The following is a 121,896-nucleotide window of genomic DNA, read 5'->3' on the forward strand; positions in this document are numbered from 1 at the left end:
CTCAAATTAACAATCAAGAATCCATTAAGATCAAAGAGAATATGAGTGTCACAAAAACCCTAAAACATGGCATTTGTTATTAGGAATTCAAGAATCGATTTCTCATAACTAGTTCTTAACCCAAATATTCGTTGCAAACAAGAACACATTCAATATGGCAATTGACCTATGTTCTACAACAATTTAATTCCAATACATGCTTCAAAGTTAGCTACTCAAAGAAATAAAATATCAGAATTCACATAACATAGAGAAACCGAAATCATCACGCTTATAGAAACTGAAAATCCATTCAAACTTGTTTATAGAATTGAAATCATGTTCAGGGCTTCAAGATTAAGCCCTAACTAACAAGAAATTAGTTACTCATGCTCTTGGATGAACTCAAAAATAAATACATAAGAACTGAAACTTAAAAGAAGAAAGGAAAGAAAGAACTCGTTGGCAACTTTCTCCTCTTGCGCGGTTGATCCCTTTTGGACGTGAATGCTTGTATCCAGGGCCTTGGCTGGCCTTTTATATCACTTATATCAGAGTTCTAAAACCCTAAAATTGACTGACAAGTCATCCAAGAAGTCTTGGTAAACAAGGAATCCAAATAGGAAAGTAAAAATCACAATTCCTAACTCCACAGGGAAATACAGCTCAGCCTAATTGTCACATGATTTGGGGATTTTTAGCCTTGCAGAAAAATCATTAAAAATATATTTTAGAAAGATAAATGTCTTATCTTTCCAACCATATATAGCACGTAACTTGGAAAATTCGGGAAGGCTTCCGTTTCTTCACATTCACGTAACATGTATGAAAGCTGTCTTGTCTGCACGTCATTAACTTTACTTGTAATCTGTACCAATTGGCTTGGTAGAAAATTCTAGGAAAATCATAGATTGAACTTCAAGATGTTAGCTTTCATCTTGGCCTTGCTCTAAAATTCCTCCGAAAAGTTGATTTTTCCTTAAAAACCTTCTAAGAGCGCAGAAAAGCTGAAAATCAGAAAAGTAAAGTAATAAGCCCTTTTTAAATCTAATTCTCCTACAAAACCTAAGTAAAAAGAGTACATAAATGAGTATATTTATGGACTTATCAGTGAGCTCCATACCTTGGAAGAAGCCTGTCAATCCAGTCTACCCACTTCACTGCGCTATTTCTAACTTCATTGGAGGGAAATGAGCGGCTTAAATTCTTGCTAACCCAAGTGTGAGAAGCTAGGGTAGAAAAGCTCTCAAAGCATAGAGGAGCTTCAGCATATTCTTTAATCAATTCTGCCATTTCAGCCGGAACAGAGCCAAACCAATGAGGCCCTAGAACAAGGGTGTTCTTGAACAAATGTGGGTTCAGGTTGAGGCGGATTCCTTCTGAAACCTAGGTCTGGAATGGTTTGTTCGAACCTATAGGCTGGCCTCTGTATTTGTTCTTGAGTTCTCCTAAGTCTGCTAGAACCATTCTTTCATGGTCTAGATCATAAGCTCTATCAAAAGAGGTGCTCGATCTGTCTGGTTATGGGTTAAAATATATCGGGCCTTCCCCTAAGGTTGACTCAACTATTCCTAACAAAGAATCTATGAACTTTCTATGTCTTCCATCTCTTACACATAGCAAGATTAAACTGGGCAATCCTGTTCTGGTAAGTGGCTTCACCGCTACCTGCACCAAGCCTATGTGCAAATAGTTATATTTTCTATCTAGATGCTGGTCGATTTGTCGCTGAGTAAATAGCTGGAAACTACCATTTTTATCAATGACAGATATGGTTTTTTCAACAGTTTTTATTGCATAATCAAATCTAAACTTGATAGATCCTTTATAGTATATATCAGTGATGGGCACTCTGGGTATATCCCAGTTGCATAACTCCTTTTCTACGTCTCGCATGGTTATTTCCTGTGCATACGCAGACCTAAGCATACTTCTAGTAGCGTCTCACTTCAAAGAAGTAAAATAACTCTCGCATAGGAAAGTATATTCATCTTTAGTGCCTACTATTTATCGGCATGAGAAATACATCACCATTTACCACCCTAAGTAGTGGGTTACAAAGCCTAATAACCAATGATAAATATAGTATTTAGTGCATAGGTTACCACCCTATAATAATAGGTATAATGATGGATATAATGGAGGAATTACAATGGACTTATGGTGGGCATCCATAACCTTTTAGTTTACAACACTCCTCCTAGGATGTCCACCATGCATGAAGTATGCCTCATTAAAACCTCGCCAATTAAACTCGATGGGACAAAACCTGGGAGAAGGGAAAAAGAGTACACATCCATATGTAATATAGAATGTGTCACATCCCAGAATCGGCTCTGTCGTAGCATGATATTGTCCACTTTGGGCCCCCTTCTCTGCACTCACGGTTTTGTTTCTAGGAACTCACGAGCAAATTCCCAGTGGGTCATCCATCATGGGATTGCTCTAGCCTCAACTCGCTTAACTTCGTAGTTCCTATGACTCTGAAGCTAGTGAGCTCCTAAAAGGCCTCATGCAAGATGGAGGAGGGCATGTACATATAAGGCACATCACCCCATCTCCGTTGGTCGATGTGGGATGTTGCAATCCACCCCCTTAGGGGCCCGACATCCTCGTCGACACACTCGCACTACACCGCAAAGTGGCTCGATACCAAATTGTCACATCCGGGATCGGCTCCGCCGTAGCATGATATTGTCCACTTTGAGCCCCCCTCTCTTCCCTCACGGTTTTGTTTTTGGGAACTCACTAGCAACTTCCCAGTGGGTCACCCATCCTGGAATTGCTCTAGCCCCAACTCGCTTAACCGGAGTTCCCATGACTCTGAAGCCAGTGAGCTCTGATAAGTTCATAATTTCATACATTCGCATGCCTTCTTTATTTAGTGACTTTGCTTAGTTTCTCTTTATTTTGAGTTACTTACCTTTTTTTGTTTGTTTTGTAGGTTAAGACAGCAAGAGATCATAATTGATGCAATCCATGCTTGTTAAGGGCTGATTGGGATAAGAGGAATACGAGCTTAAAGACAAACCCAATTTGGGCCACACTCCTTGTCAGTTCAATGTCGTAGGTCATCTTGTAGGCCTCATTTCAGCAACTTACACAGGTCGGATGAGGAGACATCCTTGATAGAAGTTGTTCCAATGGGTGTCTATTATAACATATCCAAAGTTCAGCATAACTGGATAAATCTGGAGCCCTCAGCATGTCAAAGACTCAACCAAGTTCACAGAAAAGTCATGTTGGTAGTAAATAAATAAATATATCCTCCATAGGTAATTAGATGCTGCTTCTTCTTTTTCTTCTTATTTTTTTTCTCATTCAAAACTGCCGCATTTACTTACGCATAAGCATAAAATTTTTAAAGATACCGTAGATGGTATTAAGTGCATGAGACAACTGATATATGTATACATATTATAAAGTGGAATGAAAACACCCTACATAATTTTCACATGTGTCGATTACACTAAAAAAATCTTTCGTAAGGAAAGACTTACAGGTCGCCTCCTATCTGTTTACATTTTTTCAACAATCAGAGAAGATGAATGCAATGAGTTGCAACGTGCTATCTGCTTTTAAGAGAGAGAGAGAGAGTCGCTCAGCTTTAATAAAGTTGAACTATTTCATCTTTTTGCCAAAGACTATAACTCCCAACTTTTTTGAGTCATAGATTATGAAATACTTTTTTTTTTAATTTTTCGACTTTTTTGATTGCCTATTTTCATTTGTCACATAAGTGGACCATATATATACTCAGAAAAATTCCATCTCTCTCTCAGAGGTTAGCAAGGATTCTCACTAGGACTAGATTAAAATTTGATAATTATATCTAACCACAAACATAATATTTGACTATTTGCAGGAGCCAACATTATTTTGTGGAATTGTCTTTTAAGATGACATAAAACAATTAGATACATTATTAATCACTGTTCAAACCAGGCAATCATTCAAAATACAATTCATAAGCGAAGTAGGTCAGGTCTCTAGCACTAAGAGACAATTAAAAAAGCAGAAAGCCTAGTGGAAGCAAAATTATTTCATCTTATTGGGCCATACTTGAAATAAAATCCAGACATTTATCCTCTCTCTCTCTCTTCGGTCTGTCCATATTGTTCCTCTCTCTCTCTCTCTCTCTCTCTCTCTCTCTCTCCTCCAGGGTGTATCCTGCAAGCACTGGTATAAGTTTCAATGCACTTCTTTAAACCTCTCTCTCCATCTTTTTTATATGAATCATCTCTTTAGTCTCAGGTTAGCAGGGGTATTCTCACTAGGACTATATCAAAATTTGATAATTCTATCGAACTTTTAGTTTTCCACACACATATTTGACTATTCGCAGGGGGCTTATAACAAGCTCCTTCCTCCTGCTCATCAATAAGCTTGAGTTATGGGGGTCTCCAATCATGACTCAACAGCCATAAGGTTAGTTTTTGCTCCCTTTAATTCCTGATTAAAAGGTTAGTTTCTTTCTCTAATTCTCGGAACACTTTGTTTCTAAAATATCTTATTTCATTTAAGCGCAATCACATACAGTTGTCCCCATCCAATACACTAACGCCCAAAACAACAGCAACCACGCCAAAATTCTACTAGAAACGACAGCCACATATACCATCACGCCATGTATTTTCTACTACCCCTCTATGTTTTCCTTTGTATTTACATTAGCATTCGCACGATAATAACGTGTGGACTTCCGAATGATATATATATATATATATAATATAATCATGATATGGATTTGATAATTATCTGACTTCCACTCTTCTCCATATTTGGCTGCTATTCGCAGGAGTACGTATTCAATATTATTTGGTGCTAATTAACTCTAGTTTAACAAGAGCGAGCAAGCTACTTGGGTTTGTGAATAGTTCGTACACTTGAGAGAGAGGATATTGCGTCACAAATAAGCTTGAGATATGATCACCCCGGATGACCAAGTATCAATTCAGTTGAGGTTAATTTCTTTATACCTTCTTCAGCCTGCTTGATTATTTTCATCACTTATATATTTGTTAATTTGTTGTGTCTTGTTCAATAGTGAACCAGAACGGAGTATAAGTACTACACCAAAATGGCCAGAATTGAAGGAAGTTGTCGAGGCACATGGTCAAAAGCACCGTTCAAAATGGGATATGACCTTTGCAGCATCATCTGCATTTGCTGTATTCATTGATCCATTGATCTGCTATGCTCCCGTACTTATCGACGATAGCGTGTGCTGCTATTGGGACCAAACGTTGATATGGACATTTTTCGCCTTACGATCAGCCACAGATCTCTTTTATGCGACGGACATTTTTCTTTTCCTAAGTAGAAGTCATGCTGAGCCATTTGCGACTTCCTCGACAAGAATTATTGGCGGTCCTCATACGAAAATTTGTAAAATCTTGAATGGCAAGAAAACACTTCGGTTCTTACGCATTCTGCCTCGCATTTGTGCTGCGCTTCCCATTCTACAGGTAAGATTTTGTACCTAATTAAGACAACTAAGAGAAGAGAAGAGAAGCTAGCTAACCAGCCTTTCGGACATGATTATATATATTTGTTGGTTGCACAGTAGTTAAATCTGAAATGTTGGTTTAAATGTGTGCAGGCAGTAATCCTCACTGGAAAATATACATCCGTTGAAAAGACTAACTTCTTCTATCTAATTCCAATCCGATATACCGTACGGGCTATTAGGCTACCGAAGGCTCAATCGGAGTTCTAACATAGAGACTTCAGTAAGAAGATTGCTTAAAGCTATTTTGGACTTCCTTCCCTTCATCCTTGCTGCTCATGTAAGTTTCAATCTCATCTCTCATATTTGAGAAAAAAAGAAGAAGAAATTAAAATTGAGAACAATGAAAAACATTTCGATGAACTGTTGATTATTAACTATCTGATCTTCTCGTTGGTCCTCCAGCTATTCGGAGCCTTGTGGTACTTTTTTTCTGTGGACCGAAAACTAGTTTGTTGGGAGGAGCATGTTTGTAAATTTAATAATATGTGTGGTCGGGAAAAGCTTGATCATTTCTTCTATTGCAGTAGCTCCACTCCACAAAACAATATGATGTTCAATAGCTCCCTTCTACAAAAGTCATGTGCTGTACCACTTTCAGCAAATATAACAAGTTTACCTTTCGATTTTGGTATATATCCATACGCTCTCCAATCTGATACGACAAGCTCAAGAGATCTTCCAGTGAAGATGTTGCAATGTATTTGGTGGGGCACGAAATTTAATTAAATCAATCCCTGTAAAGGTCCCCCCAAGAAATCCCTACCTCGATTCCAAAGTATAGCTCCTAAAACACACGCAAAGCTCTCTATCTCCTCCAATATCATCTTTCCTTGCATCTCTCTATTACCTTGCATTTGCCGCATACAATTCTCGTATGTCTGTCTCTCTCTCCTCCCTCTCTCGTCTGTCTCTCTTTTTCTCTCGCGTCGGTTGGTGGTTTTGGGTCGACGTCATTTGCAGCTCTGTCTACTACCTCCATGGTCTTACTAGACCCACCAAAAATTGATCAATCTTTTTCATGTTTTGGGTTTCTAGGGTTTCCATTGAAACCACACCGATTGTTCCTTTTCTTTTGTTAATTTCAATTTGGGAATCAAAGGTTTATGATTTTAATTTCAATTTTTTCAATTTGGAAATCTAGGGTTTTTTTATTTTAATTCAATTTTTTTAAGATATTAAAAATAGTTTGGAGTTCAATACCAAACAAGTTTTTAGATCTTAAAGTCACTATTTGGGCTTGATTTATTGAATGATGTTTTTGTTAATTGGAATCCATATAGACTTCCTCTTCTAGGTCGCCATGCGGGAAGGCATTTTTGACCTCAAACTGGTGTAATGGTGTAACATACCACATCGATTAATGAAGAGGGGGTGATGTACCTTATATGTACATACCCACCTCCATTTAGCACGAGGTCTTTTGGGAGCTCACTGGCTTCGGAGTCATAGGAACTCTGAAGTTAAGCGAGTTGGGACTAGAGCAATCCCAGGTTGGGTGACCCACTAGAAAGTTGCTCGTGAATTCTCAGAAACAAAACTGTGATGGTAGAGAAGGGGGCCCAAAGTGAACAATATCGTGCTACGGTGGAGCCGATCCTGGGATGTGACAAATGACCGATCTAGGTTTGCTGCCAGAGAAAGAAAAACCCCAATTGTTGGCTACAGGGGCAAAGGTCTCCTCATAGTCAATCCCATAAGTCTGAGTGTAACCTTTCGCCACCAGTCTTGCTTTGTATCGTTCAATGGTTCCATATGCCTTGAACTTTACTATATATATCCATCTACAACCCACTGTTCTCTTCCCTTTAGGAAGGATAGTCATCTCCCAAGTGAAATTCTTCTGTAGGGCCTCCATTTCATCATTCATCGCTTGAGCCCACTTGAGATCTTTCAAAGCTTCCAGCGCATTACTTGGAATAGATACAGTGGATAATTGACATACAAATGATGCACATGACGGAGACACCTTATGTACGGACATATGATTAGCAATAGGGTATTTAACTTTTTTTTTAGGGTCATGGTCATACTGTTGTCTAGGAATCCCTCTAGTCGTACGATGAGGTAACTGATAACCTGTGTTTCCTATATAACTTAACTCAAGTAAAGTACTTGAGTTGGTGTTTAAAAGTTCATCTCCCAAGCATAATATATGTGTGTGTATATATAGAAAAGTTTTTGGAAAGAAAAAGGGAAAACGTTCTGAGAATTAGAGAAAGAAACTAAAATTTCAATCAGGGAAAAAAAAAAGACTAGCTAACCTTATGGCTGGTGAGTCATCATTGGAGTCCGCCATAACTCAAGCTTATTGATGATACGATATCCTATGAACTACAATCCCCAAGAAGCTTGTTAAAATACTAGTATATATATATATGTGTGTGTGTGTGTGAATATGAATATATGTGTATACTATTTAATATATATATATATACAGAGATCTTTCATTGAAGGATTCTTTATATTAGCTTATTTGAGGGACACCCTTGTAGGGCCCACTCCATATTGTATTTCACTAATTCAAACCGTCTATTTTGTAGATACTCGTTCAAAGATCATCTCTACAAAAAATCACTTGAATCTGATATCATTTGACCCCCCAATTGAATTATTGAAATTTTAGTACTTTCTTGAAGAACCGTGTTCATTGATTTTGTATGACACAATTGGATATCGAAATGATTTCCTATTTGTCTAATTTTTTTGCAAAGATGATCTATGAATGTAGACTTCAAAAATAAATGGTTTGGATCGTTTGGAAAAAAAAATTCGTAGGAGACCCAAAAAGGTGTCCCTCAAATAAAATTATTTAAGGGATCCCTCAATCGAAGAGGACTATATATATATGTGTGTGTGTGTGTATGTGTTGTGAAGAAATAATCTAAGACCTTGTTATCATCAATGAATTATGACAAAAAGGACCCACAAAGAAATTGCACACACACACCAAAGCAAACAAACCAACCAAGAATACAAGAATTTATAGAGCTTCGAAAATGTGCTTATGTCCTCTTCGGTGATTCCATGGAGAAATTTCCTTAGAAAAATAGAAACAATTTTGGTTTACAAGAAAACCCCCTTAGCCCCTATGCTATCAAACATTAGCTCCTTATTTCTCTCTCACCCTTGCTCAAAATCAATTTTCCCTTTTGTATTTTAGATGGTTAAAAATAATGACCTACTTCACACAAGTCTAAATATAAAAAGAATGAACGCATATCACAAAACAAGTTGCAGCACAATTGGTATATATAGGCGATGTCCCCTTATGAATTCAGTAGGGTATGAGATTAAAACCTTTAAAGTTGTACATGAATTTGTTAATGGAACAGCTATATATGTACCTGAAGCTAAGTCTGCACTTCCAAATAAGCTGAGTTAACACAAAATAATATGAACTCCTGCAAATAGTATGGAGAATTCTATAAGTTAGAGAACCGTAAAATCTCAATCGAGTAGAAGTATGCTTTCCCAGCCAAGTGCTAACCTGACACTGAAGTGCGAATTATTTGAGAGAAACTTTTGGCGGAATGAATGTTGAAAATCTTATTCGAAACTGTTTAGCCAATGATTAGAATTAGTGTGACACGTGTCTGTAATTAGTTATGTTAAACACGTGAAGGTTGTTAGGGGTTGTTAGCTCAGATGCTTAACCATTAAGCAAAGCCTAAGTATAAAGGCTCTACTGTACGTGTATAGTGGTAAGATTTGATTCCCACCATTTTCAGAATTCTCAAAGCTCTCTGTTTCTCCTCTCTCTCTTCTATTTTCCTGAATACTTAGCATGGTATCAAGAGCCATGGACCGATTTGGGATTTTCTTTGCTTCCGCCGTCTTCTAGATCTCATATGAGTCTTCCTTGCTTTTGTTTCTGAATCTGATTTCTCTGATTTCTCTTTGACATTCTTGGACTCTTTTCTTCTCGTTCTCATCCGATTTCTCTTATTCCTCTGATTCTTGGTTTCTTCTGTCATCTGATTCCTCTGATTCTTCTCTCTTTTCTGCAATTCCTCATCTTCGTCTCTGTTTCTCTGTTTTTTTTTTATGGCGACTTCAACTCTCAAGCTTGATGGCCTCCTTGGCATGCTCACCATTCGTTTGACGGATGGCAACTATCTGAAATGGCGATATCAGATTGAATCTGTGTTGGAAAGTCATGATCTCTTCGGACATTTCGATGGCTCTAGTGTTGCTCCACCGAAATATGCAATTCTCGATGAGGAAGGCGTCACGTCGATAATCACCGCGGCTTATAAAGACTGGTTGAAGGTTGACAAAGCGCTGAGCTTGTTGATTGCAACGCTTTCCGATGAGGCGATCGAATACGTGATCGGATCTAAGACGCCTCTGAGGCGTGGATGAATTTGTGGATCGATATGCTACCGTGTCTCGTGCTCGTGTGAATCTCTTGAAAACGGAGCTTCAAACTGCTCAAAAAGGCGCTGATTCTATTGAGAAGTTTTTACTTCGCCTCAAACATGTCCGCGTGATCGACTTGTTGGTGTTTCTGTCTCGACGATGATTTGATGCTTGCTGTGTTGAATGGCCTTTCTTCTGAGTATGACATGATCAAAACTGTGCTTCTTGCTCGTGACACTTCACTTTCTTTCAAAGATTTCCGCAATCATTTGCTTGCAGCTGAACAAGCCGCTGAGTCTCGTGTACTCTTGCCCCATTCTCCTATGGTTGGTATGTTCAGCCATTCTTCTACCTATACTGGATCTACCTCTTCTACACCGTCTCCTAATCTCTCTGGTGCTGGTATTCTCCCCACTCCTTCTGTGCCTTCCTTTTCTCCTACTGGTTATATGAGTTCACATACACATGGTCGATCGTCTGGTTCCTTTGGTGGCCGAGGCAGATTTTCTGGTTCTAGGCCTTTTGGTCGTGGCTTTCCGAATAAATTTCAGGGTCCTCCTAAGTCTGGAATTGTTCCAGAATGCCAAATTTGCAGTAAGAGAGGTCACACAGCTGCAAATTGTTGTTTTCGCAATTCTACCTCATCTCAAGGCTCCACCATTATTGAGTGTCAAATTTGTGGCAAGAAGGGCCATGGTGCATTGGATTGCTATCATCGCTCCAACTATGCCTATCAGGGATCTCCTCCTCCATCCTCTCTCACTGCTATGGCTGCTCAGGCTTCTTTCTCTCCTGATGCGGTGTGGATTGCTGATAGTGGAGCGAGTCACCATATGGTACCACACATGACTACAATGCACAATGCTACACCTTGTACTTCAGCTGAGAATGTTGTAGTGGGCAATGGGGAAGGTTTGCATATTGCTCATATTGGCAAATCTCATATTCCCACTGCCTCTTCTTCTCTAACTCTCTCTAAAGTTTTACATGTGCCTCAACTTACAGCAAATCTCTTATCTGTGTATTAGCTATGTCATGACAATAATTGTCGCATGATCTTTGATACATCTGGATTTTTAATACAGGACAAGGTCACCAACAAGAAGCTTCTCCAGGGCAAGAGTGAGCATGGCTTGTATCCTATTCCTACTTCTTTATCATCAGTTGGTACTAGTAGCCAAGCTTCTCAGTCACAGACAAGTGCTTTTCTTGGTCAGAAAGTTCGTTCCTCTATTTGGCATAGTAGGCTTGGACATCCTACGAATGAAGTTGTTCAACTCATGCTTACAGTCGCTCAAATCCCAGTGGTATCTGATTCAATTTCTAAGCTGTGTTCTTTTTGTCTAGATGGTAAAATGCATCGGTTACCATTTTCTAGTCATCACAATAAGGCTTCGTCTCCATTTTATAGACTCCATAGTGATGTTTGGGGTCCTTCTCCATGTAACTCCATTTCTGGCTATCGATATGTAGTGTCTTTCATTGATGAATACACTGGTTTTCTGTGGTTATATCCTCTCTATGCCAAGTCTGAGGTGTTTACAATGTTTACCAGATTGGTTGCTTTTCTTACAACTCATTTTAATGCTTCTATTAAGTTTCTTCAAAGTGATGGTGGTGGTGAGTATATGAGCACTCAATTCAATGAATTTCTTGCATCTCATGGCATTGCTCATCAAGTTTCCTGTCCTTTTCCTGTCCTTACACACCTCAACAGAATGGCCTCGCTGAGCGGAAGAATCGCCACTTATTAGAAACCTCTATAACCCTTTTACAAGAAGCTTCTATGCCTGATCAATTTTGGTTTCATGCTATGGCCCATTCTGCCTATTTGATTAACCGCATGCCTAGTAAGGTGCTTTCTAATCAATCTCCATATTATAGGCTTATTCATAGGCATCCTGATATAAGACACCTTCGTGTCTTTGGTACTGCTGTCTATCCATGTTTAAGAGCCACTAATACTACTAAGCTTCAACCTCACACTGTTATGTGTGTTTTCATGGGGTATCTATTGGGCTATAAAGGAGTGTTGTGTTACAATTGTTCCACTAGCAAATTCTTGGTGTCTCGACATGTTATTCATGATGAAACCATTTTTCCTTTCAAGCCCCACTTCTCTCTGCCTACCTCATCCTGTTCTTCTTCATTGGTTCTCTCCCCTATTCCTATTCTGTTACCTATGTCTGCTACATCACCTTCAGTGCTTGCTTCTCATAGTTCCTTTAGTGCTCCTAGTCTTACACCTCCTGATTTGTTAGCCTCTCCTGAGCTGTCTCAGCTGAGCCTTTACACGAGTTCTGCAGAGCAGCAAGATTTGTTAGCCTCTCTGCGTTGTCTCAGCCTGAGCCTTCTAACCCTGTTCTTTCGGAGCAGCAATTACAAGTTCTTCTACCTTCTATTGATTCTATTCCTTCTTCTTCTCCTGCTTCTGTACAACCCAGTGTTCTGTTGACTCTGCTCCAGCAGCCCTTCTCATTCTATGCTTACTCGGTCTAAAACTGGGGTTGTTCAGAGGAAGGATTTTTCTGACTACATATGTTACACCAGTATCCATGACACTACTTCTCTGGATGAACCTTCTAGCTATCGTGTTGCTTCTTTTTCTGCTGATTGGACAAAGGCCATGGTCGAAGAGATTTCTGCATTACAGATGCAAGGTACCTGGGTGTTGGTACCTCCTCCTACTAATACAAACATTGTTGGTTCAAAATGGATTTATAAGTTGAAAAGACACTCTGATGGTTCCATTTCTAGATATAAGGCACGACTGGTTGCCCAGGGTTTTAGTCAAGAGGCTGGTTTTGATTATGAAGAGACATTTAGCCCAGTTGTTCGTCATGCTACAGTTCGCATCATTCTCAGTTTGGCAGCTTACAATCATTGGTCTCTTGGCCAATTGGATGTCAAGAACGCCCTCTTACATGGGGAACTTGAGGAGGAAGTGTATATGAAGCAACCTCAGGGGTTCGAAGATCCTCACCATCCGACTATGTTTGTAAACTTCGGAAGTCGTTGTATGGTTTAAAGCAGGCTCCACGGGCCTGGAATGCTAAGTTCACTGGTTTTCTTCCAGCGCTTGGGTTCAAGATGTCTCATAGTGATCCCAGTTTATTCGTGAAGTATTCCGACTCAGCTATTGTGGTTTTGTTGCTCTATGTTGACGACATTATTCTCACCGGCTCAAACCCGCAGGTCATCCAGGAGGTAATTACAGAGCTGGGTTCAGTGTTTGAGCTCAAGGATATGGGCACCCTTACTTATTTCCTTGGTCTTCAGATTTCCTATAAGTCTAATGGAGACATCTTTGTTAATCAACAAAAATATGCTACTGATTTGTTAGCAAAGTCTGGGATGAGTTCTTGTAAACCCTGTCCTACACCTCTGAAACCTCACACACAGATTTTACTCACTGATGGTATTCCTTTGAAGGATCCAAAACAGTATCGTAGCATTGTGGGTGCATTACAATATCTTACCTTTCACTACTACATTTTAGTCTTTGCGTGACGAAAGGGTATTAAATCGCGCAAAAATGATTTTAGTCGCACATCATTATGCGCGCGAAGTTTCGTCGCGCACGATCCGTCGGCGCAAAGTTCGTGAAGAAAGGATTTGCGCGACGAACAAATGTCATTCGTCGCGCAGTTTGCGCTACGATAACAACTTCGTTTCAAAAAACATTTGGGGACGACCTCATTGTCCGTCGCACAAATATTTGCGTGACAAGCGGTCGTCGCAAAAAAAACTAGCGACGGAAATGTCCGTCGCGAAAGCTATGAACCTTGCGGACGACATCTTATTTCGCGCATACACATCTTCGCGCAACAAAATTCCGTCGCGCAAGATTAAAATATATTTGTCGATTTGTTATTTAAATGTTTTTGCGCGACGATTTACGTTTCGTCGCGCAAAAGCAATATATATTATTTAAAAAAATTATTATTATTTGATTTTAAATTTTGTAAAAAAATAAATTTGGTTTTTTTTTTAATTAAAATGAAATGACAATAAAAAAAATTAATCGTAAAGAAAACATCTATTATATAAAATAAAATAAATGTATACAAATTGTAAAAGTAATTATAAAAATAAAAAACTAATCAAATAATGTTAAAAATCTACTTGGTCATCTGCCACATGCGGCTCGGAGGTATGGGTGTCTGCAGGGGCCGTGGTGTGCTGGGGATGCTCGGGGTGGGACGGGCTCGGAGGTCGACGCACAAAATTCGGGATTGGAATGCCGGACCCTCAAGCTCGGCAACCGCGATGTTAAAGCACATTGTTTGCACCTGCGATGACCGCGGTCGAGGTTCCCTCATCGGGCATTCCCATCCCCTTACAATACGTTACGGCCTCCTCCCGAGAGTCCGATCCAACGTCTGCGTCAAAATCTGAAATCCAGCATCATGCGGAGGATCCACAGACTCGATCGGAGTCTCGGGAGGAAGTTGGGAGGCGGACTCTTGAAGAACCAACTGCTCCTCTCCACCATCGTGCGTCTGTTTAACATTACATAAAATATAAATTCAAAAATGCATATAAATTGAAAGTGTAACATAAGAATTAAAAATACATAATACTTACATGAAGGGACTCGGCCAACTCATTCCCAGGTCGAACATAAACGTCACCAAAGACGTCGATCTCTGAGAATTTCGACCCCCCCTTAATTGAACAAGAGAAGAAAAATATTAGTATGAACAAAAGAAATTAATAATAATGACGTATTAAAAATTAAATATAAATTATATTATTCTTACCCGACGCCGTGCATCCATCCTATATGAGAAGGGCCTGGAGCCGGAATGGTGAAGAAGAGTCTTCTTCTTCCTATTGCCCTTATTCACTTGGGCTTTATTCTGTTATACAAAAAATAAAACGTAATAATTGAACTATAAATAAATTAAATAATAATGAGATATAAAAAATAAAATAAACATTAAACAAATATTATTAAAAAAATACCACATAATCGGGCGCTGAAAATGAGCGCAGAGCCACGCCCAACTATCTTCCCGCCCCTCAAGCTCCTTCGGGCAACCCTCCTGAAGAGCGACTTGCGGATCATCAAACGCCTAGAAATGGTGGTGCAAGTCGCTCTTCCACTGCTTGTACCTCTCACCAAAGAGTCTGTTGACGTACGCCAAAGTCTCCTCGTTGATGTCCTCTAAGTCGTAGTTCGTCTGCAATAAATTGATTACATACATTAAGTAATAGAAATATATAAAGTTTGAAAGAAAAATAATTAAAAGATAGGAAAAATACCGACAACTGGCCGCGAACTTGCATCTTGATCTCGTCAGGTATGACCTTCCAAGACTTCCATTGCATCGGGCAATGGGTCCGAACGACGTGCCCAATGTCGTGGGCCAAGGAGCTATGCAAGTCCGCCGTCGGTGCAGCCCGATGGCGCTCGTCATATCCGATCTTGTCATTGTTGGTCACCCGGGTGACCTTCGCCGTCTTCACGGCCGACACGGCCCTCGGGTGTTCCTCTTGGCTGCAAAGGGATATGACAATATTGTTACATATACAATCAAATTGAACCATAAAATTCCCAATTAAAAAAATGTTAAAAAAATGAAAGGGGAAGGGTATTACTGTAGGTGCCCCGAGGCACCGATCGATCGATGGATGTGGTCGGTGGTGGTAGCGGGCGGTGTCGCCGCCTAGCGCTAAGAGGCTGCACCACCGAAGAAGATGATGATGCAGCCGCACAGGATCCCCAGACCAGCTAGCGCGTGGTCTGCTCCATCGATCTTTGGGCGGTGGCGGTGATACCGGGTGAGCCGGGCTCGAACTCGGTGTAGCCCTCACCGCCTACGACGTCTAATCAAGTCGACATCCGCACAATTTCATTAATCCAATGTAGCGCATACAATGTCAGTAAAAATTGAACTAACTAATTAAAATCATAGTTTGACCTAGGGTTTGCGATTTGAGTATCCGGGACTCCGATCCACGATCCGTCGATTCCTAAACGATCCTATAAATACATGGTACCACATACGTGAGTTTCAGCTCGATCCAACGGTCCGAACATATCAAACCCTAAAATCGCACAATAGGTTCGAACCGTTCGACACTCAAACGATAACCAAATTCCAATCCGAGCACACCTACGCGCTCGTGACAACGAAATGTTTGCACTGGGACAAAATGCCCTATGCCACAAGTACCCCACGCGCCACCACACTCGCCGGCACGCGTGGGTGCCCTAAGCGATAACAATCCCCGAAATCCTACAAATTAAGGCAAGGTTCCTACCTAGGTTTAAAACATCAATTGGAGGCACTTTTGTTCTCGGACCTACCCCAAAAACGGACGGAAGTGGCGAATTTCAATTTCAAAACCGGCCGAAACCTAGGGTTTCAAATTGACTACCCTATGCACACAATCAATCAAATCCTACACAACCATCAAGCTAGAGCATGAAAAATAGCCCAGAAAGCATACCTCAATTGCGGATTTGGTGCCCGAAGGAGAGAGAACAACGGCGGCAAAGATTCGGCCTAAGCGGAGCAATTCACGGCGGCGGGATGGGCGGCGGCGGCGGAAGCTCTGGGTTCGACGGCGGCGGGGTCTGATTTGGGGCGGAGTAGGGGCTGAGGTCACGGCGGAGAGAAATGGAGGTTTAGGGTTCCGTTTGAGAAATTGGGGAAGAAGGAGAAGATCGCGATTTTCAGAAAACTTATTCGACTTTGCGCGCGAATACAGATATCCGTCGCGCAAAGTTCATTAAAATAACCTTGCGCGAAAAAGTAAAATTTTAATCGCGAAACATTATAAAATTTGACCTTTGCGCGACTTAAAAACATGATTTCGTCGCGCAAAGTTGTGAACAGATATACCTTGCGCGCGATTTAAACAACTAGTGTCGTCGCGCATACTACTTGTCGACCGCCCAAATTTTGGGATTTGATTTTCGTGGGAAAAATCAATGCAATGAGATTGCGACGAATGCGTATTAAATCGCGCTGCTATTGCCAAAAAATTTGACACGGTTAAATCGCGCAATCGGCTTTGCCAAAAAAATTTAACCAAGTGTTGGAGCGGAGGGGATGGAATTTTTTATTGATTTTGCGCGACGAATGGGCACATATTTCGCGCAAACCTGGCTTTTGCCAAAAAACTTTCACTAAGTGTTGGAGGCGGGGAGGAGGAATTTTTTATTGATTTTGCGTGACGAATGGGCACATATTAAATCAGCATAAGCTAACTTTGCCAAAAAATTTCACTAAGTGTTGGAGCGGGAGGAGGAGGAATTTTTTATTGATTTTGCGCGACGAATGGGCACATATTTCGAGCAAAGCTGGCTTTGCCAAAAAATTTCACTAAGTGTTGGAGCGGGAGGAGGAATTTTTTATTGACTTTGCGCGACGAATGGGCACATATTAGTCGCAAACTGGCTTTGCCAAAAAATTTCACTAAGTGTTGGAGCGGGAGGCGAGGAATTTTTATTGATTTTGCGCGACGAATGGAATTATGTTCGTCGCGCAAAACCATACCTAGTACCCTAAACCTAAAACACATACCTAAGCCCTAAACCCGAACTCCTGAACTAGTTTCAATGATCCAACCGGCAATCTTCTTTTTTCATAGTTCAAGATCGTATACGTCAAAAATCATAATGAATGAACATTCAGAGATTGAGTAACGGGACAAAAGCGTTTCGACGGTTCTAAACAAATTGTCGATTCAGCGGTGATTTTAACTCCGATCTTGAAAATTTTTTACAGCTGCGGTTCTTGACCCTATATGAATACAGAGATGTAATTCGATCTTCAATTTCAGATATTTACAGTACAAGACATCACATAATCTTATGTTAGACTGAAGGAATGTATAAAGAAATTATTCAGTTTTTATGAATATTGTGTTTTTATGGAATACGTATTCTAGGAAACTAGTTTCAGTAATCTAGCCGTCAAATATGTTTTTTATACTTCGAGATCCTATACGTCAAAAATGAGAAAAAAAAAACATTGAGCTCAAGTAGCAGGACAAAACGTTTGACGGTTATAAACGAAAAGTCATGATTTAGCACGGTTATTTTGACTCTGATTTTGATGATTTTTTACAGCTATACTGTTTAACCCTATGTGAATACAGTGAACTACTTCGATCGTCAATTTCAACTATATACGTGTGTATATTTCAGAAATATATATATGTATATGTTTGCGCGACGAGGTCTGTTGTTCGTCGCGCTAAAGGCACTTGCGCGACGATATTATTTGTCGCGCAAATGATAGAGTATCGCGACGTGTACGTTATCCGTCGCGCAAAAGTTGCGCGACAATTATGCCTTCGTCGCGCAAGATTATTTGCATTCACATATTATTAATCTGAAGTATTCATCATTACATATAATTAATTGTATGAAAGTATGATTTATTCTATTTTCTTTCGATTTGAGAATGGAAGGATTGTTGATAATCTTATGTTCTTTGTATTCATTTTTTCGGTTATATGGTTTTCATTTTGTAAAAGTTTTTTGTGAAAATAAATTTAAACTTTATGATACAAATTAGTTGGCTATATTTATTTACCAATGGTTTATAACTACAATTATTTTAATAATGTTTCACTTGGTATCATATATAATGTTTGGATATAACAAGTACATATATGAAAACATTTGCATTACACAAAATATGTCCACTAACATAATAAAATTACAAAAAAAATTAATCATTCATCATCTGAACTATAATAACTTTCGTTATCGTTGCTATCATCACTTTCGGTCTCCCAATCCTCTTCCTCCTCCTCCTCCTCCGCCTCCTCTATAACTACATCATCGTCGTTGCTCGGGCAAACTGCAACATCATATCGCGGAAGATCACCGAGGTCAATTGTAATTGACTGAATCGGTATTTCGATTGAAGACACTCCTTGTATTTGAAATGGCTCTTGTATAACATTAGTATCTCGAAGTGTTTCCGCATCATTTTCCATTGAAGATTCTAAACGTTGGTCAGCTACATTGTTGACGTTGTTTCAGTTGGGTCTAGTTACGGTATAGCATACACGTTCCTGTGATCCATCTTTTGAACAACGTTCCAACCGCTTCCGGCTTTAGGGTCATCTAGATACACAATTTGTGTTGCCATGTTTGCCAAAATATAAGGGTCGTCATCATACCAAGTTCTGTTCATGTTCACAGATAGTAAGCCATGATCGATTTTAACACTTCCCGGCCTATTTGGGTTGGTGTCAAACCATCGACACTTAAACATGATCACTTGGTATCGATCTTTGTAAAGCAATTGCACGCAGTTGTGAGTTTGCCATAGAAATCAATGTCCGTACTTTCGCCTCCACCTGGGACATGGACACCGCTGTTTTGCGTACACAACTTGTCATCTCGTGCTTCGGCCAAAAATTTGACACCGTTGACATTACAACCCGAGAACAATTCAGCGCGAATCGGGCCGAACGCCAAGTTATATAACTCATCACTGTAAGTTGGGGAATTCGATGATTTCAACTTATTCACCTAATATTATACAAAACCATTCATATGTTAGTCTGACAAAATTTATAAAAAACATTTATATTTCTCAAATAACAAACACTGATAACTTACAGAATCCAAAAACCATTGTGGAAACAATTCACGGTGTTTCTGGGCAACCAAATGTGATGGATGTTCTCGCTTCATCATCTCTTCATGCTCATATAAGTATCCCATGATCTCATCACAATTGTTCAGTACGAACCAATGCGCTACCTCCATGTCATTTCTAGAAAACAACTCTTCGCGTCCAGGATCTCCAAAGGGTCGTGCGCTTTGGGCAAAAACAGAAAGTTTTTCATTTCTCATACCTCCATCATGATTGCGCTGAGGACGATTGAAAACCGTCTCCACATCTTTTAAATACATTCTGCAGAAAGTAAGCGACTCATATTGAACCCAAGCCTCTACGATTGATCCTTCGGGCCATACATTGCGTACACTTTTTTTCAGCTCTCCGAGAAGCCTGCCAAAATAAAACGATATGATTGAAATTAGCAAGCATGTGATAATGATGCATACACAAATGATAAGGATTATATACCTTTCTATTGGATACATCCAGCGATAGTTGACAGGACCAGCAAGTAATGCCTCTTCTGGCAAGTGAACCATCACGTGCATCATACTTGTGAAGAAAGCTGGAGGAAATATCATCTCAAACTTGCATAGGACTTGGACAATGTCATGGCGCAACTGAAACATGTCCGTTTTTCGCAAAGTTTTCGCCGTCAGTTGGGAAAAAAATCTGGACAACAAAATGATTGGCTTCACTACATCTTCCGGCAATAGGTGTCGAATACCAACAGGAAGTAGGCGTTGCATAAACACATGGCGAGTCATGGCTTTTAAGTCCAGTAAATTTACCCCCGTCAACATTCACACAACGTGCGATATTAGAAGCATACCCATCGGGAAACTTTACTGACGATACAAACTTTAGAAACTCTTTCTTGTCATTCGGTTTCATAGAAAAGAATGCAAGATCCCTTCTAGCTTTATCATTGTCCCTATTCATCCATAAACCCCTTCGTATGCCCATTCTTTCCAAATCAAGACGAGCTTTGATCGTGTCCTTTGTCTTCCCCTCGATATCTAGAATCGTGCCCACCAATGTGTCGAATACATTTTTCTCAACATGCATCACATCTAGATTGTGCCTCAATTTTAGTTTCGACCAATATGGGAGCTCAAAAAACATAGGCTTGTGCGTCCAGTTCATATGTGTAGAAGGTCGATCGACTAACTGTTTTCCCGAATGGAGCAAAATCCAAGCAGTTAATTGGTCCAATATCTCATCAGGACCATTCTCTGGGTCTAAGCGACGCTTCGGTGTTCCGTCGAACTCTTTATCTTTTTCCCTCCACTCATGGTCCCATGGCAACCATCTCCGATGACCAAGGTAACAAACTTTTCCAGCATGCCAACCAGAAGTTACATCTTCCTTGCATACAGGACATGCCATATAACCTTTTGTGCTCCACCCGAAACCATTGCATATCTTTGGGAAATCATTCACAGATCCACATGCTTGCTGCCCGCAAAGTGAACATCTTCCCAGTTGATTTATCGTACGTGCGAACACCGTTTGTCCACAAATCCTTCAGCTCATCAACCACGGCCTTAAGTAAACATCGATTGACCTCCCGGGATCCTCAGTTATCAAAACAGTCATCATCATGTATTCTTTTTTCATGCATTTCCAAGGCGGCAAATTATATGGGAATACGAAAATCGGCCAAGTGCTGTGGTGTTGGTTTAGAACCCCATACGGATTGAATCCGTCAGTGGCAAGTCTCAATCTAACATTTCGGGGATCAGCAGCAAACTCGGGGAACGTTCGATCGAACTCTTTCCATGCCTCCCCATCTGCAGGATGCCGCATCACATCATCGTCTACCCGTTTTCCTGATGCCATCTCATGTACGTGGCGGTATCGTCGACATATACAATCGCTGCAACCTAGGTTTCAGGGCAAATAACGCATGACTTTTTGTGGGATCTTAGTCGTCCTATTACGAGATGTCATCTTGAACCTCGACTCATTGCATATAGGACATGTATCCAACGATTCATGCTCTTTGTAGAATAACATGCAATTGTTTTTGCAAGCATGGATTTTTTCATAACCCAATCCAAGACCATTCAACACCTTCTGCGCTGTTTATGGTCTTTGGCAAACAATTGTCCGTCGGAAGCATTCTCTTGAAAACCCCCAAAAAGTAATCGAAACACAGGTTCGACATACGATACTTTATTTTTCCGTGCATTAGCTCCACAATGGCCGTGAGAACGGAAAAGCTCTCGCACCCCGGGTATAACTCTTGGTTGGCATTTTTTAACAATTTCTCATATTGTTCAAACTCCGTGTCTATTGGTGTAGGCACATCATCTTGCTCTTCTTGATTCATGTTGGTCGATGCAAATGGAAAAACATCCTGTATAATATCCATGACTTCATCATTAGCATCCACAATAGGTTGAACATTGTCCACTCTTGTGGCATTTGAAGACAAAGCATGCTCTAATTGTTCCCCGTGAAGGTTCCAAATGTTATATGTCTCAATCATTCCATTCCTTACTAAATGAAATCCAACATTTTCAATTGTCTCCCATAACGTGTTGTTGCACCTCCTACAAGGACAACGGATTCTAGTTGCACCCGGGTTGTGTCTACGTGCAAACTCAATAAAATCCTCGATTCCATCCAAGTATTCGTCTGCGCATCTGTTCGGGTTTTGTATCCACCTTCTGTCCATAATTCCTGAAACCAGAATCACAACACAACAATCACAACAACTTCATACGAAGTTATAATGTCACCTTATGCCTCCGGTAAGGGTCCTATCCCATTCGGGAATGCATACTCCTGCCACGTAACCTACGACTACATGAGATTAGATTTCGACGTGGATGAATTTACGACATCTCGCTCTGATTCTTGAGGTGGCCATAGGTATAAATACCTATGTACCACCCGAAGAACGTCCGAGATGACAACGAAATATCCACAATCGAAACCTAATCCTGTAGCCATAGATACGTGACAACATATGCATTACCAAACTGTCCAAATAATGGGACAATTCAAGAATTAATTGGACCGCAGATCATGCATTACGCATCCATGCACGAAATCCAACTAATCTCGAGCGGAAACTAAGTGTTACTAAACATAAAAATAAAAGAACGAAGTTAATTTCAATTAACCGTACATCCTAACAGATTGTACTATTCGCACAACATAATATAAATATAACTTCACAAGAACATTTTAAACATATATAAAACAAATAAAATACCTTCTCAATCGTTCTCCACCAATCGCTAATTACAAATATCCCTAACGAAAACAAATTAAAAAACCTTAGTACGAACTTAAATTAATACTTTTAAACTAATGACGAAAAATACTTACCCAATCAATGTATTGAAATCCCAGTGGCGAGAGGTTGAGAGAAAGCAGAGGCGAGAATGCTTTGTTTTGCATTCTGCCTCTGCAATGGCAGAATTCTAATATGAAGAAGAAGGACTTTGCGCGACGAACATACTTATTCGTCGCGCAAACTCCCGTCGCAAAAAACCAAATCATTCGTCGAGCAAACCCATTTTTTCGTCGCGCAAACACCTGTCGACATCTAACTTTTGCGCGACGCTGGAACTTTCCGTCGCGCCAACTTTCGTCGCGCAAAATTGTCGGCAAAAACAAAATTCCGTCGCGCAAAACAAGATATTCGTCGCGTAAACGTTGAACTTTACGCGACGAAATGTAATTACGTCGCGCAAAAAAATATCCCACCTAGGTCATTTTTGGCGCCAAAAAATAAAATATCTCTTGTTCTCTTCGCGACGAAAGCGTCTTTCCGTCGCTCTAAATGAGGGGACTGTCCTTTTTGCGCGACGGAGAATTTGTTAAATCGCGCAATGTTGCCTTTAGCGACGATATTTCTCGTCGCGCAAATGTTTCGCGCTAAAAAAATTCCCCGCTTTTTTTAACTCTGTTTGTCGCGACGAAAAATTGTTTTGTCGCGCATATACATTTTGCGCGACGAAAAAGTTTGGTGGCGCAAATTTTGAGTGGATTGCGCGACGAATAGTTGTTTTCGCGCAAGTATGGTTTCTTGTGACGAGTTGTTCTTCGTCGCGCAATATTTCGTCGCGCAAATAGTGAAGCGTAGTAGTGTTTACAAGGCGACATTGCCCATTCTGTTAATACCGTCTGTCAATACATGACTAATCCTACCGAGCATCATTTCTTCTTAGTGAAACGATTCGTGCGTTATCTCAGGCACACTCGGTCATGGTTTTACTTATTACGCTTGGTCCCTTCCTCTTATGCGCTTATAGTGATTGACTAGGCGGGTGATATTAACACTCGCAGATCCACTACGGGCTTTGTGGTGTACTTGGGGTCTAACCGGTCTCATGGCAATCGAAGAAGCAGGTTACTGTTTCACGAAGTTCCACTTTGAAGCCGAGTATAAGGCTCTTGCTAATGCCTTAGCGGATGTTGTGCGATCCGGCAGCTTCTTGTTGATCTCCATGTATATTTATCGAACCTCCTATTCTGTATTGTGATAATATGTCGGCATTGGCTCTGAGCTCAATCCTATATATCACTCTGTATCAAACACCTAAACACGATTTCCATTTCATCGGGAGCGTGTACACGCGAGGATTTCTTAGTTGATATACCAAGCGATGCGCAAATTGCTGATGTCACGACTAAGGGCTTCATGGTCGATTTTCTCTAAGCATTGTACCAATCTCAGATTAGGTCCCTACTCGAGATTGAGGGGGATGTTTAGTAATGATTAGAATTAGTGTGACACGTGTCTGTAATTAGTTATGTTAAATACGTGAAGGTTGTTAGGGGTTGTTAGCTCAGATGCTTAACCATTAAGCAAAGCCTAAGTATAAAGGCTCTACTGTACGTGTATAGTGGTAATGAGAAAAATAGATTTGATTCCCACCATTTTCAGAATTCTCAAAGCTCTCTGTTTCTCCTCTCTCTCTTCTATTTTCCTGAATACTTAGCAGAAACCAAATCTCAAACACATTCAGTTTCCAATATGCATGGTTATAAATAGTTATAAGTTAGCGCGTGATCAAAAAAGGGAAAAAAAGAAAAGAAAACAAAAATAGTTCTCGCTAACTGACCAACAAGTCATCTTCAGCCAATAAATTATTTTTGGTTTTGTTAATTTTTTATTTTTTTGGTTTTGCTAATTGAGGCCTCAATATTGACTCGGGAGTTGGAAATACTAATTAATCTCTAGTCCTAGTTGTTATTATTACTAATTAATCTCATGTCCTAGTTGCTTTGTTTTTTGGATCGTTATGCACATTGCTGTTAGTCGCAACATTAAAAAGTGCAAATTGCTTTGTTTTTTGTCTTATGGTTATGCAAATTACTCTTACTAGCAAAAGTTGCAATATAAAAAAGTTCAAATTGCTTTATTTTATGGGTTTTTATGCAAATCGCTGTCTCTCTTACATTTGTTAACTTCTGTCTCATGGCGTCTATGCATTATTGAAGTTGAATGTCGTCACAGAGATGGACATCGGAAACTACAAAAATATTGCAAGACATTTTTTTTTGGCACTATTTCCCCAGGGGTGTAAATCTGGTCAAAACTAATGAATTTTTATTAATTCAATCCAATCCAATTCAATATTTTATTGGATTTAAGATTTTATAATCCGATGATCAATATGCTTGAGGTGTATATCTGGTCGAAAAAAGTCATTCACGAGAGGTAAATTAATCAAATGCTAGTTACCACATTTGGGATTTAATTGTTCCTCTATTGGATTTTTCTGCCTGAGGTTTCTGCATTTTCTTGTTATAGGTAACCATGCTCAAACTCGAGCATATATTATGAAGGCAAATAAATAAATAAAGATGTATGAGAAAAAAATTATGTAGTAATAGTGTTTGGCTAATTTTGACAGGAGGGTGACATTTTAGTTTGATTTTTCTTTTCCAAAAATTTGCCATCGGCATATATAAGCATAAGAACACGCCCTAAGAGCACCCTGTTTTTTCTTCTAGTTGTTTTGGTTGTATTGCTTCTGAAAGTTCAATGAAGTTCTTTCTTCTTGATTAAAAAAATAAAAATAAATAAGCAACACCAAATAAAGGATTAAACTTAACAAACTCTATACAAGTAACCCAAATAAAAAGAAGTTGTTGTACTTTTAATCCAAACAAAGAAAGAGATATAAGAAGAAGGATATAATTTTATCGAGTAGTTTCAACCAGTTCTGGCCCTTGCATGACGGCGGCACCGGATTGCTCGTAAGGAAGAAATTGCCAAACTCTCCCATTGCTCCAACTGAGAACTCTCAAACTCCTTGCTAAAATGCCACCAGAATTTTGTGACAACGCCCTTCAAGTCCTTGGCCCTAATAGCAAATGCTTCAACTTTTGTCTGGCACTTGACAAATCTGGTTGAGATGGGAAACTCAGAGAATGAAGCAAGTTTTGAAGCCCAATTCATAAGTTCTTCTCCATAGAAATCACCTCTCTCGAGGCACTTAATGTTTGAGGAACCACTAGTACTTCCGCAAATGTTGCAATTAGAACTACTTGTGTAGCTCAATGCGGTGCCTTGCATGATGAAGAGCATCTTGTCAAGGGGCTCCCCCTCACGAATGATATAGGCATCTTCAGTATAGATCACAGGCTTCAGACGCTCACAAATTGCTGTAAGGACTTGTCCATCCATATTCTCAAGCATTGCCACCTACAAATATAAGATATATATTATTATACTCATCTTGTTATGGTTCTGGATGTATTTTTGGTTAACTTGTTGATAGGGAAATCCAAAAAACCTTACGTTCCTTAATAAATTCAAGCTGAGACGGCACATGATACGTCTTTGGTGTATAATGGGAAGAAGAGAGAGTATATTCTCTACATCAACTTCCTTGTGTTCTTCAAGTTTCTGGTGTAAGTTTTTCATGATGACCTCCTTCAATTTTTTATCAGAAAGGCCGTTTTTATACAACCATAAATCTATATCTGGATTCATCATATGCATTTTATGTCTCAATTTACGTTGATCTGATCGTTGTTTCGACATCTGCATGCAGTTAAATTCCATAAACAGTAGGTTCTTGATGAGTCCATTTTAAACCCATAAGTATATAGAGAAATCAGTTATTCTCCTATGCAAACGTCTGCATGTTATTACCGTACGGATACCATTGTAAACATATTGGAAAACAGGAAGGTGTAGTAGAAAATACATGGCCTCCACACCATAATAACATGCAAACGTCAGCTTATGAGAAAATATGTATATATATTTATCGAAAGAAAAAAGTGTTTGGTGCTCTAAGCTTGAAGACAAACTATATATATGAAGGCTGATCACACCAACCTGTACCCTTGTATTGAGATATATTAAAAACAGCACTATGCCACTTATGGATACCAAAACCGTAAAAAAGGTTTCCAGCATATAGAGACTGGTCTGGAGGTTTGAACCAAGAGAACTACAAAAATGAAGGAGGCAATGTATATTAGATACAATTAATGTCTATATCTTTGATAAAAGAAAAAAGGTCAAAATCGAAGTTGTAACTTCAGTGTGCTCTATTTTTAGTATTCAACAATAATACTCCCGCTGACCTAAGAGCATCCACAATGGATTCTCTAAACCACCTCCTTAGACAAATTTTAGGGAGGAATCGTAAAAATGCAACTCCAACCACGCTCCCTATCCACCTCCTAAAATAGGGAGTCCTCTAGGAGCTCCTAAATCTGAAGAGAGAGAAAGGACTCCTAGTGGCTCCCTATAATTTAATGTTGCTTTATTTAATGAATATTTCAAACCTTTATTTAATGCTAACTATTTTTTATTTTATTTTTTAATGGAGATGGATCAATCAAAAAAGAGTTATAGCATTTATGACTCTCCAAATTATGGAGTATGGTTGGAGTTGAAATTTTTTAGAGAGCTCCTAAAATAGCTTTCTTATATTCTTAGCCAAATTTTAACTAAGAAATAGAGAGCATCATTGTGGATGCTCTAAGGTCTTAAAAATGAGGACTTGTGAGGTCCTCTTTAATAAAGACCCTTGAATTAATCTAATGACACGTACAGTTAGTAATCTTAATCCTCCCTCTTACCTTATTTTACTCAAATTTTTTTTTTAATTATTCTAATTTGAAAAGAGAAAACATGGACGTTCCCCATCCATCTCCCCCTCTCCCCTTCCTCTCTCTCTGGTCAGACAACAATAGGTGGCTGCATCAACGAAATAATTTTGCAAAATAATCCTTTCCTGCATGAACGAAACTGTAACAACCAAAACCTAAAATTAATATTTAATTATTAATTTATTAGAGGAAAAGACTAAAATGCCCTTAGATTATTTTATTGAGGAAAAGATTGACTTTTTGACCGAGAAATAATTTGACCGTTTCACTTACACCGTTGCGTAGAGCGCGACGAAACGAGTCCGTAGACACGTATTAGGCTCGAATCGGAATTTTAACGAAGAAATTACGGTCAAAATACGCTCAAGGGCAAAATGGTAATTTTGGGAAATCAGGATTTTTCTTAAAAACCCTCATTCTCTCTCTCTCCCGTCGCGACCCAGCCCCCCCTGGTTTTTCTCCTCCGGCCGTGGCTTCTTCAAGCCACCAGCACCGCCTACAACCCACGGCCGAACGCGGCCGTCGAGCTAGGACCACCGTCGCCCCATCCTTGATTCGCGCATCCCGGCCCAGCGGCAGCTCGGCCGCGAAAGCGGCCAGCGGCGGTTTTGCGAGAACTTTCGAGCTCCGTTCTCCGTCATCCGGTCACCAAATCGGACGAGTGAGGTATGCTTTTCTAGCTATTTTTCATGCTCTAGCTGATGGTTGAGTAGGATTTGAGGAATTTCTAGCGTAAGAGGGTTAATTTCGAACCTAGGATTCGGCCGGTTTTGAGATCACGGTTTCAGCCACTTCCGGCCACTTTTTGGGGTGGGTCCAAGAACAAAAGTGGTTCCAAATAGGGTGTTTTACCTAGGATAGGAGTCTTGAGCCGAGTTGTTGAGTTTTTCCGGCGAGGCGTTATCGCTTTAGGCACCACGCGCTGCCAGCGCGTGTGGCGGCGCGTGGGCAGCAGGGTGGGGACCACAGTCAGTTCTAGAGTGATCTCCTAGTCCTCACGAGCGCATAGGATTTCGCGGATCTTAATTCGGATACCGTTTGAACCCCGACGGAGCTCGCCTAGTGTGTGATTTCCGGGTTCACTAGTTTTGCACCGTTGGATCGTAACAATTTTCAGGTATGTTGATCTAGGTATTTCCAGGATCGTATAGTATTTGACGGATCGTAAAACGGAGTCGGATACTCGAAAATGTCAACCTAAGTATGTTTACAGTTAATTAGACCAATTCAGTCGGGCGGTGAAAGAACTACGTGTGGCTTGATCCTCAGAAAGTGCGTAGGCAGCCTCGATTGCAGCGCGAGCCACGAGATAAGGCCCGAGTTTGTGTTATCGCTTCGGGGCATTTTGGTCATTTCGACCCACGAGGCACTAGGTGTCGATTTGCACAAGATTCGACCGAATTCCAAAGTGGAATTTGGGTCAGGTCTTTCAATTGGTATCGAGCATTAGGTTAACTTCCTGTAGACACAGCATTACATTTGCATTCGTATTTTCAGACTTGCTGGACAATTATTAGGTTGTTTTATTCCAATTGTTATTATTGCATGGGTGTCACTGAGAAAAACAGATATCCAGAAAGATTTGAAAAATTTGTTGAGGTTTTCATAGGAAAAATATATTATACAGGTTTTTGTATATATATATATATATGCATGTGGATATATTTTAAGTTCAGATTGAGAATCAATTTATCGAAAGTTTGTGTAAAAGCGATTTATAGTTTTCAAACCCACCGTAGTACTGATTGCCTTGAGGCGATCGATTATTTTGCTCCACGAGTTGGGGGCGCTGAAGGCCGTGTGATGCCGATGTCTGATTAGTTATTTTGCCCCACGAGTTCGGGGGCGCTTTGATCGTGTGGTGCGGAGTTGCGGCTTTCGGATTGAGAGGTTGTCTCGAGACACTGCCGATTTGCGGATCAGTGACTACGGTCCCGAGTCACCTGCGATTCGGCTCGGGTTGACTTTGTGTCACGAGACACTGCGAAATTGTGGATATCGATTGCGGCTCGGGTTGATTTTGTATCCTCGAGACTGCAGAGAATTGTGGTTATCGGGAATTGATGGATATCGAGGTGTGGATCGATTATGGGGTATATGGAGGTATGCCTAGGTGGAGAGAATTTCAGTTTTGAGATGCTTTTAAACTAAATTAAAGATTTTATACAGTTATCATTATTTTCTTTCAGCATCACAAGTACTATATGGAAATATATATATATATATATATACACATGGTTACTTACGAATTTTTAATGAGTTCAATACAAGATCTTGTCTATTTTGTTTTAATTAAGTTTGCTTTAATTTACCTTATTTTATTTTATTTAAGTTGCCGATATTCATCTTTTTATTATTAAATATGGTATTAAGCAGCTCAAGTATTTCTAGCATATTTTGCCCCACGAGTCTCAGAGTTATTCGGACCGTGGGAGGCGAGATGCGGACGGGTTGACGGATGTCTCCTGAGTCCAACGATGATTTCAGGTCAGGATGTGTCACCTTTGGTGTCACGAGGAATTGTTGATTATGGTTTTGGAAGCATAATTACTTGATATAAATGCTTTTATTTCTTTGTCTAAATTATATGCTGCCGAGGGGGATATCCGTCATGGATACAGAAAAAGGAAATTCTAGCTAAATATTAGATTAATGGCAGCAGAGTTTGTTTTCATAAATGAATTTATGAAATTCAGTTACAGTATTTAATCTTGAATAAGTTTTATTCACTCATAGTTTAATTCACATATGAGTGATTTATAAACTGATAAGTGCTTTTAAATAATTGATCTATATGCTATCAAGTATGATATCCTGTTTGGATATAGGAAAATGAGATTGATTAGTAGATTGATTTATTTGGTTTGTTACGACCTGAGACCTGAATATTATGATGTTTAATTACTTGAATATGATTTAATGCATGCTGGCAGATGAGTTATATAAATATACATGCTTATTTTACAGGTAGAATGTTTTTGGGAATGTTGGTTCTGAGGAGACTCTGCGAATTTCGTGAAGTCGCGCAATTTCATTTAATTTCAGTTAAAAGGGCAAATTAGTCTTTTATGCCCAGCGTTAGCAGTGTCGGATACTCGGAGGAAAAAAAAAAGGGGGTTTTGGTTGATTATCAGTTAAGGGTAGCGAGTTTTAAGTCTATGAAATTGATAAATTAGCGGATCTTTTGAGTTTTATATTTCCTTAAGCCAGCTCAGGTATTCAGATATAAATGTATGACCCTCAGATTTTATTGATTACCCTATAGATCAGTTATTGAGATGCAAGTAGTAGTCTGATACTAGAGAGCAGAGCTTGAGAACCAGATAGCAGTAGGCTTTGTACCCTTACCTCCCCTCCGTTAGAGAAAGTAAATTTCGAGGACGAAATTTTATAAGGGGGGAAGATTGTAACAACCCAAACCTAAAATTAATATTTAATTATTAATTTATTAGAGGAAAAGACTAAAATGCCCTTAGATTATTTTATTGAGGAAAAGATTGACTTTTTGACCGAGAAATAATTTGACCGTTTCACTTACCGTTGCGTAGGCGCGACGAAGCGAGTCCGTAGACACGTATTAGGCTCGAATCGGAATTTTAACGAAGAAATTACGGTCAAAATACGCTCAAGGGCAAAATGGTAATTTTGGGAAATCAGGATTTTTCTTAAAACCCTCAGTTCTCTCTCTCTCCGTCGCGACCCATTCCCACAGTTTTTCTCCTCCGGCCGTGGCTTCTTCAAACCACCGGCACCATACAACCGCGGCGAGACGCGGGGCCGGTCGAGCTAGGACCGTCGCCCCATCCTTGATTCGCGCATCGGCCCAGCGCGGCACTCGACCGCGAAAGCGGCCAGCGGCGGTTTTGCGAACTTTGAGCTCCGTTCTCCGTCATCCGGTCACCGTCGGACGAGTGAGGTATGCTTTTCTAGCTATTTTCATGCTCTAGCTGATGGTTGAGTAGGATTTGAGAATTTCTAGCGTAAGAGGTTAATTTCGAACCTAGGATTGGCCGGTTTTGAGATCACAGTTTCAGCCACTTCCGGCCACTTTTTGGGGTGGGTCCAAGAACAAAGTGGTTCCAAATAGGGTGTTTTACCTAGGATAGGAGTCTTGAGCCGAGTTGTTGAGTTTTCGGCGGCGTTATCGCTTTAGGCACCACTGCTGCCAGCGTAGCGTGTGGCGGCGCGTGGGCAGCAGGGTGGGGACCACAGTCAGTTCTAGAGTGATCTCCTAGTCCTCACGAGCGCATAGGATTTCGCGGATCTTAATTCGGATACCGTTTGAACCCCGAGCGGAGCTCGCCTAGTGTGTGATTTCCGGGTTCACTAGTTTTGCACCGTTGGATCGTAACAATTTTCAGGTATGTTGATCTAGGTATTTCCAGGATCGTATAGTATTTGATGGATCGTAAAACGGAGTCCCGGATACTCCGAAAATGTCAACCCTAGAGTATGTTTCAGTTAATTGAACCAATTCAGTCGAGGCGGTGAAAGAACTACGTGTGGCTTGATCCCTCGAAGAAAGTGCGTAGGCAGCCTACGATTACAGCGCAGCCACGAGATAGAGCCCCGAGTTTGTGTTATCGCTTCGGGGCATTTTGGTCATTCGACCCACAGGCACTAGGTGTCGATTTGCACAAGATTCGACCCGAATTCAAAGTGGAATTTGGGTCAGGTCTTTTCCGAAACAATTGGGCATTTAAATCGCATATTCATGCTTTCTTTATATCATGCCATGTCCATAAAGCCAACACCCTATTCATCCCCATGTCATGCTAGGGTTTTGATGCAAAATAGCCACCACAAGCCATTCATACTAATGCCTGCAGGTGGGCTTTTTTTTTAAGCCATAACCTTTCCTCAGAAATGAAAAGAAGAGGAAAAAGAAAACAGAAAATGGTTATAAAAAAAATAAAAAAATAAAAAACTTCTTTTTGCTGAACAAGACAAAGAAAAGAACAAGAGAGGAAGGGGTTGAGGGGGAGAAGATGTATGGGAAACGTGTATATCTAATTTCTGTTTTGTGTTAGAATAATTAAAACAATTGTTTGAGTAAACAAGAAGTATAAGTAAGGGTTAATTATGTGCCATTGGATTAATCCAAGAGCTTTTATTAAATAGGACCTTAAAGGTCGACATTTTTAGGTCCTTAGGAGAGTAGGACTATTAAACCTAATATTAACACAACCATTTTGTTTTGTTTATGATTAATTAAAGCATTAGTTAAAAGTGTCATCTTATATACATAAATACCACCAAAAGTAATTTTGACCCAAAAAAAAAAAAAACAACCGAACTAATAATCTAATAATTAATTAATTAGTTAATGAGCATATAATATATATATATATATATATATACAGAGAGCTTCCATTGAGGGATCCCTCAAATAAGCTTATTTGAGGGACACCCCTTGTAGGACTCACTGCGGATTGTATTTCATTAATCCAAACCGTCTATTTTGTAGATACACATTCAAAGATCATTTCTACAAAAAATCACTTGAATCCGATATCATTTGACAATTCAATTGATTTATTGAAATTTTAGTATTTTCTTGAAGCACCGTGTTCATTGATTTTGTAGAACACAATTGGATGTCGAAATGGTTTCCGATTTGTCTAATTTTTTGTAAGGATGATCTATGAATGAAGACCTAAAAAATAGATGGTTTGGATCATTGAAAAAAAAATTATAGAGTACCCTAAAGGGCGTCCCTCAAATAAAATTATTTGAGGGATCCCTCAATAGAAGGGGTGATATACAGAGAAATATATATATATATATATATATATATATATATATATATACGAACCTCAGATTTCGTAAGCCCCACCAAAAACATTGAACAAACTTTTTTCCAAGATTCGGGGAACTTAGGTTGCACTGAAGAGCGTAGAGAAATATACCAAAATCAAATATGGTTGCATCTGGTGGATATATAAGGCATGACGCCTTTATATGCGTGATATTGAGAAGCGCATTGTCGTAGTAACTTTCGGTACCACAGTAGAAATAATAAAATGTTTGAGAGATATCACATCCCACCGTTGCATCTTGACAGGCATAGAACCAACAATCTAACTCTCGTTGAAGAGAGAGATGGTACCACAATGCTCCGTATAGCTGAAGGTCCAGCAAAACAGTTAATCAGATTTTCATACAAAGTTTAGGGCAACTTACTACATTTGTATATTACATCCCTATACCATCTTATGTGACAGCTAAGGTGGACAACAACATTAATTAAAATTATTTAATATTTTCTTTTCTTTTATGATTTATTCCATTATTTGTTTTTTTACTTGTCTTAATTAAAATACACTTCATTGATTTAATTGATATGACATATTATATGGACATGCCACATTATGTGATATAGAAATGTGCGATAAAAATGTGGCAAGTGTAGCATTACTCGTCCATTAAATGTCAAAGACGCACTCAAGATATCATATATTAATTACCCAAAAAAAAGAGATATCATGTATACAAGGTTAAACTGTTGATTTGCTCTTTAAATTTGTAATCTAAATCCTCAACATTTCATCTAATTTGCCGTTAAATATGATGGTAATTTCGTATGTTAAATAATTAAATACTGAAAGATAAAATAAAATACAGAAAATGAAATAATTTTAATAAAAATAACTCTCCTCCCCCCAAATTCCGACAGCCACGAACAAGGGTGGTGGTGGGGGCGGAAGGAGGTGGGTTGCAGGTGGGGAAAGAGGTGGTCCTGTCATGGGGGAGAAAAAAAACAGAGATGGAGAAAGGGTCTGGGGGTGGGGGTGGGGGATGGGTTGGTTATGCTCTGTTTTATTGGCTGCTGTGGTTTGGCGTGTAGAGTAACCAGATTGGAAGTTGAAGGAGAAAAGGTCAACAGATTGGGGTTGATTTATTTGTAGGTGACGAACTTGGAGATGAGTTCCTCACGGAAGCCATATGCCTTGGAGATTGTCCACAAGGCTTTGAGAAATGGCACGAATTAACTCCAACGTCAGCGGTGGTCCGTGGTTTCTGGGGTTGATTTATTTGGAGGTCAGGTCATGGGGGAGAAAAAAACAGAACGGAAGGGGGAATGGGTCTGGCTGGGGACATGGTTTTCTTTTTGAGTAATGCTGGGCTTACCACGTTTTATCACATTATGTATCACTTCTCTTATAGAAGTGGAGCATAAATACAATGGGGTCCGCCTCTAGTAGAGAGGTGGTACACAATGTAGTATAAAATGATTGGCCTAGTATTTTCCTTTCTTTTTTATTTTTAGTTATTTTTTTCTTCAATCTTTTCTTAAAATTAAAATTATTTTTAATAATTTAACAGAAAATTAGATGAAATGTTGATTTAGACAGCAAGGAAAATTGGTGAAAAAAAGAAGTTCATATTCTTAATTTTCTTATAAAAAAAAAAAGATAGAGGTCAATTGAAAGTTATGTACAATTCAAAAGCAAATCACAGTTTAGCCTATATAAAATGTACTTGCCAAATATGAGAAGGAAATTCACACACATTCTCACAAGCATCTAATTTGCGAACCAGACAGCCTTAACGTTTCGCTATAGTAAATTCATGGATGTGGATGGGTAGATATTAAAGAAAGGATTTGAATTTTGCTACATGTCTAAATTTGCTATAAACTAAATTAAAATAAGCTGAAATAGTTTTCTTTTTTTCAAAATATATATGAGAGATAAGATTGAAACTTACATGAGCAGCAAGGATGAAGGGAAGAAAACCCAATATAGCTCTAAGCCATCTTCCTATTCCAGTTTCTATGTTAGGAGCCCGCTTAAAGAGTCCGTATGCACGATAAACCCGTAGAGTATATTGGGCCGGAGCAAAGAATATTAGAAAAATAAAATTATCAAAGCTTGTATATTTTCCAGTAAGTAATACTACCTGGACACATCATTTAACGATTTAAGCCAACAATTAAAATAATGCATGGCTTACAAATGGATTTTTGAAGATATTTTTTTTCCAAATCTGTTTTTAAGTTTCACATACCTGAAGTTACAATCGTTTGGTTAATGGGAAAGGAAGTTCAAGGCTAGGAAATTAATTGATTTCCCATGTTTAGGTATGAGAAATAGTTGTATGGCACATGGAAAAATAGAGGAAAAGTGAAGCCCCCTCCTAGTAGCGCGCACAAGCAAATAAGGTTTCAAGCGAAAACCTTGAGTAACAAGAAACTGGAATCCACCAGAAATTAAGAGAAGCTCTCTTTGATTAATTTGATTAAAATCTGAAGCCAAAAAGCGTTAGGCGAACCGTCTAAATACATAACTCTCAACCCTTGTAGCGCTAGGGAGTTATTACAAATAAAGCGAACAACGAATTAATTCGGAGACTTAACTCGTAACTCGAAACTGAAAAAACAGAATTTATTTTGGGAATTAACTATGTAACTCCGAAGCGGAAAAACAGAATTTATTTTGGGAATTAACTATGTAACTCCGAAACGGAAAAACAGAATTATTTTGAATTAACTATGTAACTCCGAAACGGAAAAACAGAATTTATTTGGAATTAACCCGAACTTGAATGCGGTTTTGAAAGGCCAAACGACTCACCACGTCCCTTTTTGCTCAACCGCGATTAAATCTGCCATCATTCTACATCAGTCCTCTCCACCTCCGAAGAACTCGACCCCGAGTTATGATCTGGATAAAGAACCTCATCTTCACGGAACTCATATAAATCTGCAACATTAAAAATATTGGAAATTCCCATGGAATCCGGTAACTCAATAACATAGGCATTATCATTGATCCGTTTGAGCACTTTGTAAGGACCATATTTCTTCGGTTTAAGCTTGCTGTAAGTGCCAACTGGAAACCTCTCCTTCCTCAGAAATATCATCACAGAATCGCCTTCTTGAAACACTTTAACACGTCGATGCCTATCCGCAGCAGCTTTGTACTTAGCATTTGTTTGCTCAAGTTTCTGCTTGACTTCATCTCGAACGGCTACCACTTCCTCAGCCAAATTTTTCGCTGCCATACTGGTTTGCTGGCCTCTAGGCAGTTTCACCAAATCTACAACATGGTTAGGTATAGCAGTATAAACAATGGAAAATGGAGACTTCCCAGTAGCGCTATGGACTGCACTGTTGTATGCAAACTCCACCTGCGGTAATGCATAATCCCATTGTTTGCTTCTCTCCACAGGCCGCACCATATTGCCCAATGTCGGTTTGTAACCTCGGTCAGCCATCGGTTTGGGGATGGGCGTGCTGCTACGATTCAAAGTAGTCCCAAAGCAGTCTCCACAAAGTGATCCAAAAATGACTCAAGAACTTGGTGTCACGATCAGATGTAATGGATGTAGGAACCCCATGCAAGCGAACAACCTCCCTGAAAAACAGTTTGGCTATATTTGATGCATCGGCGAGTCTTTTTGCGAGCTATGAAATGCGCCATTTTTGAGAACCGATCAACCACCACAAATACAGAGTCCACTCCCCTTTGTGTTCGGGGCAATCCGAGGACAAAATCCATAGCAAGATCCTGCCAAATATCCTTAGGCGGTAATGGCATATATAATCCAGTGTTTTGTACCTGCCCCTTGAGTTTGACAAATGTAGCACTTGCGCACAATAGTTCCAACATCACGTTTGAGCTGTGGCAGTAAAATCTCTCCTCCAACAATGCAATTGTTTTGTCACGGCCTAGGTGGCCACTTAACCCTCCACCATGCAAGTCCCGAATGAGCTTCTCCCTCAAAGAAGAAACTGGAATACACAGCTGGTTGCCTTTGAACAAATAACCTTCATTGATAAAGTAATCTGCCATTGGCTCTTGATTAGTGCACTTAATCCAAATTTCCCGGAAATCATCGTCACCTGCATATAATTCCTTCGGACATTCAAACCCCACAACTTCTTGAGTCAGCGTGACTAATAATGAAGCTCTCCTACTCAGCGCATCTGCCACACGATTGGTCTTGCCGGAAGTATGCTTGATAACGAACGAAAATTTCTGCAAAAAGTCATCCATCTAGCATGCATTTTATCAATATTTTTCTGGCTGTTAATATACTTCAACGCTTGATGATCTGTAAACAAAACAAATTCCTTCTGGATAAGATAGTGCTCCCATTGCTTCAAAGCTCGAACAACCGCATAGAACTCTTGGTCATAAGTACTCCACTTTTGACGTGCATCGCTCAACTTTTCAGAAAAGAACGCAATTGGCGCTTGTCTTGTGAGAGCACACCTGGCTCAGACTCCCACACGGCATCACATTCAACTTCGAAAACTTTCTCAAAGTTTGGAAGAGCTAGAACCGGTCGGTGCAAAGCTTTTCTTTTATTTCTGCAAAGCTTCTTTCTTGCTCCTCTCCCCAGTGAACCGGCCCTTCTTCAAACGATTACTGTGATAGGTGCAACAGCGGTGCTAAAATGCTTCACAAATCTTACGTAAAGGTGGCCAAGCCATGGAAGCTTGAACTTGAGCTGTCTTTGGGTGGCGGTCAAGGATTGCCTTGATCTTCTCGTCATCTACCTAGATACCATTCTCACCAACAACAAAACCCAAGAACAGTAGCTTATTTGTGCAGAAAGTACATTTTTTAAGGTTCACATACAACTTATTTTCTCTCAACACATCTAAAACTTGTCTCAAATGCACAAGATGTTCTTCTTTTGTGGTACTATAAATTAAAATGTCATCGAAATAAACAACGACAAAAGAACCAATGAATGGTCGAAGAACCTGATTCATGAGCCGCATGAAAGTGCTAGGTGCATTTGACAATCCGAATGGCATCACCAACCATTCAAATAATCCGTCCTTGCTCTTGAACGCTGTTTTCCATTCGTCTCCAGGTCGTATGCGAATACAGTGGTATCAACCAAATCTATCTTAGAAAACACCCTTGAGCCGCTAAGAACGTCCAGCATATCTTCTAACCGTGGAATGGGAAACCTGTACTTGACTGTTATCTTGTTGATTGCCCGGCTATCAACACACATTCGCCAAGTTTTGTCTTTCTTTGGAACCAGAAAAGCGAGGCTGTGCGCAGGACTCAAACTCTCCCTGATAAATCCTTTCCGCAGTAATTCTTCAATCTGTTCTCTCAGGATGTCATTCTCCTTGGGGCTCATCCGATAATGGGGCAGATTCGGAAGGCTAGCTCCAGGCACCAAGTCAATTCGGTGCTGTATGTCCCGCATAGGAGGCAGCTCGTTTGGCAGATTTTCTAAAGTAGTTCCTGAAATTGATTCAAAATCTGCTGCACATCTTGTGGAATGTCACCTTCTCCTCCGCCAATTTTCAACAACCCCTTCAACACCAAGGGACAAAAACACTCCGCTTCTTTGACAGCCTCGTTCAACTCCTGCTCGTTGTGAATTAGGGTTAGAAAACTAGAACTCCTCGTCTTGGGCTCAACAGATTGCTTTGCGGGCTGTGTGGTTGCCATTGCAATTTTCCGGTTGTTCCAAGAGAACAGAATTACATTATCTCGTCCCTTGAAAGTTGCATCCACATCAAATTGCCAAGGTCGCCCTAACAAAATATGGCATGCATCCATGTCAATAACATCACATAATATTTCATCTCTGTAATGCTTACCAATTGACAGTGGCACTCGGCAAGTCTCAGCTACACGAACCGAAGGGCCTTTTTAACCCAACCTAGTGAGTAAGGGCTGACATGAGGCTCCGTAGATAACTGCAAATACTCCACCAATTTCTTTGACACGAAATTCTCGCAACTTCCATTGTCGACGATCACATCACATACCTTGTTTTTGATTGAGCAGAGGGAACGAAAAATACTATGACGCTGCCCTTCCTCCTTTGGTGCCAAAAGAACTCTCTGCAAAACCAAGGTAATCTTCTCCATTCCTTCCTCAACTGCAAATTCAGCCCCTACATAATCATCTTTTCCGACTTCATCGTTTTCCTCATCTTCATCGGCTTCTTCGATAAAGTTGGCCTGCTTCCGTTCTGGACAAACATTAGAACGATGCCCTGGTTTTTACAGCAACGGTAACATATGTCCGTCATGGGCTTAGCATACGGATTCTGGGACTGATTTCGGGGCTGCCCTCTGTTGTAATTCCGGCTGCTACCTTCGTTGAAATTTTTATTGCCAAGCTATTGCTGGTTTTGTCGATCCTCCAAGATTCTGCTCTGTGCTTTCCCTTATCTCCTGAGCCACTAGAAGCACCAGCAGTATATTCAGAGGCTTCCGTCGTGTTCCTGCGGAAGTTGGGTTGGCGTTTCTCCTTCTCCAACAATTCAGCCTTCAATGCCATGTTAATCGCCTCCTGCAAAGTCCATATATTCTGCATACCAATTTTTTCCTGGATGGAAATCTTCAGCCCATTGTTGTACCTCGCGACCTTTTGGTTGTCAGTCTCGGTCAAATGGTTTCGCTCTCAAACGCATGAATTCTTCGGTATATTGAGCGAGCGGGTACCTTGCGCCTGACCTAGGTACATCTGATGAGAATCTGCTCATAATCTGTGGGCAAGAATCGTTCCATCATAAGCGACTTCATCTTCCGCCATGTTCGAACCCGCTGCTTTCCTTGCCTCTGCCGTAAATTTTGCAATTGATCCCACCAAACAGCCGCTGTAGCTTTAAGACGGAAAGCTACCATCTTCACCATCTTATGCTCAGGAACCTCCATAATATCGAAAAACCTCTCCACTTCTACAAGCCAATCCAAGAAGTCTTCAATCTTCAGATTTCCCCAAAAGTTAGGAATTTCTGCTTTAATCCGATAGTCGCCAAAATTCTCGTAATTACGATTACGATTACGAGGATTATTAGCCGGTGGTGGTGGTTCTTCAAGTTCTTCTTCTGACTCTGACTCACTATCCGGAATAAGTTGCCTCCTATTATCTCTTCTCTCGCCATCTCTACCTTCTCTTCGATTATTATCCCTGCCTTCTCTTCTTTCGTCATCCCTGCCTCCTCGCCTATGGTTGCCACCAAGAGCTTGCAACAACAATTCTCGCATCTCCCCAAATTGGGTGGTTAGGTTGTCGATCCGTTGGTTTTGAGCGTCCAGATCCGCTCGAGTAATTGGGGCTGGGACATCAGCTTCACGATCACCCATGATAAGACAAGAATACCAAGACGGGAGAGACCCGCTCTGATACCACTTGACGCAGCACAAGCAAATAAGGTTTCAAACGAAAACCTTGAGTAACAAGGAAACTGGAATCCACCAGAAATTAAGAGAAACTCTCTTTGATTAATTTGATTAAAATCTGAACTGCCAAAAAACGTTAGACGAACCCGTCTAAATACACAACTCTCAACCCTTGTAACTGCTAGGGGAGTTATTACAAATAAAACTGAACAACAGAATTAATTCGGAGACTTAACTACGTAACTCCGAAACTGAAAAAAACAGAATTTATTTTGGGAATTAACTATGTAACTCCGAAACGGAAAAACAGAATTTATTTTGGGAATTAACTATGTAACTCCGAAACGGAAAAACAGAATTATTTTGGGAATTAACTATGTAACTCCGAAACGGAAAAACAGAATTTATTTGGAATTAACTTCGAACTTCGAATGCAGTTTTGAAAGGCCAAACGACTCACCACGTCCCTTTTCTTGCTCAACCGCGATTAAATCTGCCATCTGTTCTACATCACCTAGCTTGGGTTTTATTTGATTTAATATGAGTATAATTGAAAAATTATACGAACTCTGTTTTCCATTTCTACTCAAAATAAATATGGGAAAGGAAATAAAGTGATATCTTCCGATTACTTTTCCGGCATTACCAAACATGGGAAATGAATCTTCCACTTCCCATGTATCCATTGAAAAATGATATAGAAAGTGATTTTCCTCAAATCCATTCCGTGAACCAAACGGCGTGGAGGCTCAATTTTGTGATTTCCCCACTTCAGTGGGATGAGAAACTTTTAAAACCAAAATATTAATGTGAGCCAAAATATACAAAACCCTAAGACAGACAGAATCCTCCTTGGCTCATGCATGCATGTTAACCAAACATACCAAGATTTGAAAAATAATTAACTTGACAAATCAAAGGCTTCTCTTAATTACCTGCGGAAAGGGAAGTGCAACAAAAATACGAGGCGCAAGGGGTAGCAGCTTATGGAGCTCTCTTATACGGAGCTCTCTTATCCAAGGTCCTCCTGTTTCCGGACTAATTCGCAGACGGATATAGAACCAAACAATGTCCGCATAATAAAAGAGATCTGCGGCTGATCGCAAACCAAAAAATGTCCACATCAACTTTTCGTCCCAATAGTAGCACGTCCAATCCTCAGTTATGTTAAAAATGTAAGGGTAAAAAGGATCGAGGAAGACGGCAAATGCACATGATATCGTAAATACTCTATCCCAATTTGGAAGGAATATTGCTGGCTCCTCATGTGTACTAAGAATCTCAGCTAGTGTTGGCCATCTTGAACTTGCTCCATCTTCATTACCAGATTCCCCCTCTACATTCTGAACACTAAACAAGACACGCAAACAAGCATAATATATGTGTGTGTGTATGTAGAAAAGTTTTTGGAAAGACAAAAGGAAAACGTTCTGAGAGTTAGAGAAAGAAACTAAAATTTCAATCAGGGAAAAAAAAAAAAGACTAGCTAACCTTATGGTTGTTGAGTCATCTCTGGAGTCCGCCATAACTCAAGCTTATTGATGATACGATATCCTATGAACTACGATCCCCAAGAAAGCTTGTTAAAATACCAGTATATATAATGACCCCCCTTAGCCCCTGTGCTTTCAAACCTTAGCTCCCTATTTCTCTCTCACCCTTGTTCAAAATCAATTTTCCCTCTTGTATTTTAGATGGTTAAAAATAATGACCTACTTCACACAAGTCCAAATATAAAAAGAATGAACGCATATCACAAAACAAGTTGCAGCACAATTGGTATATATAGGCGATGTCCCCTTATGAATTCAGTAGGGTATGAGATTAAAACCTTTACAGTTGTACATGAATTTGTTAATCGAACAGCTATATATGTACCTGAAGCTAAGTCTGAACTTCCAAATAAGCTGAGTTAACACAAAATAATATGAACTCCTGCAAATAGTATGGAGAATTCTATAAGTTAGAGAACCGTAAAATCTCAATCGAGTACAAGTGTGCTTTCCCAGCCAAGTGCTAACCTGACACTTTGAAGAGCGAATTATTTGAGAGAAACTTTCAGCAGAATGAATGTAGAAAATCTCATTTGAAACCAAATCTCAAACTCATTCAGTTTCCAGTATGCATGGTTATAAATAGTTATAAGTTACGCGTGATCAAAAAAGGGTAAAAAAGAAAAGAAAAACAAAAATAGTTCTCGCTAACTGACCAACGAGTCATCTTCAGCCAATAAATTATTTTTGGTTTTGCTAATTTTTAATTTTTTTGGTTTTGCTAATTGAGGCCTCAATATTGACTCGGGAGTCGGGAAAACTAATTAATCTCAAGTCCTAGTTGTTATTATTACTAATTAATCTCATGTCCTAGTTGCTTTGTTTTTTGGATCGTTATGCACATTGCTGTTAGTCGCAACATTAAAAAGTGCAAATTGCTTTGTTTTTGTCTTATGGTTATGCAAATTACTCTTACTTGCAAAAGTTGCAATATAAAAAAGTTCAAATTGCTTTATTTTATTCGGTTTTATGCAAATCGCTGTCTCTCTTACATTTGTTAACTTCTGTCTCATGGCGTCTATGCATTATTGAAGTTGATTGTAAATCACAGAGATGGACGTCGGAAACTACAAAAATATTGCAAGACAATTTTTATTTTTATTTTTGCTTTATTTCCCCTGGGGGTGTAAATCTGGTCGAAACTAATTAATTTTTATTAATTCAATCCAATCCAATTCAATATTTTATTGGATTTGAGATTTTATAATCCAATTCAATATGCTTGGATGTCATTTTGGATTGGATTGGATGATCGGTTTGTATGAAAATATGATAATCGCAAAGATAATCGTATAGAATTCAATGAGATAGAAAATACCATTAAGTATGGGAACGAACATATCGCTGATGCCTTTATATGCGTGACATTGACGAACATATCGCTGTAAATATCTTTCCTTTATATGAGAAAGGAAACTCTCACACACATTCTCAAGAGTCTCTAGTTTGCCAACTAAACAAACAGCTTTGAGGTCTTCTCCTTTGCCCAAGTCTTGTTTTATCTAATAATGAAGTTTGTCCTCACATCTCCTCGCCAACCATTACAAAAGCAAGTTTGTCCTCACTAACCATTACAAAAGCCATCTCTCAACCCACCAAAATCAAATGCGAAAAGCAATAAACAAATAGCAAGCAACTCAAACTTTGTTTTGGGTTTGCTAATAATTGACTAATAGGCCTTAATAATATTAAAGTGCGAGTGGGAAATAATAATACAAATTTATAAATAAACCCAATCCTAGACATGTATTTATAAAAAAACTCAAGCACTATTTAAACATAGAAACACACCCAAAATCAACCCCAAAATCAACAATTGTATATTTTTTGAGTGTGTTTATAAATGGGTTTTGAGTGTTTATAATGATGGGTTTTGGGTGTGTTTATAAAGTGTTTTGGGTGTTGGGTTTTTTTATCATTTCAACCCCCATTTTGGGTGTTTTAGTGAAACTCCCAAATAATAATTAACCTCGTATGTATGTAGCATGTAAATTGCAATTAGTAGTAATATGATGTTACAGAAATTTCTGTGTCCAATCAAAGAAAACCGAACATGCAAATTTATGTGCAATGCGCTAATCTGTATGATAAAATTGAAATTGAAGGATTAATTACATATGATCTGATTAAGTATAATGGAGCTTAGGTCATTCATGAATCATGAGAAAATGGAGCTTTGAGCATCAAGAAAGGTCAGTCATTCATGACTCATGGAGATAAATTAATCAATTGATTACCGCATTTAGAACTTACGGCTTCACTTGTCTCTTTATTGTTCCTCCATTTTTCTGCCTCAAGCTGTCTACATTTTTTTTTTATTGTGGAGGCAAAATGTGTAGACATTTTAGTTAGATTTTGTTCTTTGCACCAAAAATGTGTGCCATTGGCATATAAAGGATTCAACTTAAACTCTTTTCTTTGATACGTACAGTGATGACTGTACGAGTCAGTTGTAAAGGTTGTTAGTTTATCACATGGGTAGCAAGTGTTCTAGTTACTGTTAAGCTTAGCTGTTAGTTTGTTAAGCTAGTTTACTTAAGAGCTCTAAGCTTGGAAGCTCAGGTGCAACAGAATCAGAGCAAGCTTAGGACTTTGGGAACCATGTGTCCAACAGGTTACATAAGAAATTGATAAATAAAAAAAAGACAATGAAGTTATGGCTCTGAGGGAAAAATTGGGTGAGATTCAAGTCTAATTTGAAACTATCTAGGAGGTTATCTGCTACTTTGAACTCTTCTTGTGAAGTTTTGTTGTCCGTTAGAGTCTTTGATTCGGTTCTACATGATGCTTGTAGATTAACACACAGAATTACTAGAAATTTTGATAACTTTGATGGAGAATGCTGTGTGGAATTTGGATTTGGTTGCTAATTTGGTTTATCCTACTTCAAAAAAAGTGGCAACAGTTACCATTTTGTTATCAATTTTGATGTGTTGTGGGGGTTACTAAAGGCTTTAGTCACCTTTTTTGACTTTTTTGGTGACTTGACGCAGCACAAGCAACAAAGGTTTCAAACGAAAACCTTGAGTACCAAGAAATCTGGATTCCACCAGAAATTGAGAGTAATTCTCTTAGGATAATTTTATTAAAATCTGAGATACTGAAAAAACGTTCACCAACCTGTCTAAATACACATCTCTCAACCCTTGAGCTGCTAGGGAGTTATTACATTAAAGCTGAAAAACAGAATTTATTCCGAAAACTAATTACGAAACTTTGAATGCAGTTTTGGAAGGCCAAACGACCTCGGGATGCCAAAATTCATCATACATCACAGCAAAGCAGTGAGTTTGACTCATGGCATCGTTTCCTTTCCGAAATGGTATTTTGCGTCCTAATCGGAGCTCGGACAACAAATCTGCAAATTCCCGCTACGTCCTTTTTCTAGCTCAACCGCGATAAAATCTGTCATTTGTTCTACATCATGACTAAAAAAGCTTTCAATCACATTTTTTGCTTTTTTTTAGTGACTAAAGCTTTTAGTAACCCCCACATTAGTCACCAAAATTGGTGACAAAATGGTAACTATTGCCATTGTGTGTGTGTGTGTGTGTGTGTGTGTGTGTGTGTGTGTAGTGTCCTGATGTGGATTATGTTAAAAAGCGCATAACCAATATACTTTGTTTAATTTTTTTGTTTTTATTTATTATTTTTGGGATTTAATTGGCAGAATTGATGGATTCAACTTGATTTGTCAGAGACTGCAAGTATAGTGACAAAATTCGAAAAATTGAAAATTCGAGCCTAACCCCAGTGACCAAAATTGTTATTACCCCTTTTCAAAAACAGAAAAAGAAAAAGAAACTAGTTGGGGGAGATAGCTGGGAAGAGAAGGGGTAAATTTGAGGTTTTTCTTGAAGTCCTTAAAAGTCATTTTACAAAGGGGTAAATTTGTCTTTAAAATCTTGATGATAAGATGAGTTGGAAAATAGAACAGAGATGGAAATAGCAGCACTCTATCATGTCATTACCATTATTAAATGCAAAAACAGTGTTTGCGTAAATTAGCCAAACACAAACAAAATAGTAAATAATCGAAAACAACAAAGCAACACAAACACAAACAAAATACCCACACAAGATAATTAAGGGAAAAAAATGTAGTTGGTTTATGTGCTTACTACACTCCTTTTTTTGGATATTGTACTTTTAGATAATTTAATGTATGTTTGTACCATCCAGTTGGGTCCTTAGCCTTTGCACGTGGCCGGCGCTGAGAATGCTGTAAGGAAGAAGCTGCAAAATGCTCCAATTGAGAATGAGAGCTCCTCTACGCCACCAAATTGATCGACAGCGGACTTCAAGTGGTTGGCCCTAAGAGAAAAGCAGCTTGAACTTTTGTTTGGGATACAACAGTCGTGGGAGAGATAGGTAACTCAGAAAATGTGCCAGATTTGAATGCCCAATTTAGAAGTTCTTCTCCATAAAAATCACTTTTCTCAAGGCACTTTCACACATTTGTTCCACCCTTAAAAGTTTTGTAGGTCAATGCAGTGCCTCTTGTGATGAAAAGCATCTTTCGAAGTGGTTCTCCTTCTCGAATGATATAAACATCCTGGCCATAAGTCACCGGCTTAAGATGATTGCATATTGCTTTTAATGCTTTCTCATCTGTATTTTCAAGCAACGGCACCTACCAATATCATCTAATTTATTATTGTTGAACAAAATTTAATAGAAAGAATCAGAGCAAATTAACCCAGCTACTTACTTTCTTTAGTGAAGTGTAACACCCCGACCCCAAATTTATCCCATGTTTAATTAATTTAAGTGGAATTGAGAAATTACCCGTGGGATAAGGGTATTTTGGTCATTTTCTTACCCGAAAGGAATTTGGGAATTCGGTTGTACCGTTCGTAGAGCACGGTGAGATGAGTTCGTAGACACGTAGTGGACTCGAATCGGAGTTGTAACGAGAGAGATATGGTCAGAAGAAGCTCAGTGGCATAATCGTAAATATTTGGAAATTGGATTTTTGGTTAAAAGACGGAAATGCCCCCGTCTGTCTCTCTCTCTCTCTCCCGCGTCTCTCCTTCTCCCTCCGCTGGTTCGCGACCGCAAGGGAGGCGACCACGTTTTGGCCGGCGCGCTCGTCCGACCACCAAAGTCGACGAGGCGGTACCAAAATACCGGCCGCAGATCCTCTTCCTACCCCAGCCGGTCTCGCTTGACCGCCGTGCTTTCGCGGAAAATCGAAAAACCGCCCGGTTTCGCCGAAACTTCGCCGGCCGTTCTCCGTCGTCCGGCCGCCATTTTTGGCAATCAAGGTATGGAAATTCATCCCTTCTGCATGATCTAGCTGATGGTTGGGTAGGATTTCATAAATTTTGAGCTAAGTAGCTCGATCTACGATTTGGAATTCGGCGGTTTGCGATCGCGATTCCGGCCACTTCCGATCAGTTTTGGGGTATGTCCAAGAACAAAAGTGACTCCAAATTAGGTGTATTACCTAGGGTAGGAGTCTTGGCTCACGATTTGGAGATTTTCCGGCGATGCGATATCGCTTTAGACACCCACGCTGCCGTGCGCGTGTGGCGGCGCGTGGGCACTGTAGCTGAGGGGCATTCCTGTCCCATTGTGATCCTCTCGATGTCACAAGCGCGTAGGTGTGCTCGGATCTCATTTTGGATACCGTTAGGGTTCCGAACGGATATCGCATATTGCGTATTTTCCGGGTTCGCTAGGTTTGGACCGTTGGATGGTCCTGAAATTATTATATGTTGACCTAGGTATTACCAGGATCGTGTAGGATTCAACGGATCGTAAAATGGAGTCCCAGATACTCCGAAAATGCCAACCCTAGGGCTAGGGTTTTAGCGACCGTCCGATCGTGCGATCGTGAGCGATCCGACCGTCCGATCTGGACCAAACTTGCAGGACGTGTGTCCTAGACCTTGTAGAACCTATAGGAACTTTCGGATCATGATTTGGAGGTCGTGGGCCCCGCGGGCCCGTTTGACCAAGTTTGGGTAGTTTGACCCTGGGTTGACCGCTAGACTTTCCTTGTAGTCTACCATCCCAGGAGGGCTAGAATGACCTTAGTAGCGAGGTTTGGCGTTGTTGAGTGAAACGGAGGACTGTGAGCTTAAGATTTAAATTAGTGAAATTAAATGGGGGAGTTTACGATATGCTTTATTTGTGGAGGTTTATATAAGTTTAGAATTTATATGTTATATAATTAATTGTGTGGATGTTTAAAAGTAAATAAAGCGATCGAATGTTAGCTTACAGTGCTATACGCACTACCCCACGTACCCCCATATTGTGATCATGTTGAGGGCTGGTGAGAATGTAGCAGGCCCGGTGGTGAGTCGCAGCGTCTTTGGATTAGCCGGCGTGTTGGCGGACCCCATACGTGGCGGGTGCGTCCGGCGTATGAGGAGATATGGTTGTGTGAGGTGGTGAGAATGTAGCGAGCCCGGTGGTGAGTCGCCGCAGCGTCTTTGGATTAGCCGGCGTGTTGGCCCCATACGTGGCGGGTGCGTCCCGGCGTATGAGGAGATATGGTTGTGTGAGGCTGGTGAGAATGTGGCGAGGCCCGATGGTGAGTCGCCGCAGCGTCTTTGGATTAGCGGCGTGTTGGCGGACCCCATCGTGGCGGGTCGTCCGGCGTATGAGGAGATATGGTTGTGTGAGGGCTGGTGAGAATGTAGCGAGGCCCGGTGGTGAGGTCGCCGCGCGTCTTTGGATTAGCCGGCGTGTTGGCGGACCCCATACGTGGCGGGTGCGTCCGGCGTATGAGGAGATATGGTTGTGTGAGGTGGTGAGAATGTAGCGAGGCCCGGTGTGAGTCGCCGCGCGTCTTTGGATTAGCGGCGTGTTGCCCCATACGTGGCTGGGTGCGTCCGGCGTATGAGGAGATATGGTTGTGTGAGGGCTGGTGAGAATGTAGCGTGCCCGGTGGGAGGTCGCCGCGCGTCTTTGGATTAGCCGGCGTGTTGGCGGACCCATCACGTGGCGGGTGCGTCCGGCGTATGAGGAGATATGGTTGTGTGGCTGGTGAGAATGTAGCGAGGCCCGGTGGTAGTCGCGCGCGTCTTTGGATTAGCCGGCGTGTTGGCGAGGCCCCATACGAGGCCGGGTCGTCCCGTCGTATGAAGGGTGATACTGTGATTGTGTGTGATGGGTTGTGATGGATAAATATTAGAATGTATGTATTTGTGTGGTGGTAATGGTTCATTTGATATTAGTAGCCAGGATAGATATGAAAGAGCTACGTGCGGCTTGAGTCCCTTAGTAGGGTGCGTGGCGCTGAAGTTACTAGGTGCAGCCACAGATTAGACCCCACTTAGGTGGTCTTATTGAGATTGGGTTGGACCTCGTTGTTGGTCCCAAAACTTGGTTGAATTGGGACTCGTCCTGTGGACTGAGCAAGTGAAGGTGTGCGTTTTTAGATTTTGAAATTGTTATATGCATGTTTAATGCATTAAGTTATTTTAAAAGCAGTGTGGGCAGTTCTGCTAGAAGCATTTGAAGGCCGGAGGCCATTTATGTAAATTGCATGAGATTTTATTGTGCATGCTGCCGGTTGGGTTATAAAATGCGTTTTATGCAGGTGGAAATTTTGGGGAAATGTTCAATTTATAGGGAGACTGCGAAATTTGTGAAAGTCTCGTGCCCTTAGTCCTCTCAGTAGCGAGGACATAGATTTAAGGAGTGAACCCGGCAGGTGTGATGCGGGTCTCCGAGGTTAAATCTCGGGTTACGGGAAATTCGGACGGTCTGTCATGAAGCCAAACCGAGACGGCGCATATTTTGCATTTGCTCTATCATGTTTGGATATATAATTTCAATCTTCTGTCGCAATTTGAGCTGTTTTGACACTTTTTTCAACCCCTGCATATAATTATTAATTTTATAGATACGCAAGAATTAATACGGAAATTTATATGGATGAGCTTCAAGTTTAAAGACATAAATTTAATTTAGAATATCGCTTTGTCAAACAAAAAAAGGACAACAATTTTGTTTAAACACCAACCTGCACCGTTGAATTGAGATATACTAAAAATAGTGCCAAGCCACTTATAGAGATCTGTCGAAAAGATGATTTAGTCCTTAAAGAAACTGGTCTGGAGGTTTGAACCAAAAGAAAAGAACTGCAAAAAGAAAATAAAAAAGCAATATATTTGATAAGTGTATATCGCAAGTTATAATGAAAATTCCATCTGCTACCTAGCTCAAAGTGGGATAAATAAAATTTCCTTAGACGACAAAAGGAAGAATTGATGGGTTTAAAACTTTTCATGAAATTCTATATATAAATAAAATTAATTGGTAGTGTTAGAATATAAGAACGTTTTAAAAAATAAATAAATAAAAAAAATCAGAAATGTAAGAACGTGTTTACTACCATGACATCCTTGTAAATTGTAATTATAGGATCATAAAGCACTGAAAATGTAAAAGAAAGCGCTCCACCCGAAAGAGAGATAAAAACTAAAACAAAAGCAAGGATGTAAAGGGAAAGAAGAAAATTACAAGACCTTGGACCCAAAAATTAGAAAATAGTATAAAAGGGCCACAGGCCCATAGGCACGTGCGAAATGGGTCCACTGAAACCTACATGACCAACGTGACATAAGAATATAGGAATGCCAAACTTGCATTACAGGTAAGAGCATCCACAATGGACTCCCTAAACCACCTCCTTAGATAAAATTTAGGAAGGAAGTAAGAAAACCCACCTCCAACTATGCTCCCTATCTAGCTCCTAAAATAGGGAGACCTCTAGGAGCTCCTAAATCTAAAGAGAGAGAATGAACTCCTAGTGGCTCTCTATAATTTAATGCTATCCTATTTAATGAATATTTCCCATATTCAGAGAGAGTATATCAATATTCAGGGTTTAGGATATCATAAAGGACGTTTTTATACAACCTTTTAGTTTACAACACTCCTCCTAGGATGTCCACCATGCATGAAGTATGCCTCATTAAAACCTCGCCAATTAAACTCGATGGGACAAAACCTGGGAGAAGGGAAAAAGAGTACACATCCATATGTAATATAGAATGTGTCACATCCCGGAATCGGCTCTGTCGTAGCATGATATTGTCCGCTTTGGGCCCCCTTCTCTGTACTCACGGTTTTGTTTCTAGGAACTCACGAGCAAATTCCCAGTGGGTCATCCATCCTGGGATTGCTCTAGCCTCAACTCGCTTAACTTCGTAGTTCCCATGACTCCGAAGCTAATAAGCTCTTAAAAGGCCTCGTGCAAGATGGAGGAGGGCATGTACATATAAGGCACATCACCCCATCTCCGTTGGTCGATGTGGGATGTTACAATCCACCCTCTTAGGGGCCCGACATCCTCGTCGACACACTCGCACCACACGGCAGAGTGGCTCGATACCAAATTGTCACATCCCAGGATCAGCTCTGCCGTAGCATGATATTGTCCCCTTTGAGCCCTCTCTCTGCCCTCACGGTTTTGTTTTGGGAACTCACTAGCAACTTCCCAGTGGGTCACCCATCCTGGAATTGCTCTAGCTCCAACTCGCTTAACTTCGGAGTTCCCATGACTCTGAAGCCAGTGAGCTCTGATAAGTTCATAATTTCATACATTCGCATGCCTTCTTTATTTAGTGACTTTGCTTAGTTTCTCTTTATTTTGAGTCACTTATCTCTTTTTGTTTGTTTTGTAGGTTAAGATAGCAAGAGATCACAATTGATGCAATCCATGCTTGTTAAGGGCTGATTGGGATAAGAGGAATATGAGCTTAAAGACAAACCCAATTTGGGCCACACTCCTTGTCAGTTCAATTTCGTAGGTCATCTTACAGGCCTCATTTCAGTAACTTACACAGGTCGGATGAGGAGACATCCTTATAGAATTGTTCCAATGGGTGTCTATTATAACATATCCAAATTTCAGCATAATTGGATAAATCTGGAGCCCTCAGCATGTCAAAGACTCAACCAAGTTCACAAAAAAGTCATGTTGGCTGCCATCACATTTAATGTGGCTACATCCCTAGAGTCATGTGTTAAACATTAGAGCAGCCACACATGGGAGACAAATCAACTTAAGAACTCAGAAAGATGAACAAAAGTCAAGCTTTCCATAAAGAGACCAAGAATAGTCCACCAAAGCACGTATTGGCAGTTGGGCGATTGGCTTGTATTGGGCAGTTGGAGTAGTTGGAATTTATTGGCGTTGAGGCGGTTGGGAGCGGTGAGAGAGTGTGCTTCTGCCAAAGGGAGGACATTGCACTCTATAAATGGAGAGTTGCACACTCATTCAAGATATATAGAGATAGACATTCATTTCATCCATTACTCATACACACCTTTAGATTCCATTCTCCACCACAAAGAGAGAAGAGAGCTAGTTGCAAAGGAAAGAGAGCTCCAAGGACGGCTCCAAGCTCTCTCTCCTTTGCCACTAGCTCTCTTCTCTCTTTGTGGTGGAGAACGGACTCTGAATGTGTGTATAAGTAATGGATGAAATGAATTTTTGTCTCTATATATCTTGAATGAGTGTGCCTCTCCATTTATAGAGTGCAATTTCGTCCTCCCTTTTGGCTGGTGAAGCACACCTCTCTTACTTCTCCCAACTGCCTCAACTGCCCAATACATGCCAAGCTGCTCCTTTGCCCAATACATGCTTTGTGTAGACTATTCTTGGTCTCTTTGTGAAAGCTTGTCTTTGTTCATCTTTCTGAGTTTCTAAGCTGATTTGTCTCTCATGTGTGGCTGCTCTGATGTGTAGCACATGGCTCTAGGGATGTAGCCATATTAAATGTGATGGCAGCCAACATGACTTTTCTGTGAACTTCGTTGAGTCTTTGACATGTTGAGGGCTCCAAATTTGTCCAATTAGGCTGAAATTTGGATATGTTATAATAGACACCCATTGGAACAACTTCTATCAAGGATGTCTCCTCATCCGACCTGTGTAAGTTGCTGAAATGAGGCCTGCAAGATGACCTATGAAACTGAACTGACAAGTAGTGTAAGCCCAAATTGGGTTTGTCTTTAAGCTCTGCTAATCTATTTTGAGTATGCGTATGTGCAACCGGATGTTCAACACCAATGCGAATGGACATGCAATAATCATCAAATGCTTGAGATGTAAACTCACCAGCATTATCAAGATGAATTGTCTTAAATGGATAGTCTGGAAATTGTGCCCTCAATTTAATTATTTGATCAAGAAGCTTAGCAAATGCAATAGAACGAGTAGAAATTAGGCAAACATGTGACCATCTTGATAATGCGTCTATTAAAACCATAAAATAACGAAATGGCCCACATTGTGGACAAATAGGTCCAGATATTTCCCCTTGAATTCATTGTAAAAACGTTGGGGATTCACTAGCAACTTTTAAGGGGATGGTTTAATAACCAATTTTCCTTATGAGCAAGCCTGACATGGACAATCACGAGATAAAAGAATCCTCTGGTTCTTTAATGGATGACCATGTGAATTTTCAAGTATTCAATGCATCATTTTTGACCCCGAATGGCCAAGTCGGTCGTGCCAAAGCATAAAAAGCTTTGGATCACTGAACTTCTGGTTCATCATGATATTTGATTCTATTGTACTTATAGTTGTATAATACAAGCCAGATGAGAAAGCTAGAAGTTTTTCTACTACATGCTTCTGGCATGAAACAATATAAGTAATAAAAAGATATTTTATATTCTCCTCATTTGTAGTTTCAATATGAAACCCATTAAGATGTATATCCTTAAACTAATCAGATTTCTTCTAGATCTGACAGAATATAAAGCCTCTTTGATATAAATGTGTGTTCCTCTAGGTAATAGTTAGCTTTGCACTACCTGAAATTGTATTGACATTGGCTTTTGCTAATTTTAAGTTTGAAAAATATTTCTTATCCCAAAGAATTGTATGTGTTGTTGCACTGTTCACCAAACATACATCTCCATCATGCATTTTGGAATTGCTCAAGGCATTGACATTGTCCATGTTTCAAGTCCATGTCAAGATCCTCAACTAGTAATAGAGTCATGCTAATAACGTGTTGTAAAAGTAAATAGAGAAAGTATATGAAAGGTAAGAGTAGTTCTCAATAGCTCAATGCTCAAGTATCTTATTCATCTTTAGTGCCTGCTATTTATAGGCATAGGAAATACATCACCATTTACCACCCTTAAGTAGTGGGTTACAAAGCATAATAACTGGTGATAAATATAATATTTAGTGCATAGGTTATAACCCTATAATGATAGGTATAATGGAAGAATTACAATGGACTTATGGTGAGCATCCATAACCTTTGAGTTTACAACAGATATTATGCTTTCTTGTTTTTTAGATTGTTCTCATGTAAAAAAATATAAAAACAACAAAAAAGCAACGAACAAAAAAAATGGCAGCCTAACCCTCATCTATTCGCAAATGCCAAATTTTTTTTTTTGATGAAATGCCAAGTTAATTAGTAGTATTACCAAATATTTTCTGTTCTTTTTTTGGGCAAATACATTTACTTTATTACAGGATTTTGGGAAATCAAATTTTGTGAAAAAGCACATCACTTTCTTTATCTCGACAGAGTTTGATAAATCAATTGTTTGATGTTTGGGCCAAATTTCTGCACGCCAACCCATTTGGTTAAATGTCCCATAACAAACAGAAACCGATTGGGCTTTGTATCTATTGGAATTGGAAATCAACCCAAAATACTGAAATGGCCCATACCATTTTTTGGGCATGTTAAAAATATTACCATGATCTAAAAAATGAATTTCCATTATTGGCAAGTAAATCTGACACACCTAACTTTGGTTCATAGGCCCAGCTTTTAAATTCTCACCATCTGATCTCTCAAATCAACGGATTTTTTCTTGAAAGATTTTTTCTCAAAAGGAACCCCACGTGACTTTCTGACTTTGAAAAGTCAAGATTCTCAACAAAGGCAGAGGAAGTGATAGGGAGTTAATGAATACAGGTTTTTTCAGAAAACCTTCTCCATTTTAAAAACCAAGAAAAGAAGATTGAATCCCCTCTCTATGTGCAGAAAAGCTCTGCACCAAAGCGAGTTACATTTTCAAGAGATAAGCAGGAAGCAGGAGAGTTGTTCACCAAAAAAAGCAAACGGACCATCATGGCAAGTTGTGTTTATGCAAAGAACAAACAGAGAACAAGAGAGTTGGTTTTCTTTTCAGAAAAAGCAAAAAGACCATCACAGGAACTGACTATTGATGGTTCTTTTTTGCCAGATTAATAACTTATCTGCATTAGGAAGGGAAAATCTTTTTTTATGCCCGTATATATTAAAAACCTCATTCAGATTCTCTATAAATATAAGAAGGCGTGAACAAGTTAAGGACGACAAAAAAAATCAATCAAGACAAAAACTCTCAAAGTCATACTGACGAATTCAAAACAAGATCAGTTGATCTCAAAAGCCTTCAGATTCTAAAGCAACCAAACTCTTTGATCCACAAAAGATTGATCAGCCATAACTCAAGTTAGAGACTTGAGTTCAATTCAGTTTCACAAAGCGAGATTTCTCTTGTTATAAATTTGGTTTAGCACAAGCCAAGTCAAAGCAGAATCCGGGTTTTTACAATATGAAAACCTCAACAAATTTATAAAGAGGTATTGATCAAGCAGAACAGGTACTATAGTATAGCTCCATTCAAGCAATCATCAATCCAACCATTTCTGGCCCCGTCTGCCCATCCAACAAGCCTTCTAGGGCTTAAAAAGATTGAAGCTTTGCCAAATTCAAACATTGGTATCGATTTCCAGTTGAAACCTATCAGTTGAAGATGATGACAATTCAATCCAGCATAAACACATCCAATCCAACCTAGCTTAGAGGCGGCTATCCAGGCAGAAATCAAAGTCCAACATTCATTGTCTTTCTCGGACTTGGTAGTTCTCTTTTAAGTTTTGTAATAGGCAGTTTTGCTTAAGCAGTTCGCTCTCTTTTAATATTTATTCAGTCATAACTACAAATTTTTGTACTGTAAAAATTGTGAAGTCCTTACCAGTCTGAGGCAATAAAAGAACTTACTTGTAAGATATTCCTCACTCAAATTCACAATTGCTTGTTTAGAATTAGTAACTTGGGACGCAAGTTACCTATTGTTTAGAAGTCTGCTAGGGTTTTAATCTTTAGCAATGGCACACTCATACACAAAAGAAAGTTGATTTGTTAACCACGAATGATTCTCAAGTTAACGGGGAACTTTACCCAACAATCACAGGGTTAGATCAAAACGGGTGAACATTTGCTTAGCTTTGAAATCAGGAGAAATTATAGAATAGTATGGTATCACCACATTGGCTAGTGATACTTCCATTCAAAATTCGAGAAACTTTTAGACTTCTTGACCTTCGCGTATGAAATTAAATAATTTCTCAAATACCATAAACCCAACCCCAACAAATCTTCAATCTAAATTCCTTGAACCCTAAAGCCATCATAGAGAGAGAATTTCATGAGCTTTGAATCCATAATAGAGGACTGATGGAGAGGGAGAAAGGAGAGAGATTGGAAAAATGAATCCATAATGGTTTTAAATTATAAAATTTGATTTTTAAATCCAAGCTGTATAAATAGTTAATTTTTCTTTACACATGGCGCATTTTGAATGAAAGTATCACCAAATGACGTGGTGATACTGTACCATTCTCTAATTTCTCTAAAATCATTCGGCTGTATAAATAGTTAATTTTTCTTTAAAAAATACACATGGCGCATTTTGAATGGAAGTATCACCAGATGACGTGGTGATACTGTATCATTCTATAATTTCTCTAAAATCAGACCTGCATATTGTTCTAACTTGCGAGTGTCCACTATTAGCGCTAAAAACCCCCCAAGGAACTAGACTTCTAATAAAAAAACGGTGAATAACGAATTCCATAACTTCTCTATGTTGGAAATTTGATATTATCATATCTCAGTCACTGCAGCTCAAGAACCTCTTGAATTGCCTACTTCTGTCTCAACGTCCCATATGAACCACGGCCAAAGAGGAAAGCTTGAATATCTTTTAATAAATTAAAAAATAAAAAATAAAAAAAGAATTCTGACCATTTGGACTGAACCAAGGCTGATGCAGAAATCCAGAGTTTTGGAATGCGAAATAACAGCAAAAATGGCTCCTCATCGACTTACAGAGCCTCTATTAGCTGCCAAGAAAATTCCCAGCAACTCCAACTAGCTCGAAGCCTACTATTAATGTGGATGTTGAACTGAGGCTCTCAAGGCTAGCCAAAGTTGATACAGAAGATTAGCTCACCTGCACCACTTCTCTCTACAAACATAACCGAAGTCAAGAAGACTATAATTAAAGGCAAGGTTGACCACCTCAACTATGCTCAAAGGGGGGCTCAATAAACAATTGAAGTTTTAAGTTTGCTTTCAAGCTGGCTATGGCAATTAATATTTCTTTGAGGCTTGCACAACACTAGTCCATGTGGCACCTCTAAGTTTTGCTCAAATATACATAGAAGAAGAATGCCATATCAATCAGCCTCGAGTGCAGGCAAATTCTAACTGCTTATGCATTGTGTGAGCCCCACATGCATCAGTGGTCCAGAATCACATGGGAGCATAGGCGACAGACCTTAGCACAACTCATACACAGAACGATTGCTGAATCATCATCAGTACGTACGTCCGATGGTAGTCCGTGCTGATAAGTGCAGCACAGAGTACTGTCAATCAAATGGATAGCAAGTAGATGCTCCATGCCAATAAATGATTGGAACAGTTATATGACTAAGAATCAGTGACAGAGAGCTGCTAAAAACTTGTATTGAGATGGGCGTTACAGGTATACACAAAGAAGATCAAATACAAATTCACTGAAAACCAAAACATGGAATCAGAACTGGCTTCCATTTTGGGCATCATTAGATGTCATCCATAACACGATGACATGCACCAAATTCAAAAAGATATACATACTTCACTACTACATCTCTGTAGATGCTCACCTCACTGTATATTATTATTTGTTGTCATTCGTCGCCGTCTTTTTTCCGATCACTGGCAGCAGTTCTCTCAGGGAAAACCTGTTTTTCAGGCATCCCAGGCGTACTATTCACAGACCCATGAATCTGTCAATTGGAAACCCACAGAATGAGTGTAAATACAAGACAGCAACTTTTCATAATATAAAATCTTCTTAGAGGTATAAAAGGCTTACCAAGGCACTAGACCTGAGAGATAAGGGATCATTAGCAGGTCGTGCAGATGGGTCTTTGGGCCTGTGAAACAAGTAAGTGCGCAATGGACCGATCTATAGGGTTTGTATCAGTTTCCACATCCATAAACGCAATGCACCTGAACAAGATGATTATTTAAATCAGAAGAAAATATATCTATAATCTAACTAGGTTATTTTGTTAGTTCCATGTCGTCAGAGAGAGGGAGAGCTCTCATGTATTTTCAGAATACATTTCAGCCACGTAAGAGCATACCCAAACACAACAGAACGCCCTCAAGAGGGCACTTTACCTGAGAACCTGACTGGCCTGCCCCAACCTAGACGTTTATGGATCAAATTGAGTTACTCATAGGATCTTAAAACTCTAAACCAAAAACAGAATTAAGCACACAATTAATTTGTCATGTTCCAGAAGGTTGATCATAGCCAATCCCACATCAAGCAGATGTGACACATGCTTTTCTTTACCTAACTAAAATGTTGCTAGTCCTAGTGATATAATCCATCCAAAACTTGTTTTGCATTGTTTTTCTGCCTTATTTTTTTTATCAACTAAATCAAATTGTATTAATAAATGGCAAAAGCCTAAACAGCCAACAAAAAATGCAGATATGCAGACCATACACCTAAAAAAATAGTAATTCTACAAACTCCCCTATCAAAAAAGTTATTCCACAAACTCTCGGAATTCACCGATGTTAATACATTCCTAGCATTTAACTTCCAAAAGACGCCTAGAAACATAGCTGTTGAGCTACAAAACAAACAGCTCTGTCCTAAAAATTACACCCTATTCATCTCCCTCCAAATTGTCCAGAAAACTGCATAAGGGGGGTGGTCCTGCAAACCAACTACACATTTTGTTGGATGAGCTACTGATATTGCCAAGAGAAAAATAAAAAATTAATAGTTGGCCGCGTATTATTCTTCTGCAGAGTTTTTAAACCGTACTTGGTTTGCATACAAGGAAACTTAATTACATTATACACACCTGCAAGTATAAGTCGGCTAATTACATAATGTCTAATTACAATTATCGAATGCCTGATTACAATCCAGGATTCCAGATGTCATATGTCAAAACTCCTCCTCAAGCTGATGCATAAATGTTTCGGATTCTACTCTTGAAATTCCTTTAGTTAGGCTACTAGCAAGTTGATCCTCTGTTCTCACTTATGGAGTGCAAATAAGACCAGTAAACTTTTCCATGATATCTGTCTATTCAGCATGTTTAGTTCAGTTATGCCCCACTGGATTATGAGCAACAGTAATAATGCTTTATTATTGCAATAAAACTTCATGGGGCTTTCAGAAACAACTCATAGTTCTTTCAACAAACTCAACCACAATAACTCACATATAACACGAGCTATCACTGCTTCAATACTAGATCTATGAACACCAAATTGTCTTTTATTGCTCCTCTCCTAAAAATGTTTCAGTCTATTGTACAGCCAGCCCAATCTGCATTAGTGTATGCTTATACTGCCAAATGATCATGTTTAGAGAGTAGCCATCCCCCTAAATGATTTGGCATGATGTCCCAATCAGAGCGGATTCTCCTTCGAGAGCCAAGATTTGCACAGGTTATGTTAACCCCAATCAGGTCAAAAGTGGTTTAAAGATCATTACATTTCATTCCAACCCCACCCAGTCCGCAATATCTCCCTTCTCACTCACACAAGCCTCTCTCCTTCCCCTTGTCACACATTGTTGACAATTGATACCAGATAAAAGACAACCACCTGAAGATTGAATGATGACAACAGGAAACCAAAAATTAAAATAACACATGCCATTTGAATTCCTTTTGCAGGTGTATCACTGTAAAGCATTCCTGAAAGCAATGGTTCGATGGCAGTACGTAGGTCACTAGCAAGGATGACAAGGCATTGGTGTATTGATTGATACACTCTGCTTATATAGATGGATTTTGTTGACTACTTGTATTCTTTTATCTTGTATGGATGGTTTTATCAATATAAACGAATTGATGGACTATTCTTTAGAATGGTAATTGATGTCATCGCTGAAGTTGCTCTCATCAACACCTCTCTTGTACCATCATCGACAATGAGGGAAAGCCGCGAGTGCGAAGGCGAGGATGGAAGCTCGTGCAAGAAAGACAGAGATGAGAAGGGAGGATGATCGTGCCAGTTAGAGAGAGTGGACTGAAAGATAGTGGACTGAAATGTAGTGATCCCCAATAATGACCTTAGACCACTTACTGACTGGATTTGGGTTAATTTACCGTGGGTATCTGAACTAGTGGAGATGTTCATTTTTTACATAAACTCTTCCATGAGTGTAAATATTCTAAAACCTTTAGATGTATGAATAAATAAGCACACATACAGTAAGTAAAAACAGCGGTAAAAAACAGTGCACTGTGCGGGAATGCACAACTAGTAAGCTAACTGGAATGCCATGTGAAGATAGCAATACAGTATGAGTAGAGTCATAAAAGATTCAAGCAATGTCAATGTACCTAGTGTTTCACATATTTCATCAACATACTTAGGTAGCAGTATTATATTCTATAATGTTCTTTATGCAAAGGTAGTAAACCAGTCAAGGAAAATAAGAATCAGAACAAGAAAATAACAGAACAGTGAGAAATAGTGACATACTTGTCTGTTTCTTGGACCAACAATACTCCATTTGCTTCTCTACTATCTATATTGCCACTTTTCTTATCTGCACAATTATGCCTCTGTTCTGCACTCTTTGCCAAACGGTACAGACTATCCCTTATGCACAGTTTTGTCCTGATATCCAACTGAAATGAACATGGTTCAGTAAATATAAGAAAGCTTAACCACAAAAGAAACTTTTCTATCAGTAAAGTTTTAAATGCACAATGACTTTACATCTGTAAAATCTTAACATAGAAGTCTATTTTTGTGTTGACAATACTACTAAATCAATTAATCATATAGAAGTTTCACTAAAGTATAAATAATATCATGACTTTTTTCCAGACCGATGCATTTGCACAACTCTAATAAAAATATATATAATTAAAATAAATATCAGAAAAAGTAAAACACATTAGAAGAGGTTTTGTTTTTTGGTTCTAACTAGAAGAGATTTTGACTTCTCCACAAATCAACCCAAGGTACTCGTAAATCGTAATATGTATGCTTCTCCAAGTTACCATGCACTTCAATTTAAAGTAAATATTTACGTTGCCAGCAGACACAAAGTACTAATTTTCGGAGTACCAATCTCACATAACACAATAACAAAGTAACAAAATATATTGTGGCAAAAGGCTGTTGCCCATTTTCACAAAACCTCACTCTTTCTCCATAAAACTCAAAAAAAGACAACATGAAGTGAAAGAAAGAATCCCTTTCAACATGTTTGTCCCCGGCACAAACTAGAGCCTCTAGACAACTTTCGCATTCTATCCATTCCCATGCAGCCCATACTTACACCACAATTGCAGCATACCATACAGACCATACAGGATTATTGCCTTGGAACAATTCTTACTAAGCCAAAATCTTGGCCAAATAGTTGTTCATAATAGACATTTTTGTGTCCTATTACCACCTACTGTAGTGAAGTAAAGTTTTTTAAGCAAAACAGTTTGTTAAGGGATAGAATGAAAGAGTTTCTAGATTTGGCATTCTCTGTGGTAGCACAAGTAAGCTCTGCCAAAGACAATCTCTCCACCATACCCCCGACTGCCCCAAAATTTCACATCTCTCTCCGTTGAGGATTTTTTATTAAAATAAAAAGAAAGTTGAGATAGACAACTAAGAGGAATTTGGGATTAGTACTTTATTCTGAGCATTCACTAAACAATGGCTTCTACTTTTATCTTCATATCTTCATATCTTCCACTGATTACTTTTTATAACTTTAAGGTCACATTTTCTTTAAGGCCATATACTTTGGAAAGATAATAAATTGATATCAAGCTTTATGCCAAATGTTTGAGACTGAGTAAGTGATTGAAAAGGAATGCTTTCTTTGTTATCCATTGAAGACGCTTAGAACCTATAATTTTTGTTCATTTACCATTGCTCCCAAAAGCTTAAGCTATTAGGATGTAGGCCAATAGTTATTTTATATTCAACAAAAACTTTTCCTTTCCCAAGTTCTGGGACAGCAGGGCAACCTCATTCCAAAGAAGAGCATCTTAAATAGGGATTCTGCTTCATACTTCTTTTCCCTCCCAATCCATAAGTTTCCTTGATATCATCATTCTCAAATATAGAAATTCATGATATCCACCTCAAATTTGTATTGTGTGTCAGGTTTTCCAGCGAATGATGAGTTTCCTAACCTTACTAGAACTAGTAGCCTTGGAGGATACAAATCCTATTCCCAATTATAGTTGCTTTCCCAATTGAAGAAGGTTTCATATACTTGGTGATGAATTGCTTTCCCAATTGATGAACCCCACTATCATGGCTATACAAGGAGAGCAGCTGCGCTCGTTTACAAGAATCAGGGAGCAAGAGAGAAAAATATTCATAATACCACTCAAGGAGTTAGAGAGAGAGATAGAATATTGAAGGACAAAATGCGTGAGAGAGAAGAAAATAGGTAAGAGTGTTTCCTTGTTTTCTTCTTCTTGTTCTTTCTAGTCGTTCATCAGGCCTTGAACCTAGAGGCTTCATAAAGATGTTTTCTTGTAGCCAGTATTGATATAGTGGAGATTTATTGTTGCTGCCTTGTGGATGCAGGTGCATAGCCGAACCACGTTAATTCTTGGTGTTCTTTATCTTACTTATTTGCTTTGGTTTCTTGAGTTCGTTTGTCTTTCCTGTTCTTAAACAATTGCACAACATTGTGCACTGGATGAGCATTATCAGGAAGTGCGTGTGCAAGCATGAATTTAAATTATGTGCATTGTAAAGTCCTGTAAATTACTATACCTGCTCTGTTACTTGTTGAAGCTGGCGAAAACTAGTTGCTTCTAGTGATATCTCATCCAGCACAGAGCTCAAGCAAGAGCTCTCCTGTAGATCTGAAGAATCAAATTCTGCTTGCATTCCTATACTGGCTCCTCCTTCAACATCACTATGGCCTTCAGTCTCATTTGCAGATTGCTGCACTTTCTTTTGAACTGAAACCGGATCACAATATGTCTCTGGATTTTCGATAGCCAAAATGTTAAAACATTTAGAAAATGGGGGTTCAAAATCCCCAGACAACAGTTGCTTTTCTTTCTTTACTACAGAAGGAGCATTGAATGGACCACAAGAACTCTCCATGGACAGTACTTGATTTGATGCATAGGAAGTCTCCTTCAGAGAAGGAGATGGGTGGACATTATTGTCAGATTGGGTGCCAGATACAGTTGGGCAGACTGAAGTTTGATCTGATGGATGACTATAGTCCAAGTGCATATATGGAATATTTGTCTGCATGTATCTCACAGATTCAGTTACTGTTTTTTGTTTATGCTGATGAATGGCAGGAGTAGAATAAACTTGACAGGATGAGTCTGCATAGGGATGGTTTGCATTCTGAAATTGGTTCAGGTCACTGTAATGAGGAAATGAACCACCATTTTCTACATATCGGTCTATTCTTTCCCCTTCTGGTTGTTTGTGGTGCTTTGGCTGCATTTTATCAAAATTAATCTGTCAGCAAATATAGAATCTGTTAATACTATTTTTCTCAGAACAGTTTGCTACTGCATTTAATGTCACTTTGGTGCACTGTGGTGATAAATATGTAACTGAAAACTTTTTGATGTTAACATGGATAAAGCATTTAGAGGTTTGCGAAGAATTGCAAACACCTTTCAAACACAAACCAAAAATTTCTAACAATTCCTTGTCCTAAGATGAACCACACTGATGGTTGTCCAAAGACGGAAAAAAGCATCATTGGAGGCACAAAAAACAGACGGGGGATTGCAGTTATTTAAGATTTCTGTGAAGCTAAGCGCAGGTTCTATGCCCATTAGAGAACTTCATATACTATGTTCACAACTATAAAACTATGTAGTCATGGATAATGGATACACATTGACCTGCAAGATTCCATTTCACAATCTTTTTCCTTTTTTAATAATTAATTTGCTATGCTACATCATTGAGGACATAATCAGCTTGTGGCTGGAAGGGGCTGAAGCCAACCCCAATTTATTTTTATATTTTATTTAGTAATTCTCCTATGTAAATCTAGCATGACATTCCAACTAATTCCCAATCGTAGCCAATCTCATCCACTCCCAGTGGACCCAAAATTAAAAATGTAGCTCCTCCACTTTAGAACTCAATACCACCAATGATATAAGTGTGTGAAAATGTTATTCAGGATCCTTCAGACATTCACCAGGAAAATACAGTATAAAATCCAAATATAGTAGCCTTTCATGCAGAGACCATACAAACCTGTTCTTTTAGCGTCAAGTCGTCCCCTATTTCAGATTTTGCATCTGAGCCTTTCACAACTGATAAGCTGCCAAGAGTAGCCCGTACACCAGCATCCATACCTGGGGAACTTATGTTGTCACCCATGGAAGTCCCTTTTTTATTCAGACCATTGGTTAAAGGATCCACATTTTCCAGCTTGGAAGCTTCACCGTTTTCCGATAGACTTTTTGCAGTTGCCTCTGAACATGAAAACTTGACGCCAGACTTCAACGCATCTTCAGATCCTTCAGCAGAATTTGAAGATAAAAACCAGCACAACTCATCTTCATTATTGAGACTTCCTAGCCCAAATGTTGAATCACAACTTCTGCGACAGAACCAGAAACCCATATTACAAGTTTCAATCACTATCTAAAAAATGTATGTATTGTATGTAACACACAAAAGGAAAAGATAATAAAAAACTACTGAAAGAGAAGAGGCCATAGAGCCTACCTAAACATCCTGTCAACATCCTCAAAATTTCCTATATCCGGCCAACCATAATATAAAAGATCACTGCTATCTCTGTCTTCACGATCATTATCCAAGAAGCTGAGGTCATTATCTGTTTCGGATATGTGATTTAGAGGGTAATCATATAAGTTATTATCAACTACAGTACATCCGTCACCCATGATATCGTCTTTGGCATCACTACCGCTTGAATCTGGATTACCACTTTTTAAACAATGGTTGGACATCCCTGTATCATCAGATGCTATGCTTGTCACTTCTTTGATTGAGTCACCATTACATGAAGAAGCATACGCACCATCAGGTGTGTTGGACAATGAAACCTTTTCCAGCATGGTACTCTTCTTAGTCAGAGTTGCTAAGTTTTCTTTCTCCTTTCCTTGAAGTTCAGAAATAGTTGCACAATTTGCATTACTTGGGATGCCAATTAGATCACGCCTTGGTTTCTTACAACTATCACCCTCTACTGGAAACTGATCATCATGCTCAATGCCAGGATGAGGTACTATATGGTCGTCACTCTCACCAAACTCATACCACGCGTTATCTTCAAGCTGTAACATCAATGTCATTAATTTAGATGTAAGACAAAATAATCTGGAAAAAATGAAAAGCATCCATCAATATATAGAACGGAAAGGCAAACCAAAAACTTAATCATTATAACCTTCAGGCAAAAATTTGCAAAATAATTCACAGGGAAAATATGTACATACTATCAGGAATCAAACTCCATTTAACAGATTTCAGATGTGGCGTAACAAAAACATAGCAACAGCAAAATAAGATGCTTGGAAAATGAAACAAAACCTTTTAAAACACTATAGCAAATTAAATGTTCTGAATGGAAAATTAAAGCTGTTCACAGGAAAAGGTATTTTTCCAGTTTATGATTCAATAACTACTTACGTGTGAGAAGTAAGCCGCTAAAACCCAAAGCATTACCCAGCTTTTAAAAAAATAAAATAAAAAAGGATTGTGGCTAACTGTTTTTTGTCTGTCACATAATGGAATGGAAAATGGTTAATAGCCCAACTTTTTCTCCCAACTTTTGTTTCCCAACCTATGTGGCCCTTGACATGCACACTATATCATTGCATTGGAAAACTCACCATGTTATAGCACCCAATGGAAACATTCCCTGTTTGTTGGGAAAATGAAGTTGGTATGCATAACATTGTCCTAATGGAATTGTTCAATCACGGAAGCTAAATGGTAAATGTGCTAACCTTTTTTATCAATGGGTACATGTCTCTGTTACGGAAGATAACCAATAGAATGAATATCAAAATAAGACACCTTAAAACATCTTCACCTTTTTTTTTTCTTTTTTTAACACCCAGAAAACCCCCAATCTACTTTGCTGATCAGATTCAAAACTGGACCCCCACCTGCCCTTCAATCTTTGAGAGGCACAAAACACTGGCAAATAGCTAGGTAGGTACCTTTTGAGGGTTTTGAACCTCAGACCACATGGAGCAAGCCAAGGGCCTGACCAATTCCACTAACCCCTCGTTAGTAAACACCTTGACATTTATGTTCGAAGTTTATTAACTACAAAATTTAGACAACCAAAATGAAAATTTCACTACTTAACGTAATTTTGAATAACTAAGGAGTGCATAGTTCAAAAGGGAACACAAAAAATTTATCACCTCCACCTGAAATAAAGGTTAAGGAGAAAAATGAAAGAAACACAAGGTTTATTTTATTTTTGAAAAGAAGAAAGCTATATCAATGAAAGAGGTCATTTCAACCAGTGGCCAAGGACTTGGGGATGATCTGCTCTTCATAGACAAACTTGGGATTTGCGATCCCAAGTAAGATTGGTTCAGGACTATGGAAGGGGTCCATACCCCCTTTAGGTTAATGCGGGAGTTAATCCCATAGAGATAATAAATATTTTGCCTGTAAATTCAATGGGATGAATTACATCTCGATGATATCCAATCTCCGAATCATTCTCTTGAGGCCCATCCTAAATAACTAGAGAAAATAGATAGATGGGAGATGGAAGAGAATAAAGTCACACAAAGATTCTGGAATGACCCAGCTCAATTGGACTCCCTAAACAGCCTAAACCAGAATGAAGATAGTGCTTGCATTTCATAGCCTAAGTTCAAAACGCTTGAGAAAAAATGAATTAACAAGACGCATATGAGAGGCACTGTGATGTAATGGAAATTCACAAAGTAGCTCATAAAAAATACATATGCAATTAAACTTGACCAAAAAATGAAGTGTATCTAACTTTTGACACATAAGTAGTCGAGTGGTCCTATCAGATATATAATGTTTCTGCTCTTCCACAACACAAACAATACAATCTACATGTACTGCTCAAAAATAATAAAAATAAAAATAAATACTGTTACTAGTATCAACTCAAACGATACAAACTAGATACAGAAACTCCACCACTCCATACAGAACAAAGACACTTCCGAACAAAGTCCGATCCATCCTTGATGTTAAAACAACTAATCCTAACATATTCAGGCCTTCCAATCTAAAAGTAATGCAAACAGGCTTAAATCCCCAAAGACAGTAGAAACAGATTCCCAACTAGATGAGTAGACCTTTCCTCTATGGCACACGTTTGCTTCTTAGAATATTTTCTTGATGCAATGTTTTTCAGGTATTGGATATAAGAACACTTCTGACCCAACAAAAAAAAAGGATATAAGAACACTCGTCGAATCACATCTTGGTAAGTACAAAACACAGGAAAAGTATCCCTAAAGCAATATGATACTCCTAAAGCACAATATATATATCTCTTGAATATTCCACAAGAAATTGCCTAAGTCACAAAAGTTTGAAAGAAAAAAAATGAAGTTAAACAGAAGCAGCAACTTTTGATGTCTTATGCTCTTGTAATTAAACTGTGAAATGCATGTAATATAAAACAAAACAAAAGGCCAAAAAATAAAGGGGTCAACTTACTAACTAACTCTATCAGCACCATGTTAAAAGTGAAAATAATTTTGGGATGAAATAAAGTATGAATTGAGAGTCAACAAATAAAGTAAGCCTAATCCCATAAAATATACACATAAATAAAGTAAGCCTAATTTCAAAAAGAACTTGTTAAGGGAAAAGGGAGAGAATAAGATGCATTAACTATAATCCTAGAAGAATAAAAACAAACTACAAACCTTAACTACAAGAGAAAACAAAAACACTTAATTTAGCAAACTACATCGTGCTACAGAAAAAAATTAGAAACCCAAGTATTCTAAGAAACTAGTTGTAGTTTTATCCTCCAACATATCCGACTACATATAAGGTTTAAAATATGACAAAACAGCCAGTAGAAACCCTATTACAGAAATTTAACAATGAGAATATGTGGATTGTCATCTTATAACAACTCAACTAGTGCGTATCTGTGTCCCAATATTTTTGTTTTACGTAACCCTTAATCCCACCCTACCATAAAGAAGGAAAATCCAAAATACTCTGAAGGCAGGATTCAGTCCCTGGCCCCTTGTGTGATGACAAGAACTTTACCAACTGAACCAGCTGGCACCCTCAGAGTCCCAATATGTATCATATAATAAGCACACAATTGCAATAGAAACAATCAAAAAGTATTATGCAGAAGTTCACATCAACCAACCACATACTGTCAATAAAAAATTAAAAATTAAAAAATTTACTACCTCATACAAGCATAAGTCTGACATTCCGGCACAAAGTTCTACCCTCCACTGAAGACGCAATTAACTCTTTTATCTGATGTCATGTTTGTGGAAAAATATATGTTTGTGCCTTTCTACACCAGCAAAAGAACATGGAAACATATTATAAAAGCATCAAACTTGCAGTAGTATTACCACTCATAATAACAGAAAAAAGAAAAAAAAAAAAAAAAGAGCAATACAAATAGAGGAAAGAGAAACATGTGAAACACTCTAAACACTCAACTCAAATCAGTGATACAATGGTAAGTAAGTTAGTAACAATCATGATAATCCTTATGAGCTACGCAACCCTTCACTTTCTACAGTTATCAGCAAAGCAAATCATCAATTTAGTTAAAAATTTCTGAGCTAGCACCAAGAAAAAAGGAAAACAAACCCAGTTAAATTTTTAAGTAAACGTATATGTTAAATTACTTGAGATTCATGGAACATAATCATCCACCAAAAAACCAGAAATTTCATAGCAATATAAATACGTTTGTGATCAACCTTGATTGGAAAACTCCGCATACCAACAGAACTTTGAAAGAACACAACCAGAAGGGAAAGTAACAAAAATACTCAAACTTGAATTTCTTAAGAAATCTCAGGCTCCAAGTTTATTTGTGATTTTGGATTGAATGGGGAACAAACTAAACTTAGTCTCAAACGATGAAGAACATGAGGCCCAGTTTTTTTTATAATTCTTCTCATCTCCATCTTGCAATGGATAATTTTTCTAATAAGAAAACGGCACAAAAGTTTTTAAAATTAATCAAAACAGAGTGCATAGTTCATAACTTACTATGGGCCCATAAAATTTTGGGAAAATATTGGTCAGGTCATAAATGTTGATGTATTTTTAAGGTTATCAAGTATAATAGTAAAGATTTAATTTTAACCTTGTTGTATACATTAAATATGATCCAAGAAAATTAAACCTCAGTCCACTTTTTGCCTTCGAACCTTAGGCCTAAGTAAACCCTTATTTTCCACACACACAAAAAACAAAAACCTTATTTAACTGAGAACACAAATTCTTTTCTCAATCATTTCAAGCCCCAAAAATATAGTTTTGTACTTCAGTAGAAAAAAAAAAGTACGGTAAGGGACAGATTTACAGATCTGTCCATCATCAACATATAGTTCAAAAAACTGAACCATATTTTCAGAGGTGAAACTGCTGCTATTTTTACTCCCAGAAAACTTCAAAAACATTCAGCCACAAGTAGAAATAGTGTTAGAATCAGGTGAATTCTTTTTCCTCTGCGTTTTGAGTTCTTAATAATTAAATTTTAAAATAATCATTTCTCTTATAACATTTTCTCAGCAACCAAAATGGAGGTAATTTCAACAACCCAAAAAAGAAAACCATACATGCATAACAAAACTGCTATTAAAAATAGAAAGTAGTAGATGAAAAAAGGAAAAAAGTAAAGCAAACAGTAGATGTTTCCAACAAACACTATCACACTCACCTGGAAATGGAATTTTTCTAGGAAAATCTAAACTTTCCAGGAAAAAAAAAACCGACGGGCGATGAAATCACAAGAAGAGAGAAGAGCTTGTTAGCCCTAATTTGGGGTTGTTTTTTTCTGGGGGTTTACTGAGCAGAGGCGTCCTCTCGAGCAGAACAACAAGAAAGAAAGAAGGTATCAGAGAATTGAATTTTTATTTATTTATTTATTTACTCATATTATTTTGTTGATTTCTTGGATTAATAAAATTGAGTCGCGCAGCGGGCGACACGTGGCGAGGAGATCAACAACGAGGAGAGGGTTGCCATCAGAATTCGTGGATGAGAGTTGGGCGATGAGATCCGATCAGTTTCTGCGGTTCGATTGGTCCACGTAATTTAGAAGTTTCTGGAAAAACGACACTTGGCTGGGTCCCACTGAGTGCTGTGTGGTTGCGATGGTGGAGGAAGCGCGTGGTTTAGTGGCTCACGTATGCTCTGCATACAAAGGCACTGGCCACCAATTCTTGTCAATACTTTATTCACTGATGAACATGAGGAAAATGATAAATAAATGGGTTTTATGCTGGAATATATTTGAACTGAAACTGCAAGGAATTTCTATCTCATGTGGTTAAGAGGTGGTTTAAGAGGCATTCGGAGAATCAATTATATAAAAAATATTTGACCGAAACTTTTATTCATAAATAGCCTTATGGCGTGGTTATTAATCCAGCTGAGAATGAATTGAATTGGGGAGAATCAAAATCTGAATATAAATTTATAAATAAATCCAATCTTAGACATGTATTTATAAAAAAAACTCAAACACTATTTAAACATAGAAACACACCCAAAATCAACCTCAAAGTCAACTTTTTGGATGTGTATATAAATGGATTTTGAGTGTGTGTAATGATGGGTTTTTGGTGTGTTTATATGTTTAAATAGTGTTTAGGTTTTTTTATAATTTCAACCCCCATTTTGGATGTTTTAGTGAAACTCCCAAATCTGAATTCTTAGTGAAATTGTTCATTAAATCATGTGGAATGGGGGGTAGGATCGGTACTGATTTCTTATATGTCGTTTACATTAGGATGGTGTATTTAATTGAGATTTTAAAAAAAAATTAAGAAGTTTAAGGTCGAGATGGTGATTTTATAGAACTCTAAAAAAGTTGAGGTGTATTCAATTCGGATGTATTCAATCATGACTTTAAAAGACTCAATAAAAGTTTAGGTGTATTAAAAAATTCATTGATTTTAAAGGAAATGCAACAAGTGGCGGCTTTCGTTTGATTCTAGACTAATTTTAGGCCATGACAAATCTTTGCTTCCCCAGAGATTTTGATAGATATATTGTTTTTATTCTCAAGATATGATTTCACCACCTTGACTACCACCATCTTGTCATGGCTATTGCCGCCGCCACCATTACCTCCACCACCACCACCCACGACACCACCACCACCATTGGCGCCATCGCCACCCCCACTACCAACACCATTGTCACTATCACCACCATCGACCCCACCCATAGTGCCACTACCTCCACCACCATGACCACCGACCCCACCCTCACCATCACGACCACCATCGCTACTGCCACTGCCACCACCACCGCTACCACCAATATTTTTTTATTTCTTAAATAACTGCATTATTGTTTTTACAAATCTTTTGTTTTTTAGTGCTCTAAACTCCATTAAAATCAATAATAAAAGTCTAACAAACTCAATTAAAATCTATACGCGAACCTGGATCTCCCTTAGGAAACTCCTGGCGCGTCATGCGTCTCCTAAGGACACTTTTTGTGGACTGCATTTCCCTTAGGACGCTTATAGTTGTCGCCTGCGTCTCCTTAGACGCTTATGGGCGACGGTCTCCTTTTTTTCTTTTTTTTGTTATTTTTATGACACATTGTTGAATGAGAAATTGAACTTGCGTTGATGTTTATATGATTACATCACTTTAATGAAAATAACTTGATAAATAACATAGAATTTCTAGTAGCTAATTTTCTCTTTCATTCATAACCCTAAACCCTTACTCAACTTTCCATACAGTTGATTTTCTCTTAATGTTTGTAAAACGATTCGCAAATGTTCCTCATGTTCTACCTGAGATTTGGAATATATAATAATATCATCAATGAATACGATGACAAACTGATCTAAATAAGGTGGGAAAATTCAGTTCACCATATCCATAAATGCTGCTAGTGCATTTGTCAATCCAAAAGGCATAACTAAAAATTCATAATGCCCATATCGAGTTCGAAAAGCTGTTTTGGGTATATCTTCAACTTTGACTCGAAGTTGGTGGTAACTAGATCAAAGATCAATCTTTGAAAAGAAATGAGAACTTCTTAACTTATCGAATAAGTCGTCAATTCTAGGCAAAGGATATTTGTTCGTTATTGTGACCTTATTTAATTGATGATAATCGATACACATTCGAAGAGTTAAATCTTTCTTTTTTTACAAAGACAGCAGGTGCACCCCATGGTGAAGTACTAGGATGAATATATCCTTTTGCTTGTAATTCTTGGAGTTGCATCTTAAGTTCTTTCAGTTCAGTTGGGGCCATACGATAAGGAGGTATAGAAATAGGTGTTGTACCTAGGTATATTTCTATAGCAAACTCTATTTCACGCTCTGGAGGTAAACCATGCAAATCTTCTGGAAAAACATTGCTAAATTCCTTTACTACAGGAATAAGTTGTATTGGAGATTTTTCTACTTCTTCAGTTTCGATTCTAGCTATCCAACTCAAATATTTATAATCTCCAACACCACATTTCAGGATTTCCTTTTTCACAAAGAATTTAGGTTTCTTCCTTATGAGTATTGATGGCAATTCTCCTCTTACCACAGTCAATTGTAACTTGGTAATATGTAAGCCAATCCATTTCTAAAATAATATCATATTCCAACATTTCCAATACCATCAAATCAACAAAAATTATATGGCCCAACATCTCTATCATGTAAGATCTACATACTTTATCAACTTCTAGACTACCACCAAAAGGAGATCCAATTAACAAAGAGGGTTACATATTTTCAAATTCTAACTCAAGTGTTGATGCAAAAGATGTGGATATTAAAGAGTGTGTAGCTCCACAATCAAATAACACTCTAGCGCAATAGTAGAATACCAAAAACAGACCTTCTATTGTTTTAGGCTCAGTTTGATCTTTCACATTTCCCACAACGTATACTCTTCCTTGCGTGAATTATCCAAATTTCTTTGCAACTACAGGGACCATTGGTCTTATTTGAGAAGATTGTCCTCCTAGACATTATGATAATTGGCTAGTAACTGGTCTTGCCCAATTAGATTGTGATTGAAAAGTAGAATAACATTGAGGTGGCGGTGGAGCACGAAAGGTACTTGTGAGGATGATATAATGTCTGTTGTATTTGAGGTCCTTGATATGTTTGAAGTTGTGGAAAAAATCTCTTTACATGTCCCACTTGTTTGCAGTAATTACATAGTGGTCCAAACTTTTCTTGTGATTGATACTGAAGAGTATTAAATCTTGTTCATTTATTTATTTTTCCACTAATTGAATCCCAAGTTCTCTTAGTTTCAGGTCTTTGCTCTGCTATATGTGCTCTATCAACCACATCACCATACTTAATTTCAAAATGTCAACCTTTTCCAAAATTGACAGTCTCAATCCTTCTTCAAATCGTTTTGCTTTTGTTGCATCATTAGGGATCATATATGGTGCAAAACGCATGAGCTCTTCAAATTTAGACTGATACTGATCAACAGTTAAGTTTCCTTGGAAAAGGTTAACAAACTCCCTTGCTTCATTGCTTTCATAGTACTTGGAAAATACTTTTCCAAGAAAATACTTTCGAAGGCCTCCCAAGTTGTAATTTCAATATTAGGCATACTCATAATCGACTCCCACCAAAGGTATGCTTGTCCTTCTAGATAGGTACAAGCAATAACAACTCTAATGTCTTCCTGAATTCTTTGATTATCCATCTTTCTCTTAATTTGCCTCAACCATTCTTTATCTACCATAGGATTTGGTTCACCTTTAAATATCGTTGGTTTCGTCTTATGAAATTCTCCTTGTATCTTTGTGGGAGCAAATCTCGTCCCACTAGAATATTCGTCTAAGATTCCTTCGTCTTCTCTACTTCTCTTTCTCCCTGCAAAACAAATCGGGGTAAAGGACCACACCCGGGGGGTGTTGACCAAAGACCCTCCGATGCCTAAGTTAGGTAGGGTATTTCAAGGAAAACCGGGTGGCCGGAGCCTTGTGTCAGAGAGAGAAAGAAAGTGGTGGCTAGGGTTTGTGAGAAATAATTTCTGCAGAGTTTCGGTAGGAATTTAGACGTACCTTGACCTTTGTGCGTAGCCAAGTATTTATAATGGTCTCGGAGATTAGGGTTTCAAAGGAATAATTCCATAGATTGAAGGGAATTATTCCTCCCTTATTTGGAATTGATTTGATTTATTAGGGTAAATCAAATCCCTAATCGTGGTAGGTATCAGATCAAATCCTAATTTAATTAGGTAACTCCTCATTTAATTGGGAATTGGGGTAGGAATCAAATTAATTCACAACTTAATTAGGTAATTCTCAATTTAATTGGGTAACTCCCAATTAAATTGAGTAACTCCCAATTAGGTTGAGTAATTCCCAATTAGGTCAAATAATCCCCAAATGGAAAGAATTATTTGACCTAGGGTATGATTTAATTCGGTTCCCACAAATGCCCCCAACTTCTGCATGGCACGTGGTGGCATGTAGGAGATGCGAGTGTCTGTTGGGCTGTCCAGAATCGGGCTTCCTTCTTTGATTTGGGCTCTGTGTGAAGGAGGTCTTTGACTTGTCACTTTGGTCTTTTAACTTGGGCTGTCCATGTAATGGGTTGGAGGCGAGCCTGCTCTTGGAGCAGGTGGCGATTTGTCGGCTTATTTGTGGTTGATCAAAACTGCTTCAATTCCTTCATTTTGTGTCACGAACTAGGAACAGTATGAGTCAAGGCGATCATGTATGGAGCACAGACATGTTGGAAGTCAGCAGCAGATAGGCAGGGGAGGTTGGCGACGGTCCGCTCGTTCCTCACACCTACTGTGATGGTAAGTTGCATCCCTTAGATCTACTACAGTAGCTATGGAATTCTTTGCTGTGTGTTTGACTGACTTATGTCTTCTGCTTGTAGAAAATGACATCTACAAGAAGTTCGATCTTGGCCCGAACACGATCAATGTTTATCAAGCTTTGAACATCCTTGCCAGGTTCTGTGGATTGCGCTGGTTCTTTGAGTGAACATCGGAAGGAGGCTAATGGTCTACCCCACCAAGATGTTGAAAGATGAGAGCTGCATGGCTCGCACCTAGATGATCCGGTTGAGCGGGAGAGGTCCTCGACCAAACTTCCTCATTCGTCCACGAGCAAGTCTTCCTTAAGAGGGTCTCGCTGTTGAGAATGTCCCTATGTGAGTTGCTTCTTCATCCGCCAGGATCAAGCACCTCGCCACGAACGAAGAAGATCAATGGCATGCAAGAGGTCCGAGATATTACGCTCGGTATCCGCTCGAACTCGCCTAAAACCCATGATCAACCTTGTGATGAGGTTGAGAAGCGGGTTTGAGTTGCTTGTGCCGATCCTAGGATCAAGCGAGAGGACGTACATCTGTCTAGCAATCACGACTCGTCTGCAAAGCCACGAACAGTCAAGCTCGGAGTTAACTCAATGTTGCGAGTTTCGGCTAAGAGAGCTAAAGAGTCGTCCGCTCGAGCAAAGAGTCCTTAAGTTGCGCGAACTGCCGATCCAGAAGTTGGTGATAGCTCCGTTGGTCAAGTTTGACACTCATGTTGAAGCCACGGAGGCATCCAAGCATGAGATTGTTGCTAATGCGTACAAGCTGGGATACTCGGATTGCAGGAATAATGCTTCTCCTTGTTGCCCTCTCGAACATGAAGACGATAAGCAGCTTTATCTTGATCTGCCCCTGCTCAAAGTGAGCAGAGCAATGTTGTGGATGCAGAAGCAGTTGAAGAGCATATAGCAGATGAAGCTGCAATGGAGGAAGACAACTCTCAAGGTGGCGTAGCTGATAAGGCTAGACCATATGCGAAGGAGTAGGTAGGTGAGGCCGTTGAGTAGATGGTGCTGGTTGGCTGCTTTGTTATGGAATTTTCAGTTGTCTTTCAAACTTCAATTCTCATTGTATCTTGTAAGTGTACGTCCGGAGACATAGCACTTGAAAGAGATTCCATTGAGTTTGTACTCGTAAAGTAGCTTGCCCACAATGGAGGTAAGGCTCGCCTGTGTACGTATGTCAGGGACATGACACTTGAAAAGACTCCATGAAGTTTGTACTCGAGGAGTAGCTTGTCTTCAGTGGAGGTGAGGCTTGTCGCCTGCGAGCATATGTCGGGGACATAATACTCGAAAAAGACTCCATTGAGTTTGTGCTTGAGGAGCACTTGTCTGCAATAGAGATGAGGCTTGTTGCTGTGAGCGTATGTCGGGGACATAATGCTCGAAAAAGACTCCATTGAGTTTGTGCTTCGTGAAGCAGCCTGTCTGCAATGGAGATGAGGCTTGTCGCCTACGAGCGTATGTCGGGACACAATGCTCTAAAAAACTTCATTGAGTTTGTGCTTCGTGAAGCAGCCTGTCTGCAATGGAGATGAGGCTTGTCACTGCGAGCATATGTCAGGGACACAATGCTCGAAAAAGACTCCATTAAGTTCGTGCCGTGGAGCAGCTTGTCTGCAATGGAGATGAGGCTTGTCGCCTGCGAGCGTATGTTAGGGACACAATGCTCGAAAAAGACTCCATTGAGTTCGTGCTTCGTGGAGCACTTGTCTGCAATGGAGATGAAGGAGGCCCGTTGCCTACTTGGAGTCGAAATGTAAGTGCAACTCGAACAATGGTCATGTTGTTGTAAGATGCCACCGCTGTTTGGTATCTTTCTGCTCAAAGCAGTGGTCTTCTTGCTATGGTAAGAAGTGAGCTTCTGGTAAGTTGCAACTCAAACAATGGCCTTCTTATTGTAGCAAGATGTGAGCTCACTGTTAGTAAGCTGCAACTCAAACAATGGCCTTCTTATTGTAGCAAGATGTGAGTTGTTGCTGGTAAGCTGCAACTCAAACAATGACTTTTTCTTGTTCCTCTTCGAGCGATCAAGCTTGACTTTCATCGCTTGCGGTTTTGGTCAAGACTGCCCACCTCGATGCTCATGGAAGGGACTGTGATGTATGGGAATGATTGCTTTCCCATAGGCCGGGAAAATGGTGTCTCTCCGATTGATCTCCTTTTGGTTGTGCGATAAGCCCATAGGACTCCGGCAGCCCGTCAACCCATTTTCCTTCTGCGCTTTCGATCTTTCCTTTAGGCGATCCAGCCGCGATCTTGTTGGATACCTCTGCAGCCATCGCCTTGCGGGTATCTCGGGAGTTGACAGTGTTGTTTGATGCCATACGCAAGGAATGCGGTGGTCCGCTTGCCCACGAACTGTCTTGTTGTTGGTGACTATCAATTGCGAAACCAATTTGCAAATAATGTTCTTCCAGATGAACCGTTCAACATCACTTCCTTAGTAGAAGATAAATCCTCGGCCTCGATCCATTTGGTGAAGTAATCAGTGGCAATGATCATCATCTCTTTATTGGCGGTGCCGTCGGCATAGGTCCCACTAAGTTGATGACCCACAAGCATGAATGGCCATGGACTGTTCTGCGGATGGTATTCCTCAGCGAGGAGGTCAAGGACCGGCTTGTAGCGTTGGCATCGATCACATATTTAAGCATACTCCGTGGAGTCTTGGCATATGGTAGGTCAGAAATAGCCAATGTTGAGAGCCTTCTGAGCAAGCGATTTGCCCCTCAGCGTGATTTCCACATTCGCCGTCATGTATCTTGCAGAGAACCTCGAGCGTTTGCGGGTACTTGATGCAAGTGAGATGAGGCCCGGAGTATGATATGCGGATAAGCATGTCGCTTTTCATGTAGTATCTTGCAGCCTTCTGCTTGATTTTTCTGGCCTCGGACTTGTCATTGGGCAGGTTTTCATTCACTAGATAGTCAATGATGGGGTATTGCCAGCTAGGATCCTCATCGATGTACATCAGGTCTGGCTGCTCTGCCTCTTCTATGCTAGGCTGGTCAAGGTGCTCGACCGGGATGGAGCGTCTGAACTGAGTGTCCAACGCCGATCCTAAGCTTGCTAGTGCATCTGCGTGTGCGTTCTCTGCTCCGGGAACTTGCTTGATGGTGAAGGTGGGAAACGCCTTCAACAACTCTTGGACTTTGTCAAGGTACAAGATCATCCTCGGGTGCTTCGCCTTATATTCTCCTGAGGCTTGACTTGTGATCAGCTGAGAATCTGAGTAGATGGCCAGCTTTTTAATCGATAGCTCCTTTGCCAAGCGCAAGCCAACGAGCAATGCCTCGTACTCTGCCTCGTTGTTTGAAGCCGAGAAGCCAAGCATGATAGCTTGCTCTAGCAGGGTTCCATTTGGGGTGATGATGACGACGCCTGCTCCAGCTCCTTTCTGGTTCGACGCTCCGTCTCGCGCAAGCGCCACATGTCTGGGTTGGTCAGGTTCAAGAGAGGTCTTATCGCTCTCGAACTTTCCTTCTTTTTGCGACAGCTTCTCTTTTCACCGATGGTGTGAATTTGCAACAAAGTCTTCTAAGGCTTCAGCTTTTATTGCAGTCTTGGCGGTAGAGGAGGTCGTATTGGCTTAGCTCTATAGCCCACTTCATGAGTCACGAGAAGCATCAGGGCTGTGGAGGATTGTTCTCAAGGAAAAGTTGGTCATGACGATGACTCGGTGAGCTTGGTAATAAGGTTGCAGCTTTCGCAGAAACCACAAGGGCCAAAATGAGCTTCTCTAATTTCGGTGTAGCGAGTCTCGCATCGAGGAGAGCTTTTGACGTGTAGAACATCGGATGTTGGGCCCCAAGTTCTTCTCGGATGAGAGTGTGGCAGAGTTGGACACTTTGCCAGTACACGAACAAGTCTTCACCGAGGCTGGCTTTGAGAGCGGGGAGGTGAAGTAAGGTAGGTCTTTAGATTACTGGAAAGCTACTTGCACTCTTCGTCCCATTCGTCTTTTTGTCCTTTCTTCAAAGCTTTGAAGAATGGTCTGCACTTGTCAATAGATTTTGAGAGGAATGCATTGGGCATTGCTCTGCCGTCGGGCTTTGTATTTCCTTCACTGTGGAAGGCGACTTCATCTCGAGAATGGCTTTGATTTGGCGCGGGTGTGCCTCGATATCTCGTTGCGTCACTAAGTACCCCAGAACCGGCCAGACGATACACCGAACGTGCATTTACTTGGATTGACCATGCGATATTGGCGAGCAAGTCAACGCCTCGGTGAGGTTTTTGAGGTGGTCTGCCGCAGGGGCTTTAACCAAAGACATATCGCCCACGTACACCTCCATGGTTCGCGATCGCTCCTTGAAAATGTTATTCAGCGCCTTTGGTAGGTTGCTCCGGCGTTCTTCAACCCAAAGGGCATGACCTTGTAGTAGTAGGTCCCTCTTTCGATGATGAAAGAGGTCTTCGCCTTGTCATCATCGTACATCATAATTTGATTATAGCCGGAGTAAGCATCCATGAAGTGAGCAGTTGGTTGCCGGAAGTTGAATCCACGAGCTGGTCAATTCTCGGCAATGGGAAGTTGTCTTTAGGGCATACTTTGTTCAGGTCGGTGTAATCAACGCATACTCTCCATTTTCCCTTTTCTTGTTTCGCCACCAGAACAACGTTGGCCAGCCATTCCGAGTAGAAGACCTCTTCAATGATCGCGACCCACTCGGGAGCAAAGTTGCGTCTCTTCGCACCACGGCTTGCTAGCAGGATTGACATGGAGTCGGTGGCGATGATGTTTGGGTCAATGCCAAGCATGTCAGATGGTGACCACACGAACATGTCTTTGTTGTTCTAGAGGAAGATGGTCGCTTCATCTTCTCGTCAGGCTTAAGCGCGAGCCGATCCGCGCTTGTCCGGGGTGAGGATCGAGGGGTACTAACTCAACGTCTTCCTCAAAGCCCAACCTTCTTCAAGGAGCCTTCGGGCGGATTCCTCATCTCGATCCTTCTTGTTTGAATTCGAGCGAGCCGATCGCGCCTCCTTCTCTCGGCTGATCGGGATCGGGTACTAACTCAATGTCTTCCTCAAGCTTCCAACCTTCTTCAAGGGAGCGTCGGCGGATTCCTCGCCTCGATCCTTCTTGTTTGGATTACGCACGAGCCGATCGCGCTCTTTGTCAGGCTGGCCAGATCAAGGAGTACTAACTCAACGCTCATCGTCGGGCTTCAACCCTTTTGGAGTCTTCCGCGGATTTCCTCACCTTGATCCTGGTTCCTTAATCGCTATTGTGAGGCAGAACTTCCTTCCCTTTTGGGTTTGCTTGTTCGCTAGGAGCGCTTCGCCTCGTTGGCGGCTGCATCTTGGTGTGAATCAGTAGTTGCTTGCTCTTCTTGAGCCCTTGGGCGGTGCATCTCCTGTCATGGCTTGGTCATCGTTGATCGCCCAATCCCGCCTATGGATGGGATAACGGATCTTCGATGTAGAATGATGTGGTGGCCTCGATCTTCGATCCACGATCGGCCCAAGATTCCATTGTAGGGGAAACCTCGTCGATGACCATGAAGGTTTGCGAGCAGACCATGGGGGTGAGTGGACATCCAAGTTGATCGTTCCAACAGTGATTGATGTGGCCCCATTGAAGCCGGTGAGCGATCGCAAGTTTGCTAATCTTGGGCTCGAACCCTATCTGTTGGATAACTGATAGTTGTAGGATGTTGGCTACTGCCCTCATCTACATGAACTCGCTCGATCATAGCTTGTTCAATTTGGATGCAGATGACTAGGGCGTCATTATGTGGCATGTCAAGCCCGATCAAGTCCTTCTTCTAGAAGCCGATGATAGGTGTATCCCCAATGGCTGGTACTCCCGTTGTGACTTGGGAGACATAAGTTACCCTGAGCGATCTTTCTCTTGCGCTTCTTGGTGGTCAGCCCAGACTCTTGGGAGTTGGCTAGAATGGTGTTAATTCGAATGACCTTTTAGGGAGGTTCCTTGGTAGCTGCATCACGATCCTCGATCTGCTAGATAGCCTTCTTTGCAACGAACTTTGTGCAATGGCCCTCTCTGACCAGCTCCTCAAGGTGCCTTTTCCAAGCATTGCAGTTGTTGGTGTAATGACCGTGCTCCTCGTGGAATGCGCAGTATTTACTGGTGTCTCTTTTAAAGGGGTCTCCCTTTATGGGTGGTGGTCTCCTCACCCACGGCTTATCCTTCACCTGAGTTAGGATCTGGTGGATTGGGATAGCGAACTCAATGAAGGTCCCTGTTTCTAAGCTTCCCTCTTGGGGCCGCGATATGGGCTTATCTCGGGCTTTTTGCTCGAACTTGTTGCTCTTTTGGCTTGCCTGCTTCGTCGGGTGGTCAACTTGCTTGCTAGCTTTCTTTGCGGCGATACGATCATCGTCCCAAAGTGCGTAGCGTTCTGCCGTCGCGAACACTTCTGCCAAGGTTTGACTTGAGTTATGACCAACTCCCGGTATAACTCGTGCTCGGTTGGCAAGCCCTTTTTGAGCGAGGATGCAACTTGGTCGTTGCATCCTATGATGTTAGCCTTCTCAGCTTTAAACTATCTCAGGTAGTCTCGTAGAGACTCGTCTGCTTCTTGCGTAGGTTGAACAGATGGTCTGCATGCTTTCGACCGTCTTGTAGGAGGTGTACTCCTTTGTGAAAATGATGGCGAACTCCTTGAAGTTGCCTATTGACGCGGACGGTAAAGTGTGGAACCAATCTTGAGCTGCTCCTCGCAGAGTCATCGCAAACACTTTGCATATCGTGGCATCGTCGCCTTTGTACGGGATCATGGCGCTCTTGAAGTGCCTCAAATGGTTCTCGGGGTCAGAGTCCCCCTTGAATGGAGTGATGGATGACGTTGTAAACCGCTTAGGCGGCAGAGCTCGCTTCACCTCATCGGTAAAGGGCGAGCAGTCAACTCGATCAATTTCCTTGCACAGGGCCTCCTCCGTGCTTCCTTTGAGTCGGAGACCTCGGAGTTGGTCATTTACTAGTTTCGCGACATCCTCTGCATTCGCAGGTTGGAGTCTCGGGCCGACGTCTTGGTGCCTCGAGCGCGACCGCTAACTTCTTCCTCGGTTCCCAAGGGTCGATCCCCTTGGTGCCTGCCGTGAGGCGATTAGGAGATTGAGCTTGTGAGGATTCTTTTGCAGCCTTGTCGCGCGTGTTGGTCCTCGAGCGGGCTGGTGAGCGTTGATCGTCATCCTCTGCTTGCAAAGAAGGTCGTTCAGGTCGACATCTTCGGTGCCTCGAGCGTGATTGGCTAACTTCTTCTCCGGCTCCCAAGGGTCGATCCCTTGGTTGCCTGCCGGTGGGGCAGGAGAGAAGGTTGAGTTTGGGAGGATCCCTCCACAGCTTGTCGCCGCATGTTGGACCTCGAGCGGGTTGGTGAGCGTTGATCGTCATCCTCTGCTTGCAAAGAAGGTCGTTCAGGTCGACGTCTTCGGTGCCTCGGCGTGATTGGCTAACTTCTTCTCCAGCTCCCAGGATCGATCCCTTAGTTACCCCCGCCCGTGAGGCGGAGAGAAGGTTGAGTTTGGGAAGATCCCTCCACAGCTTGTCGCCGCGACCGCTCACGAACTCGAACTCCTTGTGGACCTAAGCGAGCACGAACATTGGATTGTGGGCCTAGCCTCTCGAGCACATTGGTCCTGGGACCTAACCTCGAACACTTAGAGTACGGCTCGTGTCTGCGTCTCATCTGCACGATCTCACTCTCTCCCGCCGGTTTGCCCTGTCGACCAGCCTGGGACCTCTCGAATCGCCACAAAGATGCTCGTGTGCCCTCCTCTCCTCGCTCATGTGGTCCAAGGTTAGGGCCTTGATCTCTGATCTGCCTGAGTAGCTGGCCAATCAGTTGTTTTGATCATCGACCTTCAGTGTGAGTTGATCAACTCGTGAGTTAAGGTCCACCGACTGTGCGGGTCAAGTAGAGTGGCGTGCATCGGGCCCAACAACATGTGGGCTAGGACTCCATTAGACCCGTACACAGGTGCATATGTCAAGTGTGATCGCAGAGGAGGAGAGAATGGATATGCTCCAAGGACCGGACGACGCCGAGTAACCGTGCGGCTAGTCCGGTAGTTAAGTGGTGTGGCTGCCGTGCTCCAACGGCAAGGACGGCGAGGCGAGCAACTCGATCGGGCGATCGCAAGGCTGTGGAGTCTCGTGGTCATGTGGCGGCTGTTCGCAATTCAAGCGTTGAAGGCGGCAAAGCACTAAAAGACGGCTGTAAGTCATTGGCAGCCATGATTCCATGCGGTGGCATTGAGGTTTCCACCACGAAACCATGAGATGGGCCCGTCGTGGTGGCGTTACTCTTCGTACATCTAATCTCAACCATGGTTGTTTGAAAAAATGTGTGAAAGATGGATTTGGAGCACGCTTTGAATATATCTCGCGCTCTCAATGAAAGCACCAATTTCAGGGAGCAAATCTCGTCCCACTAGAATATTCGTCTAAGATTCTTTCATCTTCTCCACTTCTCTTTCTCCCTGCAAAATAAATCGGGTAAAAGGACCACACCCGGAGGGTGTTGGCCAAAGGCCCTCCGATGCCTAAGTTAGGTAGGGTATTTCAAGGAAAACCTGGTGGCCGGAGCCATGTGTGGTGGCCGGAGCCTTGTGTGGTGGCCGGAGCCTTGTGTTAGAGAGAGAAAGAAAGTGGTGGCTAGGGTTTGTGAGAAATAATTTCTGCAGAGTTTCAGTAGGAATTTAGACGTACCTTGACCTTTGTGCGTAGCCAAGTATTTATAATAGTCTCAGAGATTAGGGTTTCAGAGGAATAATTCCATAGATTGAAGGGAATTATTCCTCCCCTATTTGGAATTGATTTGATTAATTAGAGATTTGATTTATTAGGGTAAATCAAATCCCTAATCGTGGTAGGTATTAGATCAAATCCTAATTTAATTAGGTAACTCCTCATTTAATTGGGAATTGGGGTAGGAATCAAATTAATTCCCAACTTAATTAGGTAATTCTCAATTTAATTGGGTAACTCCCAATTAAATTGAGTAACTCCCAATTAGGTTGAGTAATTCCCAATTAGGTCAAATAATCCCAAAATGGAAGGAATTATTTGACCTAGGGTATAATTTAATTCGGTTCCCACAATCTTCATAACTCGATCTTCTTCAATTTCATGACTGCGATCTTGGTTACTATTTTCTCTAATTACTGAAGCCATATCCTGAATGGCTAAGATTACTCCAACATTTCCATTGAACTTGTTTCTAGATTCAGCCATCTTAAAAAAATAAAAATAAAAATATCTAAAAACAATATTATGGAATAGTAAAATTAGAGTTTAAGAGAAAGAATAAACAAAACACTCATTTATTATATTTCACAAAATTTTACAAAAGTACACACAATTTTACAAAAACTTAAACTTGTCTTACAAAACTTGATGGTTTATTTCTACACTCCCTTATACTTGGGTGCATAGGGCTATATTTGGGTGGCTTGAAAGTAGTCTACCACACCAAATATAGCCCTATGCATTGGCTTTGTAGAGTGCTTAGTGAGCACTCTCAAATTAAGGATATAAATAAGAATACATACAATGCTTACACCTCCTACTTAAATATTCCACCACATGCTTTAACAAGATTTGAGAACTATATGCTTGCAGCACGTCAATTTGGAACATAATACTTAGTAAGCATAAGGGCCTTTTTAAATGCTTTTGTAAAGTGTAAAAATATATAATAAACATTACATAGGGTATATATGAATTAACATATATACAATAAAATTTGATAAGGTAGGCTATACTAATTTATAGCTAGACTCATATCACGTGGCTTGCCATGAAAAATATATATATATTATTAATTATATAGTATGCAAAGATTAAATATTAATATGTATATATATACACACATTTTTTTAAAAAAATACAGGGTTTCACATAGAGCTTTGGCCTCGATCCATTTAGTAAAGTAGTCAATGGCGACGATCATCATGTCTTTCTTGGCCATTGTCGGTGGCATGGGACCTATTAGGTCAATGGCCACGGATTGTTCTGTGTATGGTAGACTTCGGCAGGCAGGTTTGGAATCGGTTTGTACCGTTGGCATCGATCTCATCTTTTGACATACTCAGTGAAGTCATGGCACATGGTGGGCCAGAAATAGTCTATGTTTAAAGTCTTCTAGGCAAGTGACCTGGCCCCTGAGTGGTTGCCACACTTACCGTCATGAATTTTGCAAAGCATCTCAAGTGTTCGAGGGTATTTTATACATGTGAGATGAGGGTCGGAGTATGATCGATGAATGAGCTTGTTGTCTTACATGTAGTATCTTGTGGCCTTCTCTTGGACCTTCCTAGCTTTAGACTTTTCCTTTGGCAGATTTCTATTTGCCAAGTAGTCGATGATGGGGTCTTGCTAGCTAAGGTTATCATCAATCTGCATTGAGTCAATTTGTTCTATCTCTTCGATGCTTGGTCACTCAACGTGTTCGATTGGGATGAAGCGTCTGAACTGGGTGTCCAAAACCTAGGCTTGCCAATGCATCTACATGAGTGTTCTCTGCCCGAGGAATGTGTTTGATAATGAAAGTGGGGAATTCCTTCAAAAGCATTTGGACTTTGTCGAGGTATTCGATCAATCGTGGGTCTTTGGCCATGTTAGGAGTCTAGATGACCAATTTCTTGATCGACAATTCTTTTGCTAAGCCCAATTCGGAGAGCAATGCCTCATATTCTACTTCTTGTTTGAAGCTGGAAAGCCCAGTGTGATGGCTTGTTCTAACAAAGTTCCATCTTGGGGTGATTATGATGATGCATGCTCTAGCTCTCTTATGATTTGATACTCCATCTATGCGCAATTGCCGCATATCTTTGGGCAGGTTTGGATTGGAGAATGAGGTACCTTATGCTCTTGAATTTTCCTTATTTTTTGCAACCAACTTCTCTTTGTTGGTTGTTAGAGTAAACTCTACAACAAAATTTGCTAAAGTTTAGGCTTTTATAGCAATCTTTGGCTGGCAAAGGAGATCGTACTGACTAAGTTCAACAGCCCATTTCATGACGATTATCCGGTGAGCATGATAGTAGGGTCTTAACTTTCTTGTGGAAATTATAAGTGACAAAATGAGCTTATCCATTTTCAGATAGTGAGTCTCTGCATCGAGAAGGGCTTTTGATGTGTAGAATACCAAATGTTGTGCCCCCCAGCTCTTCCTAGATGAGAGCTTAGCTTGCTGCTTAGTTGATACCACCAAGTAGATGAATAAATCTTCACCTGTTACTGGTTTTGAGCGCATGGGGGCAAAGTGAGGTAGTTCTTCAAGTTTTGAAAAGCTACTTCGCACTCTTCGTCTCATTTGTGTCTTTGTCCTTTCTTCAAGGCTTTGAAGAATGATCTGTACTTGTCAGTAGATCTTGAGAGGAATCGATTAAGAGCTGCAGCTCTACCCGTTACACTTTGTATCTCATCTGTTGTGGCAGGCAACTTCATGTTGAGGATGGCCTTGATTGATTGGGATGTGCTTCGATGCCTCTTTAGGTGACTAAGTATCTCAACAATTGGCCAGATAAGACTAAAAATGTGCACTTGCTCGGATTCAACTTCATTTGGTATTTTCGAAGTAGGCTGAATGCTTCAGCAATATTCTTGATGTGGTCTGCTCGTCGGGGAGCTTTGACTAGCATATTGCTTACGTAGACCTCCATAGTCTTGCCGATCTACTCCTTGAAAACCTTATTCATCAGCCTTTAGTAAGTTGCTCTGGCATTCTTCAGCCCAAAGGGTATGACTTTGTAGCAATATGTACTGCTTTCAATAATGAAGGAGGTCTTTGCTTTGTTGTCTTCATGTAGCTAAGTAGTTGATTACCATAAGTTGAATCTACGAGTTGATCAATTCTTGGTAATGGAAAGTTATCCTTTAGGCATGCCTTATTAAGGTCGGCGTAGTCGACGCAAACTCTTTACTTGCCTTGGTCTTTCTTTGCTACCGAAACAACATTGGCCACCCTCTATGTGTAAGAGACTTCTTCAATGAAACTAACAGCTAGGAGCTTGTCAGGATGGCAACCTGCTCGGGGGCAAAGTTGGATTTCTTCTGTGCTACTGGTCTGCTCGTGAAGGCGATGGCAGATAACTTGCGGGTTGATGTCCATCATGTCAAATGATGACCTTGCGAACACGTCGTTGTTGTTCTAGAGGAAGGTAGTCAGTTCCACCTTCTCCTCTAGGCTTAGGTGCGAGCTGTTAGGCACTTTTCTCTTTGACTTCTCAAGATCAAAGGGTACTAGCTCAACGTCCTCTTTGGGCTTCCATCCTTCTTTAGGAAAGGCCTCCGTACGGATTCCCTCGGCTTTGTCCTGACTCTTTGATTGCTATTGAGGAGTAGGTATTCCCTTTCATTTTTAGTCTGCTTGACTGTTAGGAACGAGATTTGCTACCTCCTCTGCTTGTTCTGCTCCCTTTAGATATGCTTGATTTATAAGGACAAATCGTGCTTGCTTGCTTTTCTTCAGCCCTTGAGTTGAGCATTCTCTTGCCATTGCCTGATCGCTAATGATCTAGTCGATACCGCCCTAGGGACTGGATAACGGATTTTCTGATACGTGGCAGATGTGATGACATTGATCTTGCCAATCCATGGTCTGCCTAGGATGCCATTATAAGGGGAGACTTCATCAATGATAATAAAGGTTTGCAAGCTGATTACCGATGGGAAGTAGACATCAAGGTCTATCTTGTCAACAATAACTGAAGTCGCACTATTGAAGCCAGTCAATGACCTAGCTGATTTGTTGATCTTTGTCTCCATGCTCATATGTTGGACGACCGACAATTGAAGGATGATGGCTGCGTTGCCCTCATCTACATAGATTCGGTTGAACATGACTTGAGCAATCTGAATGCTAATTACGAGGGTGTCGTTGTGCGACAGATCGAGACCAATTAAATCTTTCTTTTAGAAGCCAATCATGGGATCATCTTTAGCTGATGAGAGGCTAGTTAAGACTTGGGAGATTACAATGTCATGTTTAATCTTCCTCTTCTTTTCTTTGCTACTCAGTCGGACTCCTTGGAATCGGCTAGGATAGTGTTAATTGATGAATAAAATGGTATATCTCATAAGTACACAAATCGATATGATAGTATACCAAGCAAATACAAGAGTCGTCCCATAGAGATTTGTAAAGTTTATCAATTAATTCCAAGTATGAATACCTTAAGAAAACTAGAAAATAAAAATAAAACATTAAAAGTACTAAAATAGCTGAAAATAAGATTACTAAATTTTAATCTAAGTGTTGAAAATCAAAAAAATAAAATTGACAAAGGTTGGAAATTGGTTTTGAAAATCAACGGATGAAAACTAGGATTTCAACTTCACCATAACAATCCTATTCTATGTATTGAGTTGATTTTGAGAATAAAGTTCCAATTCAATTCCAAGGGTTTGTTCTTTCTTTATTATGATGATTTGTTTGGCCACGGTGTCACCAAGTATCCTCAATTAAACCCAACTAATGAACCCCATAGCCAAATTTAATCGAGAACCCATTAAGTTTACGAAGAACAATCAAGAGCTAAGAAATGTCTTAGCTTAAACCCTGGCTTTAATAACAACACATTCATTCATAGTGCATATAAGATTAGGGATGAACCGTTCACCCAATCTTATCTTAGACAATCCAAAATACCTATAACGGCCAATTACAAAAACTATGCAATGTTCCAACCACTCCTTTTACTGTACGAACTTGGGTACGAACATAAAGTAACCAACTTCTTTGACCAATTGATTTCGGATCAAGCCCAAAACTTAGGGAACATCATAATACAGTGTGAGGAATCATTTGGTGAGTTTTTACTAAAAATCAATTACTAAAACTATGCAAAGTTCCAACCACTCCCTTTATGGTACTGTTAGCGCTGATGTCTTCCATGATTTGAGCGCCGCTGATTGACTTCCTCATTGACTTGCAAGGGCTGACCTCCTCCATTGTCCTGCTTGTGTGGCGTATTAGTGGACTACGCCTGCAAGGGACTCCTTATGGCTTGTCAATGGGAATTGGTTTTTTGGGAGTAGACTGTACAACGCCTTTCTTCATGAACCTCATTACGAGGGTCAATACATTGACCTCCCTGAGGTCCTAACCTCTCATGAACATTTCCTTGTGGGCCCAGACGGGCGCCAATGTCAGGTTGCAAGCCCAGTCTTTCTTGCACATTGGTCCTTGGACTCAACCAAAATCGAAGACTCGGTCTGCATTGAGCGTGAGGTAGCAGATGCTTGTGACATGCCGGCATGCTAATCACGCTCTTGTCATTCTCCATGTCTGCTTGCTTCTGCTCGACCTACATGAGACTTCTCGAACTGCCCCCTCGTGCGTTGGTCCATCCTTCTCTCTTCACCTTGCGGTCCAAGGCCAAGGTTTCAGACCAAGTCTATCTAGTTGAGGAGCTATCTCACCAAGTTGTTTTGGTCATCCATTTTCTAGGTCAGCTGGTCAACTCTAAGACTGAGGTCTACTTGACTTCGTGAATTGGGATGAGAGAATTGTGTGGAGCCCAATTGCACACAAGCTAGTGTTTCGTTTAAGGTGTACGCAGGAAGCGTTAGTCGAGCATGGTGGCAAACGAGGGAATAGATGAAGTTATTCCAAGATCATGCCATAACTTGTGATGGCAGTGAGATTGTCGTGATGGGATGTTCCACCAAGTGCGGTAGTGGTGGCCGTGTGGAGGAGGATTGCTGGATCCAATTGCGAGGTGGTAGCCACGAGACTGTGTGGTTGCTAAACGATTCTAGCCCGACAGTGTGCGAGGTAGATCCTACGCGCGGCAATGAAAGAAACTATCGCCGGATAAGTGTGGCTACGAGGCGATGTTGGCGGCGACGAGTCCATGATGTGGTGCTGGAGCAGGGGTCTCAGTCGCGGGGCCGAGAGGAAGAATGATGGTTGGAGTCGTGGAGGAAGCCACGGTGCCGCTAAGGTTTGAGGTCACGATCTCAGCAGCGGTTGCCTCGCCGTCGTGGCATCACAGTGTTGTGGAGGCTTGGATCCGTTGTGGATTGGATCATCATGACGGTCTTGCTTCTCGTGCTTTTGCTTTCGGCCAGGGTTATTCGGAAAGCTTTGGTTGAGCGAAAAAAAAGAATGAGCAAATGGATTCCTTTGATTTAAAAGCACATGTTGAGTATAATTGGCGCTCTCGATGAAAGCACCAAATCTTTGTGCAAATATTTCACGGGAGAATATTCGCTTGAAGATCCTTCGCCTTTTGAACTTCTTTCTCTCACTTTCTTGATTCTTGTAAAATCAAACAAGAGTAAAAGACCACACCTCGGGAGTGTTGGCCAAAGGCTCTCCAATGTCTAAGTAAGTTCGATTGAATCATTGAGAAATAATAGCTAAAAAAGGGTACGAAGTTTTCTCTATGGAGACACCGGGTAGCCGAAGCCGTGTATTGTGGCTGGAGCCGTGTATGAAAATATGGAGAGATAGGGGGAAGGTGTGAGAGAGAGAGTAGGTTTCTCATGTCAAAATTGGATTATCTTGTGTGTTGAATGTAGCCAGGTATTTATAGGGTTCTAGGTATCTAGGGGTTTTTCAAAGAATATCTTCTTATTTTGAAGAAATATATTCTTTCCCCAAATTGTAGAGATTGAATCAATTAGGGATTTGATTGGGATCAAATCACTAATTGATGATGATATCTTCTGAATAGGATAACCCTAATTTGGTGATATTTTCTTTTAATTGGTGATTATATTCCCAAATATAAGATAATATCCCTATTTTTACTATCAATTAATTGGCCAAATAAATGGGCTCAATTAATTGGCCTATGAGATATTATTCTTGTCCACATGGCACTTTGTGATTGGAAGCCAGATTATTTGCTCCCACAAATCTCACTCGCATTTTCATTCCTCCTTGTGAAGTAAACACATGAGTCGATAATCGGAATCCAACTCCTCATTTTGATTCTAATTAATGATTAGTAAACATGCCACTAATGAAAAATTGAATTTTGACATAACCTTAACTATCTTATATTTGTATAGATACTCTTCATTTAAATTAACTATCTTATATTTGTTAGTGGGATATAGCTCAATTGTCTGAGCACTTCCACCTCCACTCATGTAGCTAGAGGTTCGAAACCCCTAAACATTCAATAAATATTTGTGTATCCCCCTCCAATCGCTTGTAAAAAAAAAAAAAAAAAATAGACCACGAAATACCAATAGTGTCTCACTAGTAACCCTATTCATTTAATCAGTTTCTTAATTTCTCTTAAATGAAATTGGGATTGTTGTTACACCATTGACTTCAAATTTTTTTATTATTATTGCTTCTTAGTGTGTGGTGGCAAATATAAGTGATTGTTTTGTGGGTGTGGCTGTCAATTGGGTTTCTTGAGAAGTTTTTTCGTGGCTAAGGCAAATGGGATGGTCGGGTGGATATGGTGGCAGGGTGTGGTTGTTTGGGGAGGAGGAGGAGTTAGTGGTGGTCATGGTGGGAGAGGTGGCTAGGAAAGATAGTGGAAGGGTGGGAATGGAGGAGGGGGTTGCCAGTAAAATTCATAAAAGAAAGTGTTTGGGCTTGAAATATGTGCACTGGCCCAAAATAAGCACTGGGTTCACTTTCCAAAAAGGTATTGGGCTTTATTTACCAAAAATGGTGAATGGCCCATACTATTAAAACAAGGAGTGATTAAATTAAAATAAATTCACATTATTTTGATAATCGAGAAATAAATTACCACCAATGGTGATTTAATCCAACTATCAAAATTATTTGAATTAGTTTTAGCCCAAAGTTCGCAATTTCTTAGTTGTTAAGGTATGCCAGAATGACTCCTCACCATTGGTAACTAGACTCCAAATAACTTTGATGACCATGAAAGCTGGAAAGTGAAGTCAAACTTGCAATAGTTGGAAATCATGGCTATTTATTGCATGGTCGCTGGATTTATTTTCTACTACCAGGATATTTATACTTATGGAACCAATGTTCGAAGAATCGGGGCATTATTGCTCACTTCAGTTCAGTTTTTTGAAAAAGGAACGATTAGGAGACGTTCAGGAGCATTAATAAGCAAGGAGCCAAAAATCATCAAATAAACTGGCTGACAAATCTTTTTACTACTTGTGCAGTGATGAGGGATTAGTCCAAGATCAGAAATATCCAGCATTTTTCATCATCGCATTTTCTCCTATAAATATAAGAGTACCTAAACTAGAGAAAGAACACCCAACCAACCAACCAATCAAACAAAAACTCAATACAAACAATCAGTTCAAAACTGACCAAAGATCATACGATTTGGCAATTACCAAAAGCAAGCAAGCAATCTTCCTCATGAAGCAATCCGAGCTTAAAGAAAAGCTCAGACAATCGAAGAGAAAAAAATATATATTTATTTTGAAATCTAGATAAAGTATTCCAATCAGAACTCAAAAGTGATTAATTTTTCTTACAAATTTGGTTCAGCAAATTAGATAAAACAGGCAGAAGTAAGGTATTTCATCATATGAAAACCTCAACAAAATTTATAAAGACATCTTAATGTCTTCAAGTTGTCTAGAAAGCTACCAAATCACTTAAAATTAGCTAGAACAGGCACCAACCTGTAGTTCTGTTTACCTTTCCAGCCTTTACATGGCTCAACTTGTTTATAGCTCTGCCAATCTCAACATTAGTATCGATTTTCAGCTAATCTTTATTAGTTGAAGGTACTGACATACAATTTCAGTTTAGAAACATCCAGTCCAGCCAAAAGAGACTCAGTCCAGTCTGATCTTAAACCATCGTTGTGACTGTATTTTAAGCAGAAGCCAAAATTAAAAAACTTTGAGGCTTATCCAGACCTAGCAATTCATTCTACGATTTGTATTTCAAGCAGTTTTGCCTGGATTAACTTGTTATATCTCCATAAATTCATGAATTTTGCTCTACTTACCATTTTTTTTAGATAAATTGTGAAATCATTACCAATCTGGGACATAAAAAAGAACTCTCTTGGGCGGTTTCCCCACCCAAAATCACAATCGTTTGTTTAAAGTCTATTACTTGGGGCGCAAGTATATAGAGTCATTCAAAAATCTGTTATATCTCTAATTGCTAACAATGGCACACTCACATAAAAGAAAGTTAATCCAAAAACTATTAAATAGTTAAAAGATTAATGAGAAATTTTACTTAGCTTACAACAGGCTCAAATATAAAAAGGGTAACAGAAAGAAACCGTGGTGGTCTATTTAAATGAAGAGCATATATGTAAATATCATATAATTGAGTTTATACAATTTGTCATGAAATTTTTATTGAAACGAAGCTTTGTGCAAATGTGTATTTTAATAAATTGTTAGATGTAAGATTTATTTGGGAGTGATTTTAAATAAGTTAATAATCACTTTTATGAAAAATTAACTTCATATAATCATTGAAGTAGTTTTTTTTTTCTTTTTCTTTTTTGTCAATATTTAGGTAGGGAGAGGGGGGGGGTGCAAACTCACACACTTTATAATGTCAGGCCTCGAACCTAGGACCAGGTAGGTGGAAACAAAGCTCCTTACCACTATATTTAGGGGTGGTTGCGGTTCGGTAATCGCGAATTTTTACTCAAACCGCAAACCGATCGACTATTTGCGGTTTGGTGATTTTTGAAACCGCAAACCAACCGCGTTTAAACCGCAAAATGCGGTAGGTTAGAGAATTAGCGGTTTAAAACCGCAAGTTCTCAAGTATTCACAAAAATAAATAAATAAATACACAACCTCAATTTCTCAAGCATATATAAATTCACAATCTCCTCAACTTCAAGCATTCACAACCTAAGAAAATTAAAGTTACAATTCCAAGCATTCCAATTAAAGTTAAACCTCAAGCATTCCAATTCCAAATCTTTTAAAGTTACAAACCAAAAGGAAAATGCAAAGCAAAATGAATTAAAGTGACAACCAAAAAGAAAAATCCAATTCAAAGTTTATTAAAGTTACAAACTAAAAGGAAAATGCAATGCACTAATGTTACAAACTGAAGTTACAAACTCAAGTGTTGGTGGTGAGTGGATTTGAAGAACCTCGTTGTGTTGTTTGAGCACCAATGTTATTTACAAATAAAACAACATAGTTTAGTACATTTTATTATAAGAAAAAGCATATATAACATTAGCATAAATAAACTAATTATTTACAAGTTGTCATATGTTCCATTTCCTTGTAGAATTCAACATCATCATCCGTGCGGCTATACTTTGCGGTTTGCGGTAACCGCAAGTTTTGAAAATCAAATATAGCAACCGCAACAGCAAATGCGGTTCAGTTCTTAATACCGCAAATGCGGTTCGGTTTACCGCAATTGCGGTTTCATTGCGGTAAATTGTCGGATTAATTTTTGCGATTTTTCGGTTTAAAATGTCACCCCTAACTACATTAGTAGGTTATGGCCGCAAGACAATCACTTAAGCAGTCATAAGTAATACGTGGAATGTACCGTCAGCATAAATAGCATTTTAGCTCACCATAAATTGAACAATAACCCAAACTTGGATTAGTAACGCTTTGACGTTTATAAAGCCAACACATATTCCTTTCTTTTTTATACCCACCCACTCATATATAATGGCATTTTCAATTCTCTAACACACACAGATTCACCGTCACCAGAACAAAAATGGCTACGTTTGCAGTACCGCAGCAGATCCCTCCGGTGGCTGAAGACTGTGAAAGGCTTCGTAAAGCTATGCAAGGTCATTTCTCTCTCTCTCTCTCTCTCTCTCTCTCTCTCTCTCAGTAAAATGAATCAAAAATGTGCTCTATATATATATGGAAAGATCCAAAACATTGATACTATAAAATCATTATTAGCAAATGCTGTGGTCATTTCTGGATCTGTTTTCTGTTGATTTTTTACTTTTGTAATTCCTATATGAATCACTTTCATAAGATTTAGTATGATCACTATGGTTTGATTTAACCTTTTCTTATTTTAATTTTTTTTTCCCATCGAATTTGGATCTTTTTCTATAACAGAAACCATATCACATGCTAAGTTCATGCAGGATGGACAATGTCAAAGGGATGTTTGGATGAGAAGATTTAAAATGTGAGATTTAGATTTCACCATTTTTAGTGTATATAACCTTTATGAACAATTCTTTTAAACAAGGAAACATAATAGGGGAGGAGTGAGAATCGAACCTAGGACCTAGAAATATAATAGGGGAGGAGGGAATCGAACCTAGAACTTAGAAAGCTTGAAGATCTTTTAAAATTATAGATTTGAAAGAACATTTATGTCTCTGTTATTTGACATCTCATAATTGTTTTACAATAATAAAATTTATAAATAGATTTCATCAACATAAGAAATTAATATTTCTAAAGTCTTATTAAGAAAATTTACAAATTGCTGGAAATGAAAATCCTTAATTTCTACTTTTTCCATCCAAACTGTTTAATCTTTACTCGAATTTCAATTTCAAGTATTCGTATTTTTACCATTTGGTTTTTTTCTTTGTATGGTGTAAATATATGCGCATGGTTTTGTTCCACAGCCTCATGGTTTAGGCTGGTACCTTAAATAATGAAACCGAAAAAAACAAAGCAATATAATGCAGGCAGATGTGGATTATATCAGTTTTTCAGGACATTGTTTATAAAATGATACATGCATGAAAAGAAAATATTTACAAATTTGAAGTTGATACAATGTTGAATTATTATGCAGGGTGGGGAACAGATGAGAATGCGATCATATCCATATTGACCCATAGGAATGCGAGGCAACGATGTTTGATACGACAAACATATGCTGAGAAATATGGAGAGGATTTTTTCAAACCTCTACAAGACGAACTTTCCGGTGACTTTTTGGTGAGTTCCTAGTTCTCCTGGCTTCATCATCAATTTATTAAGTAGGTTGGTTTTGAGATTTTGAGCGCTTGTGAGAAACTGAAATTGGAGCCCTCATTTAATCTAATACGAAGATACACACAAAATCATTTGCCGTAACTTAATGTCAAACAATTTTTTTATAACTAAAATTCATCATCAATTAGCATACAATGTCAATCACAAATCAAATTCATAACAATTTTAATGTCTTCATTTGAGAAAGTTAAATATTAGTATATGTAAGGTACAAAAACGAAGTAGTATATTATGTACTTAATTATATATATATATACATACATACATACATACATACATACATACATACCTAATTATAGGGAGCTTCAGTTGAGAGATCTCTCAAATAAGCTTATATGAGGGACACTTTTGTTCAGCCCACTTCGTATTGTATTTCACTAATCCAAACCATCTATTTTCTAGATACTAATTCAAAAATCATATCTACAAAAATATCACTTAAATCCGATATCATTTGACCACTTAATTGAATTATTAAAATTTTAGTACTTTCTTGAAGCACCGTATTAATTAATTTTGTATGACATAATTAGATATCGAAAGGATTTCCAATTTGTCTAATTTTTTGCAAGGGTGATCTATAGATGAAGACCTAAAAAATAGATGGTTTGGATCATTGAAAAAAAATCGTAGGGTACCTTAAAGAGTGTCCCTCAAATAAAATTATTTGAGAAATTCCTCAATAAAAGGGGACTGTACCTAATTAAGTATATATGCATAATTAAAGTAGCTAATTGCATGGCTGTCTACGTATACATGCATGCATGCAGAGGGCAGTGCTTCTATGGACACCACACCCAGCTGAACGTGATGCATTGCTAGCTAATGAAGTTACCACCAAGAAACATTCAGCTGCCCATAATCATTTGGTTATAATGGAAATAGCTTGTACAAGAACTTCGCGAGAGCTTTTCCAGGTGAGAGAAGACTATCATGCTCGCTACAAGAGATCTCTCGAAGAAGATATTGCTTACCACACAACTGGAGATTTTCGCAAGGTACAAAAGGCAAAACAATTTCAAGAATGAGCTATAATATATTATATATATTTCGTCTAAAGAGCTGCTCAGATTAATTTGGGCTAGTTCTAATATAGGTACCTATAATTTTTATTTTCTAGACATCAATCTATTAATTTTCAAATCTATTTTTAAAATTCAAATTCAAACTAAAATGCCCCGTAAGATATCAAAGGTCATAGTACTCTTATATGTTTACATTGTTTGCCACCACTTCAAATAAGTCAACCTGATGTTTTTCAAGCATGTCATTAAGTCTTTCATGTTTTATTAATACTTCCTCATTTATAGCATGTCAATGTCTCCCTTTTTTTTTTTTTTTTCAGGCATTCCCTCTAATCCCTAATTCAACCAATAAAAAAAATTCCTTAAATTTTCAACCAATAAAAAAATCCTTAAATTTTCAACCAATAAAACTTTCCTCAAATTTTGTCCCAATAAAATATACAGTCCCGATCACTTGGACTACATGGGTCAAAGAGATTTGTGGTCACTCACCATGGGATGTAAATTCAACGATTCACTCACTTTTGCATTCCTTTTAAGAAACTTTTTTGAACTATTATATTAACATCCAACGGTTGAGTGACCACAAATCTCTTTAATATGTGGTCCAAAGAGATCAGGGCTAATAAAATATAATAGGTAAATTATTATCAATACAATATAATGTACCTACAAATTTACCTATCTTGTATATATCCAATACGGGTAGGTAAATTATTTTAACAGTATACCTATTAATGTGTTGGCTTTAACCTACAATATTTATACATCCAATACAATATAATAGGTAAATTATTATCAATGCACTAGAATATAATGTACCTACAAATTTACCTATATATCTTATATCCAATACAGGTAGGTAAATTATTTTCAGAATATACCTATAAATGTGTTGCCTTCAATTAATATGCCTACAATATACTCATAATAGGTAAATGACAAATTATATTATTGCATAATAGGAAATTATTAGGTAAATTATATCCAAAATGTGTTTATAAAAGTTGGGTATATTATTTGAATAATAAGTAAATTCATACTAGGTACATTATTTTTCGTAAAAGAATTAATAGGTACGTTATTTTTTCAACATAAAATTGTATATGCGCTATTATATTTATAAGACAATAATATAATAGATAATTAATCACGTATACTTCATAAATAAATAAATAATTTTTTTAATCAAATAAACTGGTTAGGTATGTTAAATTTAAAAAAGTTACCAAATTAATTCCTACATCCATTTGGAGATCTTTCCAAATTCAACGTGTGTCATTAGTTACAATGCAATTAAAAATTATTTCTATATTTATTCTTACATTAATATACAAAATGCAATAATGGCTTAGTGGGGGTATTTTAGGAATAGAAAAAGTACAATAAATTCAATTTTGCACTTGATTAGGTAACTTGCCGAGTTGGATCATAGTCATCAGGTTTTATTTAGAAAAAACAGGATTTTATTCAAACAAAAATAAAGAGATGGGTTGTAATTGAGGAAAAATGACTTTGAAAAGGTTAAGCTAAATTTACTATAATTGTTCTATGATGGAGTGGGCTAGCTATAATTTCCACTAAATAGGTGAACTTCCTAAACTTTAGCACACTAAACTGAAAAATTTGCACTTGAGCCCGTCCTAATCTAAGGTGGCTCCATCATTGAGTATACATATATAGAATATACATGTGTGTACATACATATATGAGCTAGAGCCCGTCCTAATCTAAGGTGGCTCCATCATTGAGTATACATATATAGAATATACATGTGTGTACATACATATAAAAGCTACGTAACATTGGATCTTGTCAAATAATCTGACATCGTAAGATGATTATGTGCTATATTGCAAACATGGACTAGAAACTCAGAAAAAGATCAATCTAATTAATATGTAGTGTAGAACTTGATCTAATTTTATTATACTTGCCAACTTTTTTCTAGGTTTCTTAAATTTAAAGTTACATTGATTTATATAAAAAAGAAAAAGATAAACTGCGTAATTAATATTCTATTCTAGATTTTTTATTCTAGATTTTTTTAATTTTTTGTCCTTGCGTGGCAAGCTATTGGTACCTCTTGCGAGTACTTACAGGTACGAGGGAGCTGAGGTTGATATGACGGTGGCGAATTCAGAGGCTAACATACTTCAAGAGAAAATATCTGAAAAGGCTTATAATCATGATGAGCTCATCAGAATTCTAACTACTAGGAGCAAAGCACAACTGAATGCAACATTCAAAGTCTATAACGACCAATTTGGCCATCCTATCAACAAGGTTCTACTAGCTCGCTATTTAATAATATTTGCAAAAATATATGCACCGGCAGTTTTTATTCACACTCCAAAATAGTCATCATATACTCGTTATTTATTTATTATTAAAAAATAATGCATGATGACAATTTTAGACTGCCAATAGTCATCATACTATAGACATGTATGTTTAACTTAAGAAATCTCAATACATATATATATATATATATACACACGCAATCGATTAATTAATTAATGGTGACTGTATGCACACACATATTTTTTATATAAACACAATTTGGGGAGGAAAATTTAAATACAAGAACTCATGTGCACGGATAACTGCTCTTATACGTACATGGATGGCTATAACAGTTAATGTTGAGGATAGAAAGAGAGAGTGATTGGAGAAAAAACGTATTATATTAATTTATCTTTTGCTTTTTAAATGATTGTTCATTACTGTTTATTATATGAGTTCTGTTTTTTTTTTTCTCCCTCCAGGACCTGAAGAAAAAGCCAAAGGATGAATACCTTGGGTTAGTGAGAGCCACCATAAAATGCTTGACATGCCCGGAAAAGTATTATGAGAAAGCTCTCCGGCTGTCGATGAAGGGCCTTGGAACGACGGAGGAGACTCTGACCAGAGTTGTAGCAACTCGAGCGGAGGTTGACATGAAGAGTATAATGGAACAGTATCAACTCAAGAATAGTGTCCCTTTGGTTCAGGATATAAAGAGTGATACTTCTGGGGACTACTTGGCCACGTTGCTTGCCTTGGTTGGTCAATGATCGTCATGATGCATGAGAGTGAAAATTATACTAATAATAATCATAATAATATATGTTGCAAAACAAATTGTTAATTTTCTAATAATAATAATAAATCTTCTCTCTTTTTCATTTTTTATCAAGCTTGTCTTATAATTCAAACTAGCATTCGGTCTAGTGGTATTTGTCTCCACTTAATTGGAGAAAATTTCAAATTCGACTCACATGAATAACATTTGGTCTTGCAGGGCTGTGGCTTCATTGTGGATATATTGACTTGTGAACCATGAATTTTTTTATGGGTGGGTTAGCTAAAAAATTTAGGGAGTGTAGCAGGAAAAAAAAAAAACCAAAACCAAAAAACTTGTGGAAGGAAGCAAACAATCAAAACTGTAGCTTACACGTTTATTATATACACGTGTTAAAATAATAAAAAAGAAGAGTTCTATTAAATGAACCCTAAAATTAACTGAGTACACCCTATACCAAACTATTTATTGAATTACTTACTTATCCTAATATAAAATGACCAAAAATGATATATTGAATTGTGAAACAAATATAATTTTAATAATTACACCCTACTCACCATATTCAACTCTAATTCGTAAGTGAAAAACCCTTCCGAGCTTGTTTGTTGTACTCCGAGTGCAACCTTTCAAAGCTCTTCTAATTTATTGCCTCATGTACATCCTAGTTGCAAAACAAGAATTTAACAATGTTCACCAAGACGCGATGAAGAGAGGTAGATTCTTTGTGAGCCTCTTTAGAGACCAGAATATAGAGGTTAACAAAGAACTAAAGGAATGCTTCCGTTATCTATAAAAGATTACTAATCTTACTCTTAGGAAATCTGCATAGAAAGGAGTTGAAAAGTCAATAACCTTATTAAAGAGACTGGCTATAGCAATATGAGGAACTGAAACTTATTTTTTAGAACTATCTTTTGGGCTTTTTTTGAATTTTTTTTTCTCCGTGGAGTAGTCTCATGATTGATTCAAAGAATCCAATTTTGGGTTTATAATTTGAAGAATGCTAACGAGTGGAAATTTATAGAGTTAAAAGAAAAGAGTGTGACAACAAGGAAATTTATAGAGTTAAAAGAAAGGGGAAAAAAAAGGTAATAGTGATCAATCTATACATTGAGCTAAATTGGTAGCTATGACGTTTGTGGTCTTCTATACTTTGACCAAAGCATTGCAGTTGTTTCCTGCAATCTCTACCCATGATCCATGAATACCGTATTTGTCGGCTATTTCTTGCACAACTTTCATTTTTTCGTCACTTTGAGGATTTGTATCTGCAAGCTTCTTTATCATCATGGTATCCACACCACAATTAGGTCGTATGTTCGTAGCCGCAGAGACAAAAGTCTTTCCATATTTCTTCCTGAAAATATTCCTAAGTGTCACCAGTTCTGGAATCTCATGAGAGCACTTTTTGGCTGCAAAGACTAGACTACTTATCCCTTCTTTCAAGTTCTCTGGACATTCCCTCACCTCTTTGATGGTCGACATTCTGTCCACAATCAAATCGCAGAAAGCCTCGATGAATTCATACGCAACCGAGACGTTCTGCTCTCTTATCACCCGTTTGATCAGGACATGAGCAGGGCTGGCAATGGGGTCTTCACCGGCGCGAAGGCGACTTGCGATGTCACTCTTCATCTTCGCCACCTCATCTTGTTTCTTCTTTTGCAAGAATCGCGCTTTTACCACCACTGTCTCCACCGTTTCTTTGCATTCGGAGGAGTTGAAACCGCAGCCGAAGAGCTTCATGATGAGCTTCATCTTGGTTTGGAGGAGGAAGAGGAGGAGAAGAAAGCTTGGAACAAGGAACTTCTAAACCACACCAACGGGAGCTTTGAGCGAAACTAGTTATGAGAGAGTGGGGTTATATAGAGGAGTTGAATTAAGAAAAAGAAAACCTAAACCAATTTCCTTTTAGGAATCCCTTTCTCTTTAGGATATTGGACCTTGATTAACAAGACAAATTCTACAATGCCCCGTGCGCCCAAATTTCAGCCATTAGATCACTTTGAATCTACGGCTGTTAATAAACACTGAAACTGAATCCCACCAACCTGTACAGCCGGTGAAGGAAGAAAGAGAAAACTGCGGTTTTTTATAAACGCTGTTTATCCCTCGAGCACTGCAACTCGATTCTTCTTCTTCTCTCTTGCAACTCGACTTCTGTCTGCAACTCGATTCATCTTCTTCCCCTCCGACCAAAAAAAAATAAATCCAGCCCCTAGCTCGCCGACTCTGTTATCTCCACTCCAGCCACAAAAATCCGAACCACTGCTTTAAAAAAAACTCAACCCTAGCCCCAGTGTCATCTCCACTCCAACCACAAAAGTTCCAAACCCCAAATATATCTTCAAACATCTGTATGCTAATTTTGGAGGACCAAAATCGATAGCAACACAAGCATCTACCCTCCTTGATCAATGGTTTTCACAAAAAATAGATTCTTGAACCCATTAACAATTCGTTGATCTTCTCTTGAAAACCAAAATCAGGGGAAAGTTGAAACTCAAATCAAAACCACAGCAAAACAAAAATTTCATTAGGATTCGATTTCCTTCTTCTTGTTTTCTTTGATGACAAAACAGTTTTATCTGGGTTTGGGTTGGGTTTTTTATTTAAATTTCTTTAATCTGGGTCTTTTCTCTGGGTGTTTTGGGGCGATGGGAGAGAGAGAGAGAGAGAGAGAGAGAGAGAGAGGCGGGTGGGTGCGGTGGGATGGGTTTGTCTGGAGACTACTTGGCCACGTTGCTTTCCTTGGTTGGTCAATGATCATCATATGCATGAGAATGAAAATTATACTAATAATAATCATAATAATATATGTTGCAAAATAAATTGTTAATTTTCTAATAATAATAATAAATCTTCTCTCTTTTTCATTTTTTATTAAGCTTGTCTTATAATTCAAATTAAAGCATTCGATCTAGTGGTATTTACTTCTACTTAGTTGGAGGAGATTTCAAATTTGACTCACATGAATAACATTTGGTCTTGTGGGGCTGTAGCTTCATTGTGGATATATTGACTTGTGAACCATGAATTATTTTATGGGTGAGCTAGCTAAAAAATTTAGGGAGTACATAGCAAATAAGACTCGTGGAAGGAAGCAAACAGCACATATGGTGGGCAAACAATCAAAACTGTAGCTTACACGTTTATTATATACACGTGTATGTCATTAAAATAATAGAAAAGAAATTAGAAAAGCCTTCAAACAGCACATATGGTGGGCAATATAGGGTTTTCATCTTCAAAAACTCACGAAAGGAAGCAGACTGGTTGTTGTTGGCCAATATAGATCTAGGTTTTTCCTTCAAAAGCTGGTGGGCTGTATTGTAAAAGTATCTTGTACATATCCTATCCTTTGTCCAAAAGGGCAAAAAAAAAAAAACTTATAATTAATTGTTGGATTTTATTCGTAAAAATTAAAGGAGAAAACAAAGAAAATAGTTGGATAAAAGCCAGAGGAATTCTGAATAACAGGAAGATGAAGCACTTTATTATTATGTTTAACAGGGCACAAATTGTGTTGTTCCTCTATATAAATTTACAAGGGAAAGAGAAGGACCAACTTGATACTAAATTTCACAAGACAGATTTTCTACCCTTTTCTCGAATGCGACTCCTTTCCCCCAAGCGTCTGAATTATAGCTTCCAAGAGTTTGATTTCCTTATCACGCTTAACTATTTCTTCTTGCTTTGCCCGCAACTCTTCCATGTGCAGCTCAAATACCTCTGCACCAAATAATAAAATTGTATCATATGACTTTCATCACACATACCACACCTCTGGTTCCAATTGTTAGAAAACCACTAGCCCGATAAGCTAAAGCTATTAGGGAATGGGCCAACAACGTATATCACGTTTACACCCTCCCTCACGTGCACGCTCATCCTGCAAGTGGAGAGGCAGACCAATAGGAGAAGAGAGACAAATATATATAGGTGTAGCCCCAGCATACACCCTGCAAACCAACAAAGAAGTGGGAAACGAGAGTCGAACTCAGGACCACTTACAAGGAAAAGCTCTAATACCATGTTAGACAGCCACTCGCCCAAAAAGCTTAGGCTATCAGAGAACGGGCCAACATTGTATATCAAGCTTACACCAATGTATTTAAATTTAAATTGATAGATCCAAACCTATCTCTACCAATAATAATCAGATTATTACAATACCTCCAGAAAACAAGTTTTTCTTCTATATGCATTCAGCAAAGACAATGCTTATTCTCAAATGATAACTGGTGGAATGGTGTCCAATTGTATTCCAGTCTTTCAAAATTGATTTCCGTATCATTAATGCTTTAGTTGGGTAACAGTAAAAGCTTCATGCCAAAAGTATTATTAACTTAACTTCAAAGTCAAACAGTCGTCAGCCAAATGATATGGAACCCAATGAAACAGCTACAATATTCTACAGCACCACCAAAATAATTTTGTTGATAAGGACCCCAAAGAAAAAAAAAATCAGCATTATAAAGGAAACGTAAATTCATGAATGTTTTCATTCATGAAGCCATTAACACAATCAAAGGGCAGAAAGAAGACCTAAATTTCTCCATCCTTAAAAATAGAACCCCAAAAGATGTAGTTCAACAAACTAGATGTTTCTTAACATTTCAACAACAAAAAAAGGAAAATAAAAAATCGTGTGCAAAATTGGAACTATTTGGGGAAAATCAAATTGGAGCTTGGGGAAACCCTCACTAGTAAATAATTTGAGCACTCCACTTGAATCAATTTTAGGAAGATGTAAGATACTCAAGCCTTTTTCCCTGATACTGCTCATGAGAAAATAAATACGAAGGGTTATTAACTCTGCTAGAGATATAAAGGGAGACATATCTCACCCAGTGTGCTCAAAAGTTTATGATAACATTAAGCCTAAATACATAATGCACAAAAACGTAAAGCTTATATGTACTTTGGAAACAATTTTTTGCCCAATGGGGTTCCTAATTCTAGTTTAACAAAGTTTACTCATAGATTGGAACTATCCTATCAAATCCAGAGAAGACTTGGATTAGAGACTTAAACAAATATAGAAGGATAAATACACCACCGAACTGGAACTTTGGCCCATTTCTCAGTATCATCCCTGACTTTCAATTTGGCTCACATGGTCCCCATGAACTTCAGTTCTTGTACTGAAATGGCCTTTGTGGTGAAGTCTCTTATATTTTTCATGAAAAATGGTACTGTGCCAAGTACGTGGGCACAGTTTCAGAGGTACAGTCATCACTTTCTTGTTTCTATAGGTAACAAGAATTTTATTGGAGGACAAAAGAAATACAAAAGAAGATGTGTTTGGACGTGTACAGGAGGCAAAATTAAAAAGACAATTATAGTGACTTCCTTTAAGTTTGTTCCTTCTTGTATTTCAGTTTCCAATTTGGATTTGGCTTCCTTTTTCAGTTGCAACTTGAGAATTTTGGAGCCTATAAATTGGCTTCTAGAGCATTAATCACAATACATCGACTTAGAGAGAATTTAGAGTGACTCTTTGAGAGAGTTTAGCATTTAGGGAGTTGTGAGGTTGTGTATTGGGATTCTCTATTGCAAATAGGTTGAGATGAGAGTATTTTTTAGAGTTCGGGAAAGACTATTTCCTAAATCTTCTTCTTTTGAAGGTGGATCATTGTCAACGAGTATAGCCCAATCTGACCGAGAACCAAGTAAATCCTGTATTTCTATGGTTGTGCTTGCTACTTTTAGTGTTTTCTTTGTGATTGTGTTTGTATGTCACTGTGATCTTTGGGCTAGGGAATTTGGTAGTTGGACCATAACTTCCTAGCAACTGGTATTAGAGGAAGGTTGTAGGAGTGAGCGAAAGCAAAGGTCTTTCAGAGCCTTAAGGAAACTTGTACATAAATGTATGAGCCAGAAAGATTGGATTAAGCTTGACAAGGAACCCCAGGAGATATTCAGCTGATGTTCCCATCTAAAACAAGGTTGGTGGGACTCATATCTCACAAGAATCCAAAAGAGACTATTTCTGCTGTTGTTTCCATGTTACACAAAAATGTCGGACCCAAATGGTTCCCCTTTTCAATGCTTTAAAAAACCACAAAAGTAGGCTGAAGCACCACCCTTCAATTGTTTGGAATACTATTTTCTTATGGGTGCAGCTTGGAACTAATTTGGAAGTATCAATCTCCTTTTAAAAGCCTATGTAACTGCAGATGTGCTATTTATTTATCTCTAGTCCTAATTTAAGGCCATTCAACAAAAATCCTTGCCATTACAAATTTAGCGGCCCATGGTTCTTCAGTTAGTAAGGAGGACATAACAAGCTATGAGGATATTAATCTGTCCGGGTTTCGCTAGATGTGAAAGTCAATATTGGTGTTGGTGATTACTGCTAACACAGAACCATTTACTACAAAATAGAATCAGACTTCTTATACTCAAGGAACTTACAATTTGTAAGCCTACAAATACTCACAGCACAAATAAAAGGTAAAAAGGAGATATTTGGATTGCACATACTTGAGGTGTTCTCGAGCTCTTTTGTAACTTCCTGTGCATGTAATTCAGCAGCCTTTTCTGCTGCCTCAGCCTGTCGTTTTTCTGAACGAACGCGAGCAGCAGCTGTAATGGCAGCATCAAGTTCTCTCTCCAAAGTTTCTACTCTTTGCTCAAGAACCTAGACAGAAAGAAAGCTTTTAAACATAAAACACACCAATTCGTAGAATGAAGTATGGAATCGGTCTCACTTCTATTGGTACATAAGAATGCTATTAATAGACTGCACAGCACTGAAATATAAAATTCAATGGTACGCAAGAAAATAAAATGCTTTTCAGCTAGATCGTTTAGTTGAATCTCACAGCCATAGCATCAAGCCTGATTTTAATATGTTGTTGGTAAATGAACATCAAGGCTTCACGAAAGGAATTGCTAATACAATATAAAAGTAGTTCCACATTCATCAAAAGTTTGTTAAATACACATCTTCAATCAGCTCTTTCTAAAATGGCCACAAAACTGAAGAACTCAAAACACATGCCGGCAAAATTACTTTACAAAATTAGATATTTCTAGAAATAACATCTTTTGGTATTTAAATTTTTGGTGGTAGCCGGAGCCTAAAAGGTCTAAATCAAAAAGAACTAACAAGCATCTCTAAGATGACTGACCCCAATAAGTTTCTCAACCAAAAAAGACCCAACAGAAGAACAGCAGAGGGAAACAAGGGGAAGACCACATATAAAAATAGAACCCAGCTCAGCCAAGCAATCGGCCACCATATTCCTCTCTAATAAACATGACACTACACGCCCAGTCCCTAACCAAGCAGGCTTGACAAGCAAGGATAATGGTTGCTTGCAGGTGGAAATTGTCTACAGGACTGTTAATAAGATCCACAGAAGAGGGTATTTTACTTCATTCGTTACAAAAATTCAAATTCATGTGCATGATCCCTCCAAATGTGGGCGATTAAAAGAAAACTTCTTCCTCAGGCCAGAAACCTAGAAAAAACTAGTTCTGGATAACTTGGCTACTCAAAACTAGCATTATCATCCGTTCTATAACAATTGTATACAAAGAGTATAAAGAAAGGTTAACGCCCAGATCTTAAATTCAGGGCTTCACCCTTCTTCAACATATATTGATCAAGACTATCAAAACGCCAGATGCTTAAACTTAATATTCATAAAATATTATAAAATTAAAATTTTTTTTTTAAAGGGAAAATCATTGTCCAGCCTAGAGTGAGACCCAAAATTATCAGAGAAGAAAAAAACTTATACAAGTAAGAACCTAATATTCTCAACAAGATTTGCACAACAAAATTCACCTGATTGCATACAAAAATGAAAACCCAGACTGTAAAATTAATTAAAAAATATACATATTTATAAAGAGTTGAATAAAGCCAAAAACCTTGATGGTTCGTGCTTGTTCGGAACAAAGCGAGGCTTTGGCAAAGGTTTCTTCGTCAACAAAGACAGCCTTTTTGAGGAGTAGCTTCTGGAGTGACTCCAAATTGAAGGACATTTCTGTCAGATTGCTTATGGCTCCGTTCCATCTTTCGTTTCCTTTCCCCTTGTCCTCCATTTTCTCTCAGTGCTTTGTTTGAAGATGATCACTATGCTTTTGATTCAGGTTGGTCTTCTTGTCAAATTGGAAGAAGCTCATAAGTTGTGTCAAACAAAACTCGCCAACAAGTTGATGGTGCCGCGCGTCCTCTGGCTCCTCAACTTTGGAGTTGGGGGGTTAAAAGTTGATTGGAAATTCCGATTTCGACTACAATCTGAATATTTTTTATTTTGGCGAGCCTATATCAATTCCTACATCCGAAAGTTATAAAATCCAAAAATTCCGAGTTAAAAAAAAAAGGAATTAGAATGTATCTAAGATTCCAAAATTTCTAAATTTTGAAATATATTCGGGTTGTAAAAGTAGACTATATATAATGACTAATTTCATGTTCAGCTAAGGGCCTGTTTGAGAGTGTTTTTGGAAGGGCAAAAAGCGTTTTTTGATAACTAAAAGCGCTTTTGACAAAGATTTGCAGAAAAGTTTAGAAACACTTCGGTCATAGAAGCGCTTCTGAGAAGCACCTGCTATGTGCTTATTCAAGAAGTACTCCCCAGTGCTTTTCCACGAAGCATTTTAATTTTTTATGAAAATTCTAAATTTTTATAATTAAAACGCTTTTGTTATAAACACTTATGAGCCTTAATAATAATAGACATAGAAAAATTATTTTATATTGGGGTTTTTCGCGTGAAAGTTTTAACTAGGCCACTCTTAACATGCTAGTCTTTACTTTGTATCGATTTCGTGGTTAATAAAATCTCCCCTTTGTTCTTAAAAAAAAATCTAAGTAATTATATATAATAGCTTTTTGAGCTTTGCCATATGATTTTTTCGGTTTTGAATCAATTTTACCCTTTAGAATCATTGGGCATTTTAAAATTTTCAACCAACTATCTTTCAAATCTGAATGAATGTTAAAATTCCTAATTTTTTTTTATATTGAATTAGAATCTCCTCATTATGATCCCATCCATCCGAAAATCAACCATAATAAGGCGGCTATGGCTGTCAAGGTTTGATCATTTTAAAATTTATTTAGAGCTTCTTTGTCAAATATTTTTATGGGAGTTTCATTAAAACACCCAAAATGGAGGTTAAAATTATAAAAAAAACCCATGTCTAAATAGTGCTTGAGTTTTTTTATAAATACATGTCTAGTATTGGGTTTATTTATAAATTTGTATATTTTTATTTCGAGTGTTTTTTACAATGTAGTTAAAGGTTTCTTTCGTTTTGATCAGAGAAATAACTTTCATTCAACAATACATTGTGTTAAATGTATTAAAGACCCTCTAAGTTTAGCGAATGACAATGTGATTTTTTGTCATAAGATAGTAGTAAATCAGTAAACCAAAAACAAAAACCCCGAGTATAAATACATCAGCAAATGTTACAAAAAATCCTTTTCACAAATTAGACAAACCGGTCTTGTCACCGGTTTGTCCAATTTTGGAGGAGCTGGACTATTTTAACATTTTGCCTTCCTATTTGTCCTTTCATGGTAAAACCCCTAAATACATTTCCTCATCTGGCTTTTTTATTTTTATTTTTCCCTCTGGCCATACTTTTGTAGCCAAACTCCTCTTAAAGAATCCATCATCCAAAATCACTTCTTTTTATTTTTTCCTTTTAATGGACAGTCACAACTTCATAGAATGGCATTCAAAACTAATGGAACAACAAATTGCCGATCATAATTTGTAAATGCAGCCCACTTTATCAATTTTACAGCAAACATGAAATGGTAAAACTTTGAATTCAATATTCTGTTTCCAACACGCCATCAATAAGCCCAAATTCCATTGCCTGCAATAAAAAGCAACAGAAAGCTCAAGGTTACCACACCAAGCTGAGTAGATATGTAGTGGAGTATTAGATGCTAGAAAAGTATAATCTAATTTGGTTAAAAGCTGTTTATGATAATTCTGTAATTGTTCTTTGTCATAATAGATTATATTATGCACCGAGTACACTGAGCACGAAATTTTCTTACACAACCTTTTATAAACATACCGATTTAATTGACCACTGAAATTTAAGCATGGAAAACAACTTACAAAAACATTAGAAAAGTTACCAGACTTTCCTTCTGTTTTCTCCCTTCTCTGCTAAAATTTCTTGTTCCCCCTTTTCCTTCCCTTCCAATTCGAATGAAGCTTGGAAAAGTTGGGAGAGGGGAACCAAACATTTCTCCTCATATTTAACAATTTATGTCACTACCAATTTACAAAACTCTTTAATTAAAGACATGAGATAGCAATATTACCTCAGAAACAGATAAGAAACGATCCCTCTCAGTGTACTGTTGCACTTTCTCTAGAGATTGGCCAGTAAAAGCAACGTACATATTGTCGACTTTCTGCATCAAATACATCTAAAAGGCTTAATATGAAGCACACAACTATGCACTCAAATTTGACTAAATAAAGCACAGAGAAATAGTTGGTATGGAAACTGAGGACATGTTGAGCACAGTATTGAAAAGCAATAATCACGGGTGCATAGCCTTCCAAGCATAAGGGGATGTCCAGTGCATGAGGCTCACGCCCAAGAATGATTTTGAGCTTCCAACCTATTTCTTTCCTATGTGACTTTTTGGACCAGTAAGCATAGGAAAAATAGCTCAGCAAGAATAGAGACACCCCTTCATCGTAGGTGCTTCTGCTGACAATATATCCATGCTTCTTCAAAATGGTGATCATGGCATTATTATCGAAAATTATTTGAATACATATAGACCACCAAATGCCCTGGACAACCAAAGGTTTGTCTGTCACTAAATGAAGACAAACTAATGGCACACTGAATTTGTTTCTAACAACCCAGCACTGAACAGGGATGAACCTAATTTTCATTTTCCCTAATAGCCCTGTGAGGCAACAGTTCTCAGCATCCGCTTCCAAATTGTAAAATTCTAAAAGATTCCAATTTTTTCAAATATTAACCAAAGAGAGATGCTCTGGATAACCAAGGTTTGTAACAGGGCTGAACCTAAATTTCAATTACCCTAATAGCCCTGTAAGGCAGCAATTCTCAACACTTGAATTCAACTTGTAGAAGTCTACCACATTTAAATTTTGAATCAATTAGTAAAAGTTCATACGGAACTGGTTCATTCCGGTTCAGCTTGATTGAAGTCAATTAGACTGAAAATTAAATATATAATGGTTAAGAAATTGTCTGAAGAATGAAACTAAGAAGGCAGAAAACACTGACATGGCGAGTTTGAACTGCTTCATTCACTTGGCGCCTCACATCTTCCACATGACCCTACAATCAGCAAATGCAAAATCAATTTATGGATTTTAAACAAAACAGATCGTGTAATATATAGGAAATTCTTTTTTATTTTAGGGAAAAAAAAAATGCACAAAGAATTCATGAATTTGAAACAAATCGATAGCATAAGGTCTCAGACAACCCTTTCAATTTGTTGACTGTACATGCCAAATAGTTAGGTTATGAGATTGTTAGGTCCATTTACTATTGAGAGGTGACTTGTGAGCTAGGTTCAAAGTCCGATGTTTCATGGCCGTAGGGTGGTCCAGAAGTATTAAAATATATAAATAAAAACAGATACAAACACATGAAGTCATGTCCTCACAGTAGTATTTCTTCTTCCCACTTGTAAATCATACATTAATATTTTAATACAAAAATTGGTTATAGATTAAGAGATCTTCTCACTTCCCCCCACGTGAGCCAGACAAAAGGGTGCCCAGGCCACCCTCATGATGTCACGCACTTACACGCTTTCATCTCTAGGGAATTGGCCTGCCCACCCCAACCTGTTGGTGGGAATCGAACTCAAAACCTCTTGGTGAGCAGCTCGACCCCAATTCCACCCCAATGTTTGATGGTTGGTACTCAAAACCCTCCTTGAGTATGAAACAATACTTAACCACACTCTTGGTAGAACCAATAAAGAGACTAGAGAATCTGGCATTTCTGTCAGCATGTAAGGCATTCTGAAGCTACCAATATAGTGATTTATCCTCTCAAGCATATGCAAGGCTCAAAAAGAACATTTAGGAATTTAGGCATTAGTAAAAGGACTAATAAATATTGTGCTTTGAGCTGTTCTTTAATAGTATTAATCAGAATAGAGAACATTAAAAAAAAAAAATGGAAACTCTCTTATAATATGAATTTTTTTTCCCAGTACTTCTATTGTGAAACAAAATTACAACATTTTGTTTCTGATCAGCATAAAACAAAAAATAATTATACTGAACTTTCAGATCTTCGCACCTTGCTAAATTAGTGGAATCATATGTGAACAATATAACTAAGTTATTTCCATGTCAAGTATGCATGAAAATCAGTAAGAAAAACCCTCTAATTGCTCGTTGAGATTTGAGATTTTACATATGCTTACCAAATTTTTATTATGTATAATCCTAATTATGCTACAAACTAATCTTAATATGGTACAAAAACTGATAACAGCATAAAAGAGGAAGGGATTTAGTGTTACCTACGACTACAGAACATCAAACAACAATTCACATTTACTTCTTGTAATATAGCCAATATAAACCATTTACTTTAATTTGGAAATTTTTGCATTATACAGAAACATTTGTCACAACCACTATAAATCCATCCAAGTTCTGGAAGAAAAAGATAATGGTTAATTCAAAGCTTCCTATCCTCTTATACTAAATTGGGTAAGATATACTAAAAGGGAATTCATACCCCACATCCACTCTGTGGTTGGTGTATCATGATTCGCGCATTTGGCATCGAATAGCGCATTCCCTTTTCTCCACCAGCAAGAAGAAGTGCTCCTTGGCTTGCTGCTACTCCAAAACACACTGTTCCCACCTTAGGTTTGATCTGATAAAGTATGGAACCATTTAGTCCAAACAGCATACAATTTTTAAAATACAAAATCATTTCTTCATTGGTGCAGTCAGTTTGTGGTTATAATCTTCTGTATGGTTTAGAAAACCTAGCAGATACCCTTTAAGCCGTGAACTATTGGACTGAACTACCACTATATTTCGCTGGTTGCTTCATTTAACAGTGAGAATATAATGGTGGTTTAATCTATTCCCAGATTAAAAGGTCTACATTGGCTAGGTTTTCTAAACACTACAGAAGAATATAACCATAGCCTGAGCTTGGAAGGTGTCGAGGATGAAAGGCTAGTGAGAGTCATGGGGCTTGCATAAGACCATTGGGTGAGTCTTGTATAGTGCTTATTGTCATAGTGGATTTACTTGTGCACTAGGTCTTGTGGTTTTTCCCTTTTCCATGTAAAATCTTGGTTTTGAAAGATTGGTGATTTATTCACCAAACCACAATATCACAGTTCGACAATTTCATAATGTCAACAAATAAGAATAATTAAAAATGGAATAAAGCAGAGAGCAAGGAAATGTGAGCAAAACTAGAAAAGAAAAACGGATGAGAAGGAAACTTCATGACATTACCCAAGACATGCAGTCATAAATTGCCAACACAGAGTATGTACTCCCACCAGGGCAGTTCAAATACACCTGACATGTTACAGGACAAAGTCACAAGCTGTAAAAGAAACGGACTTCGACATATTAACTTAGCCAGGGCAAATCAATTGCAAGGGGGCGAGGGTAGAGAGCAACATAAAAGTATAAGCACACCAGAATATCCGCATTCTCATCAACAGTAGCCAAAGTAACAAGTTGGGATATGACTCGTTGAGCCACCAATGAGTTGACTGGCTGCCCAATGAAGATTATGCGATTCCTGAACAATACAGATGAGAGGTCCAAAGGTCCACCAGGGGTCATCACAGCTGGAAGTATGGCTGGATTCCCTTTTCTGGCTTCTATTGCACCATAACTAAAAATACAAATCAAAAGATTCACAAATTTAAAACCCAACAGAATAATGGACATCATAGAACATATTAGCCATAAATACAATTCAAGATTCTTGACCTAAATAATAGAATATACACTAATTTTCTGATTGTATTATTAACGAGTTTCAAAATTATCATTGCCCAGCTAAAATGCTTTACTCTCTATCCAGTTTTCATCAATCATTCATCAGTGAACCAATATGTGCATTTGTTTTCAAGAGTTTTACATAATTTCCGACCTGATCAATGTAACAATCACAAAACGCTCTCAACTTATTCTATTAAAGATACATTCACCCCTTACAATAATATATTATATGCAAAATCAATACAAATATAGTTCAACCGAAATCAGTTAATAACTAACAAAACACCAGATAGAATTGAAAAGAAATTTGAAAAAACAACGAAAAGTAGATGAAACCCATTGAGCAAAAGGGCACGAGCTATACACCTTGTACTAGTATCACCAAAATCCTTCACGTCAAGCTTTAGAGGTGACCCACAAGTTCTACTAGATAATCCTGAACACAGCAATACGTTTACAATTAATTACTCTGCAAAAATTGTAGTGTGCAAAAATAATTTATTAACTCTGAATTATGAGCACAGATATATAGCCATAGATATGTAATTACATACGCACAAGCACACACATATTTGTGAACTGAAATTGAACTGCTTCAGGAGAAATAAGCAGAGAAATACAGCTGGGTATACATGAAATTGTAATTTGGGAAGAGAAATTTAGTAGTTCTAAGAATTTCTAATTAAAGAGTAATTAGTAAAATAGAAAAGAAAAAAAAAAGTTACCAGTTGTTAACGAATCTCCGTACGGACTCTGCAAGGCAGAAACTGTGGACTTCGACGATGGGTTTCTGCATAACACCAGAAAAATTAATGAATAAATAATACGCAATTATGTATATATATACACACGAAAATTAAAAATTGGTTGTATGAGTTTCTGTTGTGTGGTTTGTACCTGAGAGAAAACAAATGAAGAGAAGAGGTTCTGTGGCAAGAAGCGAATGAGAAGCTCAGTGGCGCTGAGAAAGCTGATGCTACCACCATTTCTCGTAGCTAGCGAGCGAGAGAGAGAGAGAGAGAGAGAGGGCTTAGGAGAGTGGGAGTGAGCGAGAGTTGTGAAGAAAAATCCTCTCTTGCGGACGCTTGTTTGCGAGCCATGAATACGGAAGGAAAATTAAACCGCTAGATCTATATGGATGGTTGAGATTAAAACTTGGGTTAAAAAGGTTACATGTAGAATCGGGTAAAAGAAAACACAAATGGTGATTTTATTTGAACCCACAATTTGCTATTTTGACCCCCACATTAATTTTAAATACGAATAATCTATTTTATCTTTGTATATAACTACTGTTAATGACAAAAAACATTTAAAATAAAAATTAAATTTACTCACTACTCCTCACATATGTTCTTGCCACTAGAGGACCCACGAAGGTGTAATTTTTAAAGGCTAAAAGCTCAACAACAACAAAATATTGACAACTAAATATCCTTATAATTTAACCAATACTAATGCTATTCATAATTGATTGAAAAAAAAACATTACAATTAACATACAATTGTTGCCGATGAGGTTTGATATCATGAAAAGGTCGATTACTCTCCCCTATAAGTGTTTGGGGAATGTCATTTTGGCTTCCATGTAACACTTTGTCCCAAAAATCACTGTTCATTTGATTATTTAATTGTGGATTTACAATTGTAGGGTCACTTTAGTCACGTTTCGATATGGAAATATTTTGGGGATTTGAGTGGCACCATTTCGTAGAGCTCGCTCTCACAAGTTTGTAGACACGTAGTGGACTCAAATCGGAGTTATAATGAAGAAGTTGTGGTAAACAGAAGTGCAGTGGCACAATCGAAAAATTTTCAAAGTTGGGTTTTAAAATGCCCAGTCAGCCCCTCTCTCTCTCTACGCGCAAGACTTTCAATTCGGCTAGTTCCGACCAGTTTTTGGTCGTTGTTAAAGAACAAAAGTTGATCTCCTAGTTAGTGTGAATATGTTGGCAGAGGTATTGGCCGGTGATTTGGAGATTTTCAGTTGCAGACACCCATGCACTACGAGCGGTGTGTGGGCCACGGTGTGGCAGCCCATTGAGTTCTAAATTGTTACCCTTGTCATCATGAGCACGACGGTTCGATCGGATTTGGATTTGGTTATTGTTTGACAGTCGAATGGATATTGCATTTATTATGCGATATTCGAGTTCGATAAGTTTGGACCGTTTGATCGGTCCCAATTTCACATATGTTTTTCCTTGTACTTCTAGGATCGTGTAGGAACTAGTTGATTGAGAATTGGAGCCCCGGATACCCTGAATCAATGATTCTAACTTATTACCGTCCGATCGTACGTTCGAGAGTGATTCGACCGCTTGATCGAGACCAAATTCTCGAGACGTGTTACGTAGACCTTGTTGGACTTATAAGAACTTTCAAACCGAAAATCAGAGGTTGTGGGCTCCGTGGACCCAATTGGTCAAATTCCACAATCGAGGTCAATCGACCGTTGGATTGTGACGGGACTTCTAGAATAGGCTGAACTTTTGGTTATGGACGAATAGGAATTGTCATATAACAAATTGAGGTCATGGGCCCTACAAGCCCAATTGACTTAGATAGCGAGCTTTGTCGGCTCGATTAAGGCCTTTTAGTAGTTGTAATTGTAATTTGAGGTTTGTTTTAAAATGGTATTATAGTTTGAGAGTTTTATTAAATGTTTATGAATTATTATGCAATCGCTTTTACTTTCCAAGCATGTTATATTATGTTTAATTGTGTGGAGTTGGGAATGGCTTGGATAATTGGGTTTTGGCATGAATAAGGAATTAATTAAATGCCTGATTGTATGTCTATATTCAAATATATACTCGGTGGCTTTAAATCGATGAATTGTGGATACTAGTTTTCTCAATAGTATGTTGTACATATTTGAATGCAGTTTGAGAATAGTTTTGAAAGATTATGCATGGTCAGATTCAAGTTAAGGAATGTTGAGAAATGTTTGTTTTTAGGGAGACTCTGTCAGTTTTCTGGCGAAGTTAAACTCTTAAGTGTGTTTTCATTTTGTGGTTCATCGCAAAAAGGGTATTTTGGTCATTCGTGCACTGCACCTGCCAAGTGTCGGACATGCAAGGGGTTCGACCAGATTCCAAAATGGAATTTGGGTCGGGTCTTGTCATTTTAGGCTAACAAGGACCCCTTTGTATTTTATTTTATTTTTGGTCAAGGACCACTTCGTAGATAAGCTATTCATATTTGTCCTCAAAATTTTGGATTATAACAAGTCATTGAAGGTCTAAGCTCATGGTCTGCTAGAAGATTAGCCAATATTTCATCCAACTCGGTGACCTCCGATCTTTTTGAACTATCCGAATTATTCAAGGGATGATGTGAACTACCTGAATTATTTGAAGAAGGATTTGAACTAGCCAGATTATTTGAAAGAGGGTGATGTACGCACACTTTGATAAAATTGGGTGATGTTAAATTGGTCCTTTATAAAGAGAATTACCAATCTCACTTAAATAAGGAATTGTACAAGCCCTATTAAAGCCCAATTAAATAAAGAGAACTCTCAATCACATTTAAATAAGGAATCATGGAGGCCCTGCAGAATAAATGGCAGCAAGTTTCCTTTTTTTTTTTTTTTTGCTTTTTTTTCTTTAAAGCAGAGCTGCAATATGCAGCACATCTTATGGCTTTTCCAGCAAGAAGAGGTGCAGCTGCACCTCCTTGCGCCTTAATAGGTTCGTCACTGGTTCCTGCAACCCTTGTCAGAGTTATTTATCAAGCCATTATGTTCCTACAATCCTAAAGAGGTTTATACGTTTATATTGGTGAAAACATACCTAGTATGTATTCATGAAGGGTTAGACTAACGTTAGGGAGACTTCAAATGCGGTATGAGTTAATTTGTTTTGGCCTTTTTTGGGTGTTGAGTTGCATGGTGGTCGCTACTTACGTTCGGTAGCCTAGTACTGAACGCGATAGGAAAATTCAGTGGCCTTCCACTGAAAAATTGAACCTATTTCAGTTGTGTGGGACCGACAACTTAGGATACGCTATAGATGTCAAACATGCCGTGCCGGGCCCATCCGTCCAATTTAAACTTGTGCTTTTAACGTTTTGTGCTAGGCCAGGTAGACCCATTTAATTTATCGGGTCGTGTCGTGCCGGCCTATTTAGTAAAAATTTTGGTCCTGACCTGGCCCAAAGCCCATGTCCACATTGAAACGGGCCAGGCTAGGCTCGTGTCGTGTCCATGCTTGTGCTCGTGCCATACTCGGGCCCAAGAACCAACCCATTTAATTTGAAATTTTTTCACTTGATTTTTTTTTTGACTAGATAATTGAAATTATAAACATTAAAAATATTATTAGAGACAAGAAATGATGAACTATTTGAAAACATTAATCAATCAAATATCCACAATATGAAAGGGCGGATAGCAAAAAGTGTCCAACTCCATAAAGTCCACTTCAACTTTTCGTCTTTAAACCACTTATTATTTTATTTGTGAAGAAATGTCTTGCTTTGATTATAAGAGAAGCATATATGTCATATGTATTGATTAGATATCAAGTCCAATGTTGTTTAATTAATTTGTAGTTGATATGTTTAATTAATTAATGACCAAAGTAATTTCCCAAAAATGAAAGACATCAATATATGTTTATGATTAAAAAAAATTTTAAAAAAAAACCATATAAACAATGACATTAGATGTCAAAGTATAGCATTTTGACTTTTGAGACAGAAAAAAATGTTAAGTGGGCTGGGCTTGGGCCGTGTTTGAAGCGGGCTTGGGCTCGTGCCGTGCTTGAAGCGGGCTTGAGTCAAACCTGACCCATGTCGGGCCATGGGCCTGCCCGGTCCATTGGACCTCACTTTTGATCTGGCCCGATCCATTAATATTCGTGCTCCTGCATGTCGTGCCTCATTTAAATGAGCTGTGCTCTTGCCATGCTGGGCTGGCCCATCCTGTTTAACACCTAGGATACTGTGGAGTTACACCGTAAAATGGGAATGGGTTTGGTACCATAAGACCGAACTATACCTATTATTCAGTGGTGAAACACCGCAGTATATTTGGTTTTTCAATAACTTGTTGTCGACCTTAAATTGAAAGTAAGCTATTTTGACTTTACTCCTATTGAATGAACAAAAATAAGGTGACACTGCTACTAAAGGAAGCAATGTTGGAACATAATGTGTAATGTACTATATTGATCAATTCACAACTTACGAGGTAATCATTTTGAGTATCTTTTTTTTTTTTTGTCTGAAATCCTTTCTAGTATCATTAACATAGCAGTAATTTTTCAAATTTTAACTTAAAATAACATGATTATTATGTGTATATATTCAAAGGTAGAGATGCATTAATTAGATGGGCTTGTTCATAAGAAAAGATAAATAATATCGTAATTGCAATTAGAAGGTCTTATTCGACATTGTCAACAAACAAAGTGCAACCCAAGAGATATAACAAAAATGCTCTCCTCGAAGACATGTTGCGATCTTTTGAATCTGTGTTTGAAACATTGGACAATCATTCTTGTAACCATGGCAAACTCACAAACTCATCATTGTAATGGTGCAATTGTTTAGTAGCCTCTTCATCAGTCACTCTTAAGTAATTAACTCGCAACTCGTAATTTGTGTATTTATCATCTTCGAGTGGAAAGATCACTACACTAGACACAAGAATACTTAAAATAGATGACAAATCATCCAAAGTGATGGTTTTCTCACTAAAAGGCAAGTGAAAGGAGTTTGTTTCAGGATGTCACCTCTCAACGAATGCAAATACAACAATCTTATCGACATTTCGATAAAAACACATAACAAGTTACTCTAACCCAGATCTCTAAATGTACCATTTGAATATAGCATTATTTGATTTAGCCAACCAATTCCACTCACGAAGGGTATATGTCTTCGATATGCACCTAAGGGGCTCACGTGCCTGTAGTCAAATCCAAAAAAAGAAAAAAAAATTTAATTAGCATGAACCAAACTTATATTGTGCCTTCTTATGTTACAGTAAAACGACTTACCTGGTTATTCCAAATTGCAGCTGTTACGTGAGTTTTGAAATTCGTAAGTAAGGATGGATCAATGGGACCTACTAGAGATGGCTCAGTAGGCTCAGCATCTACCTCAACATTAATATCATGAGTAGCAGCTACATCCTAAATTAATTTTTTCCTAAAAATTGACAATTGCATTTGGGAAAGTGTTTTGGCAAAATTTGGTTAAGATAAACCAGAGATTTAAATTTGGTTGCTGTTGCGTCCATTGGGATGTTAGACTGCCTAAGAATCCTTAACGGGATCAAACCGACGTAGTTCCAAAATCGTAATGAGTAAATGACTCATTGCGGAGGGACATTTAAGTTGCGTGGCTTTGTACCGCATAGGCCTTTGATGTGGTTTTGTACCCTTGGGCTTTTGATGTGGTTTTGTACCACTTGGACTTCAATTTGTTGATTTAGGAATTACTGGGCATTTTAGAATTTAAGCCCATTATTCCATAATTTGCAGACTTGAGACTTTGCACCAACTGTTCACCAATTGGAATTTTTTGATGGCCAAGCCCGTTGTATTTGAGACCGTCGAGTCTTGGAATGTCGACCTGAGATTGACTGATCTTGAGATGTGAGACGAGCCTCGTGGGCATGAGACCGTTATGTCTTACAATTTCGTATTGGGCTTATTGTTGTCACGATTTGGTGATGGGCTGAACCTTCACAAGTCTTTAGCTTTCTTGATCACGTTTTCTAGACCCAAAGCAACCCCACATGGTCTTTCAACTTGCAAACTGAGGTCCTTTGTGACCTTTGGCTATTTTGTTTGCTTGCTTTTATATTGAGTCTGATTTTTGTGCAGGTGGCATTGGAACAAAAGGGAATAAAACCACGTTCTTCTTATTTTCACGAGGTGACCTCCTCCACAGGCTTTTATTCTTTTTTTTTGTTTACATTCAGCAAAACGTAGTAAACCAAAGGCTTTACTTTGCTCCAGCTGGACCCCTCACGTATTGGTGCCATTAACAGCTGTCTTTCAATTTGATTAAGACACCCAAAGGATAAGAATCCTTCTCCAAGTGAAGTATGGATTAAGCTCCTTGTTGATTTGGAACCGCTGGATCATCCAGTAAAGTAAACTTCTTGTCCACATCGGATAGGGACATATGTGTTTTCCTTTAAAAAAAAAGAAAACATATGTGCACCAGCAAACAGCAACAAACGAAAGTCTTAATATCATTCTTTGTTTGCTTCTCCAGACCAGCACATAGCCCTGGTCAAAGCCACCTGTTGTACCATCAAAGAGAAGAGGATTTCACGTGGTAACCCACATGCCATTCTTTAGTTCTTCTCTTTTATTTTTTTTGTTTTATTTATTGATTGAACTAACTAGGATTTTTGCATGGAGAGCAATAGCAGTAGCAATAGAAAACCCTCCAATCAATTGGATACTTCTGGGCT

At 38.9% G+C, this 121,896-nt stretch overlaps 7 protein-coding genes, 2 long non-coding RNA genes and 1 pseudogene across 17 annotated transcripts; 2 read left to right on the top strand and 8 right to left on the bottom strand.

Annotated features, from left to right (window-relative positions):
- The first annotated feature begins 4,055 nt into the window (after window positions 1–4,055).
- Window positions 4,056–6,124, top strand: LOC148916469 (uncharacterized). 4 transcript variants are annotated; one of them, XR_016127995.1, is made up of 6 exons: window positions 4,056–4,407; window positions 4,504–4,608; window positions 4,778–4,942; window positions 5,027–5,447; window positions 5,582–5,768; window positions 5,894–6,124. XR_016127995.1 is itself a non-coding variant. In XM_089054745.1 (5 exons), exons 3-5 carry the CDS (start codon window positions 4,905–4,907, stop codon window positions 5,696–5,698), a joined length of 576 nt encoding a protein of 191 aa, XP_088910871.1. In that variant the 5' UTR covers window positions 4,056–4,407; window positions 4,504–4,608; window positions 4,778–4,904; the 3' UTR covers window positions 5,699–6,124. The 4 variants fall into 4 exon arrangements, 3 of the variants coding, with proteins under 3 accessions (XP_088910871.1, XP_088910872.1, XP_088910873.1); XM_089054745.1 differs by having other exon boundaries at window positions 5,582–6,124; XM_089054746.1 differs by having other exon boundaries at window positions 4,519–4,608; window positions 5,582–6,124.
- A 19,506-nt stretch (window positions 6,125–25,630) lies between these two features.
- LOC148916470 (cyclic nucleotide-gated ion channel 1-like) lies at window positions 25,631–26,456 on the bottom strand. The gene is made up of 2 exons (XM_089055138.1): window positions 26,219–26,456; window positions 25,631–26,122 (listed from the first exon to the last, which is right to left on the bottom strand). Exons 1-2 carry the CDS (start codon window positions 26,420–26,422, stop codon window positions 25,631–25,633), a joined length of 696 nt encoding a protein of 231 aa, XP_088911264.1. The 5' UTR covers window positions 26,423–26,456.
- Window positions 26,457–33,203: 6,747 nt separating this feature from the next.
- LOC148916471 (uncharacterized) lies at window positions 33,204–35,643 on the bottom strand. The gene is made up of 2 exons (XR_016127673.1): window positions 35,257–35,643; window positions 33,204–33,672 (listed from the first exon to the last, which is right to left on the bottom strand). It is a non-coding gene; the product is annotated as an uncharacterized LOC148916471 (long non-coding RNA).
- Window positions 35,644–41,387: 5,744 nt separating this feature from the next.
- Window positions 41,388–42,641, bottom strand: LOC148916472 (uncharacterized). The gene is made up of 3 exons (XR_016127672.1): window positions 42,536–42,641; window positions 42,149–42,218; window positions 41,388–42,007 (listed from the first exon to the last, which is right to left on the bottom strand). It is a non-coding gene; the product is annotated as an uncharacterized LOC148916472 (long non-coding RNA).
- A 15,304-nt stretch (window positions 42,642–57,945) lies between these two features.
- On the bottom strand, window positions 57,946–70,584 carry LOC103335924 (dentin sialophosphoprotein-like protein). 6 transcript variants are annotated; one of them, XM_089053921.1, is made up of 8 exons: window positions 70,396–70,577; window positions 68,897–69,009; window positions 65,211–65,785; window positions 64,734–65,079; window positions 63,264–63,953; window positions 61,002–61,150; window positions 58,351–58,487; window positions 57,946–58,261 (listed from the first exon to the last, which is right to left on the bottom strand). In XM_089053921.1, the coding sequence occupies exons 2-7, from the start codon at window positions 68,918–68,920 to the stop codon at window positions 58,382–58,384; spliced, it is 1,890 nt and encodes a 629-aa protein (XP_088910047.1). In that variant the 5' UTR covers window positions 68,921–69,009; window positions 70,396–70,577; the 3' UTR covers window positions 57,946–58,261; window positions 58,351–58,381. The 6 variants fall into 6 exon arrangements, 4 of the variants coding, with proteins under 4 accessions (XP_088910047.1, XP_008237181.2, XP_008237179.2 ...); XM_008238959.2 differs by having other exon boundaries at window positions 64,734–65,082; XM_008238957.2 differs by having other exon boundaries at window positions 63,264–63,974; window positions 64,734–65,082.
- A 1,089-nt stretch (window positions 70,585–71,673) lies between these two features.
- Window positions 71,674–84,714, bottom strand: LOC148916473 (uncharacterized; annotated as a pseudogene).
- A 10,300-nt stretch (window positions 84,715–95,014) lies between these two features.
- Window positions 95,015–100,570, top strand: LOC103335925 (annexin Gh1-like). The gene is made up of 5 exons (XM_008238960.3): window positions 95,015–95,198; window positions 96,179–96,324; window positions 97,152–97,379; window positions 99,480–99,692; window positions 100,175–100,570. The coding sequence occupies exons 1-5, from the start codon at window positions 95,123–95,125 to the stop codon at window positions 100,460–100,462; spliced, it is 951 nt and encodes a 316-aa protein (XP_008237182.2). The 5' UTR covers window positions 95,015–95,122; the 3' UTR covers window positions 100,463–100,570.
- A 1,049-nt stretch (window positions 100,571–101,619) lies between these two features.
- Window positions 101,620–102,231, bottom strand: LOC103335947 (uncharacterized). Its single transcript, XM_008238979.2, has one exon. It carries the CDS (start codon window positions 102,229–102,231, stop codon window positions 101,620–101,622), a length of 612 nt encoding a protein of 203 aa, XP_008237201.2.
- Window positions 102,232–103,947: 1,716 nt separating this feature from the next.
- LOC103335926 (tropomyosin) lies at window positions 103,948–108,768 on the bottom strand. The gene is made up of 3 exons (XM_008238961.3): window positions 108,361–108,768; window positions 106,963–107,119; window positions 103,948–104,205 (listed from the first exon to the last, which is right to left on the bottom strand). The coding sequence occupies exons 1-3, from the start codon at window positions 108,532–108,534 to the stop codon at window positions 104,072–104,074; spliced, it is 465 nt and encodes a 154-aa protein (XP_008237183.1). The 5' UTR covers window positions 108,535–108,768; the 3' UTR covers window positions 103,948–104,071.
- Window positions 108,769–110,118: 1,350 nt separating this feature from the next.
- Window positions 110,119–115,583, bottom strand: CLPP6 (CLP protease proteolytic subunit 6). The gene is made up of 9 exons (XM_008238962.2): window positions 115,356–115,583; window positions 115,184–115,248; window positions 114,825–114,894; window positions 114,147–114,348; window positions 113,958–114,023; window positions 113,218–113,358; window positions 111,736–111,789; window positions 110,786–110,878; window positions 110,119–110,325 (listed from the first exon to the last, which is right to left on the bottom strand). The coding sequence occupies exons 1-9, from the start codon at window positions 115,442–115,444 to the stop codon at window positions 110,278–110,280; spliced, it is 828 nt and encodes a 275-aa protein (XP_008237184.1). The 5' UTR covers window positions 115,445–115,583; the 3' UTR covers window positions 110,119–110,277.
- Between the last annotated feature and the right edge of the window lie 6,313 nt (window positions 115,584–121,896).

Source organism: Prunus mume, linkage group LG6 (assembly GCF_029339155.1).
Source record: "Prunus mume cultivar Tortuosa linkage group LG6, ASM2933915v1, whole genome shotgun sequence".
NCBI classification, from domain to species: domain Eukaryota; kingdom Viridiplantae; phylum Streptophyta; class Magnoliopsida; order Rosales; family Rosaceae; genus Prunus; species Prunus mume.

Bases quoted from the DNA above. Each gene is read 5' to 3' on its own strand.
- LOC148916469 (XM_089054745.1), top strand. From the start codon at position 4,905: ATGATCACCCCGGATGACCAAGTATCAATTCAGTTGAG. The intron at 4,943-5,026 runs GTTAATTTCTTT...CTTGTTCAATAG, and splicing joins CAAGTATCAATTCAGTTGAG to TGAACCAGAACGGAGTATAA. The intron at 5,448-5,581 runs GTAAGATTTTGT...AAATGTGTGCAG, and splicing joins CTGCGCTTCCCATTCTACAG to GCAGTAATCCTCACTGGAAA.
- LOC148916470 (XM_089055138.1), bottom strand. From the start codon at position 26,422: ATGCATATGATGAATCCAGATATAGATTTATGGTTGTATAAAAACGGC. The intron at 26,123-26,218 runs GTAAGGTTTTTT...TTATATTTGTAG, and splicing joins GCTTGAATTTATTAAGGAAC to GTGGCAATGCTTGAGAATAT.
- LOC103335924 (XM_008238957.2), bottom strand. From the start codon at position 68,920: ATGTCAGACTTATGCTTGTATGAG. The intron at 61,151-63,263 runs GTATAGTAATTT...TGTTCATTTCAG, and splicing joins TTCAACAAGTAACAGAGCAG to TTGGATATCAGGACAAAACT. The intron at 58,488-61,001 runs GTATGTCACTAT...CATCTTGTTCAG, and splicing joins TTGGTCCAAGAAACAGACAA to GTGCATTGCGTTTATGGATG.
- LOC103335925 (XM_008238960.3), top strand. From the start codon at position 95,123: ATGGCTACGTTTGCAGTACCGCAGCAGATCCCTCCGGTGGCTGAAGAC. The intron at 95,199-96,178 runs GTCATTTCTCTC...ATTATTATGCAG, and splicing joins GCTTCGTAAAGCTATGCAAG to GGTGGGGAACAGATGAGAAT. The intron at 97,380-99,479 runs GTACAAAAGGCA...TTGCGTGGCAAG, and splicing joins CAACTGGAGATTTTCGCAAG to CTATTGGTACCTCTTGCGAG.
- LOC103335947 (XM_008238979.2), bottom strand. From the start codon at position 102,231: ATGAAGCTCATCATGAAGCTCTTCGGCTGCGGTTTCAACTCCTCCGAA.
- LOC103335926 (XM_008238961.3), bottom strand. From the start codon at position 108,534: ATGGAGGACAAGGGGAAAGGAAACGAAAGATGGAACGGAGCCATAAGC. The intron at 107,120-108,360 runs GTTTTTGGCTTT...CTTTCTGTCTAG, and splicing joins AACAAGCACGAACCATCAAG to GTTCTTGAGCAAAGAGTAGA. The intron at 104,206-106,962 runs GTATGTGCAATC...TATTTGGTGCAG, and splicing joins AGAGCTCGAGAACACCTCAA to AGGTATTTGAGCTGCACATG.
- CLPP6 (XM_008238962.2), bottom strand. From the start codon at position 115,444: ATGGTGGTAGCATCAGCTTTCTCAGCGCCACTGAGCTTCTCATTCGCT. The intron at 114,895-115,183 runs GTAACTTTTTTT...TGCTGTGTTCAG, and splicing joins CGGAGATTCGTTAACAACTG to GATTATCTAGTAGAACTTGT. The intron at 113,359-113,957 runs GTAATGTCATGA...ATACTTTATCAG, and splicing joins TTTATGACTGCATGTCTTGG to ATCAAACCTAAGGTGGGAAC.